Source organism: Bufo bufo, chromosome 1 (genome assembly GCF_905171765.1).
Source record: "Bufo bufo chromosome 1, aBufBuf1.1, whole genome shotgun sequence".
Classification (NCBI taxonomy): domain Eukaryota; kingdom Metazoa; phylum Chordata; class Amphibia; order Anura; family Bufonidae; genus Bufo; species Bufo bufo.
Genome location: NC_053389.1, coordinates 143,392,091 through 143,510,330, shown reverse-complemented (window position 1 = coordinate 143,510,330; position 118,240 = coordinate 143,392,091). Strand labels below are relative to the sequence as shown.

The following is a 118,240-nucleotide window of genomic DNA, read 5'->3' as shown; positions in this document are numbered from 1 at the left end:
TGTAGGGAGAGGTTGCTGTGTGGAGCATTGACAGACTGTTAGGGACACAAATCTCTAGCTAATAGGTCCACAACAGTCCTTTTAAGGACAGGTATAGGTGTACTATTGATAGGTGTGCAGTACAGAGGGGTGTAATACACTTATAATATACTTTCTAACATAGAAAGCATATTATAGTGGATTTGTATTGTGCAGCAGTGGTTGTGACTGGTGAGCGGTTCTGCAGCGATACTGCAGCTACACAGTGTGACAAATGCAATTACAAAAAATAATTATAACTAGCGTGATATACCAGTCGCCCCCCAAAACAACTGATTGAAGCGGGGTGTTATATACCAATATACTTTCTTTATAGTGTATTTGGGTACTGCAGCATTTGTTTGCTGTTTTGCTGCGTTCCCTCTGCTACACACAGTGAAAAACGGTATTGGAAAAAATAATTATAACTGGTGTGATATAACAGTCGCCCCCCAAAACAACTGATTGAAGTGGGGTGTTATATACCTTCTTCCACAAATACTGCTCTTCTTTAGAGACTTTTGTCACAGGGTCATTTAAAAAATGACAGGCAGAGGAAGAGGCAGGCCCTTCCGCAGGGCTGGTAGGGGTCGGGCAGGAGCACCAGGCCAGAGCCTAAGTGGGAAGTTGCAGAAAGTGTGTGCGATTACGTCAAAGGACGCACCAGACTTGGTTGAGTGGCTCATTCAGCCTTCCGCTTCTGCACCCTCCTCATCCTCTCTATCTGCACCCTCTTCACTCTCTGCTGTGTGCACCCCCAAAGACACCACCACCAACACCACCACCATCATATCCCCTCCGCTCGAGTCAGAGGAATTATTTTCCGATCCATTCCAAGACACTTCCGATGCACAGCCATTCTTGGCATCGGATCAGGAAGAGGAGGTGGCAACGGCCGCCACCCAGCAGTCTGACGACAGTACCCAGATCAGCCTAAGGAGGTTGGTCCCTGCTGTTGCTGCCTACTCCGAGATCTCTAATTTTAGTAGTGGGGAAGGTGACGATGATGACATGTCGATGGACATTACGTGGGTGCCCACAAGAGAGGAAGAGGAGGGGAGTTCAGAGGGAGAGACGGAACAGCAGATAGAGAGGAGAAACAGGCAGAACTTACATTGCACAGGAGGCAAAAAGCAGACTGCAAATGTATCAGGAACGACGCATCTACCATGCATGGTCACATCTGGCGCTCCCAGGACGCCGGCACATGGCTCCGCAGTGTGGGCTTTTTTTTAACGTGTTCGCTGCTGGCAATAGTGTTGCCATCTGCAGCCTTTGCTGTCAACGCATAAGTCACGGTAAGCCAAACACTTACCTTGGGACGACCGCCTTAAGAAGGCACCTGGCCTCCCATCACCAAGCCAAGTGGTAGCAACGCCGTCAGAACCCACAAAGCCATACTCCCTGCGGTCCACGTCCTGCCTCTTCTCCTTCTCCTCTGTCCTCCACTTCACCTTCCACCATGCCATCCTCCCGTTTATCTGGCAAAAGGCAGGCTTCCGTGGCCCAAATGTTCGAGCGTAAAAAGATGATTAAGCCAGATAACCCTCTTGCCCAACGGCTGACCGCAGGCTTGTCGGAACTGCTAGCTCGCAAACTACTACTGCCATATAAACTGGTGGACTCGGAGGCCTTTAGAAAATTTGTAGCCATTGGAACACTGCAATGGAAGGTCCCCGGAAGGAAATATTTCTCCTAGAAGGGAATCCCAGAGCTATATGGCCACGTTCAGCAGCAAGTGAATGTATCTCTAGCACACAGTGTCGGTGCCAAGATACATCTGACCACAGAAACGTAGTCTAGCAAACACGGGCAGGGAAGGTACATAACTTTTACTGCCCACTGGGTGAACCTTCTGACGGCCGTCAAGCATGCAACCCATGGCACACGTGTAGATTTGGTGTTACCGTCATGGATTGTATGCAGGCCTGCCTCTTCTTCTCCTCCTCCTACTCCATCCTCCCTCTCCTCCTCGGCTGACTCCTCCTTTTCCGCTGCTATCGTCTCTTCCGCTGCGCCCGCCAAGATCCCCAGAACCTATTTGACGTGCCAGGTGAGACGTTGTCATGCTGTGCTGCGTCTGTTGTGCCTGGAAGCCAAGAGCCACAGCGGTCCTGCACTCCTTTCAGCTTTGCGGTCACAGGCAGATCAGTGGCTAACCCCGCTCAATTTGACAGTTGGTAAAGTGGTGTGCGACAACGGTGCAAATCTGCTGAGCGCGCTGAAACAGGGCAAAATGACACACGTGCTGTGCATGGCACACGTTCTGAACTTAGTTGTGATCAAAAACGCGTATGTCCCACAAAATAGTACCAATAGAACCGTCACCTCATCCCGCAAAAAATGAGCCCCTACATAAGAAAATCTCTCAAAAAATAAAAAAACTATAGCTCTCAGAACATGGACACATTAAAACATAATTTTTTGGTTTCAAAAATGCTATTATTGTGTAAAACTTTAATAAATGAGAAAAAGTATACATATTAGGTATCGCCACGTCCGTAACAATCTGCTCTATAAAAATGTCACTTGACTGAACCCCTCAGGTGAACGCTGTAAAAATAAATAAATAGAAATTGTGCTAAAACAACCAATTTTTTGGTCACCTTGCCCCATAAAGTGTTATAATGAATGATCAAAAAATCATATGTACCCAAAAATAGTACTAATAAAACTGGCACCTTATCCCCTAGTTTCCAAAATGGGGTCACTTCTTGGGAGTTTCTACTGTAAGGGTGCATCGGGGGCTTCAAATGGGACATGGCATCTAAAAACCATGTGGAGTTCCTTATCTTCTGCGCCCTGCCGTGTGCCCATACAGCAGTTTACGACCACATGTGGGGTGTTTCTGTAAACCGCAGAATCTGGGTAATAAATATTGAGTTTTGTTTGGCTGTTAACCATCGATGTGTTAAAGAAAAAAATTGATTAAAATGGAAAATCTGCCAAAAAAGTGTAATTTAAAAATTTGATCTCCATTTTCCTTTAATTCTTGTGGAACGCCTAAAGGGTTAACAAAGTTTGTAAAATCGGTTTTGAATACCTTGAGGGGTGTAGTTTCTACAATGGGGTCATTTATGGGGGTATCCACTATGTAGGCCCCACAAAGTGACTTCAGACCTGAACTGGTCCTTATAAAGTGGGTTTTTGCAATTTTCTTAAAAATTTGAAGAATTGCTTCTAAACTTCTAAGCCTTCTAACGTCCTAAAAAAATAAAATGACATTTCCAAAATGATGCCAACATAAAGTAGACATATGGGGAATGTTAAATAATAAATATCTTATGAGGTATCACTTTCTGTTTTAAAAGCAGAGAAATTGAAATTTAGAAAATTGCGAATTTTTCTAATTTTTGGGTAAATTTGGGATTTTTTCATAAATAAAGGTGAAATATTTTGACTCAAATTTATGACTATCATGAAGTACAATGTGTCACGAGAAAACAATCTCTGAATGACTTGGATAAATAAAGGCGTTCCAAAGTTATTACCACATAAAGTGAGATATGTCAGTTTTGCAAAATTTGGCCTGGTCAGGAAGGGGGCAAAGGGCCCAGATGGGAAGTGGTTAATATGAAGAAGGCGAGCAATAAGGGACAGGGAAGTGGCCGTGATGCTGATGGTGCACGCAGAGGCAGTGGCCCTGGGCGCGTTGAAACTGTGCCTGCTGCCAGAGCACAAGAAAAACAATCATCCATGATACCTAGGTTCATGTCTCAGTTAGTAGGGCGGCGCAGGACAACACTCTCGAAGTCAGACCAGCGCGACCAGGTGGTCGGTTGGATTGCAGCAGATAATGCTTCCAGTCGGTTAAGCACCACCCTGTCTTTCACCAAGTCCAGTCTCAGTAGCCAAGAGTTTGGTCAACACAATCCTCACCCTGATCCTCCTTCCTCCCACCATGGAGAGTCTTGCCAAACAAGTGATCCCACACTCAGATATTACGAGGAGCTCTTTTCAGCGCCATTCCTTCATTTGGGCCTCTTAACAAGCCCACTTGAAGAGGGACATGAGATCTAATGCCCTGATTCCCAAACTCTTTAGCATTCACAATCACAAGAAGATGAGGGTGGGGAAAGTCAATTAGTGTTTCACGAGGTGGATGATGATGATGAGACACAGTTGCCAATAAGTCAACCGCAATTAGTGTCTCAAGAGGTTCATGATGAGGATAAGACGAATTTTTAAATAGCTGACGTTGTTGTTAGGTCAACAAGTCAGGAGGATGAGCAGAGTAAGGAAGTGGAAGAGGAGGTGGTGGACGATATAGTCACTGACCCAACCTGGGAAGGTGGCAAGCCGAGTGAGGACAGCAGTACAAAGGGGGAGGGATCCGCAGCACCGCAACAGGCTGGAAGAGGCAGTGGGGTAGCAAAAGGGACAAGGCAGGCCACACCAAACAGGCCCTGGAGCACACCCTTGCGGAAATCTCCCTTGCCAAGGGGTAGGTGTTCCACAGTCTGGCGCTTTTTTGAGGAAAGTGCAGACAACAAAAGAATTGTAATTTGCAACCTGTGCCATACAAAAATGAGCAGGGGTGAAAACACTAGCAACCTCACCACCACCAGCATGATCCGCCACATGACATCAAAGCACTGTAATAGGTAGGCTAAACGCCTGGGTCCACAATCTGTGTGTGCGGGTCACACCACTGCCTCCTCTTCCCCTGTGTTACGTGATGGCCAATCCACTGTCGATGCCTCCCGGCCTGCACCTGGACCTTCGCAAGCGCCATCAGTGTCCAGTAACATCACCCGTGCCCTGACCAATGCAGTTACTGGAAAGGTCCACTTAACCACTGACACATGGACAAGTGCTCTCGACCAGGGATGCTACATTTCCACAATGGCACACTGGGTGAACGTTGTGGAGGCCGGGAGTGAGTTGCACCCTGGGATGGCATAGGTGCTACCGATGCCAAGGATTGTGGGCGCTAATTCCATCAGGGTTTCCTCCACCGCCTACATTAGTGGCTCCAACCCCCACTTCTCCTCCTCCGCCTCCTCCTCCACTTATACATCAGAATTATCCTCTTGCAGCACTAGTCAGCCATCAGTCGGTAGCTGGATGCAGTGTAGCACTGCAGTGGGGAAGCATCAACAGGCCGTGCTTAAGCTGATCTGCTTAGGTGACAAACAGCACACCGCCGCAGAGCTGTGGCAGGGGATAAGAGACCAGACTGAGCTGTGGCTCTCGCCACTCAACCTGGAACCAGGCACAGTTGTGTCTGATAATGGCCGTAACTTAGTGGTGGCTTTGGAGCTCGGCAAGCTCACACACATCCCATGCCTAGCCCACGTCTTCAACTTAGTGGTTCAGTGGTTTCTCAAAACCTACCCCCATTTTCCTGAGCTACTGGTGAAGGTGCGCCGCGTGTGTGCCCATTTCGGCAAGTCATCAACAGCTTCCGCCGGTCTGTCAATGATGCAGCAGTGCTTAAAAATTGCCAGCTCACCGACTGTTGTGCGATGTGAGCACGCGCTGGAACTCAACATTTCACATGTTGGCCAGGCTTTGTAAGCAGCAGAGGGCAGTAGTGGAATACCAGCTGCAACATGGTCATTGCCTTTCCAGTCAGCTTCCGCTCTTCACAAGCGAGGAGTGGGCATGGATGTCTGACCTCTGAGGTTTTAAGAGACTTTGAGGAATCAACACAGATGGTAAGAGGCGATAACGCTATTATTAGCGTCACCGTCCCATTTCTGTGTCTACTCAAAAGCTGGCTGCTCACAGTTAAGGCCGACGCTTTGCATGTGGAAGAGGTAAAAATGGGGGAAGACATTACACAGGGTGATAGCCAGACCACCCTCATTTCGTCTTTTCAGAGCAAATTGGATGATGATGAGGAGGGGCAGGAGACGGTTGCCTCCGCAACAGAGGGTAGTACCCATGGAAGTTTAATTCCATCTGTTCAGCATGGATGGGCAGAAGAGGAGGAAGAGGATGAGGAGATTAAGAGTCATCCTCCTGATGACGACAGCAAAGTCTTGTCTGTTGGGACTCTTGCACACATGGCTGACTTTCTGTTAGGCTCCTTTCCCGTGACCCACCCATTTTAGGCATTTTGGACAACACCGATTACTGGTTGTTCACCCTTCTCGACCCCCGCTACAAAGAGAACTTCTCATCTCTCATTCCTGTGGTGGAGCAAAATGTTGCAATACCAGAAGGTCCTTGTGGTAAAATTGCTCCAAAAACTTCTTTACTCCACCAGAGGAAAGTGGCTGAACATAAAGGCACTTTAAATGTGTTTTTTTATAATGTACTGAATACACTGTATTCCCATGCACCCCTTTCACCACAAAAAAGGGTATATGGTTCAATCTTCCTTTTCTCGCCTCCTCCTCCTCTTCCATCATATCAACATGCTTATTAGTCTGCCCTCGCTCCTAATGTTGTAGAGGGTCAGCTCACCAGCAGGCTCTTACCTACAATCTTTTAGAGGGCCAGCTCACCTGCAGGCCCTCGCATGAAATGTTTTAGAGGGTCAGCTCATCAGCAGGCCCTCACTTACGATCTTTTAGAGGGTCAACTCACCTGTAGGCCCCCACATATAATGTTTTAGAGAGTTAGCTCACCAGCAGGCTTTCACCTACAATCTTTTAGAGGGTCAGCTCATCTGCAGGCCCTCTCATGTAATGTTTTAGAGGTTCAGCTCACCAGCAGGCCATTACCTACAATCTTTTAGAGGGTCAGCTCACCTTCAGGCCCTCGCATATAATGTTTTTAAGGGTCAGCTCACCAGCAGGCCCTCAACCATAATGTTTTACAGGGTCAGCTCACCAGCAGGCCCTCACCTACAATTTTTTAGAGGGTCAGCTCACCTGCAGGCACTCGCCCATAATTTTTTCGATGCTAAGGTCAGCAGCAGGCACTCGCCCCTAATGTTTTAAATGGTCAGCTCAGCAGCAGGCCCTCGCCCGTAATGTTTTAGAGAAGCAGGTCCTCACATTTAATGTTTTAGAGGGTCAGCTCACCTGCAGGCCCTTACCTACAATCTTCTAGAGGGTCAGCTCACCTGCCGGCCCTCGCATGTAATGTTTTAGAGGGTCAGCTCACCAGCAGGCCCTCATCTACAATCTTTTAGAGGGTCAGCTAACCTGCCGGCCCTTGCATATAATGTTTGAGGGTCAGCTCACCAGCAGGACCTCAGCCATAATGTTTTACAGGATTAGCTCACCAGCAGGCCCTCATCTACACTCTTTTAGAGGGTCAGCTCAACTGCAGGCTCTCGCCCATAATTTTTTCGATGCTAAGGTCAGCAGCAGGCACTCGCCCCTAATGTTTTAAATGATCAGCTCAGCAGCAGGCCCTCGCCCGTAATGTTTTAAAGGGTCACCAGCAGGCCCTTGCTCCTAATGTTTTTGAGAGTCACCAGCAGGCCAGCAATCATAATTTTTCAAGGGTGTATGATGCCCTCCTTTATGTGTAATTGGAGTGCCAGTTCCTTGTAATTTTTGGAAGCCCTTTCACTTAGTGCATAGGCTTTATGAGTGTAGGAGTCCCACTACCTGAACAATTGTACCACAATGTGAATGAGGCCCTCCATTATGTGATATACAGGTGGTATCGGAGTGCCTCTTCCTTGTAATTTTTGGCAGCACTTGTACTTTATATACAAGTACATATACAGGAAAGAATGTTTCCTAACAATTTTTCCTCTAAAATCGATTTTATCTTCAGTTTGGTCCGTATTTTTGTCAGTCTGTAAAAGTGGTGTACTACTCGGACAACATCGTTCCCAGCAGCGACCTGGGAGTCCAAGATGCATCCAGACATCCTCCTTATGCTGTTCCCAAACCATTTCGGTGGTGTTTCCATCAATTTCTGACCTTTTCCTATGAACCAGACACCCTCCCCTCTTCAGAGCAGTGGGTGCCTGATTTATTGCTCGGGTTCTCCCATTGACTTTCATTTTGCTCGGGTGCTCGATAGAGCACCCGAGCATCCCGAGGTGTTCGACCGAGCACCCGAACACCCGAGGTGCTTGATCAACACTAGCTTCTACCTCACATGGTGTTTTTTTTTGCCTTCCTCTGGATCAACAGGCCGAACTGGATGGACAGATGTCTTTTTTTGGCCTTATAAACTATGTTACTATGTTACCAAGGGCGTAGCTATAGGGGGTGCAGAGGTAGCAGTCGCTACCGGGCCCAGGAGCCTGAGGGGGCCCAAAGACCCTTGTGCCACATAAGACACTGGCATTATAGAAAGTGCATACTGGCCAATTTACACCTCTGGCTGGAGGGAAGGGGTTAGGTTAAGAATTTGGCATGAGGGGGTGCCCTTTCAATGTTTGCCTCAGGCAGCAGGAAGGATATGTGCTTCCCTGCCCCTTGCCAACAAGCACTGAGGGAGGGGGGCCCAAGCTGAACTCTTGCACCAGGGCCCATGAGCTTTTATCTATGCCCCTGTAAGTTACTATTATATATTATCTTTGAGCTTGAAAACAAGTATCAGAATCAACTTTTCTTTATGGTATATCAAGGCTTATGTCTAATTTTTTTGTGCCACAAGGAAAATATTGGCATAGGTATCTGTAATATGGGCACAAGAGGTCGGATTGGGAAGGTAGTAAAGCTCCAAATCCTTAATACTGTATCCAGCATCCATGACAGCATTCCTTACCGTCTGCTCATCTAATGACAGACAGAAGAATTTCTTCTCTCCCACCCTATAAAAGGAATTTCCAAGGACGCCAATCAAAACCAAGTGTCCACCAGGCTTCAGCAGGGTTGTAATGTTTCTCAGAGAACAGAAATATGCGTCAATATCTGTGCAGGCTGTTTCCAAACATAGTGCTGTGATCAGGCAATCCGCAGGGGGGATCACTGTGGGATCCAGTGGATTAGCCTTGGTTACATCACACTTCAGAACCTTCTGGATTCTGGATCGTAATTTGTCCTCTTTTTCCACCCAATTGTCTCTGTTTAAAAGAAATACAAAAACATGATGGCCACAGAGAGAAACTGCATAGAGAAAATTTTAATATTGGATCTTTTTTATCTTATTGGGCCTATGACACTTCCTATGAATCTCCTATAGTTCAATAATTCAGAGGAACCTCAACGATAACCAATTTTCCAAACCAAGAAAGTACATGCCACAAATTAAGGATAAAATAGGTTGTCATATGCTTTTTTATGGGATATATGACCCCGCACAAGGATGTTTTTCCACAGGGAGTTCCACATTAACAGATGGGAATGTGATGGATATAGTAAAATGCCTATTTCTTTTATACTTTTACACTTTTTGTACTTTGTATATGTGTTTTATATGGTTTTAAATCCCTTGCTCAAAAATAGCCACTATGCAATGCTCCCCCTCCGATCAAGAAAGGAATGTGAGATCAAGATGGAGCCTTAATCCGGAGACAACCCCCAAGATGAAACACAGTCTTGGAGAAAGTTTTACCTTATAAGGACATGACCAATCAGAAGCTTACAAGTAGCCTTTGCACAGGACATCAGCTGCTTGGATATTTAAACCCCCTCTGCCCCGACACATTAAAAGAAAGGAAGTTCATATTGTTCCTTAACAATATAGCTAGTCAGGACAAGGGCAGATATTCAGCAGACATTTGTCTGGATCTATTTCAGGAAAATGAGGCTGTAAGAATAGCTAAAGGGTTTTAGCTGTGACTCAGAACCTTACGCGTATATTACTTTTATCTTAACACATATTGTAAGTTCTTTGTGGGAATTATAAGTGGGATGAGAAGTCCACAATACCTCTAGCTAGGCTATCTCTGCTGTGTGTATTTTTTTTAATATAAATTATTATGATTCCCATTAGTAGTATTCCGTAGATATTTATTGTAGGTGAGTGACTTACCTGACACCTTCCAGATCACAAACAGTCTTCACAGTCTCTGACCAATCAAAGGTTCCCACTTCTCTTCTCAACCATCTCCCCAGCTCTTGTCTATTACGGTCTGTGAAATCAGTTGCAATGATATGAGAAAATGATTCACAGGCAGAGAGGAGATGGTATATTGCTGGTCCAGTTCCAATGTCAACCAAAACATCTCCTCTGAGGCCTCCTGAAAAAAGAGATTAGGATATTGGATATGTCTGGACAAGTCTGATCAGTAGAGAGCCAACCACTGCAATCACAACAGATCATGAGAATACCGCTCTGAAATGACAAGCAAATCACAATGAAAGGTAAATGATACCTTTCACTTAGCGAGTACTTTTAATCCATATCCAAATGAGCAATTAAATTAAGTACACAGAGGGCAGCCAACGCTTCTTTGTGCACCCTTGCTCCGCCCCCCCCCCCCCCCCCCCTTCTTAATTGACAGTGTCACGTTCCTGCATAGTCATCTCATCTGGCTCTGTCAACCAAGAAGGAGGGGTTGGCAGGGGAAGCAGGAGGAGCAAGGGTGCACAAATTGTGATGCTACATGTAGTGGAGAAGAACCACACACACCAATACCTCAGCTGGTCAACCCACCGCCTTAGAATGATATTCCACATACACATTATCAGCCACTGATAGTGCTCATGATTTGCCAGCAATTATCTGCTACACCTGGACTTGCCAGTGTTTCAGGATGCAAGTCCAAGTGCAGCCTGGCAATAAGAGGCAAAGTGCCAGTGTTACCTAGGCCCACTAAGGCTGCCAATTGTGGAACCAGCTGAGGCTATGAGTAAGGACTGATTGTTCGAAATAAATCAGACAGGTTGGTACTCTGGATTGCTTTTTTAATTGCAGTAAAAAAAATAAAAAGTGGATGTTTTTACTTTTTTCTACTCTACACATATTCTGTTCCAGAATATGCCCGGGTTATACCAGCATGGTCCATACAAGAAGATGTATAACAAGTAGATGTATAACATATAAGAACACTCATTGAGAAAAAAAAATAATGCACCAAGAAGGAGTTGTTGGAATCGAATTAAACTTTAGATGTTTGAATGTAGTGATGATATTTGTAAGTCATTACAATATTAGAGAAAAAGGATACGTTTGTTGGGAAAAACTGTACAATTGATAGGAGGCTCTAGTATCCTGTTAGTCCACCTTTAGCCTGAATACAAGATGAGATACGGTTGGGCATGGATTCGGGTATACAGGTTCCATGTGGTATTCTGCAGCACATTTGCCCACAGATGTTGCAGCTGGGACAGTAGATCATGCACACTAGTAGGTTGCTGGTCCCATAAATTGGTGATAAATCTAGCGACCAGGCAGGCAAAGGATGTGTTGCAATCTGGTAGAGACATTCCTAGAAAACCCTTGCTGTGTGTGGGCAAGCATTATCCTGCTGAAAAACACCAGTTGGAAGTTCTGCCATTAGAGGCAAAACATGTTGCTGCAGGATGTCTTGAGCTGTTAGTGTCCATCGTATCAGTACTGAGGGTGACCGACTGTGATATGCGATGTCTCCCCAGAGACACTGCGGTCCCCAATGCACGGAACGGCCGCACAACGGCCGTGTGCATGAGGCCTTAACCAGCAAGTGGACCATGTATTCTCTGGGTACACTAATATAGTGGTTACTGTCCCACTGAGTGTGTGTTCTTTTGGAGGTTGTATATCCAGGGTTAAAAGGCAACCTTCACCTTCACAAGTGATCATCAACCACCAGTATACCCCCAATGCATGTTTAAGGTACTGCAAACATGTTTAATCTGGGATTAAACCTAATATCAGCAGTACCGAAAACATGCATTGGGGTATACTGATGGTAGATCATCACCATTAAAAGTGGAGATTGTCTGTTAACCCCAGAGGGGCAGCTCTAGCTAGGACATTAAGGACAAAGGAAGAATGTCCAATTGCTCCTACTCCAAGGGTCTTAGGGATCAGTCCTGATTAAACAGTGAGACCCTGAGGATCTGGTGCAGAGGATGGGAGTGGTAGTGGCTCTGATGAGATGCTATGTCACAGTGTACTCCCTCAGGTCGTTGCTCCCTAGGGTTTGGTGCAATAAAAAGATGGAATGAAGGAATCAGGCAGACATAGTAGAACAAATGTCTTTCTTTACTGAGCTCAAAGGATATCCAGCTGCAGTCTGTACAAGGTGCAATGTCCCTATCCCCAGCTGATGAGGTATGGTGGAAGGATTCTCTTTCTCCTGATTCACCTTCACTATAGCTATAAACTGGCACCTATGACTATAGGTGTCAAACTGATAAAGGCTTTTAGGTTTGCCTGACCTGGACTATGGGTATGGGTGTCTTAATGTGTTCTCCCTGTTCTGCAGCAGGATCTGTGAAGCTATAGTTACTGGTCATCCTGCTGACTGTAGTGCTGTGACTGTGAAAAATTTCCACAGTCTTGGACCTTCAGTCTCTCTGGTGTAGTGTTCCTCACTGTTGAGCTGATTAAGACTCTTGGAGCAGGAGCAGATGTTTGTGCTTCCTTGCTCCTCACCAGCCTAGCTAGCTGTGCCCCTCCTGGCAAGAAGTCGGACCAGCCCACTGCTACCAAGAAGGGGAACAATGGGATGGTTAGTTTTGTTCCTAATGCCAAATGTACTTTATCATTTCTGGTGTACTGAGCATAACATGACAATGAAAATACATAACATAGTATAACATATCTGGGGTACTGGAATTCTATAGTCCTGTGAGATCACTACTCCAGAGAGACTGCAAGAACACCAAGATACAGCATTCCAAGAAGCTACAGCATTGATAGTCAACAAAGTGACCAGCATACCACAGCTTTACAGACCCTGCAGCAGGTGAGTGACTACAGTTCAGACACCCATCACCTAAACAACATCTAGGCCAGACCAACTCAAAGTCTGCATTACACAGTGGACAACCATAGCCACAAGTGCCCGCTTCCATCTGTTAGTCAAAGGTTCAAGATAGCACATCAGAGGTGCCATAAATTGCCACTTTGCCTATCACCATACCTCATCTGGGGATAGAAATTGCACTTTTTACAAACTACTGCTGGATGTACTACAAGTTATCTTTTCCACTGCCTAAAAAGAGACATTATACTTTTACTTTTGGCCTGAGGGAGTCTTTGTATCACCTTTCCACTGCACCAATCCCCAGGGAGCAACAGCCTGAAGGGGTAAACCATGACAAAACATCTCATCAGGGCCACTTCCATCCTCTGCACTTGCTCCTCAGAGGCTCACTGCAAAAGGGCATAAGGCATAAATAGAACAGGCATGAGGGATAGAGGGAACCATCACAGAATACAGTCTAAGGTTAATGGAACAAGGGAGTGAAACCGTTCAACCAAAAAAGTAATTTATCTAAATGTACTCAAACTAAAAATGATATGTGTCTCTTGAGTTAAAGCCTAATATTTGTAACTGGAACCAGATGTGATGTGTGGGGCAAAAGATCTACACTTATTTGCCAGTAATATGGAATGGCATAGGTGTCACGGTGGGGAGTGGAGAAAACTCCCCACCATACAATGAGAAGCAGGTGTGGTAGCAACTAAGCCAGGACACCGAGGACAGGGAGCAGGTCATCTCCTAATGCTTCCCTAATCCTCTCCCTTACTCCTGACCATATGAGCGGACCTGGATGGTAGGACGGGTCATATCCAGGAACCTTGGACCCTGAGTTGCCCTGATAATCCCTCAAAATAGGGAGGGGACTGAGACTACCTGTTCATCCCAGACACAGATAAACAGGAGTCTCCCCTAGCCTAGTTGCAGGGAAAAGTGGAGACCATAAACAGCAACTGGATTGGCAGGTAAGAACACAGAACAACACACTTACCTGCCGCTGCCACCACGACTGGAACCCGAGCATAAGTACTGGAGTCCTCACACCAAACAGGACACTGTACCAACAACACACAGGGGTATCCAGCACACCAGTTACTGCCTGGACCCCCATGCAGCAAGATGCATGGCGGCCCCAGGCAGCGCTGCATCCAGGCTTGTGGTTCCCCCTCTGGGGAACCCTGAGACCCCCTTCCGGAGGCACAACACACAGGGAACATTTCTGGCAAACATGCTGAACTACAGACACCAACAGACCAGACATGTAACAACCACTAGACAAGACAACCACCCATACGTAAACATCACCAAACATATGCAAGGGTAGTAAAGGGAAGGTAGACAACAGGATGACATAGATGACATCGGGGAGACATCGATGTCCCACTAGGTGGCCCTTAAGGACTGGGCAGATAAAACACCCAGGACCAACAAAGGCTGGAGTACAACTGACTTCAGTCTGGAAGCCACAGGTGATAAAACCCAAGTGGCGACACCCAGCCAGGAAGTTAACCCCTCCAGCACCAGACAGGGGAGGAACCAGGAGAAGGGGAGCATTGCCCCTGGCAACCAGCATGTACGGCAAATGTGTCACGGCGCACAACAAAGAGAGTGACAATAGGTTTTTAAAAATGAATGACCGCAGAACATGAGAACAATTGGGTATTGTAAATATTCTGGCCTCCCTGTATAAAAGTAGAATCGAAAGGATGAGGCCCCTTTAGTGATTTAAAACCCTGAAGCACAAAGATTCCAGCTATGAGTAAAGACACCGATTTAGACATATTTGAACATATGGTTATGGTGGAAATAATGAACCTAAACACCAAAGTTTCCTTTGATGAAGCCTGTTGGCAAAACGCCTTGGATGAGTAAGGGACACTGGTATGGTAGATATAATTTTTGGTTCACATTTTGTCCTTGTCTTTAGTCCAAGGGTTGGACAACAGTTAAGACTTGCTTGTATCTCTGTGGAGAAGGTACCGTAGATTTTTATCTACCAGTGGTCCTTCACTTATTTGTTTCATCAATGCAGTGTGGACTTTTTCTTATATGTTTTTAATATGATGATTTAATAAATAATACATCATTTTAAGATTATTTTGTATCATGTATGATTCTTGGGTATACACCCTGGTTCTGTAGGAGTTGTGTTTGACATGTGTAGCCCTTATAGGTCGGTTAATATACAGTAGGTGTTCAACCCCATTAGAGGTAGACATATTGTATCTGGCATTAACAGGCTTACACAATATTGTAGCCCATATCTTGATGTTATCCTGAGAGACTATACTTGGAACGGTGGATGATGATACAAAATACAGAGAATGGAAACCTTAATCTACATACCAGCATCAGAGGAGATGACAGGGAAGAGGTACTGTATATGATGGGAGGATTACAACTCAAAGCATACATTTTTTTTTATAGTTATGGACCACAGGCATGCTTTCAGTGAGACCTGGGAAATAGGGTCATGACATAAGAGAATAATTTCATCCCACATGCCCTTTCCTCCCCCACACCAAGTGATTCTCAAATCTATCCTTTGTATTAATGATTCAATATAATACACCATCTAGACTGTTTTTGTAATATAAATGTCCCCCAGTTTCATCCCTTTTTCCCTTGATGTCTTGAGACTTGTATTAACAAATGCAGGATAACATACTGTAGCACCCAGGAGTAAGGGTACCTTGGACTATGAACATTTGTGGACATTTGTTCCTATTGCTACTGTGGAAAGCCAATAAACTCCCTACTTTATTGCACTTTGAATGGTTAACTTGCACTATGATTTATGCTGTTGTGTGCACTTATACTGTTTCATATTATTAACCACTTAAGGACCACAGGTTTATACCCCCTATTGACCAGGCCCTTTTTTACAAATCGGCACTTCACAACTTTAACGGTTTATTGCTCGGTCATGCAACTTGGCACCCAAATGAATTTTACCTCCTTTTCTTCTCACAAATACAGCTTTCTTTTGGTGGTATTTGATTGCTGCTGACATTTTTTGTTTTTCCGATATTAATCAAAATAGGCCGCAATTTTCTAAAAAAAAGTGCATTTTTAACTTTCTCTGGTTAAATTGTTCAAATATAATTACATTTCTATACAAGTTTGTGTCAGAATTTATTGCGCTACATGTCTTTGATAAAAAAAAATCCAATAAGTGTATATTTATTGGTTTGCGCAAAAGTTATAGCGTTTACAAACTATGGTACAAAAATTTGAATTTCCGCATTTTGAAGCAGCTCTGACTTTCTGAGCACCTGTCATGTTTCCTGAGGTTCTACAATGCCCAGACAGTAGAAAACCCCCACAAATGACCCCATTTCGGAAAGTAGACACCCTAAGGTATTCGCTGATGGGCATAGTGAGTTCATAGAACTTTTTATTTTTTGTCACAAGTTAGCGGAAAATTATGATTTTTTTTCCTTACAAAGTCTCATATTCCACTAACTTGTGACAAAAAATAAAAACTTCCATGAACTTACTATGCCCATCACGAAATACCTTGGGGTGTCTTCTTTCTTGAGGTGCTAGAATGCCAGGATAGTATAAATACCCCCCAAATGACCCCATTTTAGAAAGAAGACACCCCAAAGTATTTGCGGAGGGGCATGATGAGTTCATGTATGATTTAAATTTTTTTTCACAAGTTAGCGGAAAATGACACTTTCTGAGGAAAAAAAATAAAAAATAAAGTTTCCATTTCTGCTAACTTCTGGCAAAAAAAATTAAAAATCTCCCACGGACTCACTATGCCCCTCAGTGAATACCTTGGGGTGTCTACTTTCCGAAATGGGGTCATTTGTGGGGTGTGTTTACTGTTCTGGCATTTTGGGCGGGGCTAAATTGTGAGCAACCCTGTAAAGCCAAAGGCCCCTTTCACACGGGCGAGTATTCCACGCGGATGCGATGCGTGAGGTGAACGCATTGCACCCGCACTGAATACCGACCCATTCATTTCTATGGGGCTGTTCAGATGAGCGGTGATTTTCACGCATCACTTATGCGCTGCGTGAAAATCGCAGCATGCTCTATATTCTGACGCAGGCCCCATAGAAGTGAATGGGGTTGTGTGAAAATCGCAAGCATCCGCAAACAAGTGCGGATGCGGTGCGATTTTCACTCACGGTTGCTAGGAGACGATCGGGATGGAGACCCGATCATTATTATTTTCCCTTATAACATGGTTATAAGGAAAAATAATAGCATTCTGAATAAGTAAGTAAAATAGGGCTGGAGGGGTTAAAAAAAAATAATAATAATTTAACTCACCTTAATCCACTTGATCGCGATGCCCAGCATCTCCTTCTGTCTCCTTTGTTGAATAGGACCTGTGGTGAGCATTAAATACAGTTACAGGACCTTTGATGACGTCACTCCGGTCATCACATGGTACGTCACATGATCTTTTACCATGGTGATGGATCATGTGATGACCGGAGTGACGTCATCAAAGGTCCTGTAACTGTATTTAAAGTGAACCTGTCACCAGGATTTGATGTATAGAGCTGAGGACATGGGTTGCTAGATTGCCGCTAGCACATCCGCAATATCCAGTCCCCATAGCTCTGTGTGCTTTTATTGTGTAAAAAAAAACGATTTGATACATATGCAAATTAACCTGAGATGAGTCCTGTCCCCGAACTCCTCTCACGTACAGGACTCATCTCAGGTTAATTTGCATATGTATCAAATCGTTTTTTTTACACAATAAAAGCACACAGAGCTATGGGGACTGGATATTGCGGATGTGCTAGCGGCCATCTAGCAACCCATGTCCTCAGCTCTATACATCAAATCCTGGTGACAGGTTCCCTTTAATGCTCACCACAGGTCCTATTCAACAAAGGAGACAGGAGTAGATGCCGGGCACCGATCAAGTGGACTAAGGTGAGTTAAATTATTATTATTATTTTTTTTAACCCCTCCAGCGCTGTTATACTTTCAGAATGCTATTATTTTCCCTTATAACCATGTTATAAGGGAAAATAATACAATCTACAGAACACCGATCCCAAGCCCAAACTTCTGTGAAGAAGTTCGGGTTTGGGTACCAAACATGCGCGATTTTTCTCACGCGCGTGCAAAACACATTACAATGTTTTGCACTCGCGCGGAAAAATCGCGGGTGTTCCCGCAACGCACCCGCACATTTTCCCGCAACGCCCGTGTGAAAGGGGCCTAAAGGTACTCGTTAGACTTGCGGCCCCTTTACGCACCTAGGCTGCAAAAAAGTGTCACACATGTGGTATCGCCGTACTCAGGAGAAGTAGGGCAATGTGTTTTGGGGTGTATTTTTACATATACCCATGCTGGGTGAGAGAAATATCTCTGTAAGGCTACTTTCACACTTGCGTTCGGGGTTCCGCTTGTGAGTTCCGTTTGAAGGCTCTCACAAGCGGCCCCGAACGGATCCGTACTGCCCCAATGCATTCTGAGTGGATGCGGATCCGCTCAGAATGCATCAGTTTGTCACCATTTGGCCTCCGTTCCGCTCAGCAGGCGGACACCCGAACGCAGCTTGCAGCGTTTTCGTGTCCACCTGGCCGTGCGGAGCCAAACGGATCCGTCCAGACTTACAATGCAAGTCAATGGGGACGGATCCGTTTGACGTTGACACAATATGGTGCAATTTCAAACGGATCCGTCCCCCATTGACTTTCAATGTAAAGTCAGGAGTCCCTATTAATATACCATCGGATCGGAGTTTTCTCCAATCCGATGGTATATTTTAACTTGAAGCGTCCCCATCACCATGGGAACGCCTCTATGTTAGAATATACCATCGGATTTGAGTTAGATCGTGAAACTCAGATCCGACAGTATATTCCAGCACAGAGGCGTTCCCATGGTGATGGGGACGCTTCAAGTTAGAATATACTAAAAGAACTGTGTACATGACTGTGTACATGACGGACCCATTCATTTCTATGGGGACAGACTTTGTCCCGCTCGGATCCGGAATTGCGGATCTGCACTTCCGGGTCCGCACTTCCGTTCCGCAAAAATATAGAACATGTCCTATTCTTGTCCGCAATTGCGGACAAGAAAAGGCATTTTCTATATAGTTCTGGCAATGTGCGAATCCGCAAAATGCGGAAAGCACATTGCTGGTGTCCGTGTTTTGCGGATCACACATACGGACGTCTGAATGGAGCCTTACAGGGGGGTGATCAATGACAAGGGGGTGATCAGGGAGTCTATATGGGGTGATCAGGGGTTAATAAGGGGTTAATCAGTGACAGGTGGGGGTGTAGTGTAGTGTGGTGATTGGTGCTACTTAAAGAGCTGCCTGTGTCCTCTGGTGGTCGATCCAAGCAAAAGGGACCACCAGAGGACAGATAGCAGGTATATCAGACGCTGTTAATAAAACAGGGTCTGATATACCTTTCTGATGCGATTATTTTAACATCTACAGCCTGCCAGCGAATGATCATCGCTGGCAGGCTGTAGTATAACTTCCGAACAGCGCACCGCTGTGAACGCGCGCGTTCACAGCAAATCTCGGGTCTCACGAGATGACGCCGATCGGCGTTAGTGTGACCTGAGGGAGCCGCCGCACTGACGCCGATCGGCGTTAGTGTGACGGGAAGAGGTTAAACTACATTTATATGTTTGTTGTAATATGTTCTGTTTATTTCCACTGTTATTACAGTTATTATAGCTTGCACTGAACTGTGGAAAAGGTTAATGCACACCCAGCTAATAAAAGACTTTATGATTTTCTACCTATGCAATGTTTTGGAGGAAAAACAGACACATTGACCTTCTGACTGATTAAATTCCGTTGTTTATATCCAAAGACTTGTTTATGTCTGAAAAAACTGCTCGGTCATTTCCATAGACTCCCATTGAAACTCTATACCAGTGTGTGTTTAACCTATGTTTCTCCCCTCCACCCATCCCACTAGAAGTTCAGCTAGTTTTAATTCAACTTTAAACTGTATGTAAAGAGAACAGTTAGAGCCCTCTGTTGTCTGCAGATAGGGACCAATGCTTAGATGGAGAGGCTCTGCTAGACTGCTGAGATGCTAAGATGCTGAGATGAGGATAAGCAGACCCTGGGTCACCAGCCTTTTGACCAGGGAACCAGCTGGATGACTGAGCCACAGACCCTGGGCCACCAATCCTTTAACAAGGAAGCCAGCCTTCTGAGAGCGATAGAGAAATCTAGTTCATGCCTGAAACCTACTTCTGTCAGGGATAAGCCAGCTCAGTGCTGTTCCTGTATTGTTTTGCACTGGAGTTCCTCTAGTGAAGAAGCACACTGGTTTACTGCAGACCCTGGTTCTGTGGACTGATTTCCCATTGGGGTGCACCACCCCTTCCCTTCCCTTAAGGGGAGCAGCAATACAAGGTGACACCTCAGTGTCCAAGGGACCTAGCGTAGCGTTGGGACCACCTCAAACCTGGCCACTGCAATACCAATCTGGTATGGTGACAGCTTTGGTTTCAGATCCCTACATACATATTTGGAAGACACCTGTGTCAAGATTTATCTAATTTGCAGTCCATCTGAAGATAGGGGAGATTTATCAAAACTGGTGCAAACTGGCTTAGTTGCCCATAGCAGCAATTCGAAATTCTACCTTTCATTTTTCAGAGCTCTGTTGGAAAATAAAATTTTTGCTCTGATTGGTTGCTATGGGCAACTCAGCGCTCAAGGCAGACCTAGGAGCAGGGAGTCTCCCAGCTAGCAAAGCCGCCCTGGGAACGAGGCCAAACACAGATCCTCGCCCCCGAAGCTAAGCAGCAGGTCTGCGGCTGATGGGAGACAGAGTGCACCTTTGGCGCCCCGTGACAGTACCCCCCCTTTTACGAGGGGCCACCGGACCCAAGACTTCAGGCGATGGCCTTTCAGGGTGTTCTAAATTAAATTTTTGAACCAGTCTAGGAGCATGAACCTCCCTAGCAGGAACCCAAGATCTCTCTTCGGGTCCATACCCCTTCCAGTGGATCAGGTACTGTAAGGAATTACGCACTCTCCTGACATCCACTATCTTAGACACCACATACTCGACAGCATCATTAACAAGAACCGGCGGAGGTGAGGCTTTCGACGGTACAACAGGTTCAAAATATTTTTTAAGTAGAGATTTATGAAATACATTATGAATGTGGAACGACTCTGGCAGCTCCAACTTAAACGATACTGGATTAAATCACCTCCGTGATCTTATACGGTCCAATAAAATGAGGAGCAAATTTTCTAGAAGCTACCTTGAGAGATAGATTCTTGGAGGACAACCATACTTTATCCCCAACCTGAAAGTTCACCCCCTTGGAACGTCTCCTAATGGCCTTGAGTTTTTGGGAACTTTGAGCCTTTTCTAGGTTCGATTGAACCCGGGCCCAAACTGTGCACAGTTCGGAGGAGAGTTTATCCGCTTCAGGGTTAGAGGAGGAGACGGACGACCCAGAATGAAAACGGGGATGAAAACCATGGTTACAAAAGAAAGGGGAAACCCCAGCAGAAGAATTTACACGGTTATTCAAAGCAAATTCTGCCAACGGAAGGTATTTAACCCATAATTGCTGGTCATCAGCAACATACGACCTCAGGAATTGTTCCACAGACTGACTAAGACGTTCAGTCTGCCCATTACTCTCAGGGTGGTAGGCGGAGGAAAAAGACAACGAAATCTGACATCTTTGACAGAAAGCCCTCCAAAATTTGGACACAAACTGCACATCCCTGCCAGATACAATATTTTCCCGGATACCATGTAACCGTACAATTTCTTGTAGACAGAGGAATGAAGTTTAGACAGAGGAATGAAATGAACCATGTTGCTAAACCTATCGACCACTACCCAAACAGTCTTACCTTCCGCCGGCAGCAGGTCAGTAATAAAGTCCATCAAGATATGGGACCAGGGTCTACTGGGAATGGGTAGGGGTCGTAGGTTACCAGCAGGGCGAGTCCTAGGTGTCTTAGACCTAGCACAAACCTCACAGGCTGACACGTAGGACTTGACATCCCTAAATAGAGTGGGCCACCAATAAGATCTAAAAAACCAGCTCTCTAGTGCCCTCAAAACCAGGATGTCCACAAAAGGCAGAATCATGACGCTCACCCAACAGCTAGAGACAAAATTGTATGGGGACAAACAACTTATCTGTTGGGGTGGTTGCCGGTGCCAGATGTTGTTCAGCCTTAATGAGAGCCGAGATATTTTGGCTTAAGGCTGCTACGAAGATATTTGCTGGTAGGATAGATTCAGGCGGTGCCTCTGTAGGCTGAAAAGCATGGAAGCTCAGAGATAATGCATCAGCCTTCATGTTTTTACTTCCAGGCCTGAAAGTAATGGAGAATTCAAAACGAGTAAAAAACTGTGCCCATCTAGCCTGATGGGGATTCAACCTCTTAGCAGATTCGAGAAACATAAGGTTCTTATGGTCAGTGACAACAGTTACACAATGCCTTGCCCCATCCAGAAAATGCCTCCACTCCTCAAATGCCCACTTAATGGCCAGCAACTTCCGATTCCCTATGTCGTAGTTTCTCTCGGTTGCAGAAAATTTTCTGGAAAAGAATGCACACGGTCTCAGGTTAGTTAGACTAGCAGGACTTTGTGAAAGGACTGCTCCTGCGCCGTCCTCAGACGCATCCACCTCCACAATAAAAGGTCTCTCCTGATCTGGCTGGATCAGAATGGGAGCGCTACTGAATGCCTTTTTTAGTGTTTCAAACAAAGTAATGGCCTCAGTAGACCAGTTCTACAAATCCACCCCTTTCTTAGTAAGGTCGGTCAACGGTTTTGCAATTACTGAAAAATTCTTAATAAATTACGGTAATAATTGGCAAAACCTAAGAACCGTTGTAAGGCCTTTAAGGATGAAGGCCTTACCCATTCCTTAAAAACTAGTACCTTACCAGGATCCATCTTGAAGGCGTGAGGGGTCAGGACATGCCCTAGAAACAGTATCTCCTGTACGCCAAAAACACATTTCTCTTGTTTAGCGGACAACTGATTCTCCCTCAACACCTCAAATACTTGTCTAACATGAGACACATGAGATTTTAAATCAAGAGAAAATATCAAAATGTCGTCAAGATAGACAATGATAAATTTACCTAAAAACTCTCTAAAAATATCATTCATAAAGTTTTGGAACACAGCTGGGGTATTGCTGAGTCCAAAAGGCATAACCTGATATTCAAAGTGTCCTGCCGGAGTATTGAACGCCATCTTCCATTCGTCTCCCTCCTTGATTCGGATTAGATTATATGCCCCTTTCAGGTCAATCTTAGAAAACCAGGTTGCCCCCAGAACCTGGTTAAATAAATCCGGAATCAATGGGAGAGAGTATCTATTCTGGATAGTGATCTTATTCAATTTCCGGTAATCGATACAAGGCCTAAGACCACCATCCTTCTTCTTAACGAAGAAAACCCCCGCTCCCATAGAAGAGACAGAAGGTCTAATGTGCCCCTTACCGAGGCTTTCCTTAATATAATCCTCCATGGCCTTGCGTTCGGGCTTAGAGAGATTATAAATACGCCCCTTAGGAAACCTGGCACCTTCTACTAACTGTATGGCGCAATCATAAGGTCTATGGGGTGGGCGAACCTCCGGGATAGGTGATGAGAACACATCAGAATATTCCCTAATGACCGTGGGTAATATATCAGATTCTACTGAGACCCCAGCTTGTACCACAGACAAGCACGAGTCACACTTAGGTCCCTATTTCACCAACTCCCCCCTGGACTAATCAATAGTAGGGTTGTGTAATCGGAGCCAAGGCAACCCTAGTACCACCTCGACCAGTACATTCTCCAGGACTAAGAGGGTACATTTCTCAGAGTGGAACACCCCCACGGTTAAAGAAATCTCTGAGGTACATGACCTCACCATACCACCTACCAGGGGAGTGGCGACAATAGCCATGACATGGATAGGTGTAGGAAGAGAAAACATTGGAATACCCAGTCTAATGGCGCACTCAGCGTCAATAAAGGCCTTACCCGGCCATTTATTAACCCCCAGAGATTTTGTTATAGGTACCAAAAGCTTACATTTCGTAATATCAGGGTGTACCTGGTCTTTAGGTTGCCTTGCCTTGGGAGACTTAATGGAGAGGGCCTTCTTAGGACACTGGTGGATCCAATGGTCAGGATCTCCGCAGTAAAAACACTCCATGTCTGCGGCGCAGATTCCCTTGAGTCATGCCGGCCTGCATGGGTTCTTCAGTAGAGACCTCAGCGTTGTTTCTGGGATAGACCTCAGGCAGGACCACCATCTGAGAAGAGAACTGCCGTTCCTGTCGTCTCTCTCTAACCCGTCGGTCAAGTCGGACTACAAGGGTCATCATCTCCTCTAGAGTCTCTGGAAGCTGATAACTCACTAGAAGATCCTTTAAGTTATCAGACAGACCTGACCTGAACTGACTCTTAAGTGCTGGTTCATTCCATCCTGAGGGAACACACCACCTTCTGAATTTGGTGCAATACTACTCCGCAGGTAGATCGCCCTGAACCAGAACCTTTAGAGCAGTCTTGGCTACCAGTGTCCTGTCTGGTTCATCATACAGGGTACCCAGGGCCTGAAAAAAACCCTCCACTGATGTTAAACAACTGACGTCAGCAGGTAAAGAAAATGCCCAGTCCTGGGGATCACCCTGTAACCGGGAAATAACAATGCCCACGCATTGACTCTCGGGGCCAGAGGATACGGGGCGCAAACGGAAAAAAAGTTTACAATTTTCTTTAAAGGAAAAAAACTTCTTCTGATGTCCAGAAAAGGGCTCAGGAAGCTTAATCTGGGGCTCTAAATGTGGACAGGAGGCCTGAGGGATGGAAGTACCTTGTCCTAGCTCAAAAGAACAGAGTTTCTCCCCTAGCTCCTGCACCATCTGCGTCAGGTTAGAGACATGGTCAGTCAGGATCATCAGAGGATTCATGATACAGTGGTTAGGTTACGGCCTGTTAATCTGTGACGGTCACGTACACTACACATAGGGGGGAGGATAGTGACCACTGCGCTCCACCCTCACCCCTGGCCCTGCCTACTTGCCTCGCAAGTCCTAATGACAGGGGACAACTAGACGGCAGTCCCTAACTTAGGATACGTGCTGGGAAGACAGACAAGACAAATAACGGAATGTGAACGGACCGGGTCAGAACCAAGAGAGCTACGCAGTACAAAGGGTTAAGCAAAGAATGGTCAGGAGAAGCCGGGGTCAAATACCAGGAGAGTAGAGAAGTACCAGAGGAGTCCGCAAAGAGTAGTCAGGTGGGAGCAGAGGTCACAATACCAGGAGGGATGCGCAGTACAGGAGGAGCAGGCAAAGGATTGTCAGGGTACAGGATCAGGTGAGTAATCAGTAGTCAAACAAATAGCCAGAAACCTAGAATTAACAGGCAACCTGTGGTCAGCAGGCTGCCTGTATTTATAGTGGGGTATGAGGGTCATGTGACGTGGCCAGCGTCACATGACCGACAGACAGACAAGTCGAGCACCGAGTGATCAGCTCGGCGCTCAAGGCAGACCTAGGAGCAGGGAGCCTCCCAGCTAGCAAAGCCGCCCTGGGAACGAGGCCAAACACAGATCCTCGCTCCCGAAGCTAAGCAGCAGGTCTGCGGCTGATGGGAGACCGAGTGCGCCTTTGGCGCCCCGTGACAATCTGTCATCGATATATGCCACAAAATTAAGACCCTATAGGTGAACTGTTGGATACATTTTCAATACAGTGTCATGATATTGTAGCAGAACTACATGCACTTTTCTCCTCCTCACCCTTACATGATCAGTCCATCCTGCTTATATTTTATCATATAACACACTACTGAGACTTTATATTTGTAACAACATCAATATGCCAACTAAGCAGCCCCCTTAGTAAATGAATCTACACTGCGTGCAGAATTATTAGGCAATCTAGTATTTTGACCACATCATCCTCTTTATGCATGTTGTCTTACTCCAAGCTGTATAGGCTCGAAAGCCTACTACCAATTAAGCATATTAGGTGATGTGCATCTCTGTAATGAGAAGGGGTGTGGTCTAATGACATCAACACCCTATATTAGGTGTGCATAATTATTAGGCAACTTCCTTTCCTTTGGAAAAATGGGTCAAAAGAAGGACTTGACAGGCTCAGAAAAGTCAAAAATAGTGAGATATCTTGCAGAGGGATGCAGCACTCTTAAAATTGCAAAGCTTCTGAAGCGTGATCATCGAACAATCAAGCGTTTCATTCAAAATAGTCAACAGGGTCGCAAGAAGCGTGTGGAAAAACCAAGGCGCAAAATAACTGCCCATGAACTGAGAAAAGTCAAGCGTGCAGCTGCCAAGATGCCACTTGCCACCAGTTTGGCCATATTTCAGAGCTGCAACATCACTGGAGTGCCCAAAAGCACAAGGTGTGCAATACTCAGAAACATGGCCAAGGTAAGAAAGGCTGAAAGACGACCACCACTGAACAAGACACACAAGCTGAAACGTCAAGACTGGGCCAAGAAATATCTCGAGACTGATTTTTCTAAGGTTTTATGGACTGATGAAATGAGAGTGAGTCTTGATGGGCCAGATGGATGGGCCCGTGGCTGGATTGGTAAAGGGCAGAGAGCTCCAGTCCGACTCAGACGCCAGCAAGGTGGAGGTGGAGTACTGGTTTGGGCTGGTATCATCAAAGATGAGCTTGTGGGGCCTTTTCGGGTTGAGGATGGAGTCAAGCTCAACTCCCAGTCCTACTGCCAGTTTCTGGAAGACACCTTCTTCAAACAGTGGTACAGGAAGAAGCCTGCATCCTTCAAGAAAAACATGATTTTCATGCAGGACAATGCTCCATCACACGCGTCCAAGTACTCCACAGCGTGGCTGGCAAGAAAGGGTATAAAAGAAGAAAATCTAATGACATGGCCTCCTTGTTCACCTGATCTGAACCCCATTGAGAACCTGTGGTCCATCATCAAATGTGAGATTTACAAGGAGGGAAAACAGTACACCTCTCTGAACAGTGTCTGGGAGGCTGTGGTTGCTGCTGCACGCAATGATGATGGTGAACAGATCAAAACACTGACAGAATCCATGGATGGCAGGCTTTTGAGTGTCCTTGCAAAGAAAGGTGGCTATATTGGTCACTGATTTGTTTTTGTTTTGTTTTTGAATGTCAGAAATGTATATTTGTGAATGTTGAGATGTTATATTGGTTTCACTGGTAAAAATAAATAATTGAAATGGGTATATATTTGTTTTTTGTTAAGTTGCCTAATAATTATGCACAGTAATAGTCATCTGCACACACAGATATCCCCCTAAAATAGCTAAAACTAAAAACAAACTAAAAACTACTTCCAAAAATATTCAGCTTTGATATTAATGAGTTTTTTGGGTTCATTGAGAACATGGTTGTTGTTCAATAATAAAATTAATCCTCAAAAATACAACTTGCCTAATAATTCTGCACTCCCTGTATTTATACATTTTATTTATTTTTTCCCCATCTTTTTGAACCTGCATCACCATATGTAACGTATCAATCTGGTGGAGTAACTAATTTGGTGTTAGACTCGTACACTTACCAGATTAGTTGATACCTGTGTACAAGGAGAAAAAGACAAGACAAGGGCGCCTCTCAGCCAAGATATATGTGCAAATATTAAATGCTGAATGATAACAGAGAGCACTAGCTTGGGTGCTCATCTTGTTGAGTTGTGCAGAGGCATAACCTTCAACAAGACAATAAAGTGTTAGGTATACTGCAAGTCAGGGAGGATCTGGACTTCCAAGTTCAATGAAGCAGCAGTGAGAAGAGTCAGTGATCAATATCGGGTATTTCAGAGAAGGATCGGGAAACAGAAATCAAGTGGTTCTTCAGCCCACTGGGACTGGAAATTCTCAGGACCTACAGTTGAAACCAGAAGTTTACATACACTATATAAAAAGACACATATGCATGTTTTTCTCAATATCTGACATGAAATCAGAATAAACTTTTCCAGTTTTTGGTCAATTAGGGTTACCATAATTATTATTATTTGCCAAATGCCAGAATAATGAGAGAGAGAAAATGTTTTAAGGCATTTTTTATTACTTTCTGCAAAGACAAAAGTTTACATACATTCATGATTATTTGGTACCATCGCCCTTAAACTGTATGACTTGGGTCAAACGTTTTGGATATCCTTCCACAAGCTTCTTACAATAGTTGGTCAGAATTTGGGCCCATTCCTCCTGACAAAACTGGTGTAACTGCCTTTTCAGCTTTGCCCATACATTTTCAATAGAATGGACGTCGGGGCTTTGTGATGGCCACTCCAAAACATTGACTTTGTTATCCTTAAGCCACTTTGTAACCAGTTTGGCAGTATGCTTCGGGTCATTGTCCTTTGGAAGACCCATTTCCACCCAAGCTTTAACTTCCTGACTGATGTCTTGAGATGTTGCTTCAGTATTTCCACATAATCTTCTTTCCTCATGATGCCATCTATTATGTGAAGTGCACCAGTCCCTCCTGCAGCAAAACAACCCCACAACATGATGCTGCCACCCCGTGTTTCACAGTTGGGATGGTGTTCTTAGGCTTCCAAGCTTCTCCCTTTTTCCTCCAAACGTAACAATGGTCATTATGGCCAAAAAGTTCAATTTTCAGTTTCTTCAGACCACAGGACATGTCTCCAAAAATGTAGGTCTTCGTTCCTGTGTGCATTTGCAAACATTAATCTGGCTTTTTTGGAGTAATGGCTTCTTCCTGGCAGAGTGGCCTTTCAGCCCATGTTGATACAGTACTCATTTCACTGTGGATATTGAAACAATCTTTCCAGCTTCCGCCTTCATCTTCACAAGGTCTTTTTCTTTTGTTCTTGGGTTGATGTGCACATGTCGGACCAAAGCATGTTCATCTCTGGGAAGCTTCTTCCTGATCGGTATGATGGCTGGACATTCCCATCTTGTTTGTACTTACGTATAATTGTTTGTACAGATGAACCAGGCACCTTCAGGTATCTTGAAATTGCACCCAAGATTGAGCCAGACTTGTGCAAGTCCACAATTCTCTTCCTGATATCTTGGCTGATTTCTTTAAACTTTCCCATGATGCTACATAAAGAAGCAGTGTGTTTCAGGTGTGCATTTAAATACATCCACAGGTATGTCTCTAATTAACTCAGATGTTGCCAACAAACCTAACAGAAGTTTCCAAACACATGACATCATCATATGGGCAGTCCAGAATTGATTGAAGGCATAGTAATCTTAGTGTATGTAAACTTTTGACACTGCAGAAAGTAATAAAATTGCCTTAACCCTTTAAGGCCCAGAGTTGTTTTTTTTCTGTTTTTGTTTTGCGCTCCCTGCCTTCCCAGAGCAATATTTTTTTTATTTTTCTCTTCACATAGCCATATAAGGGGTCGTTTTTTGTGGGATAAGTTGTACTTTCCAACCCCACCATTTAATATTGCATATTATGTAGTGGGAAGAGGGAAAAAATTTCCAATTGGGGTGAAATTGCAAAAAAAAAGCAATTACACCACAGTTTTACGGGTTTTTTATTTACAACGTTCGATGTGCGATAGAACTGACCAGTTACTGTTATTGTACAGGTCAGTACAAATTCGGCGATACCTCATATGTATAGTTTTTCTTGCGTTTTGATAGTGATAAAAAAAAATTTAAGTGGGAAAAAAATCTGTTTTATTTTTTTGTTGCCATATTATGACTAGAGTTGAGCGAACACCTGGATCTTCGGGTTCGAGAACTTCGGCCGAACTTCCCGGAAATGTTCGGGTTCGGGATCCGAACTCGACCCGAACTTCGCCCCGAACTTCGCCCCGAACCCCATTGAAGTCAATGGGGACCCAAACTTTTTGGCACTAAAAAGGCTGTAAAACAGCCCAGGAAAGGGCTAGGTAAAAATGTAGGTAAATCCCCTGCAAACAAATGTGGATAGGGAAATGAATAAAAATAAAATAAATAAAAATTAACCAATATCAATTGAAGAGAGGTCCCATAGCAGAGAATCAGGCTTCATGTCACCCACCACTGGAACAGGCCACTGTCAGATATTTAGGACCCGGGAACCCAGACAGAGGAGAGAGGTCCCATTGCAGAGAATCAGGCTTCATGTCATAGCAGAGAATCAGGCTTCACGTCACCCACCACTGGAACAGGCCACTGTCAGATATTTAGGCCCAGGCACCCAGACAGAGGAGAGAGGTCCCATAGTAGAGAATCAGGCTTCATGTCATAGCAGAGAATCAGGCTTCATGTCACCCACCACTGGAACAGGCCACTGTCAGATATTTAGGCCCCGGCACCCAGACAGAGGAGAGAGGTCCCATTGCAGAGAATCAGGCTTCATGTCATAGCAGAGAATCAGGCTTCACGTCACCCACCACTGGAACAGGCTATTGTCAGATATTTAGGCCCCGGAACCCAGACAGAGGAGAGAGGTCCTATAGCAGAGAATCAGGCTTCGTGTCATAGCAGAGAATCAGGCTTCATGTCATAGCAGAGAATCAGGCTTCATGTCATAGCAGAGAATCAGGCTTCACGTCACCCACCACTGGAACAGGCCATTATCAGATATTTAGGCCCCGGGAACCCAGACAGAGGAGAGAGGTCCCATTGCAGAGAATCAGGCTTCATGTCACCCACCACTGGAACAGGCCACTGTCAGATATTTAAGCCCTGGCACCCAGACAGAGGAGAGAGGTCCCATAGCAGAGAATCAGGCTTCATGTCATAGCAAAGAATCAGACTTCACGTCACCCACCACTGGAACAGGCCACTGTCAGATATTTAGGCCCCGGCACCCAGACAGAGGAGAGAGGTCCCATAGCAGAGAATCAGGCTTCATGTCATGTCATAGCAGAGAATCAGGCTTCATGTCACCCACCACTGGAACAGGCCACTGTCAGATATTTAGGCCCCGGCACCCAGACAGAGGAGAGAAGTCCCATTGCAGAGAATCAGGCTTCATGTCATAGCAGAGAATCAGGCTTCACGTCACCCACCAATGGAACAGGCTATTGTCAGATATTTAGGCCCCGGCACCCAGACAGAGGAGAGAGGTCCCATTGCAGAGAATCAGGCTTCATGTCACCCACCACTGGAACAGGCCACTGTCAGATATTTAGGCCCCGGCACCCAGACCGAGGAGAGAGGTCCCATAGCAGAGAATCAGGCTTCATGTCATAGCAGAGAATCAGGCTTTATGTCACCCACCACTGGAACAGGCCACAGTCAGATATTTAGGCCCCGGCACCCAAACAGAGGAGAGAGGTCCCATTGCTGAGAATCAGGCATGTCATAGCTAGGGTTGCCACCTTTTCTTCAAGCCAAACCCGAACAGAAGGGAGGGAGGGCCCCCTTCCAGGCCCCACCCATGTCCCGCCTCCAGCCACACCCATGTCCCACCTCCAACCACGCCCATGTCCCGCCTCCACCCCTGGTCGCTGTCGCACCGCGATCGTTACGCCCCTGATCCCACGCCTGCTCCGTCCCGTTTAGTATTCGGTGCAGGCGCGGGATTTACAGGACGAAGAGGAGAACTCGGACGTCAATCAACTGGACATGGGCGTGCCACTGCCAAAGGGTGAATAGACGGAGCCTCTAGGTGCTGCAGGAACGCCCTCATAGCACCTAGAGGCTCATTAGAATATTATAAGTCTTTATTTTAAGAGAATGATGGCAGCGGCAGGCAGGGAGTTATAAAACACACTGTTATGTAGCTGACTGACATTAGCCCATCGCTAATGTCAGTCAGCTACATAACATAACGTTTTTTCTGATGATTGACAGATTCAGAAACCTGTTTAACCACTTCAGCCCCCCTAGCTTAAACACCCTTAATGACCAGGCCACTTTTTACACTTCTGCACTACACTACTTTCACCGTTTATTGCTCGGTCATGCAACTTACCACCCAAATGAATTTTACCTCCTTTTCTTCTCACTAATAGAGATTTCATTTGGTGGTATTTCATTGCTGCTGACATTTTTACTTTTTTTGTTATTAATCGAAATTTAACGATTTTTTGGCAAAAAAATGAAATTTTTCACTTTCAGTTGTAAAATTTTGCAAAAAAAACGACATCCATATATAAATTTTTCTCTAAATTTATTGTTCTACATGTCTTTGATAAAAAAAAAATGTTTGGGTAAAAGTTATAGCGTTTACAAACTATGGTACAAAAATGTGAATTTCCGCTTTTTGAAGCAGCTCTGACTTTCTGAGCACCTGTCATGTTTCCTGAGGTTCTACAATGCCCAGACAGTAGAAAAACCCCACAAATGACCCCATTTCGGAAAGTAGACACCCTAAGCTATTCGCTGATGGGCATAGTGAGTTCATAGAACTTTTTATTTTTTGTCACAAGTTAGCGGAAAATGATGATTTTATTAATTTTTTTTTCTTACAAAGTCTCATATTCCACTAACTTGTGACAAAAAATAAAAACTTCCATGAACTCACTATGCCCATCAGCGAATACCTTAGGGTGTCTTCTTTCCAAAATGGGGTCACTTGTGGGGTAATTATTCTGCCCTGGCATTTTAGGGGCCCAAATGCGTGCGAAGTAGTTTGAAATCAAAATCTGTAAAAAATGTCCGGTGAAATCTGAAAGGTGCTCTTTGGAATGTTGGCCCCTTTGCCCACCTAGGCTGCAAAAAAGTGTCACACATGTGGTATTTCCGTACTCAGGAGAAGTTGGGCAATGTTTTTTAGGGTGTCATTTTACATATACCCATGCTGGGTGAGATAAATATCTTGGCAAAAGACAACTTTTCCCATTTTTTTTTTACAAAGTTGCCATTTGACCAAGATATTTATCTCACCCAGCATGGGTATATGTAAAATGACACCCCAAAACACATTGCCCAACTTCTCCTGAGTAAGGCAATACCACATGTGTGACACTTTTTTGCAGCCTAGGTGGGCAAAGGGGCCCACATTCCAAAGAGCACCTTTAGGATTTCACAGGTCATTTTTTACACATTTTGATTTCAAACTACTTACCACATATTAGGGCTCCTAGAATGCCAGGGCAGTATAACTACCCCACAAGTGACCCCATTTTGGAAAGAAGACACCCCCAGGTATTTCGTGATGGGCATAGTGAGTTCATGGAAGTTTTTATTTTTTGTCACAAGTTAGTGGAATATGAGACTTTGTAAGAAAAAAAAAGAAAAAAAATCATCATTTTCCGCTAACTTGTGACAAAAAATAAAAAATTGTAGGAACTCGCCATGCCCCTCACGGAATGCCTTGGGGTGTCTTCTTTCCAAAATGGGGTCACTTGTGGGTAGTTATACTGCCCTGGCATTCTAGGGGCCCTAATGTTTGGTAAGTAGGTAAATGACCTGTGAAATCCTAAAGGTGCCCTTTGCCCACCTAGGCTGCAAAAAAGTGTCACACATGTGGTATCGCCGTATTCAGGAGAAGTTGGGCAATGTGTTTTGGGGTGTCATTTTACATATACCCATGCTGGGTGAGATAAATATCTCGGCAAAAGACAACTTTTCCCATTTTTTATACAAAGTTGGCATTTGACCAAGATATTTCTCTCACCCAGCATGGGAATATGTAAAATGACACCCCAAAACATATTGCCCAACTTCTCCTGAGTACGGCTATACCAGATGTGTGACACTTTTTTGCAGCCTAGATGCGCAAAGGGGCCCACATTCCTTTTTATGAGGGCATTTTTAGACATTTGGATCCCAGACTTCTTCTCACGCTTTAGGGCCCCTAAAATGCCAGGGCAGTATAAATACCCCTCATGTGACCCCATTTTGGAAAGAAGACACCCCAAGGTATTCAATGAGGGGCATGGCGAGTTCATAGAATTTTTTTTTTTGGCACAAGATAGCGGAAATTGATATATATATATATATTTTTCTCACAAAGTCTCCCTTTCCGCTAACTTGGGACAAAAATTTCAATCTTTCATGGACTCAATATGCCCCTCACAGAATACCTTGGGGTGTGTTCTTTCCGAAATGGGGTCACATGTGGGGTATTTATACTGCCCTGGCATTCTAGGGGCCCTAAAGCGTGAGAAGAAGTCTGGAATATAAATGTCTAAAAAATTTTACGCATTTGGATTCCGTGAGGGGTATGGTGAGTTCATGTGAGATTTTATTTTTTGACACAAGCTAGTGGAATATGAGACTTTGTAAGAAAAAAATAATAATTTCAGCTAACTTGGGCCAAAAAAATGTCTGAATGGAGCCTTACAGGGGGGTGATCAATGACAGGGGGGTGATCAGGGAGTCTTTATGGGGTGATCACCCCCCTGTCATTGATCACCCCCCTATAAGGCTCCATTCAGATGTCCGTATGTGTTTTGCGGATCCGATCCATGTATCCGTGGATCCGTAAAAAACATACGGACATCTGAATGCAGCCTTACAGGGGGACATCAATGACAGGGGGGTGATCAATGACAGGGGGGTGATCAGGGAGTCTATATGTGGTGATCACCCCCCTGTAAGGCTCTATTCAGACGTCTGTATGTGTTTTGCGGATCCGATCCATGTATCCGTAAAAAACATACTGACGTCTGAATGGAGCCTTACAGGGGAGTGATCAATGACAGGGGGGTGATCAGTGAGTCTATATGGGGTGATAACCCCCTGTCATTGATCACCCTCCTGTAAGGCTCCATTCAGACATCCGTATGTGTTTTGCGGATCCGATCCATGTATCCGTGGATCCGTAAAAAACATACGGACATCTGAATGCAGCCTTACAAGGGGGTGATCAATGACAGGGGGTGATCAGGGAGTCTATATGGGGTGATCACCCCCCTGTCATTGATCACCCCCCTATAAGGCTCCATTCAGATGTCCGTATGTGTTTTGCGGATCCGATCCATGTATCCGTGGATCCGTAAAAAACATACGGACATCTGAATGCAGCCTTACAGGGGGGTGATTAATGACAGGGGGGTGATCAATGACAGGGGGGTGATCAGGGAGTCTATATGGGGTGATCACCCCCCTGTCATTAATCACTCCCCTATAAGGCTCCATTCAGATTTCCGTATGTGTTTTGCGGATCCGATCAATGTATCCGTGGATCCGTAAAAAAACATACGGACATCTGAATGCAGCCTTACAGGGGGGTGATCAATGACAGGGGGGTGATCAGGGAGTCTATATGGGTGATCACCCCCCTGTCATTGATCACCCCCATATAAGGCTCCATTCAGATGTCCGTATGTGTTTTGCGGATCCGATCCATATATCCGTGGATCCGTAAAAAACATACAGACATCGGAATGGAGCCTTACAGGGGGGTGATCAATGACAGGGGGGTGATCAATGACAGGGGGGTGATCAGGGAGTCTATATGGGGTGATCACCCCCCTGTCATTGATCACCCCCCTGTCATTAATCACCCCCCTATAAGGCTCCATTCAGATGTCCGTATGTGTTTTGCGGATCCGATCCATGTATCCGTGGATCCGTAAAAATCATACGGACGTCTGAATGGAGCCTTACAAGGGGGTGATCAATGACAGGGGGGTGATTAGGGAGTCTATATGGGGTGATCAGGGGTTAATAAGGGGTTAATAAGTGACAGGGGGGGGTGTAGTGTAGTGGTGTTTGGTGCTACATATTACTGAGCTACCTGTGTCCTCTGGTGGTCGATCCAAACAAAAGGGACCACCAGAGGACCAGGTAGCAGGTATATTAGACGCTGTTATCAAAACAGCGTCTAATATACCTGTTAGGGGTTAAAAAAATCGCATCTCCAGCCTGCCAGCGAACGATCCACTCGCTTACCTTCCGATCCTGTGAACGAGCGTTCACAGGAAATCTCGCGTCTCGCGAGATGCCGCATATATGCGTGACTCTGCGCAGGGCTGCCGCCTCCGGAACGCGATCCTGCGTTAGGCGGTCCGGAGGCGGTTAAAGGGCTTCTGTCACCCCACTAAACTCTTTTTTTTTTTTTGCCTTCTTATAATCCCTATACTGCGATATATGAATACATTATGTTATTAGTCATTTTGGTTCAGTAGATAATGAATAAAACAGACTTTTATAATATGTAAATGAGCTCTCTACTAGCAAGTAGGGCGGCTACTTGCTGGTAGCAGCCGCATCCTCCTTTCATAAAGACGCCCCCTCCTCATGTTGATTGACAGGGCCAGCAAACGCGATCGTCCTCTGGCTGGCCCTGTCTGCTATCAAGATCTCGCGCCTGCGCCGTAACGGTATTCAGTCGGCGCAGGCGCACTGAGGATAGAGCGGCCGAGCTAGTGTCCTCCTCTCAGTACACCTGCGCCGACTGAATACCGTTACGGTGCAGGCGCGAGATCTTGATAGCAGACAGGGCCAGCCAGAGGACGATCGCGTTTGCTGGCCCTGTCAATCAACATGAGGAGGGGGCGTCTTTATGAAAGGAGGATGCGGCTGCTACCAGCAAGTAGCCGCCCTACTTGCTAGTAGAGAGCTCATTTACATATTATAAAAGTCCGTTTTATTCATTATCTACTGAACCAAAATGACTAATAACATAATGTATTCATATATCGCAGTATATGGATTATAAGAAGGCAAAAAAAAAAAGAGTTTAGTGGGGTGACAGAAGCCCACACTGTTACATACAATTACACAGTTCAAATGTTTTATATTTATACCTTTTTAGAAGTAAGTGAGTGACAGACTAGGACAGGTGTCAGGACTCAGGACTGTCTTCTTGGTCACAGTTGAAAAACGAAAAACCATTGCTGCAAGCACTGTCTGCACTACTGTCTACTTGGGCAGCCTGCTGGACAGAACTAGTCTGGAGAAGAAGAATGATTTCAATTCTCCCACGGAGCTCTGCTCCCTGCCTCTCTCTCTGATGTCAGTGACTCAGTGTCACTTCCTGTATCAGAGAGGAGGGGGGAGGGGACTGAAGTGAACTGAAGCTGCTGAACAGTGAGTGAACACAGGCAGCGCTCTGACTGACTGAGGCTGCGCAGTGCGCACGCTGCCTGGCATCACTGTGTAGAGTAGACTAGAGGAGGGACTGTGTCACTCAGGGAGCGCTGCGCTCAGCTGATCACCCGGCCACAGTAGTGAGTGACAGCTTATGGGATCGGACACACTGCAGTTTGAATGAATCCTGTGCCTGGGTCTAAGAAAGGCTTGGACCCGGGCACAGGATTACAAACCCGGACTGTCCGGGTGAATCCCGGACTGTCCGGGTGAATCCCGGACGGGTGGCAACCCTAGTCATAGCAGAGAATCAGGCTTCACGTCACCCACCACTGGAACAGGCCATTGTCAGATATTTAGGCACCGGCACCCAGACAGAGGAGAGCTTCATTCAACTTTGGGTTGCCCTGCAATATAATGGTAAAATTAAAAAAAGAGGATTGAATGAAGTGCCCTGGAGTACAAGAATATATTGTTATGGGGAGGTAGTTATAAATGTCTAATCTGCACAAGGGATGGACAGGTCCTGTGGGATCCATGCCTGGTTCATTTTTATGAACGTCAGCTTGTCCACATTGGCTGTGGATAGGCGGCTGCGTTTGTCTGTAATGACGCTGTCACGAGGGTGTCAAGAGCCACGCCTGACTCCGTTATACCAGGGGTCAGGAAGTCGCAGCGGGTAGCTGCGCGCTCTATGTCTAAAGACAGTGCTGTTTATTAATGGTAGCTTTCTGGGTTTGCCTTGCAATCCTTTTTGGCTCACTCAGGGATCCGTAGCTTCTCCTCCTCAGCTGTTTCTTGTCCAGCAATCCCAACCTCCTTATATTCCCATCTCTCACTTCTATGGTTGCCAGATATAGAGCTTCCTGCCTGGACTTCTATACTGACCCACTGGAGCTGTGTTGCTGTGTTCCCTGGTTGTTGTTCCAGAACGTTACCTTCCGGATCCCTGTTGGGCCTTGGTGGTCTGCTGTTGTCGCCCACCTGGGATTATATGTTTGTCTGTATTGTCTGTCCTCCCCTTGGTGTTTTCCTCTTAGTGTCAGTGGTGCGGACTAGTGATCCCACTGCCCCGTTCACTACATAGGGCTCATCTTAGGGAAAGCCAGGGTTTAGGCACGTGATCGGCATACGGGTGAGGAACCCGTCTAGGGACGTCAGGGCAGTCAGGTGCCAGCCGCAAGGTGAGTCAGGGGTCACCATCTTTCCCTCTCCCTTGGACAGGGCCTTCCCATTTCCCTCCCTTTGCGTGACGCCGTCATTACAGACGCCCCCTGCCGTGCTGAATACACGTTCAGACAAAACGCTGGCCGCCAGGCAGGCCAGCACCTCCAAGGCATAAAAGGCTAGCTCTGGCCACATGGACAATTGGGAGACCCAGAAGTTGAATGGGGCCGAACCATCAGTCAGTACGTGGAGGGGTGTGCACACGTACTGTTCCACCAAGTTAGTGAAATGCTGCCTCCTGCTAACACGTTCCGTTGGTGGTGCAGTTAGCTGTGGCGTGGTGACAAAACTTTTCCACATCTCTGCCATGCTAACCCTGCCCTCAGAGGAGCTGGCCATGACACAGCTGCGTTGGCGACCTATTGCTCCTCCTCTGCCTTCGCCTTGGGCTTCCACTTGTTCCCCTGTGACAGTAGTCCGGACACGTTAAAATATGGGCAACTCTGCTGTCGTTGTGCAGGCACTGCAGCATGTAGTCGCTCATGTGTACCAGGCTGCCCAGAGGTAAGGACAAGCTGTCCTCAGTGGGAGGCGTATCGTCATCGTCCTGCTTTTCCCCCCAGCCACGCACCAGTGATGGGCCCAAGCTGCGTTGGGTGCCACCCCGCTGTGAACATGCTTCATCCTCATCCTCCTCCACCTCATCCTCGTCCTCCAGTAGTGGGCCCTGTCTGGCCACATTTGTACCCGACCTCTGCTGTTGCAAAAAAACTCCCTCTGAGTCACTTCTAAGAGACTGGCCTGAAAGTGCTAAAAATGACCCCTCTTCCTCCTCCTCCTCCTCCTGGGCCACCTCCTCTTCCATCATCGCCCTAAGTGTTTTCTCAAGGAGACATAGAAGTGGTATTGTAACGCTGATAACGGCGTCATCGCCACTGGCCATGTTGGTGGAGTACTCGAAACAGCGCAACAGGGCACACAGGTCTCGCATGGAGGCCCAGTCATTGGTGGTGAAGTGGTGCTGTTCCGCAGTGCGACTGACCCGTGCGTGCTGCAGCTGAAACTCCACTATGGCCTGCTGCTGCTCGCACAGTCTGTCCAGCATGTGCAAGGTGGAGTTCCACCTGGTGGGCACGTCGCATATGAGGCGGTGAGCGGGAAGGCCGAAGTTACGCTGTAGCGCAGACAGGCGAGCAGCGGCAGGATGTGAACGCCGGAAGCGCGCACAGACGGCCCGCACTTTATGCAGCAGCTCTGAGATGTCGGGGTAGTTGTGAATGAACTTCTGCACCACCAAATTCAGCACATGCGCCAGGCAAGGGATGTGCGTCAAACCGGCTAGTCCCAGAGCTGCGACGAGATTTCGCCCATTATCGCACACCACCAGGCCGGGCTTGAGGCTCACCGGCAGCAACCACTCGTCGGTCTGTTGTTCAATACCCCGCCACAACTCCTGCGCGGTGTGGGGCCTGTCCCCCAAACATATGAGTTTCAGAATGGCCTGCTGACGTTTACCCCGGGCTGTGCTGAAGTTGTGTGGCTGACTGGATGAGCAGGTGGAAGAAGAGGAGGAGGAAGCCGAGTAGGAGGAGGAGGCTACAGGAGGCAAAGAATGTTGCCCTGCGATCCTTGGCGGCGGAAGGACGTGCGCCAAACAGCTCTCCGCCTGGGGCCCAGCCGCCACTACATTTACCCAGTGTGCAGTTAGGGAGATATAGCGTCCCTGGCCGTGCTTACTGGTCCACGTATCTGTGGTTAGGTGGACCTTGCCACAGATGGCGTTGCGCAGTGCACACTTGATTTTATCGGATACTTGGTTGTGCAGGAAAGGCACGGCTCTCTTGGAGAAGTAGTGGCGGCTGGGAACAACATACTGTGGGACAGCAAGCAACATGAGCTGTTTGAAGCTGTCTGTGTCCACCAGTTTGAATGACAGCATTTCATAGGCCAGTAGTTTAGAAATGCTGGCATTCAGGACCATTGATCGAGGGTGGCTAGGTGGGAATTTACGCTTTCTCTCAAATGTTTGTGAGATGGAGAGCTGAACGCTGCCATGTGACATGGTGGAGATGCTTGGTGACGGAGGTGGTGGTGTTGGTGGTACATCCTCTGTTTGCTGGGCGGCAGGTGCCAACGTTCCTCCAGAGGCGGAGGAAGAGGCCGAGGCAGCAGCAGAAGAGGGAGCAGGGGGAGCCTGAGTGAGTTCCTTGTTTTTAAGGTGTTTACTCCACTGCAGTTCATGCTTTGCATGCAGGTGCCTGGTCATGCAGGTTGTGCTAAGGTTCAGAACGTTAATGCCTCGCTTCAGGCTCTGATGGCACAGCGTGCAAACCACTCGGGTCTTGTCGTCAGCACATTGTTTGAAGAACTGCCACGCCAGGGAACTCCTTGAAGCTGCCTTTGGGGTGCTCGGTCCCAGATGGCGGTGGCCAGTAGCAGGCGGACTCTCTTGGTGGCGGGTGTTCTGCTTTTGCCCGCTGCTCCCTCTTTTGCTACTCTGTTGGCTCGGTCTCACCACTGCCTCTTCCTCCGAACTCTGAAAGTCAGTGGCACGACCTTCATTCCATGTGGGGTCTAGGACCTCATCGTCCCCTGCATCGTCTTCCACCCAGTCTTCCTCCCTGACCTCCTGTTCAGTCTGCACACTGCAGAAAGACGCGGCAGTTGGCACCTGTGTTTCATCATCAGAGACGTGCTGAGGTGGTATTCCCATGTCCTCATCATCAGGAAACATAAGTGGTTGTGCGTCAGTGCATTCTATGTCTTCCACCACTAGGGAAGGGCTAGGTGGATGCCCTTGGGAAACCCTGCCAGCAGAGTCTTCAAACAGCATAAGAGACTGCTGCATAAGTTGAGGCTCAGACAGTTTGAAGAAATAGAAAAAATGCTCCAGCACCACGATGGATAATGTGAAAATCCCGGTCTTTATGGTCACCAAAATTCAGGTAGATACAGCAATCAAAACACTGGTGCCCACCGATTCTCAAGATCTACACGTTTCGAACAGTCGTGTTCTTAGTCATGATCCTAAGTGTCTGACATGTTCCCAGTTAAAATACTATCCACCTCCAACGTCTCCGCCCCCCAGTAATACTACCTGAATTTTGGTGACAATAAAGACCGGAATTTTCACATTATCCATCGTGGTGCTGGAGCATTTTTTCTATTTCTGCCATCTTCAACCAGGACTGGCTTGAGTCCGCCCCCTGCACCGCTATGCAGGACACAAAGGTGAGCTGGCTGTAACCTCTTCTATACTACATTGCTCAGACAGTTTCCCTGATATGCATGGTGGTGATGTGACAGACTGATGGGCTTGGTTTTTAGGCGCCATCTGTGCGCTTTCTGCAGAAGACTGGGTGGGAGATAATGTGAACATGCTGGATCCACTGTCGGCCACCCAATTGACTAATGCCTGTACCTGCTCAGGCCTTACCATCCTTAGAACGGCATTGGGCCCCACCAAATATCGCTGTAAATTCTGGCGTCTACTGGGACCTGAGGTAGTTGGTACACTAGGACATGTGGCTGTGGCAGAACGGCCACGTCCTCTCCCAGCACCAGAGGGTCCACTAACACCACCACGACCATGTCCGCGTCCATTACTAGATGTTTTCCTCATTGTTACCGTTCACCACAATAAGAAAAAAATTATTTGGCCCAATGTATTGAATTCAAATTCAGGCCTTTTTTTACAGGCACCTAACACTATTTGGCTATCTATTTAGGTACCGTATTACACTAATACAGGCACAGCAGTAACCACAGATTTAGCTGAATATAAATTGTAGGCCTAGTATTTAGGCCCTGGATGACAGGTATCCCTTTTACGGACAGAATTAGACTTGGAAATGCACGGTAGCGTGTGAAGTTATTGAGGATGACCCTATCAGCACCTTCAATGTAATATACCCTTTTATGGATAGATTTGAACTTGGCCTGCTACAGCAGAAACCACTGATTTAGGGAATTGCTAATTTGGGAATTGTATTTCAACCCAGAACAAAAACTGTGCTTTGATGGACACTAAATAACTTGACCAGCCACAGCAGTAACCTCGGATTTAGCTGAATATAAATTGTAGGCCTAGTATTTAGGCCCTGGATGGATGACAGGTATCCCTTTACGGACAGAATTACACTTGGAGATGCACGGTAGCGTGTGAAGTTATTGAGAATGACCCTATCAGCACCTTCAATGTAATATACCCTTTTATGGATAGATTTGAACTTGGCCTGCTACAGCAGAAACCACTGATTTAGGGAATTGCTAATTTGGGAATTGTATTTCAACCCAGAAAAAAATATATCCTTTGCCAGACAGCAGACAGTATTACAATTGGCTAGCCACAGCTGAAACACCAGATTTAGGGTACTGCTATTTTGGCAATTGTATTTCACCCCTCAATAAAATAGCAAGCACAGCCAAGCCCCTGATGTAGGATATAGCAAAAAAAAAAAAAAACACACTATTGATGGTTAAATGTACTTGGTGGCAGCTTGTGCTGGTGCACCACAAGACACAAAATGGCCGCCGATCAACCCAGAAAAAAGTGACAGAAAAACGCTCTGGGCAGTCTAAAAACAGTGAGCAATTAAATAGCAGAGGTTGAATGATACACAGCTGTACATCGATCACTTCTGTAAGTGTTTTTGAAGAGTAAATCACTGCCTAATCTGGCCCTAACATCAGCAGCTGCATCCTATCCCTACACTGATCAGAGCAGAGTGAAGTGCGGCGCTACGTGACTCCAGCTTAAATAGAGGCTGGGTCACGTGCTGCACTGGCCAATCACAGCCATGCCAATAGTAGGCATGGCTGTGATGGCCTCTTGGGGCAAGTAGTATGACGCTTGTTGATTGGCTGCTTTGCAGCCTTTCAAAAAGCGCCAAGAAAGCGCCGAACACCGAACCCGGACTTTTACGAAAATGTTCGGGTTCGGGTCCGTGTCACGAACACCCCAAAATTCTATACAGTTCGGGTTCGCTCATCCCTAATTATGACCCCTATAACTTTTATGTAATTACATGTACAGAGCTGTATGGGGGCTCATTATTTGCGGGGCAATTTGAACTTTTCATTGATACCATTCTGGGGTGTGTATGACTTTTTGATCACTTTTTATAGAATTTTTTGTACAAAATATAGCAACCAAAAATGGCGAATCGGCCATTTGGACGCTTTTTTCCGTTTTGCTGTTTGCCTAATCGGGAATATATTTTTATATTTTTTTACTATGATGTGTATTTTTTTATTTCTTTTATATTTATTTTGGGAAAAGGGGGGTGATTAAAATATATATTTTTTTAACTTTTCTTTTTTACACTTTTTTTTTAGTTCCCATAGGGAACTATAACATGGGAACTATAACATGCAATCATTAGATTGCTATTATCATAGATTCCAATGCACTTGGGCTCCATAGGAAATACTATGCAGCAGCCTCCTGTCATTCATAAAGACAGGGACTGCTGCATACACGCTCTGGCTCCTCCGATCGCCACATGGGGGAGCCAGAGCACAACCGAAAGAGAAAGCTTTCTGTTTTCAGCACGCTCAGATGCCGTGGTCAGGATTGAACACGGCATCTGAGGGGTTAAATGTCCGTGATCGGCATTACTGCCAGTTGCGGACATTAGCTGCGGGTGTCTGCTAGAAGAAGCAGGCGGTCACCCGTGGCTATGGCGCCCGCAGCGGGCAGGAGCGGGCACCATCTTTATACACTCGCCCAGCGCCGTACATGTACGGCGCTGGGCGTGAAGGGGTTAAAACATTCTCTGCCTCATTATTCTGGCATTTGGCAAATAAAGATAAATTATAATAATCCTAATTGACCAAAAACTGGACAGGTTTATCCTGATTTCATGTCAAATATTGAGAAAAACATGCATATGTGTCTTTTTATATAGTGTATGTAAACTTCTGGTTTCAACTGTATATCACCATATGCCGTACAACACGTTAATTTAGTGTAGTGACATATTACATTATATACTTGCCTAACTTAATGGCAAGTAACCTAACTTACCTACCGTATTTTCCGGCGTATAAGACGACTGGGTGTATAAGACGACCCCCAACTTTTCCAGTTAAAATATAGGTTTTGGGCTATACTCGCCGTATAAGACTACCCCTCCAACGCTATTTACATTGGCATCAAGATCTGCAGGTAATTGTTGTGCAATTTTCGTCTTTTGCCTCAGTACCATATTATGCCTTTCCAAGAATCTACTACACCAGGATACAGTGGCCTTAAATCTGTTGCTGTGATCTGGGTTAGATTTGGCCCACTGAAGTGCAAGCCAACGTATTTTATTTCGTGTCCCTACATAACCCTTTTGGCGATGCTCATTCACCACGTCTGCTACATGTTTTTCGAGTTCTGGCCAATGTTGGGTGCCTCTTCTTAATGCACACTTACCCCTTGGCATACTCTTTAATGATTTTTCATTTGCTTTCCAGTCCCGAACCATCTTTTCTGTTACTCCATATTGTCTTGCAGCAGCACAGTTATTATGTTCCATGGCAAAGTTTACAACTTTAAGTTTGAAACTGGCTTCATATTTCTTTCTTCTTGCTGGTAGAGCCATGATGGGTTCTTGACTTTTAGCCATTTGTATACTGTACTGTATGTACTGGTGCTGTACTGTATGAACCGGTACAGATACTGGTGCTGTACTGTATTCACCACCACATGTATTTGCTCCCCAGATAGACTCTGTTTTTTCACCACAGATAAGATGCACACCAAACTTCATTGGAGATCCGCCGTTCCAACATTAGAATTAGCTGAAGTGCAGATGCTCCTGCTTCCCCCTGCCTTCCCTCAGAATAGCCAATCCAACCCATTATACAACAACCAGGCAATCATGGCAAGCGATGTACCGGTATTTTCTGTGCACACTGCATACAAAGCCTGCTTGAATTGGGTGGGTCAGCTCTCCCTGCCTGCCCAGCCTTCCTTGTCTTCAAGACAATCTGAGCGGTAGTACGCAATGTGATACTGCCGGAATAAGAAAACCACTGAGAACAGGGAGAGGGGGCTGCTTCAGGAGCGGCTGGCCGGGATGCAGCGCACGGTGGCTCAGCTAGCCTCCAGTCCGGCTAGGAAGTAAGTTTCAGCACGCCGCATACCGGCATATAAGACGACACCCCGCGTATAAGACGACAACATATGCAAACTGTTGTAATTCCTACACCGTTCACCTGATTTGGTTGTATATACCCTCAAATTAAAGCTGACAGTCTGCACTTAAAGCACATCTTGTTCGTTTCATTTCGAATCCATTGTGGTGGTGTATAGAGCCAAAAATGTTAGAATTGTGTCGATGTCCCAATATTTATGGACCTGACTGTATATTGTTCTCCGCTTGGCCATAGATCCTGTCTGCTGCCCATGGGCCCTTCCCTTCTTGTATATCTGCTTGATGTAATTTGAGAAGAGGCTTCGGATTGGAAGTGAGAAGCAGCTTAAAGGGGTTCTTCCTCTGGATAGATCAGCTTCTGATCGGCGGGGGTCCCGCCCAGGCCAGTTGATACTAGTCGTGACGTCACTGGGCCAGCGGTAAACAGTGAGAAGGCCGAGGCGGACCCCCGCCGATCAGATGCTGATGATCTATCCAGAGGATAGATCATCAGTTTAAACAAACTGCAGAACCCCTTTAAGGTTCTCAAATAGCTGCACTCTGCTCTGAATAGCAATGTGATGCTGTCAATAGCTGACAGTGTGTGATCATACTCAGCAAAATGTGGTCCTGGGCAAAATCAAAAGGGGGCCCACATCTTTTAATAATGTGCTAAAAACAGAGTCTGACATCCGACACTTCTGCCAATCAGCTGTTTGAGGAGACGGCGCGTGCTGTTCACTGCTGCTGTCCCATAGACATACAGCAGCAGAGCAGGGAAAGAGGAGGGAGACGGCACATAGCCCGCCATCTCCTCAAACAGCTGACCCCCGATCTAATATTGATGACCTATCCTAAAATGAAAAAACCCATAGAACCTCTTGAAGCTACCCCCAATACTGTGCCTGTTGTGCTCCCCCCCCCCATTTCCACAAACACTATACTATACTATACACCCAGACTGCCCTCATTAGTAATAGTGCCCCCAATAGTGATCATACTCCCCAAGATAGCCCCCATTAGTAGCAATGCCCTCCATATTGCGTCAAATAATAATAACACCCCTACAGTACCCTAGTAGTAATAATATAACCATAATGCTCCTAGTGGCTCTAATGTACCCCTGTAGTGCCCCCCACTAGTTCCAATATATAATGCTTGACCCATAGTGCCAATATATATATTGTAGGGATTTCCCAAATGGTAGCCTTCAGATAAATACACAGTAGCCTTTTAGTGGTGGAAATCAAAGTAATAAATGTATTTTATTGTTGGCACACCACAATTCAACAGGCTGCAGTGATCAGCTTACTTCAGCTGACACTTAAAGAAAAACAGTTCAGTCTTGAATCTGAAAAATCACATAGAAAGTTTTAGGGCACAGTACCGTACTCCCCACGGAGTGGATGGGAACCTTGCTTTGTCCTTTGTCTCTCGGCAGAGACCCTCTGGTTTTCACTCGGCTCCAAAAACACACAGCTCCACAGAGCTCCACCATCAGCCAGGTAATCTGCCCACTGACCCTGCTGGCTGACTTTTTGTAAGCCCGTCAAAACCCGGCCTGGACCATGGGGAACAGCCAACCCTCCCTGCACTTTGGCTGCTCCCAGTAAGAGCCGGCCCGGATTAGCTTTTCACAGCTATGCTAACTATCAAAGTGTCCATCAGCAACTGCTGCGGACATTTACACTACTGGCTCCTACTTCACCGAGGCCAGGAACCTTGGTGACACATATCTTCCATCTATGATGGTCCCTTGTGCCTTTCTACATATCCCTCCCCTCTGCCCAAAGCCGGGGGTCTGGGCAACTCCAGCAAACATGCAGTGTACTCTGGATAGGGCATTCGCATTTCCTTGTAGCCTTCCCGGCCTATGTTCTACCGAAAACCTAAAGTCCTGTAGAGCTAGAAACCAACGGGTGACACGGGCATTCTTACCCTTTTTCTCTCTTAACCATTGCAGAGGGGCATGATCCGAGACCAGTGTAAATCTCCGTCCCTGGAAATAGTATCGGAGACAATCAGTGGCCTACTTAATGGCTAAGCATTCCCTTTCAATTATAGAGTAATTCCGCTCTGCCGGGGACAGTTTTCTGCTGAGGTAACACACGGGATGTTCCTCCTCATTTATGACTTGAGACATTACTGCCCCTATGCCTACTTCTGATGCATCTGTCTGAACAATAAAGTCCCGGGAGAAGTCAGGGGCTACCAAGATGGGCTGTCTACAGAGGGCGGACTTAAGTTTTTGGAAGGCCTCTTCAGCCTCCGGGGACCACTTGATCACAGCAGACTTCCCCCCTTTTGTAAGGTCGGTCAGGGGTACTGCTATTTCTGCAAACTTAGGAACAAATCTCCTGTAGTATCCCACAATACCAAGAAAGGCTTTGACCTGTTTCTTGGTAAGTGGACGGGGCCATTTTTGGATAGCTTCCACTTTAGTTACTTGGGGTTTTATTATACCTCTTCCTACGATATATCCCAAGTATCGACCCTCTTCCAACCCCATGGCACACTTACTTGGATTTATAGTGAACCCGGCCTTTCGTAGTGCATCTAGGATGCTCTGAACTTTACTAAGGTGACTCTCCAAATCTTGACTGAAGATCACTATATCATCCAAGTAAGCGGCCGTATATTCCCGATGTGGGCGTAAGATTTGGTCCATAGCTCTCTGGAAGGTGGCAGGGGCCCCTTGCAACCCAAACGGCATCCTAACGTACTGGAAGAACCCTTCCGGTGTAGCAAACGCTGTTTTTTCCCTAGCTTCTCTCGACAACGGAATTTGCCAGTATCCCTTTGTAAGATCCAGGGTCGTTATGTATCGAGCTGGCCCTAGTCTCTCAATGAGCTCATCTACCCGGGGCATGGGATAAGCATCTACTTTGGACACCTCGTTTAATTTTCGGTAGTCATTACAAAATCGCCATTCTCCATTGGGCTTCGGGACTAGCACTATGGGACTAGACCACCCACTTTTGGATTCCTCAATTACCCCCATGTTTTTACATTCTCTGGACTTCTTTGGAAACTATCTCCCTTCGGGCCTCAGGTATCCTGTACGGTTTTAAATTTACTCGCGCCTGAGGTTCCGTTAGAATTTCATGTTCCACGACCTTGGTTAAGCCAGGGGTTTCTGTAAACAAGTCCCTATTCTGCTGTAACAGGAGCCGACATTGGTATTTTTGGGAAGGGGACAGGGTTTCAGCAATTTTTACATTGTCGATGGTGGCGTCTGGTTGGGTCAACAGACATGGGCTCTCAGGAGGGTCCCTATCCTTCCATGGTTTTAACAAGTTGATGTGGTAGATTTGATAGGGCTTTCTCCTACCTGGCTGATATACCCGGTAATTAACTTCGCTAACCCTCTCAGTTATCTCATAGGGCCCTTGCCACTTGGCCAGGAACTTGCTCTCCACTGTAGGGACTAAGACTAAAACACGGTCCCCAGGACTGAACTGTCTAAAACGGGCGGTCCTGTTGTATACATTCGCTTGCGCCTCCTGTGCTTGGAGCATATGCTCTTTCACAATAGGTGTCATTTGAGCTATTCGCTCCTGCAATGTAGTCACATGTTCAATGACACTTTTGTAAGGCGTGACCTCACTCTCCCAGGTCTCCTTAGCGATATCTAACAGGCCTCGTGGATGCCTTCCATACAACAACTCAAAAGGCGAGAAACCTGTTGACACTTGGGGTACCTCTCTGATTGAGAACAGTACATAAGGCAACAGGTAATCCCAATCTCTGCCATCTTTCTCAACCACTTTTTTCAACATGGCCTTCAAAGTTTTGTTGAAGCGTTCCACCAGGCCATCTGTCTGTGGGTGGTACACTGAGGTACGCAACTGGTTAATTTTTAATATTTTACAGAGATCCTGCATGACCCTGGACATGAACGGGGTCCCCTGGTCAGTCAGGATCTCCTTGGGCAGCCCTGTTCTGGAGAAAATCTGAAACAGTTCTCTGGCTATAACTTTAGAGGTAGCTTTTCTCAAGGGCACCGCCTCAGGGTATCGTGTAGCATAATCCATTACCACTAATATATATTGGTGCCCCCTTGCGGATTTTACCAAAGGCCCGACTAAATCCATCGCAATTCTCTCGAATGGTATCTCGATAATTGGTAATGGTATTAGAGGGCTGCGGAAGTTTGCGACTGGAGAGGTTACTTGGCACATAGGGCAGGATTGGCAGTAATCCTTAATTTCTCTGTAACACCCGGGCCAATAAAACCTCTGCAAAACCCTTTCAAGCGTTTTCTCAGCCCCTAAGTGTCCCCCTAATACATGGTTATGTGCCAGGTCCATTACCATGCGTCGGTATGCTTTAGGAACCACGAGCTGTTCAACTAATTCTTCCCGGATTTTAGTCACCCGGTACAACAAGTTTTCATTCATTGCAAAGTGAGGGTACCTTTCGTCTGCCCCTGGCTCTTGAGGTGCCCCATTTACTACCCCCACATTGTTTAAGGCCCCTTTTAGAGTCTCATCTCGGAACTGAGCAGTCCCAAAGTTTCCCCGAGACACCTCTAAGTCGGGGACCGTCTCCTCAAGGGCAGACTCTTCCTCATTCTCACCTACCATGGCCGAGAACGGAAAGTCAGGGACCATCTCAGGGTCAAGGAGCACGGGGCTGTCTGCAGCACCAGGGTGTTGCTGCTGTACTGCCTTGGCCCACAGGTCCCAGAACACAGGACAGTCTCGGCCAATGATCATCTCATGCATCAACCCCTGCACTACCCCTACCTGGTGGTATACCGTACACTCTTCTGTTTTTAAGGTCACCTGGGCTATTGGGTAGACCTTGGTATCACCATGAATGCAGGTGACTCCCAAGGTCTTCCCAGGAACCAACTTATGAGGAATACTGGCTGTTAGGAGCATGACCAGGCTCCCCGAGTCCAGAAGTCCCTTTGTGGGGTTGCCATTCACATTAATTGCACAAAAAGGGAGTCCTCCCTCAACATTAGGAACCGCACTACACGCAAACAGTGAGGTTCGTCTCCCCACAGAACAGTCCATTTGTTCTGGGCTTCTGGGACATTGGGCTGCCATATGTCCTAGGCCATGGCACCTCCAGCAGATGACCTCTCAAGGACGGTCGAGGAGTTGGTTCTGATAGACTCTTGGCCTCATAACGTCCACCCCGGGGGTTTTTTAGTCCCTTTTTCTGCACTTCAGTGTCAACCCGTACCTTCCAGTAGGGAGAGTTCAAGGATCCTGAGGCAGCCATGGTTGGCTCTACAGCATAGTACCTCTCTACCAAACCTATTAAGTCATCTGCAGTCTGCAGATTTCCTTGTGCAACCCAGCACTGTACCGGCTTAGAGAGAGCATGCAGGAATCGGTCCATTACAACCCGCTCCACCATTTTGGCTGGGGAACAGACATCCGGCTGTAGCCATTTTTGGACGAGGTGCAGTAGATCAAACATTTGGGACCTGGGAGGCTTGCCTCTCTGAAACCCCCACTGGTGCACCCTCTGAGCTCAGACGGTGATGGTTACCCCCAGACGTGCCAATATTTCTGCCTTCAATCGGGAGCATTCCCGTGCATCCTGCAATGATAAGTCATAATACGCCTTCTGGGGTTCGCCTGAGAGGAAGGGGGCCAGCACCTCGGCCCATTGCTCAGCTGGTAGTCTCTCCCGCTCAGCGACCCGCTCAAAGACGGTGAGGAAGGCTTCTACGTCATCCTCTGCGGTCATTTTTTGTAAGGCAGATTGCACATTTTTTATTCCGCCCACATTCTGTTCAGCCACATACCCCGCTGGTTGTGCGGCCACCCTCTCTCTTAGGGTTGCAATTTGCTCCGCCAGTAGGCGGTTCGTCTCCTGCGGATGGGCATTAGCCTGCCGTTGTTGCTCCAATGCCTGTTGCTGCTGTAGATTGCTCTGCACCATCTGCTTGATAAGATCCTCCATTTTCATTGACTCTTGTTGAAGCTCCGCTGCTGCTTTAACCCAGGACATCAATTGAAAAACTTCCTTTCAACAAAAAAAAATCCATTCAGTAATTTAGGCTACTGGCCCTTTAAGAGTCCAACCAGAGAAAAAAAAACAGCTTCTGACATTTAACGTGTTGCTGCTTCAAGCAATCCTGGGTGTGCCCGCATCCGACACCAATTGTAGGGATTTCCCAAATGGTAGCCTTCAGATAAATACACAGTAGCCTTTTAGTGGTGGAAATCAAAGTAATAAATGTCTTTTATTGTTGGCACACCACAATTCAACAGGCGGCAGTGATCAGCTTACTTCAGCTGACAAACTTACTTCAGCAGAAAAACAGTTCAGTCTTGAATCTGAAAAATCACATAGAAAGTTTTAGAGCACAGTACCGTACTCCCCACGGAGTGGATGGGAACCTTGCTTTGTCCTTTGTCTCTCGGCAGAGACCCTCTGGTTTTCACTCGGCTCCAAAAACACACAGCTCCACAGAGCTCCACCATCAGCCAGGTAATCACCCCACTGACCCTGCTGGCTGACTTTTTGTAAGCCCGTCAAAACCCGGCCTGGACCATGGGGAACAGCCAACCCTCCCTGCACTTTGGCTGCTCCCAGTAAGAGCCGGCCCGGATTAGCTTTTCACAGCTATGCTAACTATCAAAGTGTCCATCAGCAACTGCTGCGGACATTTACACTACTGGCTCCTACTTCATCGAGGCCAGGAACCTCGGTGACACATATCTTCCATCTATGATGGTCCCTTGTGCCTTTCTACTATATATATATATATATATATATATATTGTTCCACCATAGTGCCAGTATGTATATAATGCTCCTCCATTCCTCCCCAGTAGTGCCAAGTATATATAATGATCTCCTTTCCCCCATTCCCGGTGCCCCCAGCAGTGTGAATATTTAGTATAAACAAAAAAAAACGCCTCCATCCCATCCCCCCGCCACTGTCTGCGATGCAGACCACAGTTTTATCTGTGGCTTGTGTTGCTGCGTCCTGATGCATGCTGTCCCAATGACATCACCACTCCTGCTCCGGGTCTCATGGGATGACATCATCATGCAAGACCCGGAGCAGGAGGTTGCAGTGATGTCATTGCAGCTTCTTGCTCTGTTCTAATGCCTCACAGGCTTGAGGCCTAGCGGCCTGAGGCTTGTGAAGTTGGACCTCCATGAGTGCTCCCCCCTTTATGGGGTGAAGTGGCGCCCTAGGCGGATGACTACCCTCCCCTATCCATCTTCCCAGCCCTAATTCAGAGCACATTACTGCAGGAGGTATAACTGAAGAGGACTATAACTCCCAGCATGTCTAATCCATTATTATTTAATATCAGAGCACATTACAGGGGGACGTATAAGAGAATGGGACTATAATTTTCAGCATGTCCAAGACGTTATTATGTAATATCAGAGTACAATACAAGAGGAGGTATAAGAGAAGACTACAACTCCCAGCATGTCCAAGCAGTTATTATGTAATATTAGAGTACATTATAAGAGGAGGTATACAACTCCCAGCATATCCAGCGTGTTGTAATGTACCCTCATATTATATGATAGCGGCCTGGACATGCTCTCCTTTCATACCTCCTCTTGTAATGTACTCTCATATTGCATAACAAGCTGGACATGCTGGGAGTTGTAGTCCTCTCCTCATACCTCCTCTTGTAATGTACTCTGATAGTACATAACAGGAGGTATAAGAGGAGAGGACTACAACTCCCAGCATTTCCCTTGCACTTACATTGAATCCATATTTCTTCACATGCATGGCTGGTCTTCTTCTTCATTACTTTACTGCACTGGTGAGCTCCGCCTCCTGTTCTGGTCACATGATGGTGAGGACATTACAGGTCCTTCATCCCCTCTTCTCTGCTGAGCTCCGCCTCCTGCATCTGACATTACCGCAGGTCCTGTCAGCACTAAGATAATAATTTCTCTTATATGTGACTGCATTGTAAAGTGCAACTGCTCAACTGTCTGCCCGTTTGCTTCCTCGGACGTTCAGCCGAACAGCAGCACTGAAGCAGGGGGCCCCTTAGACAATGGGGGCCCTGGGCAATTGCCCAGTTTGCCCCCCCACACCAATGCTGGCCCTAATCATACTGACAGCTGTGAGAGCAGGGACGATGGTAAACAGGATCATCTACTCGGATTTGTTGGTCTACTCCCCCATCCCCATTGGGACACCAATCTCAGGGAGTGGATAAAATTTATTTGTCACGGATAATGTTGCAGATAGCTGGAAGTTATGGATAAACATCCGACTGGCTTGATCCCAAACTAAGGAGCATAAAGGTGACCCCTATAAAACCCTAAGAGCTCACCCTGACTGCTATGCCCATGCAAAGGTCTTTATGGTAGACGATTGCATGCCCCCGTACCTTACTATGTGACACCTGAAAACCCTATAATAGTGAGGGGACACGGATGGAGTCAGGGTCACCTACAATCAAGCCAGCAAGGAAACACAAATAAAGGAAACAGACTTATCTTGAGAAATCAGGAGAAGCAGCATCCAGCAGTGAACAACTCATCCAGGAAGAAGTATAAACCACAAAGTGAGGCAGAATGGGAGGGAATATAAAGGGAGGCAATTAGTGTAAATAGGTGACAGCTGGGAGAAGGAAAAGAGATGACAAAGTGAAACCAAAACAAAGAACATCATGCAAGAGGTACAAAAGAACATCTGCCAGACCTTCTCAGAGAGCTGGCGGTGACAGTACCCCTCCCTCTACGAGTGGATTTAGGACACTCAGAGCACACCTTCTCAGGATGGGACCTATGAAAAGCCCTGATGAGACGAGGGGCCTTAATGTCCGCCACTGGGACCCACATCCTCTCCTCAGGACCATAACCCTCCCAATGAACGAGGTACCGAGGAGAACCGCGGATAATGCGAGAATCCACAATCCTAGAGACCTGAAATTCAAGATTACCATCAACAATAATCGGAGGAGGAGGCAAAGAGGAGGGTACAGTAGGTTGGACATAAGGTTTTAATAGGGACCTGTGAAAAACATTATGGATCTTCCAAGTCTGAGGAAGATCAAGACGGAAGGCAACAGGATTGATGACGGACAAGATCTTGTAAGGCCCACTAAACTTAGGACCCAACTTCCAGGAGGGAACCTTCAGTTTGATATTCTTTGTAGACAACCACACCAGATCACCCACATTCAGGTCCGGACCAGGCATACGTCTCTTATCCGCCACACGCTTATATCTCTCACTCATCCTCTTCAGATTACCCTGAATCTTTTGCCAAATAAATGACAAAGACGAGGAAAATCTCTCCTCATCAGGTAAACCAGAAGACCCCTCTCCAGAGAATGTCCCAAACTGCGGATGAAACCCATATGCACCAAAAAATGGTGACTTATCAGAGGACTCCTGGCGACGGTTATTTAAAGCAAACTCAGCAAGGGACAAAAAAGAACACCAATCCTCCTGATTCTCTGCCACAAAACAGCGCAGATATGTCTCCAGATTCTGATTGACACGTTCGGTCTGACCATTCGACTGCAGGTGAAAAGCAGAAGAGAACGACAACCGAACCCCCAAGCGAGAACAGAAGGCCTTCCAGAATCTGGAAACAAATTGCGTGCCCCTATCAGAAACGATGTCTGAAGGAATGCCATGCAATTTGACAATGTGATCAACAAATGCTTGCGCCAGCGTCTTAGCATTGGGTAACCCAGGAAAGGGAATGAAATGTGCAATTTTGCTAAAACGGTCCACTACTACGAGAATCACAGTCTTCCCCGAGGAACGAGGCAGGTCCGTAATGAAGTCCATGGACAGATGCGTCCAAGGACGGGAAGGAATGGGTAACGGGAGGAGAGAACCCGATGGCCGTGAATGAGGGACCTTGGCACGAGCGCAGGTCTCGCAGGCTGCCACAAAACCCTCAACCGTCTTACGAAGAGCCGGCCACCAGAATCTCCGAGCAATGAGATCCACTGTGGCTCTACTCCCCGGGTGCCCAACAAGGACAGTATCGTGGTGCTCCTTAAAAACCTTGTGTCGTAAAGCGAGAGGCACACACAACCTCCCAGGAGGAAAAAGATCAGGAGCCTCTGCCTGGGCTGCCTGAACCTCTGCCTCCAAATCAGAGTAAATAGCAGAGACGACCACCCCTTCAGCCAAAATGGGACCCGGGTCTTTAAAGTTCCCCCCTCCCGGAAAACAACGTGACAGGGCGTCAGCCTTCACATTTTTAACCCCACGGCGGAACGTGACAACAAAATTAAACCTAGAAAAGAATAAAGACCATCTGGCCTGTCTCGGGTTCAGACGCTTGGCTGACTCCAAGTAGGCCAGATTCTTATGGTCGGTAAACACGGTAATAGGGTGTCTGGCTCCCTAGCCAATGGCGCCATTCCTCAAAAGCTAATTTGATGGCCAACAACTCTCTATCTCCCACATCATAATTTCTCTCTGCGGAGGAGAGCTTCCTTGAGAAAAAGGCACACGGTCGCCATTTGGCAGGAGAGGGACCCTGAGATAAGACCGCACCCAAACCCACCTCAGAAGCGTCCACCTCAGCAATAAAAGCTAGAGAGACATCAGGTTGTACCAAGATGGGAGCGGAAGCAAAACTCTCTTTGATACTAGAAAAGGCCTTAAGCGCATCTACCGACCAGGAGGAAAAATCTACCCCCTTTTTAGTCATATCAGTGAGTGGCTTAACAACAGAGGAATAATTCAAAATGAACTTTCTGTAATAATTGGCAAAACCCAAAAACCGCATCAGCGCCTTCTGATTCTCAGGAAGCTCCCAATCAAGCACAGCGCGGACCTTCTCAGGGTCCATGCGAAAACCAGAAGCGGAGAGAAGAAAACCAAGAAATTGAATCTCCGGAACCGCAAACACACATTTTTCCAGTTTAGCGTACAATTTATTCTCCCGCAGAATGAGCAAGACCTGACGTAGGTGGTCCCTATGAGTTTTGAAATCAGGAGAAAAAAATCAAATTGTCATCTAGATACACCAGTACAAATTTCCCCATTAAATGATAAAAAAAAATGCTGTTCACAAAATGTTGGAAGAGCATTCATCAAACCAAAGGGCATAATGAAATTCTTAAAATGACCCTCAGGGGTATTGAAGGCCGTCTTCCATTCGTCCCCTTCCCTGACCCTGACTAGGTTGTATGCCCCTCTTAAATCAAACTTAGATCCGGGATCAGAGGAAGCGGATATGGGTCACGAATTGTGATACAGTTCAGCTCCCTGAAATCCAGACAAGGTCTTAAAGAACCATCTTTTTTTCTTAAAAAAAAAAAACAGCGGCAACAGGTGACTTCGAGGGTCGTATGTGTCCTTTTCTCAGGCTCTCAGAGATATAAGTACGCATAGTGACTCTTTCAGGTTGGGAGAGATTGTATAAACCTGATTTTGGCATCTTGGCGCCTGGGATGAGATTAATAGGGCAATCGTACTCCCGGTGAGGGGGCAGCTCCTGGACACCCCTCTCGGAAAACACATCCGAAAATTCTGAGAGAAAAGATGGTGCAGTCTTGGTAGAAACCTCTGAAAGAGACGCCGTGAGGCAATTCTCTCTGCAAAAGTCACTCCACCCATTTATTTGCCTTGCTTGCCAATCAATGGTGGGGTTATGTTTAGTGAGCCAGGGTAGCCCCAACACTAGAGGAGTAGGTAATCCGCTTAGGACGAAACATGACATATCCTCAACATGAGCATCACCCACAGTCAAACAGATATTGTGAACTATGCCCTGATTTTTGAGAAAGTGGAGCGGAATCGATAGCAAAAACAGGTATATCCTTTTCCAAAGTGCATACCTGGAAACCATGTGTTATAGCAAATTGATTATCAATGAGATTGACAGCTGCTCCACTATCTACAAAAACAAACAATGTTCTTGCTATCTAGCGCCACCCTGGCAGGTAGGACAAAACGGGAACTACAAGCAAACGGCAAACCTTCAATTTCCGCATCAACCTTGCCAATAGTAGCAAATGGAAAGTTTTTAGAGGGTTTTTTTCTTTTTGTTTCTTTATTACCCTCAGAAAACTCCCTAAATCTCCTAGAGGGGCAAACATTAGCCAAATGATTTATACCCCCACAACAGAAACAAACCCTCCTCTGAGAGCTGAATCCTCCAGAGGCAAGCAAACCCAGCTGCATAGCCTCCTGCTCAGAGGGGATTGAGAGAGACTGAGGCCCCTGCACACTGAATGAGACCGCCCCACTGTCCTTGGACTGAAAATGACAGGAAGGAGTGGTCTCTCCTCTCTCTCTAAGACGCCTGTCAATACGAACAGCTAGAGACATAGCAGACTCTAACGAGGCAGGTCTCTCATGAAACGCAAATGCATCTTTCAATCCCTCCGAAAGATCATGGCAAAATTGACTTCGGAGTGCAGCATCATTCCAACCAGTATCAGCTGCCCATCTCCGAAATTCAGAACAATATATCTCTGCGGACTGTTTACCCTGGCATAAAAAACGCAGTTTAGATTCAGCCAGAGCAATATGATCCGGGTCATCATATATCTGCCCCAGGGCTACAAAAAATTCATCCACCGGTCGGAGGGGCCGTGCCCCCACCGGCAGCGAAAGGGCCCAAGACTGAGCGTTATCCCTGAGCAGCGAGATGATGATCCCCACCCTCTGCTCCTCATCACCAGAGGAATGGGGAAGTAGGCGAAAATGGAGTTTGCAAGCCTCTCTAAAGCGAACAAAATTCTAACTACCCCCAGAGAACGTATTCGGAAGAGAGATCTTAGGCTCGGAACAAACTCCATGAACGCAAGCAGAACCGGTCACCTGAAACTGAGACACAGTTTTACAGAGATCTGCTACCTCCAGTGAAAGACCTTGCACGCGGTCAATCAAGGCTGAAACCGGATCCATGCTTAAGACGGTAATGGCGGTTTATAATGTCACGGATAATGTTGCAGATAGCTGGAAGTTATGGATAAACATCCGACTGGCTTGATCCCAAACTAAGGAGCATAAAGGTGACCCCTATAAAACCCTAAGAGCTCACCCTGACTGCTATGCCCATGCAAAGGTCTTTATGGTAGACGATTGCATGCCCCCGTACCTTACTATGTGACACCTGAAAACCCTATAATAGTGAGGGGACACGACCACCGGCTCCCTGCACTTAATACGGACGGAGTCAGGGTCACCTACAATCAAGCCAGCAAGGAAACACAAATAAAGGAAACAGACTTATCTTGAGGAATCAGGAGAAGCAGCATCCAGCAGTGAACAACTCATCCAGGAAGAAGTATAAACCGCAATGTGAGGCAGAATGGGAGGGAATATAAAGGGAGGCAATTAGTGTAAATAGGTGACAGCTGGGAGAAGGAAAGGAGATGACAAAGTGAAACCAAAACAAAGAACATCATGCAAGAGGTACAGAAGAACGTCTGCCAGACCTTCTCAGAGAGCTGGCGGTGACATTATTCTCCTCCCACTCATAAGAGAAATTAGCCAGCCTTCTCCAGCCCCATCTAAGGTGAACACTGGTGATTGGCCTGTGCTTTTAGGGAGGGGATACAGTATCTCACACCCCCTCACATTTTTTGTAAATATTTTATTATATCTTTTCATGGGACAACACCGAACATATGACACTTTGATATAATGGAAAGTATTCAGTGTACAGCTTGTATAACAGACATAACAACATAGCTAAAACCAGACATTCAAAGGGTCAGTCTTTCTGGTTTTGGTGATAAACAAGTCTGGCTTTTCCCCTCCAAAACATGCTCTTCTTTAAACCCTATAGCAGCAGTGAAAAATTACCAGCTTCTTATTCAAAGTCCCAAAAGTCTCTTAGTATTTATTAACCCTTTCCAAAGATCCTCACAAATACAGTGCAAATGAACAAGATATACACTCACCTAAAGAATTATTAGGAACACCTGTTCTATTTCTCATTAATGCAATTATCTAGTCAACCAATCACATGGCAGTTGCTTCAATGCATTTAGGCGTGTGGTCCTGGTCAAGACAATCTCCTGAACTCCAAACTGAATGTCAGAATTGGAAAGAAAGGTGATTTAAGCAATTTTGAGCGTGGCATGGTTGTTGGTGCCAGACGGGCCGGTCTGAGTATTTTTACAATCTGCTCAGTTACTGGGATTTTCACGCACAACCATTTCTAAGGTTTACAAAGAATAGTGTGAAAAGGGAAAAACATCCAGTATGCGGCAGTCCTGTGGGTGAAAATGCCTTGTTGATGCTAGAGGTCAGAGGAGAATGGGCCGACTGATTCAAGCTGATAGAAGAGCAACGTTGACTGAAATAACCACTCGTTACAACCGAGGTATGCAGCAAAGCATTTTTGTGAAGCCACAACACGCACAACCTTGAGGCAGATGGGCTACAACAGCAGAATACCCCACCGGGTACCACTCATCTCCACTTCAAATAGGAAAAAGAGGCTACAATGTGCACGAGCTCTCCAAAATTGGACTGTTGAAGACTGGAAAAATGTTGCCTGGTCTGATGAGTCTCGATTTCTGTTGAGACATTCAAATGGTAGAGTCCGAATTTGGCGTAAACAGAATGAGAACATGTATCCATCCTCTGATGGCTACTTCCAGCAGGATAATGCACCATGTCACAAAGCTCGAATCATTTCAAATTGGTTTCTTGAACATGACAATGAGTTCACTGTACTAAAATGGCCCCCACCAGATCTCAACCCAATAGAGCATCTTTGCGATGTGGTGGAATGGGAGCTTCGTGCCCTGGATGTGCATCCCTCAAATCTCCATCAACTGCAAGATGCTATCCTATCAAAATGGGCCAACATTTCTAAAGAATGCTATCAGCACCTTGTTGAATCAATGCCACGTAGAATTAAGGCAGTTCTGAGGGCAAAAGGGGGTCCAACACCGTAATAGTATGGTGTTCCTAATAATTCTTTAGGTGAGTGTATATCGTAATATACATATAAAATGCAGTTACACGGTATTAAACAGTGCACGTTAACCCTTTCAAGTGAAATAAAGTAAGTTTACAACTTTGCATAGGGGAAACAGGGAAAATGTCCAGATTTCAAAGTATCCCTGCTCCTGGAAACTACTCACTTATGTTGCCAGCGGTGTGTTGAGTTTTTTTGAGGTCACACCAAATTGACACTGTTATACAAGCTGTACACTGACTACTTTACATTGTATCAAAGTGTCATATCTTCAGTTTTGTCACATGAAAATATACAATAAAATATTTACAAAAATGTGAGAGGTGTATTCACATTTGTGAGATACTGTATGTAGGACAGAAAAATAGGCACAGACTGCACACCATGTAGCTTGTTCTCTCTGATAATAGAGCATCCACTGATGAATTTGCTTTGGAGGAAACCTCCCCAGATTAAGGCCTTATGCACACGACCGTTGTTTTGGTCGCATCCGAGCTGCAGTTTTTGCGGCTCGGATGCGGACCTATTCACTTCAATGGGGCTGCAAAAGATGCGGACAGCACTCCGTGTGCTGTCCGCATCTGTTGCTCTGTTCTGTGGCCCCGCAAAAAATATATAACATGTCCTATTCTTGTCCATTTTGCGGACAAGAATAGGAATTTCTACAATGGGCTGCCCGTTCCGGTCTTCAAATTACGGAAGGCACACGGGCGGCTTCTGTTTTTTGCGGATCCGCGATTTGCTGACCGCAAAAAACTGAACGGTCGCGTGCATGTAGCCTAAACCTGTTATCAGCAGTAGTGTTGAGCGAACAGTTCGAGCATAGTTCGGGTCCGTACCGAATTTTGGGATGTTCGTGACACGGACCCGAACCCGAACTTTTTCGTAAAAGTTCGGGTTCAGGTTCGTCGTTCGGCATGTATTTTGGCGCATTTTGAAAGGCTGCAAAGCAGCCAATCAACATGCATCATACTACTTGCCCTAAGATGCCATCGCAGCCATGCCTACTATTGGCAAGGCTGTGATTGGCCAAGTGCAGCATGTGACTCAGCCTCTTTATAAGCTTGTGCGCACGTCGGGACGTGCTCACTCCCGATGTGAATAGAACAGGGATAGACGCAGCTGATGCTAGGGCGAGAATAGGCAGGGATAATTGAATAACTGGAAGCAAATTTCTCTCCTCCACCTGTGATTCATCTGAACAACTGCAGCTGAGCTGCTTTTTTGATAGGGATTGGCTATTTTTAGAGTGGCCAGAGTGATTTTTCCATCCACATGTACCTGGGCTGACCGCCGGCCGCCATTTTGCGACTTGTAGTGCTGCAGCAGAAGCTGCCACAGTGTGCATTCCAAAGCTCCAAACAAGTCAGACATCTACACCTGGGATTCAGACCAATAGCGATTTAGCAGCACAGTCCAAGGCTATTTTTTTTAAAGGTTGTGCAGACCATTTTGTGGCACATGTTACTGGGCTGATAGGCGGTGGCCATCTTGGGACTAGTGCTGCAGCACAATCTCTCCCAACGTCCATTAATCACTTGTAATAGTGGTCTGTGCCATAGAAATCCTACATCAGGGACTTGGGTGTGCTTGTGTCACCCCTACTAATACCAGTCCACCTGTAATCCATACAGTGAAAAGCCATAAAGTATTCCAGTGAGGGAATTTTTTTTTTATTTAAAAAAGGCCAAGTTAGTTTATCTGGCGTTCAATATACTAGATACAGTTAGGCCTGCGTTTCATACATCTGGAATTAGCAAACTAATGTGCTGGGGTTGGGAAAACATATATGTACCCATACTAGAATCTGTCAAAGAAAGCGGTACTCACATATAACAGTCATTCCATCTGTAATCCATACAGTCAAAAGACTGAAAGTATTCCAGTGAGGGAATTTTTTTTATTTAAAAAAGGCCAAGTTAGTTTATCTGGCGTTCAATATACTAGATACAGTTAGGCCTGCGTTTCATACATCTGGAATTAGCAAACTAATGTGCTGGGGATGGGAAAACATATATGTACCCATACTAGAATCTGTCAAAGAAAGCGGTACTCACATATAACAGTCATTCCATCTGTAATCCATACAGTCAAAAGACTGAAAGTATTCCAGTGAGGGAATTTTTTTTATTTAAAAAAGGCCAAGTTAGTTTATCTGGCGTTCAATATACTAGATACAGTTAGGCCTGCGTTTCATACATCTGGAATTAGCAAACTAATGTGCTGGGGTTGGGAAAACATATATGTACCCATACTAGAATCTGTCAAAGAAAGCGGTACTCACATATAACAGTCATTCCATCTGTAATCCATACAGTCAAAAGCCATAAAGTATTCCAGTGAGGGAATTTTTTTTTTATTTAAAAAAGGCCAAGTTAGTTTATCTGGCGTTCAATATACTAGATACAGTTAGGCCTGCGTTTCATACATCTGGAATTAGCAAACTAATGTGCTGGGGTTGGGAAAACATATATGTACCCATACTAGAATCTGTCAAAGAAAGCGGTACTCACATATAACAGTCATTCCATCTGTAATCCATACAGTCAAAAGACTGAAAGTATTCCAGTGAGGGAATTTTTTTTATTTAAAAAAGGCCAAGTTAGTTTATCTGGCGTTCAATATACTAGATACAGTTAGGCCTGCGTTTCATACATCTGGAATTAGCAAACTAATGTGCTGGGGTTGGGAAAACATATATGTACCCATACTAGAATCTGTCAAAGAAAGCGGTACTCACATATAACAGTCATTCCATCTGTAATCCATACAGTCAAAAGCCATAAAGTATTCCAGTGAGGGAATTTTTTTTTTATTTAAAAAAGGCCAAGTTAGTTTATCTGGCGTTCAATATACTAGATACAGTTAGGCCTGCGTTTCATACATCTGGAATTAGCAAACTAATGTGCTGGGGTTGGGAAAACATATATGTACCCATACTAGAATCTGTCAAAGAAAGCGGTACTCACATATAACAGTCATTCCATCTGTAATCCATACAGTCAAAAGACTGAAAGTATTCCAGTGAGGGAATTTTTTTTATTTAAAAAAGGCCAAGTTAGTTTATCTGGCGTTCAATATACTAGATACAGTTAGGCCTGCGTTTCATACATCTGGAATTAGCAAACTAATGTGCTGGGGTTGGGAAAACATATATGTACCCATACTAGAATCTGTCAAAGAAAGCGGTACTCACATATAACAGTCATTCCATCTGTAATCCATACAGTCAAAAGACTGAAAGTATTCCAGTGAGGGAATTTTTTTTATTTAAAAAAGGCCAAGTTAGTTTATCTGGCGTTCAATATACTAGATACAGTTAGGCCTGCGTTTCATACATCTGGAATTAGCAAACTAATGTGCTGGGGTTGGGAAAACATATATGTACCCATACTAGAATCTGTCAAAGAAAGCGGTACTCACATATAACAGTCATTCCATCTGTAATCCATACAGTCAAAAGACTGAAAGTATTCCAGTGAGGGAATTTTTTTTATTTAAAAAAGGCCAAGTTAGTTTATCTGGCGTTCAATATACTAGATACAGTTAGGCCTGCGTTTCATACATCTGGAATTAGCAAACTAATGTGCTGGGGTTGGGAAAACATATATGTACCCATACTAGAATCTGTCAAAGAAAGCGGTACTCACATATAACAGTCATTCCATCTGTAATCCATACAGTCAAAAGCCATAAAGTATTCCAGTGAGGGAATTTTTTTTTTATTTAAAAAAGGCCAAGTTAGTTTATCTGGCGTTCAATATACTAGATACAGTTAGGCCTGCGTTTCATACATCTGGAATTAGCAAACTAATGTGCTGGGATTGGGAAAACATATATGTACCCATACTAGAATCTGTCAAAGAAAGCGGTACTCACATATAACAGTCATTCCATCTGTAATCCATACAGTCAAAAGACTGAAAGTATTCCAGTGAGGGAATTTTTTTTATTTAAAAAAGGCCAAGTTAGTTTATCTGGCGTTCAATATACTAGATACAGTTAGGCCTGCGTTTCATACATCTGGAATTAGCAAACTAATGTGCTGGGGTTGGGAAAACATATATGTACCCATACTAGAATCTGTCAAAGAAAGCGGTACTCACATATAACAGTCATTCCATCTGTAATCCATACAGTCAAAAGACTGAAAGTATTCCAGTGAGGGAATTTTTTTTATTTAAAAAAGGCCAAGTTAGTTTATCTGGCGTTCAATATACTAGATACAGTTAGGCCTGCGTTTCATACATCTGGAATTAGCAAACTAATGTGCTGGGGTTGGGAAAACATATATGTACCCATACTAGAATCTGTCAAAGAAAGCGGTACTCACATATAACAGTCATTCCATCTGTAATCCATACAGTCAAAAGACTGAAAGTATTCCAGTGAGGGAATTTTTTTTATTTAAAAAAGGCCAAGTTAGTTTATCTGGCGTTCAATATACTAGATACAGTTAGGCCTGCGTTTCATACATCTGGAATTAGCAAACTAATGTGCTGGGGTTGGGAAAACATATATGTACCCATACTAGAATCTGTCAAAGAAAGCGGTACTCACATATAACAGTCATTCCATCTGTAATCCATACAGTCAAAAGACTGAAAGTATTCCAGTGAGGGAATTTTTTTTATTTAAAAAAGGCCAAGTTAGTTTATCTGGCGTTCAATATACTAGATACAGTTAGGCCTGCGTTTCATACATCTGGAATTAGCAAACTAATGTGCTGGGGTTGGGAAAACATATATGTACCCATACTAGAATCTGTCAAAGAAAGCGGTACTCACATATAACAGTCATTCCATCTGTAATCCATACAGTCAAAAGACTGAAAGTATTCCAGTGAGGGAATTTTTTTTATTTAAAAAAGGCCAAGTTAGTTTATCTGGCGTTCAATATACTAGATACAGTTAGGCCTGCGTTTCATACATCTGGAATTAGCAAACTAATGTGCTGGGGTTGGGAAAACATATATGTACCCATACTAGAATCTGTCAAAGAAAGCGGTACTCACATATAACAGTCATTCCATCTGTAATCCATACAGTCAAAAGCCATAAAGTATTCCAGTGAGGGAATTTTTTTTTTATTTAAAAAAGGCCAAGTTAGTTTATCTGGCGTTCAATATACTAGATACAGTTAGGCCTGCGTTTCATACATCTGGAATTAGCAAACTAATGTGCTGGGGTTGGGAAAACATATATGTACCCATACTAGAATCTGTCAAAGAAAGCGGTACTCACATATAACAGTCATTCCATCTGTAATCCATACAGTCAAAAGACTGAAAGTATTCCAGTGAGGGAATTTTTTTTATTTAAAAAAGGCCAAGTTAGTTTATCTGGCGTTCAATATACTAGATACAGTTAGGCCTGCGTTTCATACATCTGGAATTAGCAAACTAATGTGCTGGGGTTGGGAAAACATATATGTACCCATACTAGAATCTGTCAAAGAAAGCGGTACTCACATATAACAGTCATTCCATCTGTAATCCATACAGTCAAAAGACTGAAAGTATTCCAGTGAGGGAATTTTTTTTATTTAAAAAAGGCCAAGTTAGTTTATCTGGCGTTCAATATACTAGATACAGTTAGGCCTGCGTTTCATACATCTGGAATTAGCAAACTAATGTGCTGGGGTTGGGAAAACATATATGTACCCATACTAGAATCTGTCAAAGAAAGCGGTACTCACATATAACAGTCATTCCATCTGTAATCCATACAGTCAAAAGCCATAAAGTATTCCAGTGAGGGAATTTTTTTTTTATTTAAAAAAGGCCAAGTTAGTTTATCTGGCGTTCAATATACTAGATACAGTTAGGCCTGCGTTTCATACATCTGGAATTAGCAAACTAATGTGCTGGGGTTGGGAAAACATATATGTACCCATACTAGAATCTGTCAAAGAAAGCGGTACTCACATATAACAGTCATTCCATCTGTAATCCATGCAGTCAAAAGACTGAAAGTATTCCAGTGAGGGAATTTTTTTTATTTAAAAAAGGCCAAGTTAGTTTATCTGGCGTTCAATATACTAGATACAGTTAGGCCTGCGTTTCATACATCTGGAATTAGCAAACTAATGTGCTGGGGTTGGGAAAACATATATGTACCCATACTAGAATCTGTCAAAGAAAGCGGTACTCACATATAACAGTCATTCCATCTGTAATCCATACAGTCAAAAGACTGAAAGTATTCCAGTGAGGGAATTTTTTTTATTGAAAAAAGGCCAAGTTAGTTTATCTGGCGTTCAATATACTAGATACAGTTAGGCCTGCGTTTCATACATCTGGAATTAGCAAACTAATGTGCTGGGGTTGGGAAAACATATATGTACCCATACTAGAATCTGTCAAAGAAAGCGGTACTCACATATAACAGTCATTCCATCTGTAATCCATACAGTCAAAAGACTGAAAGTATTCCAGTGAGGGAATTTTTTTTATTTAAAAAAGGCCAAGTTAGTTTATCTGGCGTTCAATATACTAGATACAGTTAGGCCTGCGTTTCATACATCTGGAATTAGCAAACTAATGTGCTGGGGTTGGGAAAACATATATGTACCCATACTAGAATCTGTCAAAGAAAGCGGTACTCACATATAACAGTCATTCCATCTGTAATCCATACAGTCAAAAGACTGAAAGTATTCCAGTGAGGGGATTTTGCTTATAAAAAATAATATATTTCATTGTGGTGCGAGTTGAATCGCAACAATGAAGAAAAATACTATTAAGGGACGAGGACGCGGTCGTGGTGGTGTCCGTGGAGCCTCTGTTGCTGGTAGAGGACGTGGCCGTTCGGCCCCAGGCGCACACAGTAGGGAACGAACTCCCTCAACTAGCCGGCAGAATGTACCGCAATATCTCGTGGGGCCCAATGACGCTCTTAGGATGGTAAGGCCTGAGCAGGTACAGGCATTAATCGATTGGGTGGCCGACAGTGCTTCCAGCACGTTCACCACATGGTCTTCCACCCAGTCTTCTGCGGAAAGCGCACAGGTGGCACCTGAAAACCAAGCCCATCAGTCTGTCACATCACCCCCAAGCATATCAGGGAAACGGTCTGAGCCACAAGTTATGCAGCAGTCTCTTCTTCTGTTTGAAGACTCTGCTTCCAGGGTTTCCCAGGGGCGTCCACCTAGCCCTTCCCCAGTGGAGGAAGACATACCATGCACTGACGCACAACCACTTATGTCTCCAGATGAAGAGGACATGGGAATACCACCACAGCAGAGTCACCGACTCTCTGATGATGACGAAACACAGGTGCCCACTGCCGCGTCTTTTTGCAGTGTGCAGACTGAACAGGAGGAGGTCAGGGAGGGAGACTGGGTGGAAGACGATGCAGAGGACGATGAGGTCTTAGACCCCACATGGACTGAAGGTCGTGGCGATGACTTTCACAGTTCAGAGGAAGAGGTAGTGGTGAGACCGAGACAACAGAGAAGCCAAAGAGGGAGCAGGGGGCCAAAGCAGACGAGCCGCCGCCCCCAGAGTTCGCCTGCTACTGGACATCGCCAACAGGGACCCAGCCCCACAAAGGCAGCTTCAAAGAGTTCCCTGGCATGGCACTTCTTTAAACAATGTCCTACCGACAAGACCCGAGTGACTTGCACGCTCTGCCATCAGAGCCTGAGGCGAGGCATTAACGTTCTGAACCTCAGCACAACCTGCATGACCAGGCATCTACATGCAAAGCATGAACTGCAGTGGGGTACACACCTTAAAAACCAGGCACTCGCTGAGGCTCCCCCTGCTCCCTCTACCGCTGCTGCCTCAGCTTCCGCCTCGAGAGGAATGTTGCCACCTGCCGAGCAGCAAACAGAGGATGTGCCACCGACACCACCACCACCGCCACCGTCAACTAGCGTCTCCACTATATCACACAGCAGCGTTCAGCTCTCAATATCTCAAACCTTAGAGAGGAAGCGCAAATTCCCCCCGAGTCACCCTCGAGCCCTTGGCCTGAACGCCAGCATTTCTAAACTGCTGGCCTTTGAAATGCTGTCATTCCGGCTGGTGGACACAGACAGCTTCAAACAGCTGATGGCCATGGCTGTCCCGCAGTATGTGGTTCCCAGCCGCCACTACTTCTCCAAGACAGCCGTGCCTTCCCTGCACATGCAAGTGTCCGATAAAATCAAGTGTGCACTGCGCAACGCCATTTGTGGCAAGGTCCACCTAACCACAGATACGTGGACCAGTAAGCACGGCCAGGGACGCTATATCTCACTAACTGCACACTGGATGAATGTAGTGGCGGCTGGGCCCCCGGCGGACAGTTCCTTGGCGCACGTCCTTCCGCCCCCTAGAATCGCAGGGCATCATTCTCTGCCTCCTGTAGCCTCCTCCTCCTACTCGGCTTCCTCCTCCACTGCTTCCACCAGCTCATCCGGTCAGCCACACACCTTCACCACCAACTTCAGCACAGCCCGGGGTAAACGTCAGCAGGCCATTCTGAAACTCATATGTTTGGGGGACAGGCCCCACACCGCACAGGAGTTGTGGCGGGGTATTGAACAACAGACCGACGAGTGGTTTCTGCCGGTGGGCCTCAAGCCAGGCCTGGTGGTATGCGATAATGGGCGAAATCTCGTGGCAGCTCTGGGACTAGCCGGTTTGACGCACATCCCTTGCCTGGCGCATGTGCTGAACTTGGTGGTGCAGAGGTTCATTCACCACTACCCCAACATGTCAGAGCTGCTGCATAAAGTGCGGGCCGTCTGTGCGCGCTTCCGCCGTTCACATCCTGCCGCTGCTCGCCTGTCTGCGCTACAGCGGAACTTCGGCCTTCCCGCTCACCGCCTCATATGCGACGTGCCCACCCGGTGGAACTCCACCTTGCACATGCTGGAGAGACTGTGCGAGCAGCAGCAGGCCATAGTGGAGTTTCAGCTGCAGCACGCTCGCGTCAGTCGTACTGCCGAACAGCACCACTTCACCACCAATGATTGGGCCTCCATGCGAGACCTGTGTGCCCTGCTGCGCTGTTTCGAGTACTCCACCAACATGGCCAGTGGCGATGACACTGTTATCAGCGTTACAATACCACTTCTATGTCTCGTTGAGAAAACACTTAGGGCAATGATGTTAGAGGACGTGGCCCAGGTGGAGGAGGAGGAGGAGGATGAGGGCTCGTTTCTAACACTTTCGGGCCAGTCTGTTCGAAGTGGCTCAGAGGGAGGTTTGTTTAAGCAGCAGAGGACAGGTTCACAAGTCGCCAGCCAAGGCACTGTACTGGAGGACGAGGAGGAGGAGGAGGTGGAGGGGGACGAGGATGACGCAAGTTCACAGCGGGGTGGCAGCCCAGGCCCATCACTGGTGCGTGGCTGGGGGGATACGGTGGACGATGACGATACGCCTCCCACAGAGGACAGCTTGTCCTTACCCATGGGTAGCCTGGCCCACATGAGCGAATATATGCTCCAATGCCTGCGCAACGACAGCAGAGTTGCCCATGTTTTAACGTGTGCAGACTACTGGGTGGCCACCCTGCTGGATCCCCGGTATAAAGACAATGTGCCCACTTTAATTCCTGAACTGGAGCGCGACCGTAAGATGCGCGAGTACAAGCGCACGCTGATAGAGGCGCTCTTGAGAGCATTCCCACATGTCACAGGGGAACAGGTGGAAGGTGAAGGCAGAGGAGTGGCAAGAGGTCGCCAACGCAGCTGTGTCACGGCCAGCTCATCTGAGGGCAGGGTTAGCATGGCAGAAATGTGGAAAAGTTTTGTCTCCACGCCACAGCTATCTGCACCGACACCTGATACGGAACGTGTTAGCAGGAGGCAGCATTTCACTAACATGGTTGAACAGTATGTCTGCACACCCCTCCACATCCTGACGGATGGTTCGGCCCCATTCAACTACTGGGTTTCGAAATTGTCCACGTGGCCAGAGTTAGCATGTTATGCCTTGGAGGTGCTTTCCTGCCCGGCGGCCAGCGTTTTATCTGAACGCGTATTCAGCACGGCAGGGGGCGTCATTACTGACAAGCGCAGCCGCCTGTCCACAGCCAACGTGGACAAGCTGACCTTCATAAAGATGAACCAAGCATGGATCCCACAGGACCTGTCCCTCCCTTGTGCAGAGTAGTCCTTATTAACTGCCTAAAACATGTCTTGTTGTGCTACGGGCCACTTCTTTATTTGATACAAATTTTATGAAACCCACAGTTGAATGAAACTCTTCTCTGTCTGGGCGCCGGGGCCTAACCAGATGAAAGTGGCCGGTTAAACTAACGGGTGACATGAAGCCATAACCTCTGCCATGCTACCTCTGTCTTCTGTCTGGGTGCTGAGGCCTAAGTCAAATAAAGCGGTCTTCTGCTGTGCTGGGGGATATGAAGCTAATCTTTGACCTCTCTCCTCTGTCTGGGTCCAAAGGCCTAAATCACTGAAAGAGGCCTTCTCCTGTGGTGTGTGATATGATGCCAGAATATGTGCTGTGGGGCCTCTCTCCTCTTCCTGGGTGCAGGGGTCAAATAAACTAAATTGTGGCCTACTCCTGTGGTGGTTGATATGATGCCTGATTCTCTGATGTGGAACCTCTCTCCTCTGTTTGGGTGAAGGGGTCAAAGTAACTAAATGGTGGCTTCTCCTGTGGTGGCTGATATGATGCCAGAATATGTGCTGTGGTGCCTCTCTCCTCTTCCTGGGTGCAGGGGTCAAAGTAACTAAATGGTGGCTTCTCCTGTGGTGGCTGATATGATGCCAGAATATGTGCTGTGGGGCCTCTCTCCTCTTCCTGGGTGCAGGGGTCAAAGTAACTCAATGGTGGCTTCTCCTGTGGTGGCTGATATGATGCCAGAATATGTGCTGTGGTGCCTCTCTCCTCTGTCTGGGTCCAAAGGCCTAAATCACTGAAAGAGGCCTTCTCCTGTGGTGTGTGATATGATGCCTGAATATGTGCTGTGGTGCCTCTCTCCTCTTCCTGGGTGCGGGGGTCAAAGTAACTCAATGGTGGCTTCTCCTGTGGTGGCTGATATGATGCCAGAATATGTGCTGTGGTGCCTCTCTCCTCTTCCTGGGTGCGGGGGTCAAAGTAACTCAATGGTGGCTTCTCCTGTGGTGGCTGATATGATGCCAGAATATGTGCTGTGGGGCCTCTCTCCTCTTCCTGGGTGCAGGGGTCAAAGTAACTCAATGGTGGCTTCTCCTGTGGTGGTTAGTATGATGCCAGAATATGTGCTGTGGGGCCTCTCTCCTCTTCCTGGGTGCAGGGGTCAAAGTAACTCAATGGTGGCTTCTCCTGTGGTGGCTGATATGATGCCAGAATATGTGCTGTGGTGCCTCTCTCCTCTTCCTGGGTGCGGGGGTCAAAGTAACTCAATGGTGGCTTCTCCTGTGGTGGCTGATATGATGCCAGAATATGTGCTGTGGTGCCTCTCTCCTCTTCCTGGGTGCAGGGGTCAAAGTAACTAAATGGTGGCTTCTCCTGTGGTGGTTGATATGATGCCTGATTCTCTGCTGTGAAACCTCTCTCCTCCATCTGGGTGTAGGGGTCAAAGTCTTTCAAAGTCGCCTTCTCCTGTGCTGATTGATATAAAGCTGATGGTTGTGCCATCTGACATGGTTGCCAGGGTCTGATTCAATGGGGGCCTACTCCTGTGGTGGGTGATCTAAATGCCTGATTCTCTGCTGTGAAACCTCTCTCCTCCGTCTGGGTGTAGGGGTCAAAGTCTTTCAAAGTCGCCTTCTCCTGTGCTGATTGATATGAAGCTGATGGTTGTGCCATCTGACATGGTTGCCGGGGTCCCATTAAATTGGGGCCTACTCCTGTGGTGGGTGATCTAAATGCCTGATTCTCTGCTTTGAAACCTCTCTCCTCCGTCCGGGTGTAGGGGTCAAAGTCTGTCAAAGTCGCCTTCTCCTGTGCTGATTGATATAAAGCTTATGCTTGTGCCATCTGACATGGTTGCCGGGGTCTGATTCAATGGTGGCCTACTCCTGTGGTGGGTGATCTAAATGCCTGATTCTCTGCTGTGTAACCTCTCTCCTCCGTCTGGGTGTAGGGGTCAAAGTAACTAAATGGTGGCCTACTCCTGTGGTGGGTGATATGATGCCTGGTTCTCTGCTGTGGGACCTCTCTCCTTTGTCTGGGTGCTGTGGTCAAAATAATAGTAAGTGACCTTCTCCATTGGTGGGTGACTTGAAGCCTGATTCTGTGCTATGGGACCTCACTCCAATTAATATTGTTTAATTTTTATTTATTTTATGTTAACTCATCATTTCCCTATCTACATTTGTTTGCAGGGGATTTAACTACATTTTGCTGCCTTTTGCAGCCCTCTAGCCCTTTCCGGGTGTGTTTTACAGCCTTTTTAGTGCCCAAAAGTTCGGGTCCCCATTGACTTCTATGGGGTTCGGGTTCGGGATGAAGTTCGGGTCGAGTTCGGATCCCGAACCCGAACATTTTTCGAAAGTTCGGCCGAACTCGTCGAACCCGAACATCCAGGTGTTCGCTCAACTCTAATCAGCAGTACCTAAAACATGCATTTGGAGTACACTGGTGGTAGATGATCACTACTGAAGGTGGATGATGTCTGTTAACCGAGGATATAAAGCCTCCAATAAGAGTATCCTTCAGTGTTTTACAATCAACATCTGCTGAGGGAGATTAGGTGGATGGGATACCATTTACCTCACAGGCGGACTTACATATACTGTGACAATGTTATGGTCCCTCTTGCTGTTTGTTGAAGAAAACACACTCACTAGGACAATAAGCACTATATTAGGGTACCCACAGAATACATCGCTCATTTGCTGGTTAATAATCCTTCCCCAACCACCTAAGTGAATTTCACATATATATATAACACATTTAATATAATGATCAAATAAAATATTATGGATAAAATATTATGGATAATACTACAATATATGAAAATAATTAATAACAATATAACCAATTACAAATGGAAAAAGGTATCAGATGTGATAGAATCAATAAAAAATAGAATAAAAAAATAGGATACAAATTAGATAGAGTATCACATAGAATTATTTGGATGGGATTTTTTTAAAAATAATATTCGAATGCAATTTCAAGTGTCCACTAGGTGTACTTGTCTATATGTTCTTGTCGATAATCCAATACAAAGTTCTTTACAGAATGTGCTTGATTGCAATATATATTCGACCAAATTTCGATCGGTCTTTTATCACAGATATCCTTAATTTATGCACTGAAGTTTCTGTTATTTTCAATAGGACACTAAGGCTGTGCAGTTATATCAATGGGTGACTTTCGAATTAATAATACGATACATCTTGCATAAGATCAGGTAGTCAATTGTTCGTATAAAATTCGATAGCGCTTACTGTAGAGGCGTCCCTCTCACAGTTCAGCTACTCACCCAGACCCAGAACTTTTGTCTTTTCTTTTCGTATGGTGTGGTTATGGCGCTCCGCTGTCGGCGTCCCATGTGGTAGTAGATAGATAAGTTTTAAGAAAAAGACGAAGTTGTCGAAGTTATCTTGAATGATTCCAGCTTTTTCGGATCTGTACTTCTTAATCCTGCAGGATAATTTAATTGGTAGTTTGGTTCCTTTAGTCCGCCAGACGCGTTTCGAGGTGACCTCACCTCTTACCTCTTCCTCAGTGCAGTGGCGTACCTCCAATAGAGGCAGACCACGCAGCTGCTATGGGGCCCCTGGGGGAAGGGGGCCCGCAGTGGATGATAGGCCCCGCCCACTAATTACACTTGTATGGCTACCTGAGAAAGTAAGAGGTGGCGAAGGACCTTTGGTGATGTCATCAACCATGTGACCAGTGCAGGAAGCCAATGAATAGCAGAGCAGCAGAAGTCTAAAGGACCTTTGGTGATGTCATCAACCATGTGACCAGTGCAGGAAGCCAATGAATAGCAGAGCAGCAGAAGTCTAAAGGACCTTTGGTGATGTCATCATCATGTGACCAGTGCAGAGGACTGGTGAAAGACCTGTGGCATATCGCTGTGAGGGGGCGGAGCTTCTGTGTGGTGCCTGAAGGAGAGGTTAGTGGTGTTCTGGGATAACATAACATCCTAGAAAAGCTGGGAGTTGTAGTTTTGTCGTATTATATGTTTCTCAATGTAATTTAAACGTATGCCCTAGTACAGGCTGGTAATGCTGGGAGTTGTAGTTCTCTCCTCTTATACCCCCTCTTTGGAATGTATACTGATGACCCATAATAAGTCTGGCCATACTGGGGGTTATAGTTATTTCTTTTTAAAGCTCTTACCTGGTACAACTAGATGATGTCCTATAATCTGGACATGCTGAGAGTTGTAGTTCTCTTTTCTTAGGCTGGATTCTCATCACAGTTTAGTTTTCCGTTTTGCATGCAGGACTTTTTTCTGTTTAAAATAACGGATCTCCGACAGAAATGGCATAAACGGATGCCAAATGTGCAGAACTGATGCTTGAAATACAGGATCATTTTTTTTTCTTTATTTTTCTGTTTATCTGACGGATCAGAAGAACTGAAAACTAAACGGTGATATGAACCCGGCCTTATACTCTGTGTAATATCTACTTGTATCTGATCATAACAGCTTGGACATGCTGGAAATTGTAGTTCTCTCCACTTTCACCTCTCCCTGTGTTGCTCCCTAATTTCCAATAATAATCTGGTGATGATGAGACTTGTAGTTCCCTTGTCACTATTATAATGTTCTGCAGCAGCTGAGGTGTATATTACTTGTTCACTTCTGTGCTGGTGACGGTCGCTGTTCTGCCGTCATAGGAGCACAACAACGAAAATCACCGCAGTTCCGGATCTGGCACTTCATGGACGACAACACCTGACGGATCCCGCTGACTATGATGAGATCTGTCAGGTTTCCATCTTCCAGGCTATAAAATTGTGTCCAGCATTTATGACCTGATCCACGAATGAGGCCCCAACACAGATGTGAACAAAGCTTTATATGTTCTGCAGCAGCTGAGGTATGCATTAGGAGGTTCTGACAGTTCATAAGGCAAGGGGGGCTATGGTGGCACTGGTATACTATTATGCCAGCACCACCATAGCACCCCCTGTGTGCTGCTTATAGTGGACAGTGCCCTCAGACAATGAATGGGGACAATCAAAAGCGTTTTTTTTCCCGGTATTGAGACCCTATGACGGATTTTAATACCGGAAAATAGAAACGCAAGTGTGAAAGTAGCTCCTAATGTCTACACGGCTGCAACTGCTGGGGGTATGGCAGGGGAGAAGCCAGGGCAGGTGGTGGGATGGGCCAGTGGACGGAGTTAGTGGGGCCCCATTAAGATTCTTGCTATGGGGCCCAAGGATTTCTATGTACGCCCCTGCCTCAGTGGCTTAAATGGAAACCAAACTATTTACTCCTTATATATAGTGTCCATGGCTACAACAAAGACCTGGATTTTCGGGATGCTGGAAAATCTGGTAGGAATATATCCTTTTATATATATAAAAGATGGATTGTCAGGTATATAATGTATAACTTGAGTGACATTCAACTTTATATTCATTAATTGTTTAAGAAAGAAAAGGGGAATAAAAATAGGCAAAAAACGCATGTGCATTTTTATTGCGTTTTTGTTGCGTTTTTCTTGCGTTTTTTCTTCAAATTGAAGTTTTTTGGCTTATTACATTCCTAAATATGTAATACCTTCATTCCATATATTTCTATATTGTTTTACATATAAATTATACAATATATAGCTTGAATAACATTCAACTCTATATTCAATGGTTATTTCAAAGAAACGAATAAAAGTAACCAAAAAACGCACATGCGATTGTAATGCGTTTCTCCTGCGTTTTTTCTGCAAGTTGCGTTTTTTGGTTTATTCTGTTCCTAAATATACACTGGCTACATTTTATGCATTCCTATGTTATTTTACATATAAAATATACAATATATGGCGGAAGTAACCTCCAACTTTATACTTAATGGTTATTTCAGAAGATGGAATAGAAATAGCCAAAAAAACGCATTTGCGTTTATGATGCGTTTTTTCTCCAAATTGCGTTTTTTGGCTTATTTCACTCCCAATTATTTGAGAACTCTATTCCTTACAATTCTATATTGCTCTATATATTCATATTGATTACATATCACCTAATTAGGTTATCATTCATCAAATACAATAATGTGGTCATTTTCTATATTCCATAATTGTTATAAAACGAATAAATAAGAATAAAATACTTTATTAGTTAAAAATTTATTAAACTTGAGTTAATTGTTATATAGTGTGTTAAAATGTTTAAAACGTGTATATTGCTATGAATTATTTTCTGCATATTTTCTGTATTGTTTTGTTGGCAAAGGAAAGTGTGCCTTCCCCCGAGGGAGAGTCGTGGTGCTGGAAAACAGCCTGACACACGACTCTCAATCAGGGAGAGGCCCACCCCCTATATGAAACCCCATATTTCAAACTCTGAATTTAGACCACCTGGTCTCATTGAATTAAAATCATAAATATATCGTGATTCTATTCGAGACATCTTCAAAATATGATCTCCCCCTCTCCAATTAGTTTCAATTTTTTCTAGGGCCGTAAATATAATTCCACTTGGATCTTTATTGTGTTCTTGCTTAAAATGCATTGATAGGGGGTGTTTTTCATATCCTTTTTTTATGTTCGCTATGTGTTCAGAAATTCTTGTCTTTAAACTCCTTTTTGTTCTCCCAACGTACTGTTTTTTTGCACGGGCATTCTACTATGTAAATTACACTTATTGTGTTACATGTTAAAAGATCTTTAATTTCCCGTGCAAATGTACTGTTGTGTGATTGAACTTTCATGGTTTTTAGGGAACTTAGTTATTTTGCAGTTATTGCAACGCCCACAGCGAAAAAAAACTTTCAAATTATGCCATCCCTGTATCATAGACTGTTGTTGTTTTTTATTATTTTGTACAGTTGGAGCAATTTATAATGATAAATTAGACCCCTTAGTATAGGTTATTTGTGTTTTTTCTGTTAATGATGGTCCTATTATTTTGTCCTTAAGTATATGATGCCAATGTTTATTAATGATCTTTGCTATTTGTTTATGTTGAATATTATATGGTAATATGATTCTGATTGAATCTTCCTGTTGTGTTGTGTTTACATCATTTAATTTGGCTTGAAAGAAAGTGTCTCTTGTCATATTTTGCACTTTCGTCAATGACTTGTCTAATACATTCACTGGATATTGTTTAATCATAAATAGTTTTTTCATTTCTTGTGCTTCTTTTTCAAAATCTTCCTGTTTTGTACAATTTTGTTTTAGTCTTTGAAATTGGCTAGTTGGAATATTTATAAGCCAACGTGGCAGGTTGCTACTTGAAAATAAAATATGACTGTTTCTTGACACAGGTTTTTGATACGTTTGACAGATCATATAATCCATTTCTATTGAAATTAATAGATCTAAAAATTCTGTTTTGTACTGTAATTTAGGGCTCTTTAACACTTGAGTTGTTCTTTTCCGGCATAGAGTTCCATCGTCGGGGCTCTATGCCGGAAAAATCCTGATCAGGATTATCCCAATGCACTCTGAATGGAGAGAAATCCGTTCAGGATGCATCAGGATGTCTTCAGTTCAGGACCGGAACGTTTTTTGGCCGGAGAAAATACTGCAGAATGCTGCGCTTTTTGCTCAGGCCAAAAATCCTGAACACTTGCCGCAAGGCCGGACCCGAAATAAATGCCCATTGAAAGGCATTAATCCGGATCCGGCCTTAAGCTAAACGTCGTTTCGGCGCATTACCGGATCCGACGTTTAGCTTTTTCTGAATAGTTACCATGGCTGCCAGGACGCTAAAGTCCTGTTTGCCATGGTAAAGTGTAGTGGGGAGCGGGGGAGCAGTATACTTACCGTCCGTGCGGCTCCCGGGGCGCTTCAGAGTGACGCCAGGGCGCCCTACGCGCATGGATGACGTGATTGCATGAATCACGTCATCCATGCGCATGGGGCGCTCTGACGTTACTCTGAAGCGCCCCGGGAGCCGCACGGACGGTAAGTATACTGCTCCCCCGCTCCCCACTACTACTATGGCAACCAGAACTTTAATATCGTCCTGGCTGCCATAGTAACACTGAACGCATTTTGAAGACGGATGAGTCTTCAAATGCTTTCAGTTATCTTGCGGTGTTACGGATCCGGCGGGCACTTCCGGCAAATGGAGTACACGACGGATCCGGACAACGCAAGTGTGAAAGAGCCCTTAGACTGAACTTTAGATTCAATTGTTATGGTTAATAACATCGATAAAATTTCTCAATTCTGTTTCTGTATTATTCCATATTAATAAAATATTGTCAATATAACGATACCAGAGTACCAGGTTCCCCTCCAGATGTGGAAGAATATGTTCCTCCTCCCATCGCGTCATAAAAAGATTAGCATAACTGGGGGCGAACCTTGTACCCATGGCTGTTCCAGTGGTTTGTAGATAAAAATCTGTATTATAATAAAAATAATTGTGAGTTAAAATAGGGGTTGAATCATATATTTTTGATTAATCGAATCAACCAACTATTGAGACTAAGTCTATTACTGAGACTTTTAGGGAACTGGAGACACTTCTAATTAACCAATTAAAACAGCGATGGGAAATGAAATCCCTTAATAGGTATCTTGAAAATGGTAACATACCTAAAGGCCTCCAGTTAACTAAGGTCCCAGCATATGATTTATGTGATGAAGAGTTCAAACAGGAGTAGGACAATTTATTGATGACACAATCAATAGCATTAGTCCAACTAATTATTAAAAAAGAATACAAATGTTGGAAACTATTACAGAACAAATTAATCTAATTAAAGAAACATCTAATCAGTTTCCAAACAATGAGGAAACAAAAAAATTGCATGAAAGAATTTGTAAAAGTTTAAGTACAATAGAAGAAGAGATCATCTTGAAAAAAAATAGAAAAATTAGAATTATACTGTAGACAATAATATTAAAATTCAAGAAAGTCATAAAGACAATCAGCCAAAAAAGCACAATAGCACTTTAAACTCACAAAATAATAGAGAACATAATATACAAATCAATGTACCTACCACAAATAGATACGAATCTTTAGCCCACCCACATTTTTTAGACAGGACACCACCCCATCACAGGATACGACCATATCAAGAAACACACCAATCACCCAAACAAAGACACCAAATATTACCAATGAGACACAATTACAACTTAAAGAGGACCTTTCACTAGAATAAAACATCTAAACTAACTATACAGACATGTAGAGCGGCGCCCAGGGATCCCCCTGCACTTACTGTTATCCCCGGGTGCCGCTCCATTCGCCTGGTATAGCCTCCGGTATCTTCATAGTTAGGCTCCACCCAGTGGAACCTTCCGGCGTCTCATTCTCCCATGCTGTAGCGCTGGCCAATCGCAGCACTCAGCTCATAGCCTGAGAGGCTTTTTTTTCTCTCAGGCTATGAGCTGAGTGCTGCGATTGGCCAGCGCTACAGCATGGGAGAATGAGACGCCGGCAGGTTCCCCTGGGTGGAGCCTAACTATGAAGATACCGGAGGCTATACCGGGCGAGCGGAGCGGCGCCCAGGTATAACAGTAAGTGCAGGGAGATCCCTGGGCGCCGCTCTACATGTCTGTATAGTTAGTTTAGATGTTTTATTCTAGTGAAAGGTCCACTTTAAGACGCAGAGATCACAATTGGGATCCACACAAATATCCACAGAACACATATCACAAAAGGAATTCTCCTCATATGCAAAACAGGGAAATTACACACCCATCTCATCATCACTATCACCAGGAGTCACTAGACACAAGAAAAAGAGAATACGGAGAGGAAAAGGGACAGAGAAAAAAAAAACTACAGGAACTAATTACCAACGATGATAATGCCATCATTAACTTAAGTTCTATTGAATTAACAACATCACAGTCTAATTTAATTATTAAAGGATTAAAATTTGCACCAACAGCAAAATTAAATAAATTTGACACTTTCATCGGAATAGAAAAATTCATCATAAAATTATGTCTTAAAAAATATTTTATTAAAAACCCAATAATTACCAATTCTACACAAAATGATAATTATACACATACAGATTTAAAATTAAAATCAAAGATGTACCCTAGGCAAGAAATAATTTATGAACTGGCAGCATTCAAGAAAAACGTAGAAGCTGATATTAGAACAATGAAAATACACTCTAACAAAAGAAATAATTTAAGTCCAGCAGAATTTAATGCGATAAAACAACTTCAAGAACAAAAGAATATTGTCATCAGACCTGCTGACAAAGGAGGAGCAGTAGTTATATTAGATTTAGAACAATACGATATTGAATGTCAAAAACAATTATCAGACAATTCTACGTATCAAAAATTAAAGTTCAAATCCTACTAAAGAATATAATACTGCACTAATAAATTTTGCTCAAAAAGGAGTAGATACTAATATTCTACAGGAATCTGAATATAAATATATTACAGGTACACAACAACATCTGCCAGTATTTTATTGTATCCCGAAGATACATAAAGATTTAAAAAATCCTCCAGGGAGACCTATCATCTCAGGAATTGGTTCATCGACTTTGAATCTATCGCAATATATAGATAAAATATTACAACCGGTGGTTAAAAAAAGTTTTTCATATGTTAAAGATAGTAGCCAAGTTATAGAGATGATAGAGAAAACAAAATATCAGCCCAATTGGATATTAGCTACATTAGATGTAAATTCATTGTACACTGTTATACAACATGAAGCAGGTATCCGATCAATTGTTGCACAGTTAGAGAAAAAAAGCAATCTCCCTAAAAAAACTAATAGATTTTATAGCTCAAGGAGTACAATTTATTTTAACTCACAATTATTTTTATTATAATACTGATTTTTATCTACAAACCACCGTAACAGCCATGGGTACCAGGTTCGCCCCCAATTATGCTAATCTTTTTATGATGCAATGGGAGTAGGGACATATTCTTCCACATCTGGGGGGGGAACCTGTTACTCTGGTATCGTTATATTGACGATATTTTATTAATATGGAATAATACAGAAACAGAATTGAGAAATTTTATCGATGTTATTAACCATAACCAATTGAATCTACAGTTCAGTCTAAATTACAGTACAAAACAGATAGAATTTTTAGATCTATTAATTTCAATAGAAATGGATTATATGATCTGTCAAACGTATAAAAAACCTGTGTCAAGAAACAGTCATATTTTATTTTTAAGTTGCCACCTGCCACGTTGGCTTATAAATATTCCAACTAGCCAATTTCAAAGACTAAAACGAAATTGTACAAAAACAGGAAGATTTAGAAAAAGAAGCACAAGAAATGAAAAAATTATTTATGATTAAACAATATCCAGTGAATGTATTAGACAAGTCATTGAAGAAAGTGCAAAATATGACTAGAGACACTTTCTTTCAAGCCAAATTAAATTATGTAAACACAACACAACAGGAAGATTCAATCAGAATCATATTACCATATAATTTTCAACATAAACAAATAGCAAAGATCATTAATAAACATTGGCATCATATACTTAAGGACAAAATAATAGGACCATCATTAACAGAAAAAACACAAATAACCTATACTAAGGCGTCTAATTTATCATTAAAAATTGCTCCAACTGTACAAAATAATAAAAAACAACAGCAGTCTATGATACAGGGATGGCATAATTTGAAAGTTTTTTTTCGCTGTGGGCGTTGCAATAACTGCAAAATAACTAAGTTCCCTAAAAAAACATGAAAGTTCAATCACACAACAGTACATTTGCACGGGAAATTAAAGATCTTTTAACATGTAACACAATAAGTGTAATTTACGTAGTAGAATGCGCGTGCAAAAAACAGTACTTTGGGAGAACAAAAAGGAGTTTAACCACCTCAGCCCCCAGTGCTTAAACACCCTGAAAGACCAGGCCACTTTTTACACTTCTGACCTACACTACTTTCACCGTTTATTGCTCGGTCATGCAACTTACCACCCAAATGAATTTTACCTCCTTTTCTTCTCATTAATAGAGCTTTCATTTGGTGGTATTTCATTGCTGCTGACATTTTTACTTTTTTTGTTATTAATCGAAATTTAACGATTTTTTTGCAAAAAAATGACATTTTTCACTTTCAGTTGTAAAATTTTGCAAAAAAAAACGACATCCATATAGAAATTTTGCTCTAAATTTATAGTTCTACATGTCTTTGATAAAAAAAAAAATGTTTGGGTAAAAAAAAAAATGGTTTGGGTAAAAGTTATAGCGTTTACAAACTATGGTACAAAAATGTGAATTTCCGCTTTTTGAAGCAGCTCTGACTTTCTGAGCACCTGTCATGTTTCCTGAGGTTCTACAATGCCCAGACAGTACAAACACCCCACAAATGACCCCATTTCTGAAAGTACACACCCTAAGGTATTCGCTGATGGGCATAGTGAGTTCATAGAACTTTTTATTTTTTGTCACAAGTTAGCGGAAAATGATGATTTTTTTTTTTTTTTTTTTTTTTTCTTACAAAGTCTCATATTCCACTAACTTGTGACAAAAAATAAAAAGTTCTATGAACTCACTATGCCCATCAGCGAATACCTTGGGGTCTCTTCTTTCCAAATTGGGGTCACTTGTGGGGTAGTTATACTGCCCTGGCATTCTAGGGGCCCAAATGTGTGGTAAGGAGTTTGAAATCAAATTCTGTAAAAAATGACCTGTGAAATCCGAAAGGTGCTCTTTGGAATATGGGCCCCTTTGCCCACCTAGGCTGCAAAAAAGTGTCACACATCTGGTATCTCCGTACTCAGGAGAAGGTGGGGAATGTGTTTTGGGGTGTCATTTTATATATACCCATGCTGGGTGAGAGAAATATCTTGGCAAAAGACAACTTTTCCCATTTTTTTATACAAAGTTGTCATTTGACCAAGATATTTATCTCACCCAGCATGGGTATATGTAAAAAGACACCCCAAAACACATTCCTCAACTTCTCCTGAGTACGGGGATACCAGATGTGTGACACTTTTTTGCAGCCTAGGTGGGCAAAGGGGCCCATATTCCAAAGAGCACCTTTCGGATTTCACTCCTCATTTTTTCCTGAATTTGATTTCAAACTCCTTACCACACATTTGGGCCCCTAGAATACCAGGGCAGTATAACTACCCCACAAGTGACCCCATTTTGGAAAGAAGACACCCCAAGGTATTCCGTGAGGGGCATGGCGAGTTCCTAGAATTTTTTATTTTTTGTCACAAGTTAGTGGAAAATGATGATTTTTTTTTTTTTTTTTTTTTTCATACAAAGTCTCATATTCCACAAACTTGTGACAAAAAATAAAAACTTCCATGAACTCACTATGCCCATCAGCGAATACCTTGGGGTCTCTTCTTTCCAAAATGGGGTCACTTGTGGGGTAGTTATACTGCCCTGGCATTCTAGGGGCCCAAATGTGTGGTAAGTAGGTAAATGACCTGTGAAATCCGAAAGGTGCTCTTTGGAATGTGGGCCCCTTTGCCCACCTAGGCTGCAAAAAAGTGTCACACATCTGGTATCTCTGTATTCAGGAGAAGTTGAGGAATGTGTTTTGGGGTGTCTTTTTACATATACCCATGCTGGGTGAGATAAATATCTTGGTCAAATGCCAACTTTGTATAAAAAAATGGGAAAAGTTGTCTTTTGCCAAGATATTTCTCTCACCCAGCATGGGTATATGTAAAATGACACCCCAAAACACATTCCCCAACTTCTCCCGATTACGGAGATACCAGATGTGTGACACTTTTTTGCAGCCTAGGTGGGCAAAGGGGCCCATATTCAAAAGAGCACCTTTCGGATTTCACAGGTCATTTTTTACAGAATTTGATTTCAAACTCCTTACCACACATTTGGGCCCCTAGAATGCCAGGGCAGTATAACTACCCCACAAGTGACCCCATTTTGGAAAGAAGAGACCCCAAGGTATTCGCTGATGGGCATAGTGAGTTCATGGAACTTTTTATTTTTTGTCACAAGTTAGTGGAATATGAGACTTTGTATGAAAAAAAAAAAAAAAAAAATAAGCATTTTCCACTAACTTGTGACAAAAAATAAAAAATTCTAGGAACTCGCCATGCCCCTCACGGAATACCTTGGGGTGTCTTCTTTTCAAAATGGGGTCACTTGTGGGGTAGTTATACTGCCCTGGCATTCTAGGGGCCCAAATGTGTGGTAAGGAGTTTGAAATCAAATTCTGTAAAAAATGACCTGTGAAATCCGAAAGGTGCTCTTTGGAATATGGGCCCCTTTGCCCACCTAGGCTGCAAAAAAGTGTCACACATCTGGTATCTCCGTACTCAGGAGAAGGTGGGGAATGTGTTTTGGGGTGTCATTTTATATATACCCATGCTGGGTGAGAGAAATATCTTGGCAAAAGACAACTTTTCCCATTTTTTTATACAAAGTTGTCATTTGACCAAGATATTTATCTCACCCAGCATGAGTATATGTAAAAAGACACCCCAAAACACATTCCTCAACTTCTCCTGAGTACGGGGATACCAGATGTGTGACACTTTTTTGCAGCCTAGGTGGGCAAAGGGGCCCATATTCCAAAGAGCACCTTTCGGATTTCACTCCTCATTTTTTCCTGAATTTGATTTCAAACTCCTTACCACACATTTGGGCCCCTAGAATACCAGGGCAGTATAACTACCCCACAAGTGACCCCATTTTGGAAAGAAGACACCCCAAGGTATTCCGTGAGGGGCATGGCGAGTTCCTAGAATTTTTTATTTTTTGTCACAAGTTAGTGGAAAATGATGATTTTTTTTTTTTTTTTTTTTTTTTATACAAAGTCTCATATTCCACAAACTTGTGACAAAAAATAAAAACTTCCATGAACTCACTATGCCCATCAGCGAATACCTTGGGGTCTCTTCTTTCCAAAATGGGGTCACTTGTGGGGTAGTTATACTGCCCTGGCATTCTAGGGGCCCAAATGTGTGGTAAGTAGGTAAATGACCTGTGAAATCCGAAAGGTGCTCTTTGGAATGTGGGCCCCTTTGCCCACCTAGGCTGCAAAAAAGTGTCACACATCTGGTATCTCTGTATTCAGGAGAAGTTGAGGAATGTGTTTTGGGGTGTCTTTTTACATATACCCATGCTGGGTGAGATAAATATCTTGGTCAAATGCCAACTTTGTATAAAAAAATGGGAAAAGTTGTCTTTTGCCAAGATATTTCTCTCACCCAGCATAGGTATATGTAAAATGACACCCCAAAACACATTCCCCAACTTCTCCCGATTACGGAGATACCAGATGTGTGACACTTTTTTGCAGCCTAGGTGGGCAAAGGGGCCCATATTCAAAAGAGCACCTTTCGGATTTCACAGGTCATTTTTTACAGAATTTGATTTCAAACTCCTTACCACACATTTGGGCCCCTAGAATGCCAGGGCAGTATAACTACCCCACAAGTGACCCCATTTTGGAAAGAAGAGACCCCAAGGTATTCGCTGATGGGCATAGTGAGTTCATGGAACTTTTTATTTTTTGTCACAAGTTAGTGGAATATGAGACTTTGTATGAAAAAAAAAAAAAAAAAAAATAAGCATTTTCCACTAACTTGTGACAAAAAATAAAAAATTCTAGGAACTCGCCATGCCCCTCACGGAATACCTTGGGGTGTCTTCTTTCCAAAATGGGGTCACTTGTGGGGTAGTTATACTGCCCTGGCATTTTCCAGGGGCCCTAATGTGTGGTAAGTAGGTAAATGACCTGTGAAATCCTAAAGGTGCTCTTTGGAATATGGGCCCCTTTGCCCACCTAGGCTGCAAAAAAGTGTCACACATGTGGTATCGCCGTATTCAGGAGAAGTTGGGGAATGTGTTTTGGGGTGTCATTTTACATATACCCATGCTGGGTGAGAGAAATATCTTGGCAAAAGACAACTTTTCCCATTTTTTTATACAAAGTTGGCATTTGACCAAGATATTTCTCTCACCCAGCATGGGTATATGTAAAATGACACCCCAAAACACATTCCCCAACTTCTCCTGAGTACGGCGATACCAGATGTGTGACACTTTTTTGCAGCCTAGATGCGCAAAGGTGCCCAAATTCCTTTTAGGAGGGCATTTTTAGACATTTGGATACCAGACTTCTTCTCACGCTTTGGGGCCCCTAGAATGCCAGGGCAGTATAAATACCCCACATGTGACCCCATTTTGGAAAGAAGACACCCCAAGGTATTCAATGAGGGGCATGGCGAGTTCATAGAAATTTTTTTTTTTTGGCACAAGTTAGCGGAAATTGATATTTTTAATTTTTTTCTCACAAAGTCTCCCGTTCCGCTAACTTGGGACAAAAATTTCAATCTTTCATGGACTCAATATGCCCCTCACGGAATACCTGGGGGTGTCTTCTTTCCGAAATGGGGTCACATGTGGGGTATTTATACTGCCCTGGCATTCTAGGGGCCCTAAAGCGTGAGAAGAAGTCTGGAATATAAATGTCTAAAAAATTTTACGCATTTGGATTCCGTGAGGGGTATGGTGAGTTCATGTGAGATTTTATTTTTTGACACAAGTTAGTGGAATATGAGACTTTGTAAGAAAAAAAAAAAAAAATTCCGCTAACTTGGGCCAAAAAAATATCTGAATGGAGCCTTACAGAGGGGTGATCAATGACAGGGGGGTTGATCAATGACAGGGGGGTTGATCAATGACAGGGGGGTTGATCAATGACAGGGGGGTTGATCAATGACAGGGGGGTGATCAATGACAGGGGGGTGATCAGGGAGTCTATATGGGGTGATAACCACAGTCATTGATCACGCCCGTGTAAGGCTTCATTCAGACGTCCGGATGCGTTTTGCGGATCCGATCCATCTATCAGTGCATCCGTAAAAATCATGCGGACATCTGAATGGAGCTTTACAGGGGGGTAATCAATGACAGGGGGGTAATCAATGACAGGGGGGTAATCAATGACAGGGGGGTGATCAGGGAGTCTATATGGGGTGATCACAACAGTCATTGATCACGCCCCTGTAAGGCTTCATTCAGACGTCCGGATGCGTTTTGCGGATCCGATCCATCTATCAGTGCATCCGTAAAAATCATGCGGACGTCTGAATGGAGCTTTACAGGGGGGTAATCAATGACAGGGGGGTGATCAGGGAGTCTATATGGGGTGATCACCACAGTCATTGATCACGCCCCTGTAAGGCTTCATTCAGACGTCCGGATGCGTTTTGCGGATCCGATCCATCTATCAGTGCATCCGTAAAAATCATGCGGACGTCTGAATGGAGCTTTACAGGGGGGTAATCAATGACAGGGGGGTAATCAATGACAGGGGGGTGATCAGGGAGTCTATATGGGGTGATCACCACAGTCATTGATCATGCCCCTGTAAGGCTTCATTCAGACGTCCGGATGCGTTTTGCGGATCCGATCCATCTATCAGTGCATCCGTAAAAATCATGCGGACATCTGAATGGAGCTTTACAGGGGGCTAATCAATGACAGGGGGGTGATCACCACAGTCATTGATCATGCCCCTGTAAGGCTTCATTCAGACGACCGGATGCGTTTTGCGGATCCGATCCATGTATCAGTGCATCCGTAAAAATCATGCGGACATCTGAATGGAGCTTTACAGGGGGGTGATCAGGGAGTCTATATGGGGTGATCACCACAGTCATTGATCATGCCCCTGTAAGGCTTCATTCAGACGTCCGGATGCGTTTTGCGGATCCGATCCATCTATCAGTGGATCCGTAAAAATCATGCGGACGTCTGAATGGAGCTTTACAGGGGAGTAATCAATGACAGGGGGGTAATCAATGACAGGGGGGTGATCAGGGAGTCTATATGGGGTGATCACCACAGTCATTGATCACGCCCCTGTAAGGCTTCATTCAGACGTCCGGATGCGTTTTGCGGATCCGATCCATCTATCAGTGGATCCGTAAAAATCATGCGGACGTCTGAATGGAGCTTTACAGGGGGTTGATCAATGACAGGGGGGTAATCAATGACAGGGGGGTGATCAGGGAGTCTATATGGGGTGATCAGGGGTGATTAGGGGTGATCAGGGGCTAAAAAGGGGTTAATAAGTGACGGGGGGGGGTGTAGTGTAGTGTAGTGGTGCTTGGTGCTACTTTACTGAGCTACCTGTGTCCTCTGGTGGTCGATCCAAACAAAGGGGACCACCAGAGGACCAGGTAGCAGGTATATTAGACGCTGTTATCAAAACAGCGTCTAATATACCTGTTAGGGGTTAAAAAAAACACATCTCCAGCCTGCCAGCGAACGATCGCCGCTGGCAGGCTGGAGATCAACTCTCTTACCTTCCGTTCCTGTGAGCGCGCGCGCCTGTGTGCGCGCGTTCACAGGAAGTCTCGCGTCTCGCGAGATGACGCGTATATGCGTGACTGTGCGCAGGGCTGCCACCTCCGGAACGCGATCCTGCGTTAGGCGGTCCGGAGGTGGTTAAAGACAAGAATTTCTGAACACATAGCGAACATAAAAAAGGATACGAAAAACACCCCCTATCAATGCATTTTAAGCAAGAACACAATAAAGAGCCAAGTGGAATTATATTTACGGCCCTAGAATTTTTTTAAACTAATTGGAGAGGGGGAGATCATATTTTGAAGATGTCTCTAATAGAATCACGATATATTTATGATTTTAATTCAATAAGAAGAGGTGGTCTAAATTCAGAGTTTGAAATATGGGGTTTCATATAGGGGGTGGGCCTCTCCCTGATTGAGAGTCGTGTGTCAGGCTGTTTTCCAGCACCACGACTCTCCCTCGGGGAAGGCACACTTTCCTTTGCCAACACAACAATACAGAAAATATGCAGAAAATAATTCACAGCAATATACACTGTTTTAAACATTTTATCACACTATATAACAATTAACTCAAGTTTAATAAATTTTTAACTAATAAAGTATTTTATTCTTATTGATTCGTTTTATAACGATTATGGAATATAGAAAATGACCACATTATTGTATTTGATGAATGACAACCTAATTAGGTGATATGTAATCAATATGAATATATAGAGCAATATAGAAATGTAAGGAATAGAGTTATCATATAATTGGGAGTGAAATAAGCCAAAAAACGCATATACGTTTTTTGGCTATTTCTATTCCATCTTCTGAAATAACCATTAAGTATAAAGTTGGGGGTTACTTTAGCCATATATTGTATATTTTATATGTAAAATAACATAGGAATGCATAAAATTTAGCCAGTGTATATTTAGGAACAGAATAAACCAAAAAACGCAACTTGCAGAAAAAACGCAGGAAAAACGCATTACAAACGCATGTGCGTTTTTTGGTTCCTTTTATTTGTTTCTTTGAAATAACCATTGAATATAGAGTTGAATGTTATTCAAGCTATATATTGTATAATTTATATGTAAAACAATATAGAAATATATGGAATGAAGGTATTACATATTTAGGAATGTAATAAGCCGACAGCTGAGCGCCATAACCACACCATACGAAAAGAAAAGACAAAAGTTCTGGGTCTGGGTGAGTAGCTGAACTGTGAGAGGGACACCTCTACAGTAAGCGTGTCAGGATTCGAACCCGTGACCAGCCACATCCCAGGCGGTAGCCCTGCTTACTAGGCTACCGTCCTCTCTGGACATTCCTCCCTGAAGCCTATTAGTTAACCTCAGTCTTGCCTAGCCTTGCTCATTACCCTTGATTCCCCACACCTGGTACTTCCCTATATAGTCCAGCCCCTTGCACTCCAGTTTGCTGATTATTGAGCTCCTGAGCCTTGATCAAGCTTCTCCTCATCTGTTGCTCCTGCTACTGCTGGAAGTCCACTGCTGACCAGGAATTGCCTACCGACTACTCTTCTGCCTTATCCCTACCTACTGAACTGCTACCACCGTTGCCATCCGGATTGTCTGACCACGCTTACTGCCGCCTGCCCTGACCCACCGCCTGCCTACCGACTATTCTTCTGCCTTATCCCTACCTACTGAACTGCTACCACCGTTGCCATCCGGATTGTCTGACCACGCTTACTACCTGCCTGCGGTCCTTGCCACTGGGCTCCACTCCTACCTCCAGCCACTTCAGTGCATAAATTAAGGATATCTGTGATAAAAGACCGATCGAAATTTGGTCGAATATATATTGCAATCAAGCACATTCTGTAAAGAACTTTGTATTGGATTGTCGACAAGGACATATAGACAAGTACACCTAGTGGACACTTGAAATTGCATTCGAATATTATTCGAAAAAAATCACATCCAAATAATTCTATGTGATACTCTATCTGATTTTTATCCGATTTTTTTATTCAATTTTTTTATTGATTCTATCACATCTGATACCTTTTTCCATTTGTAATTGGTTATATGGTTATTAATTCTTTTCATATATTGTAGTATTATCCATAATATTTTATTTGATCATTATATTAAATGTTTTATATATGTGAAATTCAGATGGTGAGTCCCTGCTGATTATTTTACATTTGTTTAAATTAAGAGAGTAGGTGAATCACTTGCAGCAGGGCACCATTACCACAGTGACAAGTGGAGTGAGCCACTATAACTTACAATCCTAACCTAAGAAAATAATTGAAGGCATTTAAGTAGGTGGGACATTATAGTATAGTTATTTTAAGGGATATGAAATAAATGTTACTTTGTAATATTTCCATTTTGTTCTGGGAGATTCAAGATCAGACAGTGGAACACAGTTGAGGCTGCCATTTACGACAATTCTACCCCCCTATCTAGGTAAAGTATGCCACACTTACCTGGTCCAAATGTTTCAAAGCATTTTTTTAGGCGGAACATTAGAATGTCGTCTCTTCCAGATCCTAGACTACAGAATGAGGCCAGATATGCTTTGGGGTCAAAGCTGGACTGATATATTTCCCCTCCAGTAAACTCCATCTTGAAACACAAAAATGATCTTGTACAGTATGTAGACAGTAGATTTATATATAAGCAGTAACTGACATAACCTCAGCCTCCACTATTAAAGATTAATGAGTCTCTGGCTGTCATATATTTGTGTAGCAAACATGTCCAATAAACATCAGCATTACTCAATAGAAAGTTATACATAAACTGCAAGTAAATGTTTTCTCCTGTCCTCTAATACCTTTTGCTATGAGATGAGTTTGCTGACGTGCTCATTAGTGATTACTGTCTTTCTATTTTATCTCAATGCTCATTTTACCCCAGGGGCTTAGCTAGTGAAGTCTGACTGGCATGTGTCAGGAGGAAGTTAACAACAAGCCACCCATGCCTTGGTCAGGGTGCTTAGATTTAAAGGGGTTGGCCCATCTCATACATTGGGGATATTTCGCTAGGGTTAGCGATATGCCTCTGGGACCCGCACCTATCTCTAAAATGGAACCCACACAGTGAAGGAGAGTGGACCGCACATGCTCGGCCGCCCTCCATTAATTTCTAAGAGACTGCGAAAAATAGCCGAACGCTGTCTCAGCTAGTTCCATCAGCCCCATAGAAGTGAATGGTGCTATGGCTGTGTTTGCGTCCCATTAATTTCTATGGGACGTCTGAAAATAGCTAAGCGCGCTGCTCAGCTATTTTCAGCACTCCCACAGAAATGAATGGAGGGCAGCCACGCATGCATGGTCTGCCCTTCTTCACTTTGCAGTCTCTGTTCTAGAGATAGGTGCGGGTCTCAGATGTGAGACCTGCACCTATCATACATTGGGAGCATCCTAGCGATATGACCTCAATGTATCAGATGGGCTAACTACTTTAAGGCTAGGAAAGCCTACTCTGGGTTTGGGGATAAGCAGCAGGAGTAGAGGCTCATTTTGCCTTTGTTTTGAAACCCTAAGTGTATGCAATGTAATAATATTTATATATGTGTGTATGTTTGTGTGTACAGTCCTGAAAAAATAAAGTACGCCCTCTTTGAATTCTATGATTTTAGGTATCAGGACATAATATAAAAAAAAAATCTTTAAAATTAAAAAAAAAGTCCTTAAAATGCCTTACAATTAGGTAAATCCGACTATACACTACAGATTCCACTGTGTCATTTTTTATTCAACAAAAATTAAGACAACATGGTAAAGCCATCTGTGAAAAACCAAATACACCCCAAGAATCAATAACTTCTACAACTGTCTTTAGCAGTAATAACTTGAAGCAATTGTTTTCTGCATGAGTTTATCTGTCTCTCACATAGGAGTTTTGGCCCACTTTTCTTTATAACGTGATTCATTTCATTAATGATTGTGAACATTCATTTATTCACAGCTCTCTTTTACCGTTGAAATTGGGTAGTGTTGGTCTGGACTTTGACTGGGTTATTGCAACACCTTAGTTCTTTTCATTTTCAGCCATTCTATTGCTGACTTGCTAGTGTGCTTGGGATCGTTGTCCTGTCGCATGAACCAGTTTCAGCCAAGCTTTAACTGTTGAATAGATGTCCTAACATTTGACTCTAGAATGTTTTGATATACAGAGTAATTCATGTCAAACTCAATGACTGCAAGCCCAAATCATCACCCCACTGTGCATAACAGTTGATATGAGATGTTTGTGCTAATTTGCAGTGTTGGGTTGTCATTAAATGTGGTTCTGTGCATTATGGCCGAACACCTCCATTTTGGACTACAGTTGCACAATATTTGGACCTCCAAAAATAGGTCTACAGTTGCACAATATTTGGAACATCTAGATTTTCAACACTTTTTTCTGACATGCTTGGCAGAGGGTGGGGCTTATCACAAAGTGTTAGGGCTTCAGTATTTCCTAATTGTACTCTCATGAACCTAAACATTTAACATGCTGAGGTCTGTAGAGCCTTAGATGCAGATCTTGGAATGAATTTGCTGGGACATCCACTCCAGGGAAGGTTGTCAACTGTGTTTAATGTTTTCTACTTGTGAATAATCTTTTCCACTGCAGAAGGATGGATGGACTTCATATTATGTGGAAATTAATTTAACCCTTCCCTGATTGATGGACACAACTGCTTCTCTAGTATTATCGCTGATCTCTGTTCTCCTTTACATGTTGTTAACGTGTGAGATTGGGAAATAGCTCTTACTGATATTTAGCTGTTTGGCCACAAGAGGCCGCTGTTTCCCCATACAGCTAAACAGACTGCTCAGATTTAAATATTCATAGGAGGTGAAGCTCTGTGTCTAGAGTAAGAAAGCTGGCATTCATCTTAGTTGCAGACTGGAAACGTGTGTGAGAGAAGAAATCCATTAACATCCTGGCTTGGAATCACCCTTTTTTGCGACCAGGACTGCAGCCAAGTGAAGCTGATTGTATTAAGGACCCGGATCCCGTCCAGGAGAAGGAGTACAGCTGCCAGGATTGCTGATGAGAGCTGAAGAGCAAAGCAACAGACCCTGCGGTACCGCACGTGTGTTGGATCAGCCTTTTGTTCAGTTCGCAGTCACCCGCTGAGGCAGAGCAGACTCGGGTCGGTAAAACAGAGCGCGCACGCACCTCAAAATAAGATTGGCTCCTAAATACTAGAGACTGAGATCAAACCTGCCGGTAGTTAGTTAGTTAGTGTTGCTGAGTGGCAGGCTACCAATAATTGCTGCTTGTTTATCAAAAAGACTTATCATTTAAAGTTTTGGTTCTCTCCGGAGAACAGAGAGGACTTTACCATAATCTCCAGTTACCCCAGCATATCTATCGGGAGTGATTATATATTAGGCACGTGCCACATTACCAGTTTTGGGGAAAAGGGAGGGGGAAATCACTGTATAGGCTGGTAAGATTGTCAGCTGCTGTGTCACACCACGGGCTAGCCTTTATCTCACACACACAAAATTATTCCTGTTCTTCAGGGTAATAACAAGTATGGCGAGGTAGAGTTAACTCTGCTCGCAGTAGGTAAATTGTGCAAGTGTTTTTTCCGGCTACCATCGCAGGCTGCCGTGCTGTGCGACACAGGGGTCTCAGCCTCCGGGCTGAGTGTATGTAATCTGATTTTATGTTCACTGCATTTGAAACTGTGTGATATCCTGTTTAATACCACTATTCAGTAAAGTTTCTTTTTTTGTACAAGAGCTGGTGTCAGAGTCGTTTTCCTTGTTCGTACACAGCTTACAACTACATGCCTGAATGCTCCAGACCAGCAAATGGCCAAAACTTCTGCTTTTATAGAAGTGATCACACTGGCTGATCAATTAATCAAAGGCATTTGATTAGCAGCGCTTGGAAGTTGTACTTGATTTTTCACACACAGCTTCTGCATTTTGGCCTAGTTTTCATTAAATAAATAATGATACGCAGGGGCAGACTGGGAACATAAAATTTCCCTAAAAAAAAAAATTTGCCCCATGTTGTAAATGTGTACAATTTGACACAAGGCGGAACAAATACAAGTAGGTAGGGCAAACAGAAGTAGGCGGGGCAAACAGAAGTAGGCGGGGCTAGCAATACCACATACCAAATACTAAAGTCCAGCAAAAATTACTGCCCCAGCAGAACCAAATACAACAGTGCAGCACAAAATACCTGAGACGCAAGCTACAACACTGAGCCAGCCCCACCTTCAGCATGCTGGCTGGTCATTCAAGATAATACAGCACTACATACCTCTTACATCCAGTGATGTCACGTCTAATGTAGATGTTCTCTTTCTTCATCTTCTTGGCCTGACAACCTTCTTCAGTCATGTTTCGTCTCAGAACAGTTTGTTACACACACAATGTAAAATCCTTACTTTTCCATAATCCTCCCCAACTTCTCAACACAACCTCACGATCTTGGTGCCCCAACATCTACCTGGTTCCACTCCCAACACTGTGCCTTCTGTGCTTCCCAATGCCCCAAAAACTATGATTTGTATGCGTTATATGCTATATTGTGCAGTATATTGCACATCGCCTCTCTGTATATTTTATATTCTACCATAACGGTTCTGCTATATATTTGCTATATATTTCTAAGCCTATATATGAATATCCCCCCTTTTTTTTTTTTTTTTTTTCGTTTCCCGATCTCAGCTTCACATTTTGTGTTACCTAATATTTACATTTCTTTATGATATTCTTCTCTAGATCCCCTGATAAAGGTCATTAGTGACCGAAACGTCGGGACCACTGTACATAATCGCATGCTGTGCCTTGAAATAATATTGGATGTAATGTGACACAAAGTGTTCAAAAAGAATGAATAAAACCACACTTTAATATCAGTCAAAATTGGTGTGCCATAGAATTCCTCTCAGATAATGACCTCTGATCAGACCCCCAATCTTTATCAAACCACAGATCAGCCCCTCAAATCAGACTTCCAGTTTTCATCAGACCTCAGATCAGACCCCAAAATCAAACCCCAAATTTTTATTAGACCTCAGATCTCAGACCCCCAATTTTCATCAGACCTTAGATCAGATCTACAAATGAGACCTCCAATCTTCCTCAGATCTCAGATTAGACAAAAAATAAATAAAATAACTTACGTCTACTGCTCCGGATGGTACCACCACTTGAGAGATCCACTGTGCTAATGTCACATAGCATCAGGTCATAGTGTGCACTTATGCGCAGTATGTCATGATGCCATTTGCTTTCAGGACGCAGCTACAGCATCAGCGGCCAGAGAAAAAGACCAAGGAGCGGTGAGTAAAGCCAGCACCCACTATATTCACTTTTGGGTGAGAGAAAGTGTTTCTTATAGTGTGGGAAATACAGTAAATACAGGATTTAGAAATACAGAAATTTTGCTCTGGAGGCCTCCCATTACTCTTAATCATCTTTAAGATGTTTCTGTACCTTGATTGAATGTCGTCTGTGGTAAATTCAGTGATTGCATGCTTTGGAAAGATACACCCCTGTCTATAGAAGGTCTCAAAGCTGACAATACATATCAGAGACATGATTCTGTGAAGTCACAGATCTGGAAGTCACCAAAAAAATTCGACGGCACTGAAAGTTCTCAAAGTGACGTGGTCGCCATAATTTTTAAATGGAAGGTGTATTAAAAAAATGAGGACTCTTCCTAGAACTGGCTGCCCCAACACACTAAGTAATCAGGGGAGAAGGAAATTGGTAACAGAGATGATCAATGGTCACTCTGGCTGAGCACCAAAGATTCTGTGTGCAGATGGGAGAAACCTCCAGAATGTCAACCATCACTGCAGCACTCCCCCAATATGGGTTTAATGGCAGAGTGTCCACAAAGAAGCCTCTCCTCAGTAAAAAAAAAAAAAAAAAAACATTAAATCCTGCCTGGAGTTTGAAAAATGCATCTGTCAGAAACAAGATTCTCGGGCCTAATATAACAAAGATGAACATATTCAATTCTTCATTTGTCCTGTCTGGAGGAAATCAGGCACTGCCCAATACCATCCCTACAGTGAAGCATGTTGGTAGCAGAATCATACTGTCAGGTTTTTTTTCAGCGGCTGGGACAGGGAAACTGGGCCAATAGAAAGCTGAATGGAGCAAAGTACAGAGATATTCTTAATGAAAACCTGATCCAGAGTGCTCTGGATCTCAGACTGGTCTGAAGGTTCATTTCCAACAAGACAATATCACCAGGTACACAGTCAAGACAACACAGGAGCGGCTGGAGATAAGTGTGTGAATGTCATTGAGAGGCCCAACCAGAGCCCTGACTTGCACCCACTGATAATCCCAATCGAATCTAACAAAATTTTAAAGGATCTGCAAAAAATAAGGGCAGAAAATCCCCAAATTCCAGTGTTAAAACCTTCATATTGCTGCCAAAGGTGCTACGACTAGGTACTGAGTAAAGGGTCTGAATACTTAGGTCAATGCAGTATTTCGTTTTTTTCTAATGCAAAGTTCAAAGGTTTTGATCATTCTGTTTTTACCTTCTCATTATGAGTGGAGATTGATGGGGAAAATTTAAATTATTTAAGACTGCAACATAACAAAATGGTAGAAAATTGAAAAAAGGTCCAAAGACACACTGTGTATTGCCTTAATTTTTTACATATTCTGATGGAAAACACCCTACAGTATGTATCTTTAACACCCATAATATTATTTGTTTTCTTAACCACTTAAGGACCACAGGTTTATACCCCCCTAGTGACCAGGCCCTTTTTTACAAATCGGCACTCCACAACTTTAGCGGTTTATTGCTCGGTCATGCAACTTACCACCCAAATGAATTTTACCTCCTTTTATTCTCACTAATAGAGCTTTCATTTAGTGGTATTTCATTGCTGCTGACATTTCTACTTTTTTTGTTATTAATCGAAATTTACCGATTTTTTTTTTTGCAAAAAAATGACATTTTTTACTTTCAGTTGTAAAATTTTGCAAAAAAAACGACATCCATATATAAATTTTTCTCTAAATTTATTGTTCTACATGTCTTTGATAAAAAAAAATGTTTGGGAAAAAAAAAATGGTTTGGGTAAAAGCTATAGCGTTTACAAACTATGGTACAAAAATGTGAATTTCCGCTTTTTGAAGCAGCTCTGACTTTCTGAGCACCTGTCATGTTTCCTGAGGTTCTACAATGGCCAGACAGTACAAACACCCCACAAATGACCCCATTTCGGAAAGTAGACACCCTAAGGTATTCGCTGATGGGCATAGTGAGTTCATAGAACTTTTTATTTTTTGTCACAAGTTAGCGGAAAATGATGATTTTTTTTTTTTTTCCCTTACAAAGTCTCATATTCCACTAACTTGTGACAAAAAATAAAAACTTCCATGAACTCACTATGCCCATCACGAAATACCTTGGGGTGTCTTCTTTCCAAAATGGGGTCACTTGTGGTGTAGATATACTGCCCGAGCATTCTAGGGGCCCTAATGTGTGGTAAGTAGTTTGAAATCAAAATCTGTAAAAAATGGCTTGTGAAATCCTAAAGGTTCTCTTTGGAATGTGGGCCCCTTTGCCCACCTAGGCTGCAAAAAAGTGTCACACATCTGGTATCGCCGTACTCAGGAGAAGTTGGGCAATGTTTTTTGGGGTGTCTTTTTACATATACCCATGCTGGGTGAGAGAAATATCTCGGCAAAAGACAACTTTTCCAATTTATTTATACAAAGTTGGCAGTTGACCAAGATATTTCTCTCACCCAGCATGGGTATATGTAAAATGACACTCCAAAACACATTGCCCAACTTCTCCTGAGTACGGTGATACCACATGTGTGACACTTTTTTGCAGCCTAGGTGGGCAAAGGGGCCCACATTCCAAAGAGCACCTTTAGGATTTCACCGGCCATTTTTTACACATTTTGATTTCAAACTACTTCGCACGCATTTGGGCCCCTAAAATGCCAGGGCAGTATAACTACCCCACAAGTGACCCCATTTTGGAAAGAAGACATCCCAAGGTATTCCGTGAGGGGCATGGCGAGTTCCTAGAATTTTTTTTTTTTGTCACAAGTTAGCGGAAAATTATGATTTTTTTTTTTTCCTTACAAAGTCTCATATTCCACTAACTTGTGACAAAAAATAAAAACTTCCATAAACTCACTATGCCCATCACGAAATATCTGGGGGTGTCTTCTTTCCAAAATGGGGTCACTTGTGGGGTAGTTATACTGCCCTGGCATTCTAGGGGCCCGAATGCGTGAGAAGTAGTTTGAAATCAAAATCTGTAAAAAATGGCCGGTGAAATCCGAAAGGTGCTCTTTGGAATGTGGGACCCTTTGCCCACCTAGGCTGCAAAAAAGTGTCACACATGTGGTATCGCCGTACTCAGGAGAAGTTGGGCAATGTGTTTTGGGGTATCATTTTACATATACCCATGCTGGGTGAGAGAAATATCTCGGCAAAAGACAACTTTTCCCATTTTTTTTATACAAAGTTGGCATTTGACCGAGATATTTCTCTCACCCAGCATATGTATATGTAAAATGACACCCCAAAACACATTCCCCAACTTCTCCTGAGTACGGCAATACCAGATGTGTGACACTTTTGTGCGCAAAGGGGCCCACATTCCTTTTAGGAGGGCATTTTTAGACATTTGGATCCCAGACATCTTCTCACGCTTTAGGGCCCCTAAAATGCCAGGGCAGTATAAATACCCCACATGTGACCCCATTTTGGAAAGAAGACACCCCAAGGTATTCAATGAGGGGCATGGCGAGTTCATAGAAACTTTTTTTTTTGCCACAAGTTAGCGGAAATTGATTTTTTTTTTGTTTTTTCTCACAAAGTCTCCCTTTCCGCTAACTTGGGACAAAAATTTCAATCTTTCATGGACTCAATATGCCCCTCAGCGAATACCTTGGGGTGTCTTCTTTCCGAAATGGGGTCACATGTGGGGTATTTATACTGCCCTGGCATTTTAGGGGCCCTAAAGCGTGAGAAGAAGTCTGGAATATAAATGTCTAAAAAATTTTACGCATTTGGATTCCGTGAGGGGTATGGTGAGTTCATGTGAGATTTTATTTTTTGACACAAGTTAGTGGAATATGAGACTTTGTAAGAAAAAAAATAATAATAAAATTTCCGCTAAGGCTACTTTCACACCTGCGTTTAGGTGTCCGCTCGTGAGCTCCGTTTGAAGGGGCTCACAAGCGGCCCTGAACGCAGCCGTCCGGCCCTAATGCATTCTCAGTGGAGGCGGATCGACTGAGAATGCATCCATCTGCCAGCGTTCAGCCTCCGCTCCGCTCAGTGAGCGGACACCTGAACGCTGCTTGCTGCGTTCGGGTGTCCGCCTGGCCGTGCAGAGGCGAGCGGATCCGTCCAGACTTATAATGTAAGTCAATGGGGACGGATCCGTTTGAAGATGACACTATATGGCTCAATCTTCAAACGGATCCGCCCCCATTGACTTTCAATGTAAAGTCTGGACGGATCCGCTCAGGCTACTTTCACACTTAGAAAAATTTCTAAGTTATAATGCAGACGGATCTGTTCTGAACGGATGCAAACGTCTGCATTATAGGAGCGGATCCGTCTGATGAAACATCAGACGGACCCGCTCCGAACGCTAGTGTGAAAGTAGCCTAACTTGGGCCAAAAAAATGTCTGAATGGAGCCTTACAGGGGGGTGATCAGGGAGTCTATATGGGGTGATCACCCCCCTGTCATTGATCACCCCCCTGTAAGGCTCCATTCAGACGTCCGTATGTTTTTTACGGATCCACGGATACATGGATCGGATCCGCAAAACACATACGGACATCTGAATGGAGCCTTACAGGGGGGTGATCAATGACAGGGGGGTGATCAGGGAGTCTATATGGGGTGATCACCCCCCTGTCATTGATCACCCCCCTGTAAGGCTCCATTCAGATGTCCGTATGTGTTTTGCGGATCCGATCCATGTATCAGTGGATCCGTAAAAATCATACGGACGTCTGAATGGAGCCTTACAGAGGGGTGATCAATGACAGGGGGGTGATCAATGACAGGGGGGTGATCAGGGAGTCTATATGGGGTGATCACCCCCGTCATTGATCACCCCCGTGTAAGCCTCCATTCAGACGTCCGTATGTGTTTTGCGGATCCGATCCATGTATCAGTGGATCCGTAAAAATCATACGGATGTCGAATGGAGCCTTACAGGGGGGTGATCAATGACAGGGGGGTGATCAATGACAGGGGGTGATCAGGGAGTCTATATGGGGTGATCACCCCCGTCATTGATCACCCCCCTGTAAGGCTCCATTCAGACGTCCGTATGTGTTTTGCGGATCCGACCCATGTATCAGTGGATCCGTAAAAATCATACGGACGTCTGAATGGAGCCTTACAGGGGAGTGATCAATGACAGGGGGGTGATCAATGACAGGAGGGTGATCAGGGAGTCTATATGGGGTGATCACCCCCGTCATTGATCACCCCCCTGTAAGGCTCCCTTCAGACGTCCGTATGTGTTTTGCGGATCCGATCCATGTATCAGTGGATCCGTAAAAATCATACGGACGTCTGAATGGAGCCTTACAGGGGAGTAATCAATGACAGGGGGGTGATCAATGACAGGGGGGTGATCAGGGAGTCTATATGGGGTGATCACCCCGTCATTGATCACCCCCCTGTAAGGCTCCATTCAGACGTCCGTATGTGTTTTGCGGATCCGATCCATATATCAGTGGATCCGTAAAAATCATACGGACGTCTGAATGGAGCCTTACAAGGGGGTGATCAATGACAGGGGGGTGATCAGGGAGTCTATATGGGGTGATCAGGGGTGAATAAGGGGTTAATAAGTGACAGGGGGGGGTGTAGTGTAGTGTGGTGCTTGGTGCTACATATTACTGAGCTACCTGTGTCCTCTGGTGGTCGATCCAAACAAAAGGGACCACCAGAGGACCAGGTAGCAGGTATATTAGACGCTGTTATCAAAACAGCGTCTAATATACCTGTTAGGGGTTAAAAAAATCGCATCTCCGGCTTGCCAGCGAACGATCGCCGCTGGCAGGCTGGAGATCCACTCGCTTACCTTCCGATCCTGTGAACGCGCGCGCCTGTGTGCGCGCGTTCACAGGAAATCTCGGCTCACGCGAGATGACGCCAATCGGCGTTAGCGTAGCCTGGGAGAGCCGCCGCAATGACGCCTTTCGGCGTTAGCTTGGCGGCAAGAGGTTAACCGCCTCACGTCCGCCCATAGGATATAAACGTCCTATGGGTGGACGTCTATTTCTGACAGCACGTTTTAAAACGTCCTGTCAGAAATAGCAGCTGCACGCTAATCGTGCAGCTGCTGATCGGGTTGCCCGCTGTCAGTGACAGCAGGGCAACCCAGAGAGGAGGCAGGGACAGTGCCCAGGTGTCCCTGCCTTCACGATCGCTGCAGACACAGCGCTCACCGAGCGCTGTGTCTGCAGAGCAGGAAGCGCTAAGCGCTTCCTGTTCCGGCCCGGCGGTCATGTGACCGCCGTGACCGGAGTGTGCAGGAGCTGTGTGAGGTCTCTCAGAGACCTCGATCAGCCCTGCTGTGAGGCTGTACAGTGCAGGATTGCTGCTGTACAGCCTCTATAGGGGTGTATTTGTCCTGTAACTGGGGCTACTATGTCAGCCCCAGTTACAGGAGAAATCAACAGTGTAAAAAAAAATAAAAAGTGAAGTAAATGTCCCCCAGAGGTCTTGTATGACCTTATGGGGGACGAAAAGTGTAAAATAAAATAAAAATAAAATAAAGGGTTGAAAAAATAAAATAAAAAAAAGTTTCACATGTAAAAAAAAAAAAAAATCCCAAGTAAGGAATAAAAAAAAAAATTAAAAATAGAAAAAATAAAATAAAATAGACATATTTAGTATTGCCGCGTCCGTAAAAACCAGCTCTATAAAAATATCACATGACCTAACCCCTCGGGTGAACACCGTAAAAAAATAAATAAAAAAAACTGTGTCAAAACAAGCAATTTTTGTCACCTTGCATCACAAAAGGTGCAACACCAAGTGATCAAAAATGCGTATGTCCCACAAAATGGTACCAATAAAACCGTCACCTCATCCCGCAAAAAATGAGCCCCTACATAAGAAAATCTCTCAAAAAATAAAAAAACTCTAGCTCTTAGAACATGGAGACACTAAAACATCATTTTTTTGGTTTCAAAAATGCTATTATTGTGTTAAAGTGAAACAAATAAAAAAAAGTATACATATTAGGTATTGCCGCGTCCGTAAAAACCAGCTCTATAAAAATATCACATGACCTAACCCCTCGGGTGAACACCGTAAAAAAAAAAAAAAAAAAACTGTGTCAAAACAAGCAATTTTTGTCACCTTGCATCACAAAAGGTGCAACACCAAGTGATCAAAAATGCGTATGTCCCACAAAATGGTACCAATAAAACCGTCACCTCATCCCGCAAAAAATGAGCCCCTACATAAGAAAATCTCTCAAAAAATAAAAAAACTATAGCTCTTAGAACATGGAGACACTAAAACATCATTTTTTTGGTTTCAAAAATGCTATTATTGTGTTAAAGTGAAACAAATAAAAAAAAGTATACATATTAGGTATTGCCGCGTCCGTAAAAACCAGCTCTATAAAAATATCACATGACCTAACCCCTCGGGTGAACACCGTAAAAAAAAAAAAAAAAAAACAGTGTCAAAACAAGCAATTTTTGTCACCTTGCATCACAAAAGGTGCAACACCAAGTGATCAAAAATGCGTATGTCCCACAAAATGGTACCAATAAAACCGTCACCTCATCCCGCAAAAAATGAGCCCCTACATAAGAAAATCTCTCAAAAAATAAAAAAACTATAGCTCTTAGAACATGGAGACACTAAAACATCATTTTTTTGGTTTCAAAAATGCTATTATTGTGTTAAAGTGAAACAAATAAAAAAAAGTATACATATTAGGTATTGCCGCGTCCGTAAAAACCAGCTCTATAAAAATATCACATGACCTAACCCCTCGGGTGAACACCGTAAAAAAAAAAAAAAAAAACGGTGTCAAAACAAGCAATTTTTGTCACCTTGCATCACAAAAGGTGCAACACCAAGTGATCAAAAACGCGTATGTCCCACAAAATGGTACCAATAAAACCGTCACCTCATCCCGCAAAAAATGAGCCCCTACATAAGAAAATCTCTCAAAAAATAAAAAAACTATAGCTCTCAGAACATGGACACATTAAAACATAATTTTTTGGTTTCAAAAATGCTATTATTGTGTAAAACTTTAATAAATGAGAAAAAGTATACATATTAGGTATCGCCACGTCCGTAACAATCTGCTCTATAAAAATGTCACTTGACTGAACCCCTCAGGTGAACTCTGTAAAAATAAATAAATAGAAACTGTGCTAAAACAACCAATTTTTTGGTCACCTTGCCCCATAAAGTGTTATAATGAATGATCAAAAAATCATATGTACCCAAAAATAGTACTAATAAAACTGGCACCTTATCCCCTAGTTTCCAAAATGGGGTCACTTCTTGGGAGTTTCTACTGTAAGGGTGCATCAGGGGGCTTCAAATGGGACATGGCATCTAAAAACCATGTGGAGTTCCTTTCCTTCTGCGCCCTGCCGTGTGCCCATACAGCAGTTTACGACCACATGTGGGGTGTTTCTGTAAACCGCAGAATCTGGGTAATAAATATTGAGTTTTGTTTGGCTGTTAACCATCGATGTGTTAAAGAAAAAAATTGATTCAAATGGAAAATCTGCCAAAAAAGTGAAATTTAAAAATTTGATCTCCATTTTCCTTTAATTCTTGTGGAACGCCTAAAGGGTTAACAAAGTTTGTAAAATCGGTTTTGAATACCTTGAGGGGTGTAGTTTCTACAATGGGGTCATTTATGGGGGTATCCACTATGTAGGCCCCACAAAGTGACTTCAGACCTGAACTGGTCCTTATAAAGTGGGTTTTGGCAATTTTCTTAAAAATTTGAAGAATTGCTTCTAAACTTCTAAGCCTTCTAACGTCCTAAAAAAATAAAATGACATTTCCAAAATGATGCCAACATAAAGTAGACATATGGGGAATGTTAAATAATAAATATTTTATGAGGTATCACTTTCTGTTTTAAAAGCAGAGAAATTGAAATTTAGAAAATTGCGAATTTTTCAAATTTTTGGGTAAATTTGGGATTTTTTCATAAATAAAGGTGAAATATTTTGACTCAAATTTATAACTATCATGAAGTACAATGTGTCACGAGAAAACAATCTCTGAATGACTTGGATAAATAAAGGCGTTCCAAAGTTATTACCACATAAAGTGAGATATGTCAGTTTTGCAAAATTTGGCCTGGTCAGGAAGGGGGCAAAGGGCCCAGATGGGAAGTGGTTAACTACTTTCAGACCTTTCCTGACCAAGCCTAAATCTACAAATCTGACATGTCCCTTTATGTGTCTATGACTTTGAAATGCTTTTACTTTTATAAGCGATACTGAGACTTTATTTTTGTGATGCATCATACTTAAAATTAGTGGTAAATATGGGTCAATATGTCTTACCTTATTTCTAAAAAAAAATTGCAGATAGTGATCGCTCATTTTGTAAATGTCATTTTATTTTTTAATATGTTAGAAGGTTTAGAATTTTAGAAGCAATTTTTCATATTTTCAAGAAAATTTTCAAAACCAACTTTTTTAAGCACCAACTCAATTCTAAAGTCACTTTGAGGGGTGTGAGACAGTGACAGGTCTCACGCAGGTTGGAGGCAAGGAAGGGGTGGATAGTGCGGTCCACACCCCTGTTCCACCACAGGTGAGACAAGCTGGATGTAATCAGGCTGGCATAAAGCACCTCCCAGGGTGTCAGAAGGGGGGAAGTGTGTTACCTGTAGACAGAGGCCTGGAGGCTCTGTCTGTGTGGTCTCAGCTGGGCAAGGCTGAGGGACCACGAGGCTGGGAGGTAGCAGGGAGTTGGGGGACGCAGCGACGCCTAGGAGGGTCGCAGGGACATAGTCAGGCAGACTACTGAGCCCCAATCCCCCACAAGAAACAGTGAACTAGAGACAGTGGGCGTACTGTGCTCTGTACAGCCAGGAGGCTGTGAGACATTGGCTGACAAAGCCGCACGAGTTCACAGGGTGTGAACTGTGACCTAGGTGAGTCAGGAAACTCTGTGTTAGTTAGAGCCTAGCCGGGCAAGTGTTTATTATTTTATGTGGATGTCACATGTGTTAGGTGAAGCTGCGACTTCATGATGACCTGTATTGGTTGGAGTGTGTAAAATAAATGCACTGTTTGGACCTGAAACCTGGTGTCCTAAAGTCATATCTGCGAGAATGACCCCCGGAGAAGAGCTAACCCCCCACAATTGGTGGAGGATGCGGGCAAGGCGTCCCTGCTGACAAGTAGAAGTGCTGGAAGTCTGCTAGTTTGCACGAACAGGGGCTGCTGGAGAACTGCTGGTGTTAATCTGGACATTTTTTTTTCTGTGGTGCAAACTGTGCAGGATTTAAAGGGCCAGAAGCCAGTGAGAGAGACTGACCTGTGGAAGTATTTTTTTTGTCAAAATGGCAACCTGGATGAAAGATGGTCCAGTGTGGCGGAAAGTTCGCATACCGGAGGTGATGTCCTCTGGGGGAAGTGGCCCGGTTTGGCGGAAAACCGAGGCCACTGAGAAAGTAATGAAGCAGCTGGTGCAGGAAACAAATGCCTTGTTGAGGAAGCCGAGTGCTGCGCTTGGAGAGGCTGCTCTGAACTTGCCTGACAATGGAGTGCTAGAGGAAATAATCATGCCGTTGCCAAGGGCAACCAACGGGAAGAAACCGAGATGGAGTGTGGTTCGGCTCTCAGGAGTTCCTATATTCCATGTCAGCCTGTACAGAGTCCTGGAGAGGAGGTGCAAAGGAACCGGGATGCTGTTGCTAGGAACAACCACTACTCTGTGAAAAGTGGTCCGGTCTGGTGGAAAACCAGTGCCACGGAGGAAATCATGAGGCAGCTGGTACAGAGATCGGATCGTTTGTTGAAGCGGAGTGCTGCCCTTGGGAGCGCCAAACCCGTGACGGCTGTGGGTAAGAGCGTTCCAGTTGTTTCTTATACAGCAATTAAAGTGACAGGGAGCAGGGCTCTGGAGGTTGAGTATGTTGCTGACCAGTGCCCTAATGCCTCAGAAGCCCTGTGCTGTGGTATGAGCTGGCAGCAGTTGCTATCTGCCAAGCCAGTGGGTGTGAAAACACCAGGACTAGAGACGGCTACACAAGTGTGTGACCTTGTGGAGAAGGGCAGTCCAGTCCGGGCGTTGTTGGACGCAGAGAGCAAGGTGATCCTGGTACCTGCCAGCCGGGTGGCTGAGACCTATGTGCGGGACTTTCATGGAGTTAGCATGGACTGTCCGGTTGCTCTCCCTGAGCGTGAGACTATGGTGACAGCTGGGACTGAAGTGACACCTAGAACCAATGGTGCCAAGTTATCTGCATTGCCTAATGGAAATGTGAAGATGTGAAGTTATGCAAATTAAGTGATAATGATAACACCCTTTTTCCTTTGCAGGCTTTGATCAGGAAAAAAGCTACCCCTGCTGGTTTAATTGTATATGTGGTAGGGATGTTGATTGAAAGTGAGGCAATGCTAGAAGGTGTTCCACATGTACTAGGTGCAGATAAGCAGTCTCCACAGGGTTCTATGGTTAGTGAGCTCGGGTGCAAGATAGATGAAAGGGGGGTGACCCATAATGTGAACCAGGCACCTTAAAGAGAGCCTGAGCAAGTGCAGGGGGTTCTCACTGAGGGGGAGTCTCCAGTGAGAACTGGGTATTGTGGACCTGATGTTACAAATATGTTCATATATGATGTGATGTTGGGCTAGGATATTGTGTCGTTGTTGTGGGGAAAGATAGACACTTCTGCAGATAGTGAGGAAACTCCTGCAGAACCTGTACCTGTCCCTTTAAGTGAAGGTCTAAGGGAGCGGCACTTTGCCCTGCATGGGGAAAGAATATTGACCATTGAAAACAATGGTGCTGGTAAAGTGAAAAGTGATGGTGACAAAAGTGCGGAAATGCATAAGGAAAATATGATGTCATATGAAATATGTGGTGACAGTGATATACCTTTTCCGTTGCAGGTTGTAGTCAGGGGAGAAGTGCCCCCTGGTGGTAAAATTTTGTAAATGATGATGAAACTTTATTTTCTGCCTCTGCTATGTTTCATGAAGTGCTATATGACTTGATGACTTGATCAAAAGGTTTGAAGACATGCCTATAAGTAGTGTGGAGCAAAGCCCAGCTCCAGCTCAGTGTCACTACCAGAGCTTTGGGACGTTCTCACAGCTCTGTTTCTCCACCCCTGTGATGATGTCACTACTAGAGCTGGGAGGAGTTCTCACTACTCTGTTTACTTTTGGTTTCTTTCACCACAGCTGTCCTTCATGTGTTTGATTTTCCTCTCTTTATATCACCCCTCCTCCTATGATAGGATGTGGATTATAGTTCTCACTTCAGTTGTAGCTCTGGCTTTAGTTTCTTCACTTGTAGCTATCAGTTCACTGGACCTGTGTTCTGCTGCAGCTAGCACTCCGGATATTGCCAGCCTGTCCTTGGATCCGTCTTCTCTGCGGCTGCAACACCGTCAGCTAAGTGTGCAGACATTGTTGTGTTCCTGTTTATTTTCTGACTGGATCTGAGGTGGCCACGGTTCCCTCCATATACTGAGTAGGGCACTGGTGGCCGTGCCCCTTCCACTATTGTAGGGGTTACAGTGGTCATTAGTCTTAGGCACGTGGGCATGCCTCTTTCCGCCATTTGGATCCGGGCATGTGCTTTAGCAGAATAGGGAGAGCGTTGAGGGTCGGACAGGGGTCACCCGTTATCCTCCCTAGTTCTGGGTCCAGTCAGTAGCTCTGTACTGTGTATTACTATTGTTGCCCACATACAGCCGTGACATTATAATCCACCAAAACCGTCCTTTTTTGACATGGATCCGCTTTCTGGCCTGGTTGACCGCATGCAGGGTCTTTCTTTGGAAGTAGCGGATCTCCGTCAATCTATGACTCAGCTTCAAGCATTGGGCCCTGCTCCGGCTCATGGAGTCTGTTGCGAGCCAAAGGTCTCACTTCCGGAGACGTTCTCCGGGGGCAGTGAGAATTTTGTTCGTTTCAGAGAGGCATGCAAACTCCATTTTTGCTTGTGTCCTCACTCTTCTGGTAATCAAGAGCAGAGGGTGAGGATTGTCATCTCCCTGCTCAGGGGTAATGCTCAGACTTGGGCTTTTTCGCTGCCATCAGGGGATCCCTCCCTTCGATCCGTGGAGGGATTTTTTGTGGCCCTGGGGCAGATTTATGATGACCCGGATCGTGTTGCTCTGGCCGAATCTAACCTACGTGTTTTATGCCAGAACAAACGGTCTGCGGAGCTTTATTGTTCTGAATTTCGGAGATGGGCAGCTGATTCGGGTTGGAATGATGCTGCACTCCGGAGTCACTTCTGTCATGGTCTCTCGGAGAGATTAAAAGATGCGTTTGCTTTCCATGAGAGACCAACGTCCTTAGAGTCTGCCATGTCATTGGCGGTACGCCTTGACAGGCGTCTAAGAGAAAGAAACGAGACCTCTCTGTCCAGCCATTGTCAGTCTAGGGGAAGTGGTGCGGACTCATTCAGTGTGCAGGGGCCTCATCCTGTCTCGCTCCCCTCTGAGGAGGAGCCCATGCAGCTAGCTCGACTTGCCCCTGATAAAAGAGGATTTAGTCCTCAGAGTATGGTCTGTTTTTGTTGTGGGGGCATAGGTCATTTGGCAAATGTTTGTCCATCTAGGAGATTCTTGAACCGTACTAAGAGCGATAATAAGAGAAAAATCTCAAAAGGTAAATCATCAAGTTCTGCTTCATCTGCTACTTTGGGCAAAGTTGATGTAGGATTTGATGCTTTTCCTCTGACCTGCAGTTCCCGTTTTCTCCTGTCTGCCAGGGTGGCGCTAGAGAGCAAAGTCATTTCTTGTGAGATTTTTGTCGATAGTGGAGCGGCCGTCAATCTTATTGACACTCAATTTGTAGCCATGCATGGTTTTCAGGTTTGCACATTAGATAAAGATATACCTGTTTTTGCTATTGACTCTGCTCCACTCTCACAGAGATCTCTGAAAGGCATTGTTCACAATATCCGGCTAGCTGTAGGTGACACTCATGTGGAGGATATATCTTGTTTTGTCCTTAACGGATTGCCGTCTCCTCTAGTTTTGGGGTTACCCTGGCTCACTAGACATAACCCCACTATTGATTGGCAAGGAAGGCAAATAAATGAGTGGAGTGACTTTTGTAGAGAGAATTGTCTCACAGCGACTTTTGCAGAGGTGTCTATTAAAACGGTGCCATCATTTCTCTCTGATTTCTCGGACGTGTTTTCCGAGAGCGGTGTTCAGGAGCTACCTCCTCACCGGGAGTTTGACTGTCCCATTAACCTCATTCCCGGCGCCAAGCTGCCAAAAGCACGCCTCTACAATCTCTCACAACCGGAAAGAATCGCTATGCGAACTTACATCTCCGAGAGTCTCGAAAAGGGGCATATTCGTCCCTCAAAGTCACCTGTGGCCGCGGGTTTTTTTTTTGTTAAAAAGAAAGATGGCTCTCTGAGACCTTGCCTAGATTTTAGGGAGCTGAACCGTATCACGATTCGCGATCCCTATCCCCTTCCTCTGATCCCGGACCTCTTCAATCAAATTGTTGGGGCCAAGGTGTTTTCCAAATTGGATTTGAGAGGCGCGTACAACTTGGTCAGGGTCAGAGAGGGGGATGAATGGAAAACGGCCTTTAATACCCCTGACGGGCATTTCGAGAATCTCGTTATGCCTTTCGGCCTGATGAATGCTCCGGCCGTCTTTCAGCATTTTGTTAATAGTATTTTCTATCATTTAATGGGGAAATTTGTATTGGTGTATCTTGATGATATTTTGATTTTTTCCCCTGATGTTCAGACCCATCAGGATCATCTTTTTCAGGTTCTGCAGATTCTGCGGGAAAATAAATTGTACGCCAAGCTGGAGAAATGTCTTTTTATGGTATCGGAGATTCAATTTCTGGGTTTTCTCCTCTCTGCTTCTGGTTTTCGCATGGATCCCGAGAAGGTCCGTGCTGTACTTGAGTGGGAGCTTCCTGAGAATCAGAAGGCATTGATGCGCTTTCTGGGTTTTGCGAACTATTACAGAAAGTTCATTTTGAATTATTCCTCTGTTGTCAAACCCCTCACTGACATGACAAAAAAGGGGGCGGATTTTTCCTCTTGGTCGGAGGAGGCGCTTGCAGCCTTTTCTAAGATTAAAGAGAATTTTGCGTCTGCTCCCGTCTTGGTGCATCCCGATGTTTCCTTACCTTTTATTGTTGAGGTGGATGCTTCCGAGGTGGGTGTGGGTGCGGTTTTGTCCCAGGGCCCTTCCCCTGCCAAGTGGCGACCCTGTGCCTTTTTCTCTAAAAAACTCTCCCCGGCAGAGAGAAACTATGATGTGGGCGATAGGGAGTTGTTGGCCATCAAGTTGGCTTTCGAGGAATGGCGCCATTGGTTGGAGGGGGCCAGGCACCCTATCATCGTTTTTACCGACCATAAGAATCTGGCATACTTGGAGTCGGCCAGGCGTATGAATCCGAGACAGGCCAGATGGTCTCTGTTCTTCTCCAGATTCAATTTTGTTGTTACATTCCGACCTGGGATAAAAAATGTGAAGGCTGATGCTCTCTCTCGCTGTTTTCCGGGAGGAGGAAACTCCGAGGACCCGGGTCCCATTTTGGCGGAGGGGGTAGTTGTTTCTGCTCTATATTCCGATTTGGAGGCCGAGGTCCAGGCTGCCCAGACTGAGACACCTGCCCGTTGTCCTTCTGGGAAGTTGTTCGTGCCTCCTGAGCTACGTCACAAACTCTTTAAGGAGCATCATGATACGGTTCTTGCTGGTCACCCCGGGAGTAGAGCCACGGTGGATCTCATTGCTCGGAGATTTTGGTGGCCGGCTCTTCGTAAGTCGGTGGAGGGTTTTGTGGCTGCTTGTGAGACGTGCGCTCGCGCTAAGGTCCCTCGTTCACGGCCTTCAGGTTCCCTTCTCCCGTTACCCATTCCTTCCCGTCCTTGGACACACCTGTCCATGGACTTTATCACGGATCTTCCTCGTTCCTCGGGGAAGTCGGTGATCCTGGTGGTGGTGGACCGTTTTAGCAAGATGGCTCATTTCGTACCTTTCCCTGGTTTACCTAATGCTAAAACGTTGGCGCAAGCTTTTGTCGACCATATTGTTAAATTGCACGGCATTCCCTCTGATATTGTTTCCGATAGAGGCACGCAGTTTGTGTCCAGGTTCTGGAAGGCTTTCTGTTCTCGCCTGGGGGTTCGGCTGTCCTTCTCTTCTGCTTTTCATCCGCAGTCGAATTGTCAGACTGAGCGCCTCAATCAGAATCTGGAGACATATTTGCGCTGTTTTGTTTCAGAGAACCAGGAGGATTGGTGTTCATTTCTCCCTCTTGCTGAGTTTGCTCTGAACAACCGTCGTCAGGAATCTTCTGATAAGTCACCATTCTTTGGTGCATATGGGTTCCATCCACAGTTTGGGACATTCTCGGGAGGGGCTCTTTCTGGTTTACCTGAGGAGGAGAGATTTTCCTCGTCTTTGTCTACCATTTGGCAAAAGATTCAGGGTAATCTTAAAAAGATGAGTGAGAGGTATAAGCGTGTGGCTGATAAGAGACGTGTGCCTGGTCCGGACCTGAATGTGGGTGATCTGGTGTGGTTGTCTACTAGAAACATTAAGTTGAAGGTTCCCTCCTGGAAATTGGGTCCCAAGTTTATTGGGCCTTATAAAATCTTGTCAGTCATCAATCCTGTTGCCTTCCGTCTTGATCTTCCACGGGTTTGGAAGATACATAATGTATTTCACAGATCTCTCTTAAAACCATATGTCCAGCCCACGGTACCCTCCTCTTTGCCTCCTCCTCCGATTTTGGTTGATGGCAATCTGGAGTTTGAGGTTTCCAGAATTGTGGACTCTCGCATGGTCCGCGGTTCTCTTCAGTACCTCGTTCATTGGAAGGGTTATGGTCCTGAGGAGAGGATGTGGGTTCCGGTGTCGGACATTAAAGCCACTCGCCTCATCAGGGCATTTCATAGGGCTCATCCTGAGAAGGTGGGTCCTGGGTGTCCGGAGTCCACCCGTAGAGGGGGGGGTACTGTCACTACCAGAGCTTTGGGACGTTCTCACAGCTCTGTTTCTCCACCCCTGTGATGATGTCACTACTAGAGCTGGGAGGAGTTCTCACTACTCTGTTTACTTTTGGTTTCTTTCACCACAGCTGTCCTTCATGTGTTTGATTTTCCTCTCTTTATATCACCCCTCCTCCTATGATAGGATGTGGATTATAGTTCTCACTTCAGTTGTAGCTCTGGCTTTAGTTTCTTCACTTGTAGCTATCAGTTCACTGGACCTGTGTTCTGCTGCAGCTAGCACTCCGGATATTGCCAGCCTGTCCTTGGATCCGTCTTCTCTGCGGCTGCAACACCGTCAGCTAAGTGTGCAGACATTGTTGTGTTCCTGTTTATTTTCTGACTGGATCTGAGGTGGCCACGGTTCCCTCCATATACTGAGTAGGGCACTGGTGGCCGTGCCCCTTCCACTATTGTAGGGGTTACAGTGGTCATTAGTCTTAGGCACGTGGGCATGCCTCTTTCCGCCATTTGGATCCGGGCATGTGCTTTAGCAGAATAGGGAGAGCGTTGAGGGTCGGACAGGGGTCACCCGTTATCCTCCCTAGTTCTGGGTCCAGTCAGTAGCTCTGTACTGTGTATTACTATTGTTGCCCACATACAGCCGTGACACTCAGTGTTTGAAGGTGCAGGAAAATAGGATAGGGTTAGAGGGTATACCACACGGACCAGAGGTGGAAATGCAGTCTCCACAATGTTGGTTGGTTACTAAGGAAGTGTCCCAAGTGGGGATTAGCTCAGTGGTGCCCCTAGAGGTCAGGATTAATAATGACATGAGCGGTATAGGTGACGTATGTGCTGTGACCGATAGCAACCCAGAGAGTGAAGCTACCATGTCAAGGTCCTGCGAAACAAAAGGTGGTTACTAGTAGCAACCAGACAGTTATATCTGACGAAATGGGAATTAAGTTGGGTGACGTCAGCCTAGTGTCTGAGGCCTATGTCCAGACAGTTGTAGGTGACCTGACACGACAGTACAGCTGCAATCAGAGGTTTGACTGGCTCCTAGCTGAAGAGAAATACATCTCGGCTCGATATGGTGAAAAACATGACCAAACAGAGACTGATGCTTGGGAAAAGGAGACCAAGGCCCTCTCCTTGGCTAGAGCCCTGGAAGAAGCGCTTGAGGAGCATGCTGAATTGGAGAGGCTGAGCAAGCAACTCAGAGCAGAGACGGAAAATCTCATGAGCTTAAAAGATGAGTTGGAGAAATCTAAGGGTGCTCTCGAGCAGCAGGTGGAAGGTGAGAAACCTGAAGAGGAGAGTTCTCTGCAAGACGTCATGAAACCAGAGCCTGTTAAAAAGGGGACTGGAGATGGTGGCACGGTGGTGCTGGCTGTAGCAGAGAAGATGGAAGATGCTTCTGCTGAACCAGTTCATGGGCTGAGGTGGATGCCGAAGACCACAGACCCATGGTAGCGTGTAGCCCAGTCCTGGAAGACGTCCCCTCTGCCTACAAGGTCTTCCAAATAGCCAGCAGCCTGCTGGGGAAGAAGTACGAGGAGGTGAACGATCAGTTTTTGGATCCGGGCTATTACGATGGGCTGTATCTCCTGACTCCTCCCCAAAAGGAGAACAGTGTCCTGGGTGAGCCTCTGGAGAAAATGACAGAAGATGAGGAGTCTGCTGAAAACCCTGGTGCCTCCTGCCTCGTTGAGAAAGAGGGGGAGAAGTTAACAGGGCAAGTGTATGGTGCCATGTCCGAGAAGGATGAGAAGGCGGTCAAAGAGACTGGAGACTTCGAGAAGACAAAGGCTGGAAAAGTTAAGGCCGATGTGTTGGTTGACGTGAAGTCCCCAGGTGCTGCAGAGACCAAAGTTAAGCCAAAGGGAGCCGCAGCCGAAGTGGAAAAAGCCACTAAAGGAGCAGAGGTCTCTGAAACTGCCACCGTAGCTGGGGTAACTACTGCTGGAAAGAAGGAAGAAGTGACCCAGATGCACGTAAAAGAAGCGAGTAGGGGCAAGCATGCTCTGCTGAAGGAGCCCTGCAAAGCAAAGGAGAAAGTGTCGGGGCATGACCATGACTGGGAACAGTTCAGGCAAGAGCTGCAGCAGTCCAAGAAAAGAGTGCGAGAGCGCATAATTATCACCCGGGAAAGAGAAAAAAAAAGAGTATCTGGCCATGAGATGGGCACATGAGGCCTTTAGGCAGATTAGATTGGGCAAGAGGCTAGTTTGGGTGATAAACCAAGCTCTGCGGGCGTGGGTCTGGCAGAACAAGGGGAAGGTACGTGTCACCGAGGTTCCTGGCCTCGGTGAAATAAGAACCGGTAATTTTATGTGTCAGCGGCAGCTAGTGCTCGCTGACACTGTTACTTAGTGTGGCTGTAAAGCCAAGCTGGGCCGGTTCTTATTGGGAGCAGCCAAAGAGCAGGGTGGGTGGCTGTTCCCCACATCCAGGCCAGGTGGATACCCTCTCACCAGCCTCCCGTGGTTATGCAGGTGTTCACCCTCACAGGCTTGAACAAAGGGGGGGTATGTGAGACAGTGACAGGTCTCATGCAGGTTGGAGGCAAGGAAGGGGATAGTGCGGTCCACACCCCTGTTCCACCACAGGTGAGACAAGCTGGATGTAATCAGGCTGGCATAAAGCACCTCCCAGGGTGTCAGAAGGGGGGAAGTGTGTTACCTGTAGACAGAGGCCTGGAGGCTCTGTGTGGTCTCAGCTGGGCAAGGCTGAGGGACCACGAGGCTGGGAGGTAGCCTGGAGTTGGGGGACGCATCGACACCTGGGAGGGTCGCAGGGCCATAGTCAGGCAGACTACTGAGCCCCAATCCCCCACAAGAAACAGTGAACTAGAGACAGTGGGCGTACTGTGCTCTGTACAGCCAGGAGGCTGTGGGACATTGGCTGACAAAGCCGCACGAGTTCACAGGGTGTGAACTGTGACCTAGGTGAGTCAGGAAACTCTGTGTTAGTTAGAGCCTAGCCGGGCAAGTGTTTATTATTTTATGTGGATGTCACATGTGTTAGGTGAAGCTGCGACTTCATGATGACCTGTATTGGTTGGAGTGTGTAAAATAAATGCACAGTTTGGACCTGAAACCTGGTGTCCTAAAGTCGTATCTGTGAGAATGACCCCGGAAAAGAGCTAACCCCCCACAGGGGCTTACATGATATAAACTACCTATTAATGAACCCACTTAAAAAAATACAGCCCTGAAAATATTTGACCTTTTTAAAAAAAAAATGTTTTAACCCTTTAGGTGTTCAATAGCAATTAAAGCAAAATGGAGGTGAAACATTTGATTTCAGACCCTTTCACTTTCTTTTACATTTTGTTAAGTTGCAGCCTTGTATTTTGGTATGACACTTGAAATTTAGCTCTGGGGGCCTCTCCTTTCTCTTGATCATCTTTGAGATGTTTCTACACCTTGATTAGAGTCCATTTGTGGTAAATTCTGCTGATTGGACATTATTTGGAAATAAACCACACCTGTGTACCCACATATAATAACAAATTTGTATGGGCTTCCGCCAACAGTGATGTTTCTGAGTTAACCCTTTTTATTCCTAGAGGATTCTTTTAATAACAAAAAAGTCATGCATTTGCCCACTTTCTCCCAACTTCTGTAACAGAAAGTGGAACATTGCTTAATAAGTATGGTGCTCATTTTGAACATATTTCTTAACATCAGACAACTAGCATAAATCTATTGATAAATCTCCCCCATACAGCTATGACTCATATTTTATTATGATAAATATTGGCCTACCTTGTAGTCTCATATCTTAGTATGATTTTATGTACATGTTATGTGATCCTATATAATTTGATGCCACCATTCTATTGTCTGTACATTACCACTCAGTCTGTACCTGTGCAGGGAATACACATCTGCCCTTCTAAAAACTGTTTGATTCTACACTAAAACCCCTTAAAAATGATTAACACCTGAGAAATGGCGACATTTCCTCACGCTTCATGGTAAAAAATCTGTTTTTCCTAAAATGGCAGCTGCATGTGTTACAAAATGAAAGTAAGAAGCCCGGGAACGCAATATGACCTATAATGCTGTGCAGCCAACCAATCTGCTGGTAGCCATCCCCTGTGATGTCACAGCCCTATAAAACCCTGATCCAGTACGTTCTCCGGTATAGTCCTGTGAGCTGAGCATAGGGAGAGACGTGGCAATTGCTCATGCGCAAGGGACAGTGCTGCTGCAATAATCCAGCGGTCATGTTTGATCCATCCACCATATTTGCCATCTGGTTTTAATCCCAATAATTTTAAAAGCAAAATAACACTAGGTTCATAGTAGGGAGGGATTGCTGTGTGTAACATGTGTACCCATTTTAGTACCATCATATAAGTTAGTGAATCGAAGTGAAACAAATTTAATTTAATCCAAATTTCAGGAAAACTTTGATTCGCAACGAATACAAATTTCCTCTTGCTTTGTTATAACAAATCGATTTTTTCTAAAATATCGGCTACACATGTGACAAAGTGAAACTAAGAAGCTCAGGAAAGAGATATGATCCATAACCCCATGCAGCCAGCCAAACAGCTCTATGTAATCGCCCTGTGCATCTTGTTCCACTGCTGGGCCATTCATTCTGAATCTGTTATACATAGACTGACTGTGACTCAGAATTAGTCTCAACAGCTGATCTAATCTATAGGCAACCTCCAGGATGAATTCCCAGAATAAGAGGGGATTGCTGGACCATCCCAAACCAGTAGAAGGGATTCTTTGTGCGAGGGAGGAGACATAGACCGGAATACTGGCAGCACAGGAGCCACAGAAGTTCCCTCTGAAGTGCCCACTCCTGCTTCTGCAAGGCCTGCTCATCATACAGCCTCCTCCAGAAGTAGCAGTCTAACTAATGTGCCAGCCCATGTTGACCAAAGGGTACTTGATTATTTAAGACACACCACTCCAGAGGATAACGATGTTTCTTAAAAGTCTAGCCCCTCAACTCCGGGAGGTACCAGCTCATCTTCAAAATCGTATTTGCGGTGCTTTTCATATAGTACTAGATGCATGTGCACCCCCAAATAATCCAGAGGAGGTGTTTAAAGCCTTGGAGCAATGGCGTTTATTTGGCCATATTTTCACCCAGCCTATTCCACATGCACCAAATGCTCCACCTGTGCATCCTCAACCCCCTCCACCTTATCGACCATACTATAGGCCAGTGATGGCTAACCTCCAGCACTCCAGCTGTAGTGAAACTACGACTCCCAGCATGCTTTATTCATTTCTATGGAGTTCTGTGAACAGCCAAGCAAGTGTGCATCTTGGGAGTTGTAGTTTTACCACAGCTGGAGTGACGGAGGTTAGCCATCACTGCTATATGCCAATGTCCTATGATGTACCCCACAATCTTTATAAAGCCAATGTTCCTTACCATGGGTCTCATTACTGGACATCCATATGCTCCCCCTGCATCAGGGCCAAATGTGAATCCTCCAGTTTCAGCACCAACCCAAAGCCAAAGCACGCAACAATCAATTAGCACTGCTCATCCTGCCATTGGTGGTGCAAGTGACTCAGAGGAGTTATTTGAGTAAAAGCCATAATTCTGTTGTTTTTGTGGTCCAAGTTATAAAAAATTGTAAAAATATGAAAAAAAAAGAAAAGTAGACATAGTAGGTATCGTCACATCCGTATCGACCAGCTCTATAAAAATATCACATAATCCACCCCGTCAGGTGAATGCTTTAAAAAAAAAAAAAAAAACACCAAGTGATCAAAAAGTCTTATGTACTCCAAAAGACCCTACATAAGACAATAGCTCAGACATTTTTACAAAATATAGCTCTCAGAAAATGGCAACACAAAAAATGGTTCTTACTGTGTAAAACTTAACAAAAATAAAAAATAGACACATTGAGTATCGCCACGTCCATAACAACCTGCTCTATGAAAATATCACATGATAAGCCCCCTCAGATGAATGCTGTGCCAAACAGCTATTTTTTGTCACCTTGCCTCACA

At 44.7% G+C, this 118,240-nt stretch overlaps 1 protein-coding gene across 1 annotated transcript; it reads right to left on the bottom strand.

Annotated features, from left to right (window-relative positions):
• Positions 1-8,514: 8,514 nt before the first annotated feature.
• On the bottom strand, positions 8,515-90,693 carry LOC120999241 (indolethylamine N-methyltransferase-like). Its single transcript, XM_040430113.1, has 3 exons — positions 90,555-90,693; positions 9,856-10,063; positions 8,515-8,944 (listed from the first exon to the last, which is right to left on the bottom strand). Exons 1-3 carry the CDS (start codon positions 90,691-90,693, stop codon positions 8,515-8,517), a joined length of 777 nt encoding a protein of 258 aa, XP_040286047.1.
• Positions 90,694-118,240: the final 27,547 nt, after the last annotated feature.

Excerpts from the sequence above, each read along its gene's own strand:
- LOC120999241 (XM_040430113.1), bottom strand. The coding sequence starts at position 90,693 with ATGGAGTTTACTGGAGGGGAAATATATCAGTCCAGCTTTGACCCCAAA. Across the intron at positions 10,064-90,554 it reads CTTTGAAACATTTGGACCAG|GAGGCCTCAGAGGAGATGTT; the intron begins GTAAGTGTGGCA and ends CTCTTTTTTCAG. Across the intron at positions 8,945-9,855 it reads TGTGATCTGGAAGGTGTCAG|AGACAATTGGGTGGAAAAAG; the intron begins GTAAGTCACTCA and ends TCTTTTAAACAG.